The sequence below is a fragment of the Oncorhynchus kisutch genome, linkage group LG22, assembly GCF_002021735.2.
Source record: "Oncorhynchus kisutch isolate 150728-3 linkage group LG22, Okis_V2, whole genome shotgun sequence".
Lineage (NCBI taxonomy): Eukaryota > Metazoa > Chordata > Actinopteri > Salmoniformes > Salmonidae > Oncorhynchus > Oncorhynchus kisutch.
In genome coordinates, this window is record NC_034195.2 from 57286212 (window position 1) to 57388628 (window position 102417).

The 102417-nt window shown below is 44.6% G+C and overlaps 3 protein-coding genes across 4 annotated transcripts; 1 reads left to right on the forward strand and 2 right to left on the reverse strand.

Moving 5' to 3' along the window:
• Positions 1-35121: 35121 nt before the first annotated feature.
• On the forward strand, positions 35122-43965 carry LOC109867186 (annexin A2-A). 2 transcript variants are annotated; one of them, XM_020456180.2, is made up of 14 exons: positions 35122-35302; positions 35572-35713; positions 37065-37122; positions 37323-37416; positions 38334-38428; positions 38607-38720; positions 38961-39051; positions 39226-39305; positions 39656-39715; positions 39955-40048; positions 42056-42151; positions 42307-42365; positions 42799-42921; positions 43311-43965. In XM_020456180.2, the coding sequence occupies exons 3-14, from the start codon at positions 37075-37077 to the stop codon at positions 43368-43370; spliced, it is 1014 nt and encodes a 337-aa protein (XP_020311769.1). In that variant the 5' UTR covers positions 35122-35302; positions 35572-35713; positions 37065-37074; the 3' UTR covers positions 43371-43965. The 2 variants fall into 2 exon arrangements, with proteins under 2 accessions (XP_020311769.1, XP_020311770.1); XM_020456181.2 differs by lacking the exon at positions 35122-35302 and having other exon boundaries at positions 35641-35709.
• Positions 43966-47319: 3354 nt separating this feature from the next.
• Positions 47320-81057, reverse strand: LOC109867265 (E3 SUMO-protein ligase PIAS1). Its single transcript, XM_031802135.1, has 13 exons — positions 80976-81057; positions 77344-77761; positions 77038-77122; positions 75782-75829; positions 74666-74756; positions 72688-72822; positions 64246-64351; positions 63591-63664; positions 63255-63415; positions 62894-63024; positions 53926-54112; positions 52531-52708; positions 47320-49721 (listed from the first exon to the last, which is right to left on the reverse strand). The coding sequence occupies exons 1-13, from the start codon at positions 80997-80999 to the stop codon at positions 49386-49388; spliced, it is 1974 nt and encodes a 657-aa protein (XP_031657995.1). The 5' UTR covers positions 81000-81057; the 3' UTR covers positions 47320-49385.
• Positions 81058-85199: 4142 nt separating this feature from the next.
• Positions 85200-96589, reverse strand: LOC109867064 (SKI family transcriptional corepressor 1 homolog-B-like). The gene is made up of 7 exons (XM_031801475.1): positions 94772-96589; positions 94436-94514; positions 94242-94349; positions 93630-93704; positions 91904-91978; positions 90695-90760; positions 85200-86476 (listed from the first exon to the last, which is right to left on the reverse strand). The coding sequence occupies exons 1-7, from the start codon at positions 96587-96589 to the stop codon at positions 86379-86381; spliced, it is 2319 nt and encodes a 772-aa protein (XP_031657335.1). The 3' UTR covers positions 85200-86378.
• Positions 96590-102417: the final 5828 nt, after the last annotated feature.

Consider the following 102417-nt stretch of genomic DNA (forward strand, 5'->3'; position numbering starts at 1 on the left):
AATGTAACCTAATAGTAGACTGTTACACACTGTGGTACAATGTAGCCTAATAGTAGGCTGTTACACACTGTGCTACAATGTAGCCTAATAGTAGACTGTTACACACTGTGCTACAATGTAGCCTAATAGTAGACTGTTACACACTGTGCTACAATGTAGCCTAATAGTAGGCTGTTACACACTGTGCTACAATGTAGCCTAATAGTAGGGTGTTACACACTGTGCTACAATGTAGCCTAATAGTAGACTGTTATACACTGTGCTACAATGTAGCATAATAGTAGGCTGATACACACTGTGCTACAATGTAGCCTAATTGTAGACTGTTACACACTGTGCTACAATGTAGCCTAATAGTAGACTGTTACACACTGTGCTACAATGTAGCCTAATAGTAGACTGTTATACACACAGGTCTGATAGTTACCTTGAATATCCCTGAGTAGCCATTATCTATGCTGAACTCACTGCATTCCTTTAAATTACCATAAAACAGACACATTAAACAGACACTCTCTAGCAACCCAGCTCACTGAATTATGCTATACTAGACACTCCCTGGGGCAAGGTCATTCTTTAAAAGTAACTTCCTCACCATCTTAGATAAGCATACTCCGTTCAAAAAATGCAGAACTAAGAACAGATATAGCCCTTGGTTCACTCCAGACCTGACTGCCCTCGACCAGCACAAAAACATCCTGTGGCGGACTAGCATCGAATAGTCCTCGCGATATGCAACTGTTCAGGGAGGTCAGGAACCAATACACGCAGTCAGTCAGGAAAGCTAAGGCCAGCTTCTTCAGGCAGAAATTTGCATCCTGTAGCTCCAACTCCAAAAAGTTCTGGGACACTGTGAAGTCCATGGAGAACAAGAGCACCTCCTCCCAGCTGCCCACTGCACTGAGGCTAGGTAACACGGTCACCACCGATAAATCCATGATTATCGAAAACTTCAACAAGCATTTCTAAACGGCTGGCCATGCCTTCCGCCTGGCTACTCCAACCTCGGCCAACAGCTCCGCCCCCCCCCCGCAGCTACTCGTCCAAGCCTCTCCAGGTTCTCCTTTACCCAAATCCAGATAGCAGATGTTCTGAAAGAGCTGCAAAACCTGGACCCGTACAAATCAGCTGGGCTTGACAATCTGGACCCTCTATTTCTGAAACTATCCGCCGCCATTATCGCAACCCCTATTACCAGCCTGTTCAACCTCTCTTTCATATCGTCTGAGATCCCCAAGGATTGGAAAGCTGCCGCAGTCATCCCCCTCTTCAAAGGGGGAGACACCCTGGACCCAAACTGTTACAGACCTATATCCATCCTGCCCTGCCTATCTAAGGTCTTCGAAAGCCAAGTCAACAAACAGGTCACTGACCATCTCGAATCCCACCGTACCTTCTCCGCTGTGCAATCTGGTTTCCGAGCTGGTCACGGGTGCACCTCAGCCACGCTCAAGGTACTAAACGATATCATATCCGCCATCGATAAAAGACAGTACTGTGCAGCCGTCTTCATCGACCTTGCCAAGGATTTCGACTCTGTCAATCACCATATTCTTATCGGCAGACTCAGTAGCCTCGGTTTTTCTGATGACTGCCTTGCCTGGTTCACCAACTACTTTGCAGACAGAGTTCAGTGTGTCAAATCGGAGGGCATGCTGTCCGGTCCTCTGGCAGTCTCTATGGGGGTGCCACAGGGTTCAATTCTCGGGCCGACTCTTTTCTCTGTATATATCAATGATGTCTCTCTTGCTGCGGGCGATTCCCTGATCCACCTCGACGCAGACGACACTATTCTATATACTTCCGGCCCGTCCTTGGACACTGTGCTATCTAACCTCCAAACGAGCTTCAATGCCATACAACACTCCTTCCGTGGCCTCCAACTGCTCTTAAACGCTAGTAAAACCAAATGCATGCTTTTCAACCGTTCGCTGCCTGCACCCGCACGCCTGAATAGCATCACCACCCTGGATGGTTCCGACCTTGAATATGTGGACATCTATAAGTACCTAGGTGTCTGGCTAGACTGTAAACTCTCCTTCCAGACTCATATCAAACATCTCCAATCGAAAATCAAATCTAGAGTCGGCTTTCTATTCCGCAACAAAGCCTCCTTCACTCACGCCGCCAAACTTACCCTAGTAAAACTGACTATCCTACTGATCCTCGACTTCGGCGATGTCATCTACAAAATTGCAGTTTATCACAGTGCCATCCGTTTTGTCACTAAAGCACCTTATACCACCCACCACTGCGACCTGTATGCTCTAGTCGGCTGGCCCTCGCTACATATTCATCGCCAGACCCACTGGCTCCAGGTCATCTACAAGTCCATGCTAGGTAAAGCTCCGCCTTATCTCAGTTCACTGGTCACGATGTATCTCACTGATCATCCCTAAAGCCAACACCTCATTTGGCCGCCTTTCGTTCCAGTTCTCTGCTGCCTGTGACTGGAACGAATTGCAAAAATCGCTGAAGTTGGAGACTTTTTACCATATCCTTCCTGTTTGGCCCTGTCCGGGGGTGTCCTCGGATGGGGCCACAGTGTCTCCTGACCCCTCCTGTCTCAGCCTCCAGTATTTATGCTGCAGTAGTTTATGTGTCGGGGGGCTGGGGTCAGTTTGTTATATCTGGAGTACTTCTCCTGTCCTATTCGGTGTCCTGTGTGAATCTAAGTGTGCGTTCTCTAATTCTCTCCTTCTCTCTTTCTTTCTCTCTCTCAGAGGACCTGAGCCCTAGGACCATGCCCCAGGACTACCTGACATGATGACTCCTTGCTGTCCCCAGTCCACCTGGCCATGCTGCTGTTCCAGTTTCAACTGACCTGAGCCCTAGGACCATGCCCCAGGACTACCTGACATGATGACTCCTTGCTGTCCCCAGTCCACCTGGCCATGCTGCTGCTCCAGTTTCAACTTCCACCTGACTGTGCTGCTGCTCCAGTTTCAAATGTTCTGCCTTATTATTATTCGACCATGCTGGTCATTTATGAACATTTGAACATCTTGGCCATGTTCTGTTATAATCTCCACCCGGCACAGCCAGAAGAGGACTGGCCACCCCACATAGCCTGGTTCCTCTCTAGGTTTCTTCCTAGGTTTTGGCCTTTCTAGGGAGTTTTTCCTAGCCACCGTGCTTCTACACCTGCATTGCTTGCTGTTTGGGGTTTTAGGCTGGGTTTCTGTACAACACTTTGAGATATCAGCTGATGTACGAAGGGCTATATAAATACATTTGATTTGATTTGAAAAGGGTCTCCAACCTTTTCTAGCATGAGATACTTAATAAAGAAATTAACATAGCGAGCTACATTTATTTGTTGTTGCTTTCAAACAGGCGCATTCTTGTCCTCTGCCCCAGGTCCTTAGTGTACAAGAGATAGTCATGTTTTCTGTCAATATACCTGGTAAAATAATGGTTAATGAACAAATCTAAGTGGGGACGTCAAGATACCAAACACAAATAAAGACAGAGCATTTGTCTTGGGCCTGAGCCCTGGTTGGTCAGTTTTACTCTTTGGCCTGAGCCCTGGTTGGTTGATTCGAGTCTTGGGCCTGAGCCCTGGTTGGTTTGAGTCTTGGGCCTGAGCCCTGGTTGGTTGGTTTTAGTCTTGGGCCTGAGCCCTGGTTGGTTGGTTTGAGTCGAATAGGAGTCAACCCCAAACAGTCCATTCCACCCTGATTAGAATGAGTGTGAGTTGGTCCTTTGTCAGAAAGAGCTCAGACATGACAGAGTGATACCATGCTGTCAGCCAGCCACATCCAGCCTAGGTAACTAACACAACTACAGCTGTTGCGGTCATGACATTTTGTCAGAGGTGATTGTCATGCAAATAACTGCCTGTCTCCTGGTAATGAACATCTCCTGGCTTCCACGCGTAGCCACTGATGCAGACCTAAAAACACTAAGAAATCCATGTAACATAGCATACACCTTCACAATAAATCCATGTAATATAGCCTACACCTTCACAATAAATCCATGTAACATAGCCTACACCTTCACAATAAATCCATGTAATATAGTCTACACCATCACAATAAATCCATGTAACATAGCCTACACCTTCACAATAAATCCATGTAATATAGTCTACACCTTCACAATAAATCCATGTAACATAGCCTACACCTTCACAATAAATCCATGTAACATAGCCTACACCTTCACAATAAATCCATGTAACATAGCCTACACCTTCACAATAAATCCATGTAACATAGCCTACACCTTCACAATAAATCCATGTAACATAGCCTACACCTTCACAATAAATCCATGTAACATAGCCTACACCTTCACAATAAATCCATGTAACATAGCCTACACCTTCACAATAAATCCATGTAACATAGCCTACACCTTCAGAATAAATCCATTATTTATTTTAGACAGGTCTAAAGAAACATGCTATGAAGAAAATGTAGTTTATTTCAGAAGAACAGAATTGCATATTCTGAGTTTTCCCTTCATTCGGCCCCAATCTGGCTATTCCATATGGCTGTGGGCTACACTACTTCATTTAGCAGATTGGATTTGCTTAGAATTTCTGTGGCATTATTTTATATGATTTTGTAGTAAGAAGAATAGAATTGAACATAGCTGAATTAAAACAGAAATAATATTTTTCCCCATCGATTTCCGAGGGAATGAGGCACATCCGGCTGTTCTGTGCTTAGAGGTCAACAAAGAAACTGGTCCTCCGATCTGCTTCATGTAGAGTTATTAATGTAACCTCTGCTGTTCTACAAAGGTTGATGTTTTGATTTTTAACTCCAAGGCTGCATGATGTGACTCTAATGATGATTTGAAAATGTCACATGAAAGGCATGAGCTCTGTTTCTTACGCAGGCTGCATCATGGCACCGGATCTTAACCAATTGTGCTGTTTTATGTGTTTTTTCGCGTTTGTAACTTATTTTGTACATAATATTTCTGCCACCGTCTGTTATGACCAAGAAGAGCTTCTGGACATCAGGACAGAGATTACTCACCTCGTACTGGAAGAAGATTTCTTCTTTAATGAATCGGACTCAAAGGATTTACTGCTGATACTGGGCAAGGTCCAAATCCACACTATTTACCAAGACAGTTTTCATCTATATTTTACATAGCTGTCTATTTACCACCATAGACTGATGCAGGCACTAAGACCGCACTCAACCAGCTGTATAAGGCCCCTCAACCAGCTGTATAAGGCCACTCAACCAGCTGTATAAGGCCACTCAACCAGCTGTATAAGGCCACTCAACCAGTTGTATAAGGCCCCTCAACCAGCTGTATAAGGCCACTCAACCAGCTGTATAAGGCCACCCAACCAGCTGTATAAGGCCCCTCAACCAGCTGTATAAGGCCACTCAACCAGCTGTATAAGGCCACTCAACCAGCTGTATAAGGCCACTCAACCAGCTGTATCAGGCCACTCAACCAGCTGTATAAGGCCACTCAACCAGCTGTATAAGGCCACTCAACCAGCTGTATAAGGCCACTCAACCAGCTGTATAAGGCCACCCAACCAGCTGTATAAGGCCAGTCAACCAGCTGTATAAGGCCACTCAACCAGCTGTATAAGGCCACAAGCAAACAGGAAAATGCTCATCCAGAAGCAGTGCTCCTAGTGGCCGGGGACGTTAATGCAGGCAAACTTAAATCCATTTTACCTCATTTCTACCAGCATGTCACATGTGCAACCAGAGAAAGAAAAAACGTTTACTCCACACACAGAGCGTCCTGACCTTAGTATTCTTAGTTTTCTTTATTATTTTGGTTAGGTCAGGGAGTGACGAGGGTGATATGTGTGTTTTTGTCTTATCTTTTTGGTTTGTAAGGGTAAATGTCGGTCTATAGTGGCCTGAATTGGTTCCCAATCAGAGGCAGCTGTTTATCGTTGTCTCTGATTGGGGATCCTATTTAGGTTGCCATTTTCCATTTTGGTTTTGTGGGTTATTGTCTATGTGTAGTTGCATGGCAGCACTAGTTGTTTATAGCTTTACGTTAGTTTGTTTAAGTGTTCTTTGTTAAATAAAAGAAGAATGTATTCCAATCACGCTGCGCCTTGGTTTCCTCGTTACGACGAATGAAACACATACAAAGCTCTCCCTGCCCTCCATTTGGCAAATCTGACCATAACTCTATCCTCCTGATTCCTGCATACAAGCAATAACTAAAGCAGGAAGTACCAGTGACTCACTCAATACGGAAGTGGTCAGATGACGCTGATGCTAAGCTACAGGACAGTTTTGCCAGCACAGGTGGAAATATGTGGCATTGAGAAGTATACCAAATCAGTTGCCGGCTTCATCAATAAGTCAAAACAAATACAATTTTATTAGACACTTGAAATGCTTACTTACGACAACCAACAATGCAGTTGAATAAGAAATAAAAGTAACAAGTAATTAAAGAGGAGCAGTAAAATAACAATATATACTGTGCGATCACGCTCTCCGTAGCCGATGTGAGTAAGTACCAGGCGGTGTCAGAGGAAGGCCCTAAAAAGACTCCAGCCACCTTAGTCATAGACTGTTCTCTCTGTTACCACACGGCAAGCGGTACCGGAGCGCCAAGTCTAGGTTCAAAAGGCTTCTTAACAGCTTCTAGCCATAAGACTCCTGAACAGCTAATCAAATGGCTACCCAGACTATTTGCATTGACTCCCCCCTACCTACATGTACATATTACCTCAATTACCTCGACTAACCTGTACCCCCGCTCATTGACTCGGTACCGGTACCCCCTGTATATAGCCTCCACATTGACTCTGTACCGTAATACCCTGTATATAGCCTCCACATTTAATCGGTACCGTAACACCCTGTATATAGCCTCCACATTGACTCTGTACCGTAATACCCTGTATATAGCCTCCACACTGACTCTGTACCGTAACACCCTGTATATAGCCTCCACACTGACTCTGTACCGTAATACCCTGTATATAGCCTCCACATTGACTCTGTACCGTAACACCCTGTATATAGCCTCCACATTGACTCTGTACCGTAATACCCTGTATATAGCCTCCACATTGACTCTGTACCGTAACACCCTGTATATAGCCTCCACATTGACTCTGTACCGTAATACCCTGTATATAGCCTCCACATTGACTCTGTACCGTAATACCCTGTATATAGCCTCCACATTGACGCTGTACCGTAATACCCTGTATATAGCCTCCACATTTAATCGGTACCGTAATACCCTGTATATAGCCTCCACATTTAATCGGTACCGTAATACCCTGTATATAGCCTCCACATTGACTCTGTACCGTAACACCCTGTATATAGCCTCCACATTGACTCTGTACCGTAATACCCTGTATATAGCCTCCACATTGACTCTGTACCGTAATACCCTGTATATAGCCTCCACATTGACTCTATACCGTAATACCCTGTATATAGCCTCCACATTGACTCTGTACCGTAATACCCTGTATATAGCCTCCACATTGACTCTGTACCGTGATACCCTGTATATAGCCTCCACATTGACTCTGTACCGTAATACCCTGTATATAGCCTCCACATTGACTCTGTACCGTAATACCCTGTATATAGCCTCCACATTGACTCTGTACCGTAATACCCTGTATATAGCCTCTACATTGACTCTGTACCGTAATACCCTGTATATAGCCTCTACATTGACTCTGTACCGTAATACCCTGTATATAGCCTCTACATTGACTCTGTACCGTAATACCCTGTATATAGCCTCCACATTGACTCTGTACCGTAATACCCTGTATATAGCCTCCACATTGACTCTGTACCGTAATACCCTGTATATAGCCTCCACATTGACACTGTACCGTAATACCCTGTATATAGCCTCCACATTTAATCGGTACCGTAATACCCTGTATATAGCCTCCACATTTAATCGGTACCGTAATACCCTGTATATAGCCTCCACATTGACTCTGTACCGTAACACCCTGTATATAGCCTCCACATTGACTCTGTACCGTAACACCCTGTATATAGCCTCCACATTGACTCTGTACCGTAACACCCTGTATATAGCCTCCACATTGACTCTGTACCGTAACACCCTGTATATAGCCTCCACATTGACTCTGTACCGTAATACCCTGTATATAGCCTCCACACTGACTCTGTACCGTAATACCCTGTATATAGCCTCCACACTGACTCTGTACCGTAATACCCTGTATATAGTCTCCACATTGACTCTGTACCGTAATACCCTGTATATAGCCTCCACATTGACTCTGTACCGTAATACCCTGTATATAGCCTCCACATTGACTCTGTACCGTAATACCCTGTATATAGTCTCCACATTGACTCTGTACCGTAATACCCTGTATATAGTCTCCACATTGACTCTGTACCGTAATACCCTGTATATAGCCTCCACATTGACTCTGTACCGTAATACCCTGTATAGAGCCTCGTTATTATTAGATTTTAAAGATTTTTTAAAATATTTTTTACTTTAGTTTATTTAGTAAATATTTTATTAAGTCTTATTTTTCTTAAATGCATTGTTGGTTAAGGGCTTCTAAGTAATTATTTCACGGTTGTTGTATTTGGCACTTGTGACAAATACAATTTGATTTGATTTCATCGGTCTCTCATTCACAATTTAACAAGCGCTTGATAATATTTACATATTTTACATAGTTTACATATTAATATACAGGGCCTTCAGAAAGTGTTCACACCCTTGACTTTTTTACACATGTTGTTGTGTTACAGCCTGAATTTAACATGGATTAAATTGAGATGTTGTGTCACTGGACTACACACAATAACCCATAATGTAAAAGTGGAATTATGTTTTCCAAAATGTTTACAAATGAATGAATGAAAGAAAAGCTAAAATGTCTTGAGTAAATAAGTATTCAACTCCTTTGTTATGGCAAGCATAAATAAGTTCAGGAATAAACATGTGCTTAACAATTCACACAATAAGTTGCATGGACTCAGTCTGTGTTCAATAATAGTGTTTAACCTGATTTTTGAATGTCTACCTCATCTCTGTACCCCACACATATAATTATCAGTAAGGTCCCTCAGTCGAGCAGTGAATTTAAAACAGATTCAACCACAAAGACCAGGAAGGTTTTCCACTGCCTTGTAAAGAAGGGCACCTATTGGTAGATGGGTAATACAAAAAGCAGACATTGAATATCCCTTTGAGCATAGTGACGTTATTAATTACACTGTGGATGGTGCATCAATACACCCAGTCACTACAAAGATACAGACGTCCTTCCTAACTCAGTTGCCGGAGAGGAAGGAAACCGCTCAGGGATTTCATCATGAGCCCAATGGTGACTTTAAAACAGTTACAGAGTTTAATGGCTGTGATGGGAGAAAACTGAGGATGGATCAACAACATTGTAGTCACTCCACAATAATAACCTAAATGACAGGGAAACGAAGGAAGCCTGTAAAAAATATTCAAAAACTCTTCAATGATGTCACCATTGACCCTGATTCTAAGCAATATTGTGCTGCTATTTTTATTGACTTGGCCAAAGCATTTTATACGGTAGACCATTCCATTCTTGTGGGCCGGCTAAGGAGTATTGGTGTCTCTGAGGGGTCTTTGGCCTGGTTTGCTAACTACCTCTCTCAAAGAGTGCAGTGTATAATGTCGGGAACATTTGCTGTCTCAGCCACTGCATGTCACCAAGGGAGTACCCCAAGGCACGATTCTAGGCCCCACGCTCTTCTCAATTTACATCAACAACATAGCTCAGGCAGTAGGAAGCTCTCTCATCCATTTATATGCAGATGATACAGTCTTATACTCAGCTGGCCCCTCCCAGGATTTTAGGTTAAATGCTCTACAACAAAGCTTTCTTAGTGTCCAACAAGCTTTCTCTGCCCTTAACCTTGTTCTGAACACCTCCAAAACAAAGGTCATGTGGTTTGGTAAGAAGAATGCACCTCTCCCCACAGGTGTGATTACTACCTCTGAGGGTTTAGAGCTTGAGGTAGTCACCTCATACAAGTACTTGGGAGTATGGCTAGACGGGACACTGTCCTTCTCTCAGCACATATCAAAGCTGCAGGAGACAGTTAAATCTAGACTTGGTTTCCTCTATCGTAATCGGTTCTCTTTCACCCCAGCTGCCAAACTAACCCTGACTCAGATAACCATCCTACCCATGTTAGATTACGGAGAAGTAATTTATGGATCGGCAGGTAAGGGTGCTCTCGAGCAGCTAGATGTTCTTTACCATTTGGCCATCAGATTTGCCACCAATGCTCCTTACAGGACACATCACTGCACTCTATACTCCTCTGTAAACTGGTAATCTCTGTATACCCGTCGCAAGACCCACTGGTTGATGCTTATTTATAAAACCCTCTTAGGTCTCACTCCCCCCTATCTGAGATATCTACTGCAGCCCTCATCCTCCACATACAACACCCGTTCTGACAGTCACATTCTGTTAAATGTCCCCAAAGCACACACATCCCTGGGTAGCTCGTCTTTTCAATTCGCTGCAGCTAGCGACTGGAACGAGCTGCAACAAACACTAAAACTGGACAGTTTTATCTTGATTTCTTCATTCAAAGGCTCAATCATGGACACTCTTACTGACAGTTGTGGCTGCTTTGTGTGATGTTTTGTTGTCTCTACCTTCTTGCCCTTTGTGCTGTTGTCTGTGTCCAGTAATGTTTGTACCATGTTTTGTGCTGCTACCATGTTGTGCTGCTGCCATGTTGTTTTGCTACCATGTAGTTGTCATGTTGTGTTGCTACCATGCTATGTTGTTGTCTTAGGTCTCTCTTTATGTAGTGTTGTGGTGTCTCTCTTGTTGTGATGTGTGTTTTATCCTATATTTTTATTTAATTTACTTACATTTGTTATCCCAGCCCCCATCCCGGCAGGAGGCCTTTTGCCTTTTGGTAGGCCGTCATTGTAAATAAGAATTTGTTCTTAACTGACTTGCCTTTTAATTAAATAAAGGTTAAATGAAAATTAAAAATAAAACATGCATCCTGTTGCAACAAGGCACAAAAAATGTGGCAATGCAATTCACTTTTTCTCCTGAATACAAAGTGTTATGTTTGGGGTAAATACAATACAACACATTACTGAGTACCACTCTCCAATACAACACATTACTGAGTACCACTCTCCAATATAACACATTACTGAGTACCACTCTCCAATATAACACATTACTGAGTACCACTCTCCAATATAACACATTACTGAGTACCACTCTCCAATACAACACATTACTGATTACCACTCTCCAATACAACACATTACTGAGTACCACTCTCCAATACAACACATTACTGAGTACCACTCTCCAATACAACACATTGCTGAGTACCACTCTCCAATACAACACATTACTGAGTACCACTCTCCAATACAATACAACACATTGCTGAGTACCACTCTCCAATACAATACAACACATTGCTGAGTACCACTCTCCAATACAATACAACACATTACTGAGTACCACTCTCCAATACAATACAACACATTGCTGAGTACCACTCTCCAATACAACACATTAATAGGTACCACTCTCCAATACAATACAACACATTACTGAGTACCACACTCCCCAATACAACACATTACTGAGTACCACTCTCCAATACAACACATTACTGAGTACCACTCTCCAATACAACACATTACTGAGTACCACTCTCCAATACAACACATTACTGAGTACCACTCTCCAATACAACACATTACTAGGTACCACTCTCCAATACAACACATTACTGAGTACCACTCTCCAATACAACACATTACTGAGTACCACACTCCAATACAACACATCACTGAGTACCACTCTCCAATATAACACATTACTGAGTACCACTCTCCAATACAACACATTACTGAGTACCACACTCCAATACAACACATTACTGAGTACCACTCTCCAATACAACACATTACTGAGTACCACACTCCAATACAACACATTACTGAGTACCACTCTCCAATACAACACATTACTAGGTACCACTCTCCAATACAACACATTACTGAGTACCACTCTCCAATACAACACATTACTAGGTACCACTCTCCAATATAACACATTACTGAGTACCACTCTCCAATACAACACATTACTGAGTACCACTCTCCAATACAACACATTACTAGGTACCACTCTCCAATACAACACATTACTGAGTACCACTCTCCAATACAACACATTACTGAGTACCACACTCCAATACAACACATTACTGAGTACCACTCTCCAATACAACACATTACTGAGTACCACACTCCAATACAACACATTACTGAGTACCACTCTCCAATACAACACATTACTGAGTACCACTCTCCAATACAACACATTACTGAGTACCACTCTCCAATCCAATACTTTACTGAGTACCACTCTCCAATAAAACACATCACTGAGTACCACTCTCCAATCCAATACAGCACATTCCTGAGTACCACTCTCCAATACAACACATTACTGAGTACCACTCTCCAATACAACACATTACTGAGTACCACTCTCCAATACAACACATTACTGAGTACCACTCTCCAATACAACACATTACTGAGTACCACTCTCCAATCCAATACAGCACATTCCTGAGTACCACTCTCCAATACAACACATTAATGAGTACCACTCTTCAATACAACACACTACTGAGTACCACTCTCCAATACAACACATTACTGAGTACCACTCTCCAATACAACATATTACTGAGTACCACTCTCCAATCCAATCCAGCACATTCCTGAGTACCACTCTCCAATACAACACATTACTGAGTACCACTCTCCAATATAACACATTACTGAGTACCACTCTCCAATACAACACATTACTGAGTACCACTCTTCTATACAACACATTACTGAGTACCACTCTTCTATACAACATATTACTGAGTACCACTCTCCAATACAACACATTACTTAGTACCACTCTTCTATACAACACATTACTGAGTACCACTCTCCAATACAACATATTACTGAGTACCACTCTCCAATCCAATCCAGCACATTCCTGAGTACCACTCTCCAATACAACACATTACTGAGTACCACTCTCCAATATAACACATTACTGAGTAACACTCTCCAATACAACACATTACTGAGTACCACTCTTCTATACAACACATTACTGAGTACCACTCTTCTATACAACATATTACTGAGTACCACTCTCCAATACAACACATTACTTAGTACCACTCTTCTATACAACACATTACTGAGTACCACTCTCCAATACAACACATTACTGAGTACCACTCTCCAATACAACACATTACTGAGTACCACTCTCCAATACAACACATTACTGAGTACCACTCTCCAATACAACACATTACTGAGTACCACTCTCCAATACAACACATTGCTGAGTACCACTCTCCAATACAACACATTACTGAGTACCACACTCCAATACAACACATTAATCAAATCAAATCAAATCAAATCAAATTTATTTATATAGCCCTTCGTACATCAGCTGATATCTCAAAGTGCTGTACAGAAACCCAGCCTAAAACCCCAAACAGCAAGCAATGCAGGTGTAGAAGCACGGTGGCTAGGAAAAACTCCCTAGAAAAGGCCAATACCTAGGAAGAAACCTAGAGAGGAACCAGGCTATGTGGGGTGGCCAGTCCTCTTCTGGCTGTGCCGGGTGGAGATTATAACAGAACATGGCCAAGATGTTCAATGTTCATAAATGACCAGCATGGTCGAATAATAATAAGGCAGAACAGTTGAAACTAGAGCAGCAGCACAGTCAGGTGGAAGTTGAAACTGGAGCAGCAGCATGGCCAGGTAGACTGGGGACAGCAAGGAGTCATCATGTCAGGTAGTCCTGGGGCATGGTCCTAGGGCTCAGGTCAGTTGAAACTGGAACAGCAGCATGGCCAGGTGGACTGGGGACAGCAAGGAGTCATCATGTCAGGTAGTCCTGGGGCATGGTCCTAGGGCTCAGGTCCTCCGAGAGAGAGAAAGAAAGAGAGAAGGAGAGAATTAGAGAACGCACACTTAGATTCACACAGGACACCGAATAGGACAGGAGAAGTACTCCAGATATAACAAACTGACCCCAGCCCCCCGACACATAAACTACTGCAGCATAAATACTGGAGGCTGAGACAGGAGGGGTCAGGAGACACTGTGGCCCCATCCGAGGACACCCCCGGACAGGGCCAAACAGGAAGGATATAACCCCACCCACTTTGCCAAAGCACAGCCCCCACACCACTAGAGGGATATCTTCAACCACCAACTTACCATCCTGAGACAAGGCTGAGTATAGCCCACAAAGATCTCCGCCACGGCACAACCCAAGGGGGGGGGCGCCAACCCAGACAGGATGACCACAACAGTGAATCAACCCACTCAGGTGACGCACCCCCTCCAGGGACGGCATGAGAGAGCCCCAGCAAGCCAGTGACTCAGCCCCTGTAATAGGGTTAGAGGCAGAGAATCCCAGTGGAAAGAGGGGAACTCTCCAATACAACACATTACTGAGTACCACTCTCCAATACAACACATTACTGAGTACCACTCTCCAATACAACACATTACTGAGTACCACTCTCCAATACAACACATTGCTGAGTACCACTCTCCAATACAACACATTACTAGGTACCACTCTCCAATACAACACATTCCTGAGTACCACTCTCCAATACAACACATTACTGAGTACCACTCTCCAATACAACACATTACTAGGTACCACTCTCCAATACAACACATTACTGAGTACCACTCTCCAATACAACACATTACTGAGTACCACTCTTCTATACAACACATTACTGAGTACCACTCTTCTATACAACAGATTACTGACTACTACTCTCCAATACAACACATTACTGAGTACCACTCTCCAATATAACACATTACTGAGTACCACTCTCCAATACAACACATTACTGAGTACCACTCTCCAATACAACACATTACTGAGTACCACGCTCCATAGTGGTTGCTGCATCATACTGGTTGCAGTTCCTGAGTTGCAGTTTTAACTGAAATCTACTTGAAAATCATACCAAATATGACATTGATTGTTTCTGAGTGGCCTAGTTACACTTTTGACTTAAATCGGCTTGAAAATCTATTGCAAGACCTGAAAATGTATAGTAATGACCAACAACCAATTTGACAGAGCTTGAAGAATTATTTGCACATACCAGGTGTGGAAAGCTCTTAGAGACGCACCCAGAAAGACGCACAGCTGTAATCACTGCCAAAGGTGCTTCTGCAAAGTATTGACCCAGGGGTGTGAAAACGTATGTAAATAAAATATTTCTGTATTTAATTTTCAATAAATGTGCAAACATTTCTTAGAACATATTTTCCCTTGTTGATAATGGGGTATTGTGTGTAGATAGCTGAGGAAAAAACTAATGTCATCCATTTTGAATTCAGGATGTAACAAAATGTGGAATAAGTTAATGGGTATGAATACTTTCGGAAGGCACTGGAAGAGCTATAATCATGGGAGGGGCTCTGTCTCACAGTAGAGAACATGGTGTTGATGAACTGTATTTACCTTGGCTAACTGACTCCTACTGTTGCTGTTACTGTGTGGGAGGGGAGGGGAAGAGGGGGAGGAGAAGGGTGTGGACTGACTTCCTAGGCAACACTAACCTTTAGACAAACACACTACCTGTTCCATTATTCCATGATGCCCCGCCATGGACGGCCAGTTTCATCTCAACTCTATAATTTAGCATGAAACTATACAATATAACTGCCATCTTTGACACCTTAGTAGCACTTTGTTAACATCGGTGGCTTACAACTCCAAAGGGGCTACCCATACTTCAAATGTCAGCATCTGCTAAAAGGCATTATATTATTATAAACTATAAACCACAGCCATCACACCACTGTCAGCCTGATTGAGGTTCGGATCAGGGCTGGGATTTGTCAGGTACCTCACGATACGAAATGATCACGATACTTAGGCGCCCGATACGATAATGTATTGCAATTCTTACATGTGATACTGTGATGCAATTTGATACTGTGATTTTATTGCGATTTGATGTTCCAAACATATTTTTCACTATATGTCTGCTGCAGAGAGATGAGGAGAGAGCCATGAGAAAACTAGTTTCGATCAGGGAAATCAAAGTGCTGAAAACACGTTGGCTCACTATTTAAAAAGAAGATGGAGAACAGGCTATAGGATGAAAAATACCAGAGTTTTACCAAACCAGAATTTTATCAAACCAGAGTTTTACCAAACCAGAGTTTTACCAAACCAGAATTTTACCAAACCAGAGTTTTACCAAACCAGAATTTTATCAAACCAGAGTTTTACCAAACCAGAGTTTTACCAAACCAGAGTTTTACCAAACCAGCGTTTTACCAGACCAGCGTTTTACCAGACCAGCGTTTTACCAGACCAGCGTTTTACCAGACCAGCGTTTTACCAGACCAGCGTTTTACCAGACCAGCGTTTTACCAGACCAGCGTTTTACCAGACCAGCGTTTTACCAGACCAGCGTTTTACCAGACTAGCGTTTTACCAAACCAGCGTTTTACCAGACCAGCGTTTTACCAGACCAGCGTTTTACCAGACTAGCGTTTTACCAGACCAGCGTTTTACCAGACCAGCGTTTTACCAGACTAGCGTTTTACCAGACCAGCGTTTTACCAGACTAGCGTTTTTACCAGACCAGCGTTTTACCAGACCAGCGTTTTACCAGACTAGCGTTTTACCAGACCAGCGTTTTACCAGACCAGCGTTTTAACAGACTAGCGTTTTACCAGACTAGCGTTTTACCAGACTAGCGTTTTACCAGACTAGCGTTTTACCAGACCAGCGTTTTACCAGACTAGCGTTTTACCAGACTAGCGTTTTACCAGACCAGCGTTTTACCAGACCAGCGTTTTACCAGACCAGCGTTTTACCAGACCAGCGTTTTACCAGACTAGCGTTTTACCAGACCAGCGTTTTACCAGACCAGCGTTTTACCAGACTAGCGTTTTACCAGACCAGCGTTTTACCAGACCAGCGTTTTACCAGACTAGCGTTTTACCAGACTAGCGTTTTACCAGACTAGCGTTTTACCAGACTAGCGTTTTACCAGACCAGCGTTTTACCAGACTAGCGTTTTACCAGACTAGCGTTTTACCAGACTAGCGTTTTACCAGACCAGCGTTTTACCAGACTAGCGTTTTACCAGACCAGCGTTTTACCAGACCAGCGTTTTACCAGACTAGCGTTTTACCAGACCAGCGTTTTACCAGACTAGCGTTTTACCAGACTAGCGTTTTACCAGACCAGCGTTTTACCAGACCAGCGTTTTACCAGACCAGCGTTTTACCAGACCAGCGTTTTACCAGACTAGCGTTTTACCAGACTAGCGTTTTACCAGACTAGCGTTTTACCAGACCAGCGTTTTACCAGACCAGCGTTTTACCAGACTAGCGTTTTACCAGACTAGCGTTTTACCAGACTAGCGTTTTACCAGACCAGCGTTTTACCAGACTAGCGTTTTACCAGACTAGCGTTTTACCAGACTAGCGTTTTACCAGACCAGCGTTTTACCAGACTAGCGTTTTACCAGACTAGCGTTTTACCAGACCAGCGTTTTACCAGACCAGCGTTTTACCAGACTAGCGTTTTACCAGACTAGCGTTTTACCAGACTAGCGTTTTACCAGACCAGCGTTTTACCAGACTAGCGTTTTACCAGACTAGCGTTTTACCAGACTAGCGTTTTACCAGACCAGCGTTTTACCAGACCAGCGTTTTACCAGACCAGCGTTTTACCAGACCAGCGTTTTACCAGACCAGCGTTTTACCAGACTAGCGTTTTACCAGACTAGCGTTTTACCAGACTAGCGTTTTACCAGACCAGCGTTTTACCAGACCAGCGTTTTACCAGACTAGCGTTTTACCAGACTAGCATTTTACCAGACTAGCGTTTTACCAGACCAGCGTTTTACCAGACTAGCGTTTTACCAGACTAGCGTTTTACCAGACTAGCGTTTTACCAGACCAGCGTTTTACCAGACTAGCGTTTTACCAGACTAGCGTTTTACCAGACCAGCGTTTTACCAGACCAGCGTTTTACCAGACCAGCGTTTTACCAGACTAGCGTTTTACCAGACCAGCGTTTTACCAGACCAGCGTTTTACCAGACTAGCGTTTTACCAGACCAGCGTTTTACCAGACCAGCGTTTTACCAGACCAGCGTTTTACCAGACCAGAGTTTTACCAGACCAGCGTTTTACCAGACCAGCGTTTTACCAGACCAGCGTTTTACCAGACCAGAGTTTTACCAGACCAGCGTTTTACCAGACCAGAGTTTTACCAGACCAGCGTTTTACCAGACCAGCGTTTTACCAGACCAGCGTTTTACCAGACTAGCTGTAACGAACGCTACTTTTTTAAAACACAAATTGATGCTTTGTGTCAAAGTATTTATATAATATCCTCCAAAAATAACATTGCGACTAACTATTACTATAACTGCATTCTCCCATGACTAGTTTGGATCTGTCCACGTTGCTGCAGGGTGGGAGGTGAGGGGTTAAAGACTAGTCCACGCTGCAGGGTGGGAGGTGAGGGGTTAAAGACAAGTCCACGCTGCAGGGTGGGAGGTGAGGGGTTAAAGACTAGTCCACGCTGCAGGGCGGGAGGTGAGGGGTTAAAGACTAGTCCACGTTGCTGCAGGGTGGGAGGTGAGGGGTTAAAGACTAGTCCACGCTGCTGCAGGGCGGGAGGTGAGGGGTTAAAGACTAGTCCACGCTGCAGGGTGGGAGGTGAGGGGTTAAAGACTAGTCCACGCTGCTGCAGGGTGGGAGGTGAGGGGTTAAAGACTAGTCCACGCTGCAGGGTGGGAGGTGAGGGGTTAAAGACTAGTCCACGCTGCAGGGTGGGAGGTGAGGGGTTAAAGACTAGTCCACGCTGCTGCAGGGTGGGAGGTGAGGGGTTAAAGACTAGTCCACGCTGCAGGGTGGGAGGTGAGGGGTTAAAGACTAGTCCACGCTGCAGGGTGGGAGGTGAGGGGTTAAAGACTAGTCCACGCTGCAGGGTGGGAGGTGAGGGGTTAAAGACTAGTCCACGCTGCTGCAGGGTGGGAGGTGAGGGGTTAAAGACTAGTCCACGCTGCTGCAGGGCGGGAGGTGAGGGGTTAAAGACTAGTCCACGCTGCAGGGTGGGAGGTGAGGGGTTAAAGACTAGTCCACGCTGCTGCAGGGTGGGAGGTGAGGGGTTAAAGACTAGTCCACGCTGCAGGGTGGGAGGTGAGGGGTTAAAGACTAGTCCACGCTGCAGGGTGGGAGGTGAGGGGTTAAAGACTAGTCCACGCTGCTGCAGGGTGGGAGGTGAGGGGTTAAAGACTAGTCCACGCTGCAGGGTGGGAGGTGAGGGGTTAAAGACTAGTCCACGCTGCAGGGTGGGAGGTGAGGGGTTAAAGACTAGTCCACGCTGCAGGGTGGGAGGTGAGGGGTTAAAGACTAGTCCACGCTGCTGCAGGGTGGGAGGTGAGGGGTTAAAGACTAGTCCACGCTGCAGGGTGGGAGGTGAGGGGTTAAAGACTAGTCCACGCTGCAGGGTGGGAGGTGAGGGGTTAAAGACTAGTCCACGCTGCTGCAGGGTGGGAGGTGAGGGGTTAAAGACTAGTCCACGTTGCTGCAGGGTGGGAGGTGAGGGGTTAAAGACTAGTCCACGTTGCTGCAGGGTGGGAGGTGAGGGGTTAAAGACTAGTCCACGTTGCAGGGTGGGAGGTGAGGGGTTAAAGACTAGTCCACGCTGCAGGGTGGGAGGTGAGGGGTTAAAGACTAGTCCACGCTGCAGGGCGGGAGGTGAGGGGTTAAAGACTAGTCCACGCTGCAGGGTGGGAGGTGAGGGGTTAAAGACTAGTCCACGTTGCTGCAGGGTGGGAGGTGAGGGGTTAAAGACTAGTCCACGCTGCAGGGCGCGAGGTGAGGGGTTAAAGACTAGTCCACGCTGCAGGGTGGGAGGTGAGGAGTTAAAGACTAGTCCATGCTGCAGGGTGGGAGGTGAGGGGTTAAAGACTAGTCCACGCTGCAGGGTGGGAGGTGAGGGGTTAAAGACTAGTCCATGCTGCAGGGTGGGAGGTGAGGGGTTAAAGACTAGTCCACGCTGCAGGGTGGGAGGTGAGGGGTTAAAGACTAGTCCACGCTGCAGGGTGGGAGGTGAGGGGTTAAAGACTAGTCCACGCTGCAGGGCGGGAGGTGAGGGGTTAAAGACTAGTCCACGTTGCTGCAGGGTGGGAGGTGAGGGGTTAAAGACTAGTCCACGCTGCAGGGCGGGAGGTGAGGGGTTAAAGACTAGTCCACGTTGCTGCAGGGTGGGAGGTGAGGGGTTAAAGACTAGTTCACGCTGCAGGGCGCGAGGTGAGGGGTTAAAGACTAGTCCACGCTGCAGGGTGGGAGGTGAGGGGTTAAAGACTAGTCCATGCTGCAGGGTGGGAGGTGAGGGGTTAAAGACTAGTCCACGCTGCAGGGTGGGAGGTGAGGGGTTAAAGACTAGTCCATGCTGCAGGGTGGGAGGTGAGGGGTTAAAGACTAGTCCACGCTGCAGGGTGGGAGGTGAGGGGTTAAAGACTAGTTCACGCTGCAGGGCGCGAGGTGAGGGGTTAAAGACTAGTCCACGCTGCAGGGCGGGAGGTGAGGGGTTAAAGACTAGTCCACGCTGCAGGGCGGGAGGTGAGGGGTTAAAGACTAGTCCACGCTGCAGGGTGGGAGGTGAGGGGTTAAAGACTAGTCCACGTTGCTGCAGGGCGCGAGGTTAGGGGTTAAAGACTAGTCCACGCTGCAGGGTGGGAGGTGAGGGGTTAAAGACTAGTTCACGCTGCAGGGCGCGAGGTGAGGGGTTAAAGACTAGTCCACGCTGCAGGGTGGGAGGTGAGGGGTTAAAGACTAGTCCACGCTGCAGGGTGGGAGGTGAGGGGTTAAAGACTAGTCCACGCTGCAGGGCGCGAGGTGAGGGGTTAAAGACTAGTTCACGCTGCAGGGCGCGAGGTGAGGGGTTAAAGACTAGTCCACGCTGCAGGGTGGGAGGTGAGGGGTTAAAGACTAGTTCACGCTGCAGGGCGCGAGGTGAGGGGTTAAAGACTAGTCCACGCTGCAGGGTGGGAGGTGAGGGGTTAAAGACTAGTCCACGCTGCAGGGCGGGAGGTGAGGGGTTAAAGACTAGTCCACGTTGCTGCAGGGTGGGAGGTGAGGGGTTAAAGACTAGTTCACGCTGCAGGGCGCGAGGTGAGGGGTTAAAGACTAGTCCACGCTGCAGGGTGGGAGGTGAGGGGTTAAAGACTAGTCCATGCTGCAGGGTGGGAGGTGAGGGGTTAAAGACTAGTCCACGCTGCAGGGTGGGAGGTGAGGGGTTAAAGACTAGTTCACGCTGCAGGGCACGAGGTGAGGGGTTAAAGACTAGTCCACGCTGCAGGGCGGGAGGTGAGGGGTTAAAGACTAGTCCACGCTGCAGGGCGGGAGGTGAGGGGTTAAAGACTAGTCCACGCTGCAGGGTGGGAGGTGAGGGGTTAAAGACTAGTCCACGCTGCAGGGCGGGAGGTGAGGGGTTAAAGACTAGTCCACGCTGCAGGGCGGGAGGTGAGGGGTTAAAGACTAGTTCACGCTGCAGGGCGCGAGGTGAGGGGTTAAAGACTAGTCCACGCTGCAGGGCGGGAGGTGAGGGGTTAAAGACTAGTCCACGCTGCAGGGCGGGAGATGAGGGGTTAAAGACTAGTCCACGCTGCAGGGCGGGAGATGAGGGGTTAAAGACTAGTCCATGCTGCAGGGTGGGAGGTGAGGGGTTAAAGACTAGTCCACGCTGCAGGGCGGGAGGTGAGGGGTTAAAGACTAGTCCACACTGCAGGGCCGGAGGTGAGGGGTTAAAGACTAGTCCACGCTGCAGGGCGCGAGGTGAGGGGTTAAAGACTAGTCCACGCTGCAGGGCGGGAGGTGAGGGGTTAAAGACTAGGGCTAAGACCAGGAAGAGTGTGAGGGGTATGTTAAAGACTAGTCCACGCTGCAGGGTGGGAGGTGAGGGGTTAAAGACTAGTCCACGCTGCAGGGTGGGAGGTGAGGGGTTAAAGACTAGGGCTAAGACCAGGAAGAGTGTGAGGGGTATGTTAAAGACTAGTCCACGCTGCAGGGCGGGAGGTGAGGGGTTAAAGACTAGTCCACGCTGCAGGGTGGGAGGTGAGGGGTTAAAGACTAGTCCACGCTGCAGGGCGGGAGGTGAGGGGTTAAAGACTAGTCCACGCTGCAGGGCGGGAGGTGAGGGGTTAAAGACTAGTTCACGCTGCAGGGCGCGAGGTGAGGGGTTAAAGACTAGTCCACGCTGCAGGGCGGGAGGTGAGGGGTTAAAGACTAGTCCACGCTGCAGGGCGGGAGATGAGGGGTTAAAGACTAGTCCACGCTGCAGGGCGGGAGATGAGGGGTTAAAGACTAGTCCATGCTGCAGGGTGGGAGGTGAGGGGTTAAAGACTAGTCCACGCTGCAGGGCGGGAGGTGAGGGGTTAAAGACTAGTCCACACTGCAGGGCCGGAGGTGAGGGGTTAAAGACTAGTCCACGCTGCAGGGCGCGAGGTGAGGGGTTAAAGACTAGTCCACGCTGCAGGGCGGGAGGTGAGGGGTTAAAGACTAGGGCTAAGACCAGGAAGAGTGTGAGGGGTATGTTAAAGACTAGTCCACGCTGCAGGGTGGGAGGTGAGGGGTTAAAGACTAGTCCACGCTGCAGGGTGGGAGGTGAGGGGTTAAAGACTAGGGCTAAGACCAGGAAGAGTGTGAGGGGTATGTTAAAGACTAGTCCACGCTGCAGGGCGGGAGGTGAGGGGTTAAAGACTAGTCCACGCTGCAGGGCGGGAGGTGAGGGGTTAAAGACTAGTCAGACCAGGAAGAGCTAAGACCAGGAAGAGTGTGACCAGGAGTACCAGGGTAGAGGGCCGAGGACAGGGGGAGGGGTCACATTGCCGTGGGGTTGCTGCAGGTCGTAAGGTCCTCGGACCTCTCTCCGATGCCTTGAAGATGGTCACAAAGGGCTCCCCTGCCTTATGACTAAACAGATAGTGTCCGTATATTAAAATATATTTTTTTTAAACCTTTCTTTAACTAGACAAGTCAGTTAAGAACAAATTCTTATTTACAATGACGGCCTACCAGGGAACAGTGGGTTAACTGCTTTATTCACGAGCAGAACAGGGAATCAGGGGCAGCTTGGGGATTTGATCCAGCAACCTTTCGGTTACTGGCCCAACGCTGTAACCACTAAGCTACCTGCCTCTCTAACCACTAAGCTACCTGCCTCTCTAACCACTAAGCTACCTGCCTCTCCAACCACTAAGCTACCTGCCTCTCTAACCACTAGGCTACCTGCCTCTCTAACCACTAGGCTACCTGCCTCTCCAACCACTAAGCTACCTGCCTCTCTAACCACTAGGCTACCTGCCTCTCTAACCACTAGGCTACCTGCCTCTCTAACCACTAGGCTACCTGCCTCTCTAACCACTAGGCTACCTGCCTCTCTAACCACTAGGCTACCTGCCTCTCTAACCACTAAGCTACCTGCCTCTCCAACCACTAAGCAACCTGCCTCTCCAACCACTAAGCTACCTGCCTCTCTAACCACTAAGCTACCTGCCTCTCCAACCACTAAGCTACCTGCCTCTCTAACCACTAAGCAACCTGCCTCTCTAACCACTAGGCTACCTGCCTCTCTAACCACTAAGCTACCTGCCTCTCCAACCACTAAGCTACCTGCCTCTCTAACCACTAAGCTACCTGCCTCTCCAACCACTAAGCTACCTGCCTCTCTAACCACTAGGCTACCTGCCTCTCTAACCACTAGGCTACCTGCCTCTCTAACCACTAGGCTACCTGCCTCTCTAACCACTAAGCTACCTGCCTCTCTAACCACTAGGCTACCTGCCTCTCTAACCACTAGGCTACCTGCCTCTCTAACCACTAAGCTACCTGCCTCTCCAACCACTAAGCTACCTGCCTCTCCAACCACTAAGCTACCTGCCTCTCTAACCACTAAGCTACCTGCCTCTCCAACCACTAAGCTACCTGCCTCTCCAACCACTAAGCTACCTGCCTCTCCAACCACTAGGCTACCTGCCTCTCTAACCACTAAGCTACCTGCCTCTCTAACCACTAGGCTACCTGCCTCTCTAACCACTAGGCTACCTGCCTCTCTAACCACTAAGCTACCTGCCTCTCCAACCACTAAGCTACCTGCCTCTCTAACCACTAAGCTACCTGCCTCTCCAACCACTAGGCTACCTGCCTCTCTAACCACTAAGCTACCTGCCTCTCCAACCACTAAGCTACCTGCCTCTCTAACCACTAAGCTACCTGCCTCTCTAACCACTAGGCTACCTGCCTCTCTAACCACTAGGCTACCTGCCTCTCTAACCACTAGGCTACCTGCCTCTCTAACCACTAGGCTACCTGCCTCTCCAACCACTAAGCTACCTGCCTCTCTAACCACTAAGCTACCTGCCTCTCCAACCACTAAGCTACCTGCCTCTCTAACCACTAGGCTACCTGCCTCTCTAACCACTAAGCTACCTGCCTCTCTAACCACTAGGCTACCTGCCTCTCTAACCACTAAGCTACCTGCCTCTCTAACCACTAGGCTACCTGCCTCTCTAACCACTAAGCTACCTGCCTCTCCAACCACTAAGCTACCTGCCTCTACAAATAGACAGGATATACACACAGTTCATCAAGAAAACAATGAGGTGAATGAGATACATTTGAACCCACATTCCCACACTGAATGTCGTGCTCTCACTGAGAACACGGTTTCACGGCAGAGAGACGGAGGAATGTGGAGGAGTAGTATGTTGTGAAATCCCTAGGTGACAGATCTAGTGAGGAGATGGAGCAGCAGACTGTTACATTGTGTAACCTGCTGTTAAACCTGCTGTTAAACGAACAGAAACAGGCTGACAGCAACATGCTCTGGCCTGAACCTCCATTCACACAGGACCCTCAGTGCTGACAGGCTGTGATGAAACTAAGTGCCATTCAGATGGACATGTACAGGCAGAAGTATCATCCAATGAGCAGCTCTGCTACTGCAGTCTCCTGTAACAGAGCCTTTCAGAGGGAGAGTGACGATGATTAAACATGCACAGGCAGAACAGAAGAATCATCCAATCAACAGGTCTGTCTCCCTTCCTCCTCTCATCCAATCAACAAGCCTGTCTCCTCTCCTCCTATCAACAGGCCTGTTTCCTCTCCTCAGCAGGGGTCCGTTTGAATTTAGAAAACAAGTATTTATTTCAATAACGCAACATTTAAAACTGACCCCCCTGCAACTGGACACAGACATTTTATGAGACTCCTGTTTCCCCACGAATCAAGGACAAAAAGACAGTATCACTATGGTTGATTGAAAATGCTTTGTGCTACACCAAACAGTACCTCTCCTGTAACTCCCAGTAATGGATACCAACTATCTTTAGTTAAATCACATTATCTGGTGTAGCCAATCCGGAGCTAGTAGTGGGACGTGAGGGAGGAGCCTGTGGGGGGTTGTTACACACTGTCAGTTCAATAGTACACGTTACAATGCCATGTCATATTCCTGTATATACTCCACTGTAACCTGTGCCATGTCATATTCCTGTATATACTCCACTGTAACCTGTACCATGTCATATTCCTGTATATACTCCACTGTAACCTGTGCCATGTCATATTCCTGTATATACTCCACTGTAACCTGTACCATGTCATATTTCTGTATATACTCCACTGTAAACTGTGCCATGTCATATTCCTGTATATACTCCACTGTAACCTGTACCATGCCATATTCCTGTATATACTCCACTGTAACCTGTGCCATGTCATATTCCTGTATATACTCCACTGTAACCTGTGCATACGCCAAATAAACTGTGATTTTATTTGATGACATATTATTGATGGAATATAAGTACATGCCATTGTTCCTGTAACCAAGAATGCAAAGGTAACTGAACTAAATGACTATCGCCCCGTAGCACTCACGTCTGTCACCATGAAGTGCTTTGAGAGGCTAGTCAAGGATCATGTCAGCTCTTCCTTACCTGTCACCTTAGACCCACTTCAATTTGCTACCGCCCCAACAGATCCACAGACAATGCAATCGCCATCATGACTGCACACTGCCCTAACCCATCTGGAAAGAGGAATACCTATGTACGAATGCTGTTATTTTACTACAGCTCAGCATTCAACACCATAGTACCCTTCAAACTCATCATTAAGCTTGGGGCCCTGGGTCTGAGCCCTGTGCAACTGGGTCCTGGAACAGCATTAAACACTAGAGGTGACTGTTTAACAGTCTGATGGCCTTGAGATAGAAGCTGTTTATCAGCCTGATGGCCTGGAGATAGAACCTGTTTAACAGTCTGATGGCCTTGAGATAGAAGCTGTTTAACAGTCTGATTGCCTGGAGATAGAACCTGTTTAACAGTCTGATGGCCTGGAGATAGAAGCTGTTTATCAGCCTGATGGCCTGGAGAGAGAAGCTGTTTATCAGCCTGATGGCCTGGAGATAGAAGCTGTTTAACAGTCTCTTGGTCTCAGCTTTGATGCACCTGTATTGTCTCCACCTTCTAGATGGTAGCAGAGTGAACAGGCCGTGGCTCGGATGGCTGAGGTCGTTGATGCTCCTCTTGGCCTTCCTGAGGTCGTTGATGCTCCTCTTGGCCTTCCTGAGGTCGTTGATGATCCTCTTGGTCTTCCTGAGGTCGTCGATGCTCCTCTTGGCCTTCCTGAGGTCGTCGATGCTCCTCTTGGCCTTCCTGAGGTCGTTGATGCTCCTCTTGGCCTTCCTGAGGTCGTTGATGCTCCTCTTGGCCTTCCTGAGGTCGTTGATGATCCTCTTGGCCTTCCTGAGGTCGTTGATGATCCTCTTGGTCTTCCTGAGGTCGTTGATGATCCTCTTGGTCTTCCTGAGGTCGTTGCGCTCCTCTTGGCCTTCCTGAGGTTGTTGATGCTCCTCTTGGCCTTCCTGAGGTCGTTGATGCTCCTCTTGGCCGTCCTGAGGTCGTTGATGCTCCTCTTGGCCGTCCTGAGGTCGTTGATGATCCTCTTGGTCTTCCTGAGGTCGTCGATGCTCCTCTTGGCCTTCCTGAGGTCGTTGATGCTCCTCTTGGCCTTCCTGAGGTCGTTGATGCTCCTCTTGGCCTTCCTGAGGTCGTTGATGCTCCTCTTGGCCTTCCTGAGGTCGTTGATGATCCTCTTGGCCTTCCTGAGGTCGTTGATGACCCTCTTGGTCTTCCTGAGGTCGTTGATGATCCTCTTGGTCTTCCTGAGGTCGTTGCGCTCCTCTTGGCCTTCCTGAGGTCGTTGATGCTCCTCTTGGCCTTCCTGAGGTCGTTGATGCTCCTCATGGCCGTCCTGAGGTCGTTGATGCTCCTCTTGGCCGTCCTGAGTTCGTTGATGAGCCTCTTGGTCTTCCTGAGGTCGTTGATGCTCCTCTTGGCCTTCCTGAGGTCGTTGATGCTCTTCTTGGCCTTCCTGAGGTCGTTGATGCTCTTCTTGGCCTTCCTGAGGTCGTTGATGCTCTTCTTGGCCTTCCTGAGGTCGTTGATGCTCCTCTTGGCCTCCTGAGGTCGTTGATGCTCTTCTTGGTCTTCCTGAGGTCGTTGATGCTCCTCTTGGCCGTCCTGAGGTCGTTGATGCTCCTCTTGGCCGTCCTGAGTTCGTTGATGATCCTCTTGGTCTTCCTGAGGTCGTTGATGCTCCTCTTGGCCTTCCTGTGGTCGTTGATGCTCTTCTTGGCCTTCCTGAGGTCGTTGATGCTCTTCTTGGCCTTCCTGAGGTCGTTGATGCTCCTCTTGGCCTCCTGAGGTCGTTGATGCTCTTCTTGGTCTTCCTGAGGTCGTTGATGCTCCTCTTGGTCTTCCTGAGGTCGTTGATGCTCCTCTTGGCCTTCCTGAGGTCGTTGATGCTCCTCTTGGTCTTCCTGAGGTCGTCGATGCTCCTCTTGGTCTTCCTGAGGTTGTTGATGCTCCTCTTGGTCTTCCTGAGGTTGTTGATGCTCCTCTTGGCCTTCCTGAGGTCGTTGATGCTCCTCTTGGTCTTCCTGAGGTCGTTGATGCTCCTCTTGGCCTTCCTGAGGTCGTTGATGCTCCTCTTGGCCTTCCTGAGGTCATTGATGCTCCTCTTGGTCTTCCTGAGGTCGTTGATGCTCCTCTTGGTCTTCCTGAGGTCGTTGATGCTCCTCTTGGTCTTCCTGAGGTCGTTGATGCTCTTCTTGGTCTTCCTGAGGTCGTGGATGCTCCTCTTGGCCTTCCTGAGGTCATTGATGCTCTTCTTGGCCTTCCTGAGGTCGTTGATGCTCCTCTTGGCCTTCCTGAGGTCGTTGATGCTCCTCTTGGCCTTCCTGAGGTCATTGATGCTCCTCTTGGTCTTCCTGAGGTCGTTGATGCTCCTCTTGGTCTTCCTGAGGTCGTTGATGCTCCTCTTGGTCTTCCTGAGGTCGTTGATGCTCTTCTTGGTCTTCCTGAGGTCGTGGATGCTCCTCTTGGCCTTCCTGAGGTCATTGATGCTCTTCTTGGCCTTCCTGTGACACCGGATGCTGTAGATGTCCTGTAGGGCATGAGCTATGTCGAGAATATTAATATTTAAACAGTGCAAAACCCCATAGCAAAATTGATAGATGCTTTGGGCTGACTGCACATATTTGCAATTGCCGTACCAGGCGGTAATACAGCCCGACAGGATGCTCTCGATGGTGCATCTGTAAAAGTTTGTGAGGGTCTTAGGGGCCAAGCCAAATTTCTTCAGCCTGCTTTTGACCCTCTCCCTGTTAACTTGGATGGGGGCGTGCTCTCTCTGCTATCTCATGTAGTCCATGACCAGCTCCTTTGTTTTGTTAACATTGAGGGAGAGGTTACTGTCCTGCTACTACTCTGCCAGGGCTCTCACCTCCTCCCTGTAGGCTGTCACGTCGTTGTTGGTAATCAGGCCTACCACTGTTTTGTCGTCAGCAAACTTGTTGATTGAGTTTGAGACCTGAGTGGCCACACAGTCATGGGTGAATAGGGAATACAGGAGCGGGCTGAGCACCCCCGCGTTGGCGGTGTTGTTACCTACCTTCACCACCTGGGGTCGGCAGCCAGAAGGTCTAGGACCCAGTTGCACAGGGAGAGGTACAGACCCAGGGTTGTTAATGAACAGCATTCTTACACAGGTATTCCTCTTGTCCAGGTGGGATTGAGCCGTGTGCAGTGCAATGGTGATTGCATTGTCTGTGGATCTGTTCGGTAAGGTGGTGGTGATATGATCCTTAACTAGCCTCTCATAGTACTTCATGATGACAGGAGTGAGTGCCACGTTGCGATAGTTTTTTCGTTCCGTTACCTTCGCTTGCTTTGGTACAAGAACAATGATTGACATTTTGAAGCAAGTGGGAACAACAGACTGCGATAAGGAGAGATTGAATATGTCCATAAAACACTCCAGCCAGCTGGTCTGGTCATGCTCTGAGGACACAGGATGCCATCTGGGCCGGAAGGAGTGTGTTTGATTGCTTTATGGAGGGCATGGCTAGACTATTTGTTCTCGTCCATGTCCCCAGTTATCTTGCTGTGGTTAAATGGTGCCATCTATCCACAGTTTCTGGTTGGGATAAGTTGTAATCATCACAGTGGGAACAACATCCTCTATGCACTTCCTGGCGAACCCAGTCACAGAGTCAGTGTATACGTTGACACTATTCCCAGAGGCGACTTGGAATATTTCTAAGTCTGCGTGATGAAAAGATCTTGAAGCATAGATTTCGATTGGTCAGATCAACGTTTTAACAGTCCTTACCATGGGGGCTTCCTGTTTAAGTTTCTGCCTATAGGTGGAGAGGAGCAGAATGGAGGCGTGATCTGATTTGCCAAAGGGAGGGCGGGGAGAGCCTTGTAGGAAGCATGTTCTCTCTGCGACCTGGCCAAGATAAAGCAAAGCAGTGTGACACAAACAACACAGAGTTACACACAAACAAACGCACAGTCAATAACACTATAGAAAAATCTATGTACAGTGTGTGGAAATGTAGAAGAGTAGGGAGGAAGGTAATAAATAGGCCATAGAGGTGAAAATAATTACAATTTAGCATTAATACTGGAGTGATAGATGTGCAGATGATGATATAAAAAACCTTAAAGGAAATTATGGGCAGACAAACAAATTCCACTCCATCTTTCATCGAGACAGATGGCTTATTCATCACAAAACCATTTGATGTTACCAATTATTTTTATGATTATTTCATTGGCAAAGTGGGCAAACTTAGGAAGGAAATGCAAACAACGACCAGTGAGCCTCATATTCCTGCATAAAAAAACTAATTATGAAAGAAAAGAATTGCAAGTTTGAATTTTGTAAAGTTAGTGTTGTAGAGGTGGAACAATTACTGTTATCGGTCAATAATCGATCAATAAACCTCCTGGCATTGACAACTTAGATGGAAAGCTACTGAGGATGGTAGCTGACTCTATAGCCACTCCTATCTGTCATATATTTTATCTGAGCCTAGAGGGAAGTATTTGTCCTCAGGCCTGGAGGGAAGCCAAAGTCATTCCACTACCCAAGAGTGGTAAAGCGGCCTTTACTGGTTCCAACAGCAGACCTATCAAACTGTTGGAAAAAAGTGTGTTGACCAAATACAATGCTATTTCCCTGCAAACAAATTAACAACAGACTTTCAGCATGCTTATAGAGAAGGCCACTCAACATGTACTGCACTGACACAAATGACTGATGATTGGTTGGAAGAAATTGATAATAAAAAGATTGTGGGAGCTGTACTGTTAGATTTCAGTGCAGCCTTTGATATTATTGACCATAACCTGTTGTTGAGAGAACATGCACTATCGTTAAAAAATGTGGGGTCACTTAGAAATGTCCTTGTTTTTCTTTCTGTTCTGTTGCCCATCTTAACCTTTTATTTTTATTGGCCAGTCTGAGATATGGCTTTTTCTTTGCAACTCTGCCTAGAAGGCCAGCATCCCAGAGTCACCTCTTCACTGTTGAAGAAGTTGAGACTGATGTTTTGCGGGTAGTATTTAATGAAGCTGCCAGTTGAGGACTTGTGAGGCGTCCGTTTCTCAAACTAGACACTCTAGTCGTCTGGCTCAGTTGGGCACCGGGGCCTCCCACTCCTCTTTCTATTCTGGTTATAGAGCCAGTTTGCGCTGTTCTGTGAAGGGAGTAGTACACAGCATTGTACGAGATCTACCGTTCCATCTCATATTGCTCAAATAAACAGCAAACCTGGTTTCAAAAAAGAGACAAAGCAAAACATCACGGCACAACGCCTCTCCCCTATCTGACCTAGATAGTTTGTGTGTATGTATTGATATGTAGGCTATGCGCGCCATTTTTTTATTTATGTAGTTCTGTCTTTGAGCTGTTCTTGTCTATTAATGTTCTGTATTATGTCATGTTTCATGTTTGGTGTGGACCCCAGGAAGAGTAGCTGCTGCTTTTGCAACAGATAATGGGGATCCTAATCAAATAGAAAATATCTCCAACCCTAACTCTAACCTCTGTGTTTTGTCCAGAGCACAACCAACACAACCGGGACAACAGAGAAAATAACTAGCTAAAGAAATATTCATATAATAAGTAGCTGTATAAATATTAATATTAATAAGTAGCTGTATATATATTAATATTAATAAGTAGCTGAAGAAATATGAATAAGTAGCTGTAGAAATATTAATAAGTAGCTGTAGAAATATTAACAAGTAGCTGTAGAAATATTAATATTAATAAGTAGCTGTAGAAATATTCATGTTGATAAGTAGTTGTAGAAATATTCATGTTGATAAGTAGTTGTAGAAATATTCATATTGATAAGTAGCTGTAGAAATATTCATATTGATAAGTAGCTGTGGAAATATTAATAAGTAGGTGTAGGAATATTAATATTAATAAGTAGCTGTGGAAATATTAATAAGTAGGTGTAGGAATATTAATATTAATAAGTAGCTGTGGAAATATTAATAAGTAGGTGTAGGAATATTAATATTAATAAGTAGGTGTAGGAATATTAATATTGATAAGTAGCTGTAGGAATATTCATATTAATAAGTAGCTGTGGAAATATTAACATATATAGTTTAATAATCCTAATACATTTGACAGAGTTAATTACGTTTCAGGGTGGAATTCTTTAGTCATTACTTTAAACATATACTTTCCCTTATCACCAAGTCCTAACCCCCTCCACCTCTCAGCCCTAGTCCCAACCCCCTTCACCTCTCATCCCTAACCCCTTCCATCTCTCAGCCCTAACCCCGTCCACCTCTCAGCCCTAGTCCTAACCCCCTCCACCTCTCAGCCCTAGTCCCAACCCCCTTCACCTCTCATCCCTAACCCCGTCCACCTCTCAGCCCTAGTCCTAACCCCCTCCACCTCTCAGCCAAAACCCCCTCCACCTCTCATCCCTAACCCCCTCCACCTCTCAGCCCTAACCCCATCCACCTCTCAGCCCTAGTCATAACCCCCTCCACCTCTCAGCCCTAACCCCCTCTACCTCTCAGCCCTAACCCCCTCCACCACTCAGCCCTAACCCCCTCCATCTCTCAGCCCTAACCCCCTCCATCTCTCAGCCCTAACCTCCTCCACCTCTCAGCCCTAACCCCCTCCATCTCTCAGCCCTAACCCCCTCCATCTCTCAGCCCTAACCTCCTACACCTCTCAGCCCTAACCCCCTCCATCTCTCAGCCCTAACCCCATCCATCTCTCAGCCCTAACCCCCTCCACCTCTCAGCCCTAACCCCCTCCATCTCTCAGCCCTAACCCCCTCCACCTCTCAGCCCTAGCCTAACCCCCTCCATCTCTCAGCCCTAACCCCCTCCACCACTCAGCCCTAGTCATAACCCCCTAAACTTCTCAGTCCTAACCCCCTCCACCTCTCAGCCCTAGTCTTAACCCCCTCTACCTCCCAGCGCTAACCCCCTCCACCTCTCAGCCCTAACCCCCTCCACCACTTATCCCTAACCCCCTCCATCTCTCAGCCCTAACCTCCTCCACCTCTCAGCCCTAACCCCCTCCATCTCTCAGCCCTAACCCCCTCCATCTCTCAGCCCTAACCTCCTACACCTCTCAGCCCTAACCCCCTCCATCTCTCAGCCCTAACCCCATCCATCTCTCAGCCCTAACCCCCTCCACCTCTCAGCCCTAACCCCCTCCACCTCTCAGCCCTAACCCCCTCCACCTCTCAGCCCTAGCCTAACCCCCTCCATCTCTCAGCCCTAACCCCCTCCACCACTCAGCCCTAGTCATAACCCCCTAAACTTCTCAGTCCTAACCCCCTCCACCTCTCAGCCCTAGTCTTAACCCCCTCTACCTCCCAGCGCTAACCCCCTCCACCTCTCAGCCCTAACCCCCTCCACCACTCATCCCTAACCCCCTCCACCTCTCAGCCCTAGTCTTAACCCCCTTTACCTCCCAGCCCTAACCCCCTCCACCTCTCAGCCCTAACCCCCTCCTGCCATCATTCACTATGAACTGGACTGTTTCCAGACAGTAGGGCCTGCCATCATTCATTATGAACTGGACTGTTTCCAGACAGTAGGGCCTGCCATCATTCACTATGAACTGGACTGTGTGTTTACAGGAAGTAGGGCCTGCCATCATTCACTATGAACTGGACTGTGTGTTTACAGGCAGTAGGGCCTGCCATCATTCACTATGAACTGGACTGTGTGTTTACAGACAGTAGGGCCTGCCATCATTCACTATGAACTGGACTGTTTCCAGACAGTAGGGCCTGTCATCATTCACTTTGAACTGGACTGTTTCCAGACAGTAGGGCCTGTCATCATTCACTTTGAACTGGACTGTTTCCAGACAGTAGGGCCTGCCATCATTCACTATGAACTGGACTGTGTGTTTACAGGAAGTAGGGCCTGCCATCATTCACTTTGAACTGGACTGTGTGTTTACAGGAAGTAGGGCCTGCCATCATTCACTTTGAACTGGACTGTTTCCAGACAGTAGGGCCTGCCATCATTCACTATGAACTGGACTGTGTGTTTACAGGTAGTAGGGCCTGCCATCATTCACTATGAACTGGACTGTGTGTTTCCAGACAGTAGGGCCTGTCATCATTCACTATGAACTGGACTGTGTGTTTACAGGAAGTAGGGCCTGCCATCATTCACTATGAACTGGACTGTGTGTTTACAGGCAGTAGGGCCTGCCATCATTCACTTTGAACTGGACTGTGTGTTTACAGGCAGTAGGGCCTGCCATCATTCACTTTGAACTGGACTGTGTGTTTCCAGGCAGTAGGGCCTGTCATCATTCACTATGAACTGGACTGTTTCCAGGCAGTAGGGCCTGCCATCATTCACTATGAACTGGACTGTGTCTTTACAGGAAGTAGGGCCTGCCATCATTCACTATGAACTGGACTGTGTGTTTCCAGACAGATTTGTACCTTGTCAGCTGGGGGATTCGAACTTGCAACCTTTCGGTTACCAGTCCAACGCTCTTAACCACTAGGCTACCCTGCCGCCCCTATGAACTGGACTGTGTGTTTCCAGACAGTAGGGCCTGCCATCATTCACTTTGAACTGGACTGCGTTTTTGACGCCTTTATTCTGTTAGACACGTTAATACATACTTTTAAATTAAAGTATTTTTTTGTAGAGTACTAATGTTACTGAGCCCACTACAACAAGAAAATAATGAAATACATGTGATTTGGTCCTTGAAACAATGACTTGAAATGGAATTCCATTCATTAATATGAGGACTGCTCCTACTAGGGAGTGCTAAGGACCGGTGGGTTCAACGCCTCTCAATGGCCAATACATAACGTCGGTAATACCGTGTTTATATATCTCATCGGTGCTAACCCACGTTTTGACATCTGAATGGGGACTTGCCTGCCCTCTCATTTAATCGATACAAAATAGATCAGCATAGCTAGTTTGCTAACCAAATGGCACCTGCATCTGTAGTTGTAGCCACCGGAAACCGATATGGACGGAAAGGCAGACACTGATCCACTCGTCCAATGACATCCTCCCAGCGGTTAGCTCGTTAACGTTAGGCTCCGTGTTTTCAGCTTGCTAAATAAACATAAACTAGCCTGTTAGCCATGCTATGGATGACTTGCGATCATTTCCCTTGCTAGTTTAATTGTATTGACATTCCCAGCCTTCGTTACTTTGGTCCGTTTTTGTCCAAAATATGGAGTTAATTTAAACAGTGCATCCTGAATTGAGGCAGCAAATTCTACCAGGCCAGCTGTGATTTACAACCTAACAGCAATATTTGGACTGCTAAGAAATGTATTGGTGAATTATATTAATCATGCATTGAACTGCATCCATCTATTCTACCAGCAATGACTTACTCTATTTTTGAGTGAAATATAACTTCTTCTTTCTTTTTTTTACTTCCTATAAAGTAGATTTTGTAACATAAACTGGGAATTTGATATTTTTGATTGATATTATGATTAGTCTGTTTCATATAAAGTAGTTAAAATGCTGTCTGTTCTACCTTAAGATGTGTATATCTCTAGTACAAATGTGTTTGTGTTGTGGGTCTGACTCAGGGGTGGAGACTAAGGAGAGAGCGGTATTATAGGTTCTACAGCTACATGTAGAACCTCCCTGTGGTATTTAAGCACCACACCCATTCCAGGCCACATAGCCAGGACTATTCTACAGTACCACAGCTCTCTTCAGCACAGGCAGGTAAACTGACAATTCCTTTTTACATTCATTACTATAAATGTATCGAACAATCGTCTTCATCTAGCTCTTGGAAGGATTTATATCATCCCAAAACTAGCTCTGTGAGTTTTTGCTTGTAGGGGACTAAAACCCAAGTTAGATTCAGTGTTGTCATGCATTGTATCTGTTTCTATTATCTTCATGTCCAGTAGAATATATGCATGTTCAGAATGCAGTCTTTTCTCTGTATAAACAGTCCTGAGAAGGCAGTGATTCAGCCGTACTACCTCTCTGAGACAGAGGGCTCTGCTGCAAGCTCCAGGGTGTGTCTGCTGGTTGTCTGCCAAATGGGTTAGGGTGTTGTTAGGGTGTGGTGGTAGTAGGGGTTAGAATGTGGTGGTAGTAGTAGTAGGGGTTAGGGTGTAGTAGGGGTTAGGGTGTAGTAGGGGTTAGGGTGTAGTAGGGGTTAGGGTGTGGTGGTAGGGGTTAGGGTGTAGTAGGGGTTAGGGTGTAGTAGGGGTGGTAGTAGTAGGGGTTAGGGTGTGGTGGTAGGGGTTAGGGTGTAGTGGTGGTGGTGGTAGTAGTAGGGGTTAGGGTGTAGTGGTGGTGGTGGTAGTAGTAGGGGTTAGGGTGTAGTAGGGGTTAGGGTGTTGTTAGGGTGTGGTGGTAGTAGGGGTTAGGGTGTAGTAGGGGTTAGGGTGTGGTGGTAGTAGTAGTAGTAGGGGTTAGGGTGTAGTAGGGGTTAGGGTGTGGTGGTGGTAGTGGTAGGGGTTAGGGTGTAGTTAGGGTGTAGTAGTAGGGGTTAGGGGTTATGGTGTTAGGGTGTAGTGGTAGTTGTAGGGTGTAGTAGTAGGGGTTAGGGTGTAGTAGTAGGGGTTAGGGTGTAGTAGTAGGGGTTAGGGTGTAGTGGTGGTAGTAGGGTGTAGTGGTAGTAGTAGGGGTTAGGGGTTATGGTGTTAGGGTGTAGTGGTAGTGGTAGTAGTAGGGGTTAGGGTGTAGTGGTGGTAGGGGTTAAGATGTAGTAGTAGTAGTTGGGGTTTAGAAGTCATTAGCGTTTAGGTTGTAGGGTTAAGGTTAGGTCTCTGTGCTAGCTAGTGTTTCATCAGGGTGTGTCTAGGCTGGATGTATAATAGTTGACAGACTGTTACATCTAGTTAGTCATTTTGATAAACAGAGGACTTGGTGCCTTATATCGACCGAGATGATTGGTTCAGAGACGCTGCAGTTAGAAGAATGTAATCATCACCTGAGAACCAATAAGATCTCTGGATGGTCTGAGTTACCCAACTCCCAGTGGCGGTGATCAGGACATTGACCTACACGGTTCTCAGCAGGAGAACTGTCTCTAAAACACTTCTCACCCCCTCTACAGGACAGTCAACATGGCGCTGGTATCTGAGTTTCTAGGACAACTGTCTCTTAATGTGGGGGTAAGTATTAATGTTGGTGTTAAACTCCAGTAGAAAATTAAACTACAGTACTCCTCCTGCTACTACTGCTATTTGTACTAGTATTCCACTACTGTACAGTGACCAATACTCTATTGTTTTCTGAATCTTCTGTGAGCCCAAATACTTGACTGTCGTCCCTAATATTAAACTATATTAATATAAACTATTATATATTACAGTCCTGTGAGTCCAAATACCCAACTGTTGTTCCTGCGGTTGACTTCGATCCAGACAAAGATGCTGCCAGAATAGAGACTGCTATCAAGACGAAGGGTAAGAGACATATGTTGAAGAATAATATGTCTGTTTGCTCTGGCTGGGCTAGGCTGGGCTGGGCTAGGCTCTGGCTGGGCTAGGTTAGGCTCTGGCTGGGCTAGGCTCTGGCTGGGCTAGGCTCTGGCTGGGTTAGATTAGGCTCTGGCTAGGCTCTGGCTGGGTTAGGTTAGGCTCTGGCTGGGCTGGGCTAGGCTCTGGCTGGGCTAGGCTCTGGCTGGGCTCTGGCTGGGCTGGGCTAGGCTCTGGCTGGGCTAGGCTCTGGCTAGGCTCTGGCTGGGCTCTGGCTGGGCTGGGCTCTGGCTGGGCTAGGCTCTGGCTAGGCTCTGGCTGGGCTAGGCTCTGGCTAGGCTCTGGCTGGGCTAGGCTCTGGCTGGGCTGGGCTAGGCTCTGGCTGGGCTGGGCTCTGGCTGAGCTAGGCTAGGCTAGGCTCTGGCTGGGCTGGGTTAGGCTCTGGCTGGGTTAGGTTCTGGCTGGGCTGGGTTAGGCTCTGGCTGGGCTAGGTTCTGGCTGGGCTGGGCTAGGCTCTGGCTTGGCTAGGCTCTGGCTGGGTAAAAGGTATCCATGTGGCAACAGTCTGTGGTATTTGTGAGTCAGTTTCCTGACTGAACTGGGAATGTTCCCAAGGCAATTCCTCAGTAGTAGTAGTAGCAGCAGCCTCATACCAGCTAGTGGCAGACAGAGTTGCATCCAGACTCGCTAGTTCCCGCTAGACTGGCAGACACAACCAGTTACCAGTCATCCCTCTCCAGACTGGTATAATGGATAGCCAGTTCACTATCATTAATGCAAAACCACTGAAGAGTTCCTCGTCATTCAGATTTACTGATCAGTTTAATTCGATGAACAATGTCTAGTTATATAGAACAATGTCCACTTATTCCTGAATGTTATGTTTATCTGGGATGTCACCTCAGGTGTGGATGAAGCGACCATCATCAATGTTCTGACCAAGAGGACCTACAGCCAGAGGAGAGAGATCGCTTTCGCTTATGAGAGGAGAGCCAAGAAGGTACAGGAGAACAACTCAAACAATCAGATAAACTAGGGTCAACTGGCTCAATAAGATGACCCTTCACTGATCTAATGTCACGCGAACTGTCATGACACCTGTGAGGGTTGTCGCTTCTGTTCTGTTACTCTGACTGTAACATGGCCTGTATCTAAGTAACATGCTCTGTTTCCTGTAGGATCTGGTGACTGCCCTGAAGGGGGCTCTATCTGGGTCGTTGGAGACTGTGATCTTAGGTCTGATGAAGAGTACAACTCAGTACGATGCCTCCGAGATCAAAGGATCCATTAAGGTACTGGGCAGTGTCTTTCAATCAACCAAACCTCTACTGCCCTCTCCTGATAGTATGGCTACAGTAACAAACTCTATTATAATCTGATAGCTGTGTAGTGGTCTCTACTGCCCTCTCCTGGTATGTCTACAGTGCAGTTGGGAGGGATAAAGGTCACTGGAGATGAACCAGACATTTACAATATAATCCTAACCTTATAGTACAATGTTATGGTAATGCAACATGCCTGTGTATCTGCAGGGTCTAGGAACGGACGAGGAGGTGCTGATAGAGATTGTCTGTTCTCGCAGCTCCTCAGAACTGGCTGAGATTAAGACGGTCTACAAGGAACGTGAGTGAATCCACAGAGCTAAATTTATAAGATAAAATTCTCTTACTGTGTCTAAAAGCTGCCGTCAGCAGGTCTATCTACCTAGTACATCATTAGACCACGGAGTTTTAGTCTTGTGGCTGGATGTATCATGTTGTCATTTGTAGTATGAATGTCTCTGCTCGATCTCCTCAGTGTTCAAGAAGGATCTGGAGAAGGATGTGGCTGGAGACACCTCGGGAGACTTCGCAAAGCTGCTGCTGGCCCTGGTGCAGGTACGACCCTAACACGGGATGAATACTAGCCGCAGGCCATCTTAGTTCTTTTTAGACCAGGCTAGTAGAAAATGTGCTGGAGTAACCTGCTGGCTAGAGAAACTGTCTTTTACAATATCACATGACACAGGTTTTGGACCAGGTCTAGAACAAATTAGTCGACTAGCCCGGCGGGCCGGTGGATAAAAACCTTGAATTCCATCCCTGACCCGAACTAACCCCATCCCTGACCCGAACTAACCCCATCCCTGACCCGAACTAACCCCAACTATCCCTGGTGCAGGTACGACTGCAGTAATTTATGTTATTGAGTTGATCTTTGATCCTGTTCTAATCTTATCCGTTGACAGGCCAAGAGGGCAGAACCCTGCAGTGTGGTGGACTATGAGAAGATCGATGAAGATGCCAGAGTAAGAACAATATACTGTCCTGTCTAGTAGTCTGTCACCATGGATACATCAACCAGATCTATACATGAATGATTCCAGTTTGAAAAGCTGAGTACGGTTCACTACAATAGTGTTTTATGATGGTGTCTAGTGATACCATACAGGCCCTGTATGTTTAAGGCCATCTAATAGATGTTATATAATATGGTCTTCAGGGCCTGTATGTTTAAGGTTCTAGTAATGTGTAATATGGTATTCAGGCCCTGTATGATGCTGGAGTGAAGAGGAAAGGAACCGATGTGGCCACCTGGATCTCCATCATGTCAGAGAGGAGTGTTCCCCACCTGCAGAAAGGTACATACCTGACAGACTAACAGAGACGACATATTTATTTTATTTAACCAGGTAGGCCAGTTGACCAAGTTCTCATTTACAACTGCGACCTGGCCAAGATAAAGCATAGCAGTACGACACATACAACAGTTACACATGGAATAAACACACACAGTAGAACAAGTCTATATACAGTGAGTGCAAATGACGTGAGGAGTTAAGGCAATAAATAGGCCATAGTAGCAAGTAATTACAATTTATCAGATTAAGACTGGAGTGATAGATGAGCAGATGATGATGTGCAACTAGAGATACTGGTGAGCAGAAAAGTAAACAAAAACAATATGAGGATGAGTTAGGTAGATTGGATGGGCTATTTACAGATGGACTATGTACAGCTGCAGTGATCGGTTAGCTGCTCAGATAGCTGATGTTTAAAGTTAGTGAGGGAAATATAAGTCTCCAGCTTCAGCGATTTTTGCAATTTGTTCCAGTCATTGGCAGCAGAGAACTGTAAGGAACGGCAGCTGGAGGTGTTTTCTTTGGGAATGACCAGTGAGATATACCTGCTGGAGCGCGTGCTACGGGTGGGTGTTATGGTGACCAGTGAGATATACCTGCTGGAGCGCGTGCTACGGGTGGGTGTTATGGTGACCAGTGAGATATACCTGCTGGAGCGCGTGCTACGGGTGGGTGTTATGGTGACCAGTGAGATATACCTGCTGGAGCGCGTGCTACGGGTGGGTGTTATGGTGACCAGTGAGATATACCTGCTGGAGCGCGTGCTACGGGTGGGTGTTATATACCTGCTGGAGCGCATGCTACGGGTGGGTGTTGCTATGATGACCAGTGAGCTGAGATAAGGCGGAGCTTTACCTAGCAGAGACTTATAGATGACCTGGAGCCAGTGGGTCTGGCGCCGAATATGTAGCGAGGGCCAGCCGACGAGAGCATACAGGTCACAGTGGTGGGTAGTATATGGGGCTTTGGTAACTAAATGGATGGCACTGTGATAGACTGCATCCAATTTGCTGAGTAGAGTATTGGAAGCTATTTTGTAAATGACATCGCCGAAGTCAAGGATTGGTTGGATAGTCAGTTTTACGAGGGTATGTTTGGCGGCGTGAGTGAAGGATGCTTTGTTGCAAAATAGGAAGCTGATTTATTTTGGATTAGAGATGCTTAATGTGAGTTTGGAAGGAGAGTTTACAGTCTAACCAGACACCTAGGTATTTGTAGTTGTCCACATACTTTAGGTCAGAACCGTCCAGTGTAGTGATGCTCGTCGGGCGGGTAGCGAACGGTTGAAAAGCATGCATTTGGCTTTACTAGCGTTTAAGAGCAGTTGGAGGCCACGGAAGGAGAGTTGTATGGCATTGAAGCTCATCTGGAGGTTAGTTAACAGTGTTCAAAGGGCCAGATGTATACAGAATGGTGTCGTCTGTGTAGAGGAGGATCACCAGCAGCAAGAGCGACATCGTTGAGATTATATATATATATATATATATATATATATATATATATATATATATATATATATATATATAGAAATACATAGAAGAGTCGGCCCGAGAATTGAACCCTGTGGTACCCCCATAGACTGCCAGAGGCCCGGACAACAGGCCCTCCGATTTGACACCCTGAATTCTATCAGAGAAGTAGTTGGTGAACCAGGCGAGGCAGTCATTTGAGAATCCAAGGCTGTTGAGTCTGCCGATAAGAATGTGGTGATTGATGGTGTCGCAAGCCTTGGCCAGGTCGCTGAAGACTGCTACACAGTAATGTATTTTATTGATGACTGTATACCAGACAGCCTGACACCTGCAGAAAGGGACAAGCCTGACACCTGCAGAAAGGGACAAGCCTGACACCTGCAGAAAGGGACAAGCCTGACTGACTAACAGAGACTATAAGCATATACCAGCTACATGAGCTGAATTAATGTTCGGTGTCTGTGGATGTTAAAGGATCCCTGTCGCCCTGAGGTGTTTGACAGGTAAAAGACAGTCTGAATGTGTGTTGTTCCAGTGTTTGACAGGTATAAGAGCTACAGTCCCTATGACATGCAGGAGAGCATCAGGAAGGAGGTGAAAGGAGACCTGGAGAAGTCCTTCCTGACACTCGGTAAGTCATTACTTTAAACCAGGGTGGTCAAACTCATTCTACGGAGTGCCGAGTGTCTACGGGTTTAGTTTCCCTTTCAATTAAGGCCTGGATAGCCAGGTGAGGAGTTCCTTACTAATGAGCAGGTTCTGAGCTCCTCTGTCTCTCTGTTACAGTTGAGTGTTTTGAGAACAAACCGCTGTACTTTGCCAGCAGACTTGCAGAGGCCATGAAGGTAAATGAATAAATGGATAAATTCCTGGTTCTTTGACTAGTTTTAATTTGGGGGACTTGCATAAGATGTGAACAGTACATGGAATACTGCAGTCAGTTTACACCATGTAGTGTTGAGACATTCAGATTGTTTACTGTGCAGAGTACTGGTACTCCTACTACTAGCCTGTTTACTGTGTAGAGTACTGGTACTCCTACTACTAGCCTGTTTACTGTGCAGAGTACTGGTACTCCTACTACTAGCCTGTTTACTGTGCAGAGTACTGGTACTCCTACTACTAGCCTGGGTACTGTGCAGAGTACTGGTACTCCTACTACTAGCCTGTTTACTGTCTCTCCTCTGTGCAGAGTAAAGGGTCTATGGAGAAGGTGGTGATAATATGATGTATATTTAGAATCTGCAGGTTGATAATCAGTATATTTCTAATCTGCAGGGTAAAAGTGCGAAGGAGAAGGTGGTGACGAGGATCATGGTGTCTCGTTGTGAAGTCGACCTCATGAAGATCAGAACCGAGTTCAAGAGTCAGACCGGCAAGTCTCTGTTCCAGACCATCTCTGTGAGTAACACTACAACAATATACCTTTACACCCTAGCACCTCCCCACACTAAGTGTCTGTTCCAGACCATCTCTACAATAATATACCACATCAATACCTGCCAAAACTAACAGTCTCTATTCCAGACAATCTGTCAGTAACACCACCCTACTCTACCACCTCCTCATATCTCTATGGGAAGATCTCAGTTGCATACACCTCACGTTCTCCTCCAAACCCATTGGAGGAGAAAAGCCAGAGGTCTCTCCCCTCTGACCTTCTCCTCCAATGGGTTTTGAGAAAGAGTGCCATTGAGATTTTCCGCATGTCTGTTAGGCCTTTAATCCTGATGCCCCCCCCCCCCCCCCTGCCAGTCCCTAACCTGACCCTGTACCTCTCTCCTCTCCAGGAGCACACTAAGGGGGATTACCAGAAGGCCATGCTGTCTCTGTGTGGAGGAGACGACTAAACAGCATCTGGACTTCATTACCTGCAAGCCTTCGGCGTACTGGTCGTTATGTCCACTGCTGGGAAGGTTGCTTACTAGACTACAACCCCCACTGGACTACAATGTCCAGGCATTAGTTTGGCAGCCACTAGACTACAACTTCCTACGTTAAGAGGTTTACTCATACTATTGGACGTTATCATATGGATATTAATAGCATCATTCTGAAGTATTTCATTAGATGAAGATATTGAACCCTGTTTTCCTGTAACAACCCTACCTGGTAATAAAGTAACTTTGGCAAAGTGTTCTTCACATATTTTTGTAATTTAAGACTTTTATCCAGAGCGACTTACAGTAGTTTCGTACTGGTTCTCCCCATGTGACTCGAACCTGAAACCCTGGCATTGCAAGCGTCATGCTCTACCAAGTCATTTTCAATGTCACATCTTGACTCATTTTTCCAAGGGGCAAGAAAAAGTCAACTTGTAATCATATTCAGTTACTATAGGTGACCACTAGAGGGTGGTAGGAAGTTCAGTAGCTACTCTTCTCTGGTCTGAAACTGACATGCTTTCATCCACTTATCTTTTGAATAAAATGAAATGTTTCTTTAGTTATTCTCCAATTTATAAAAGGAGGGAAGGTTAACGGCAAAGAGATGTTGACTCCATAATTAATATTCTATATTCAGATGGGATAATGTACATCACTTTTACTGGAAATCAAAGCGCTAAACTTGAACATTGTAGAAAAAATGACTTCTGAATTCAACTGTTATAAGCAGTGCATTAAGATAGTTCTATTAATTTACATGACATCACATTCTAAAAACTAAACAGGATGTCATTTAATCTTGTGTTTCCACTGAAATGGCTGTATTAAATGATTTAAATAGTGTTTGGTGCTAATATTTGAATAAAACATGTTAATTGAACCTCCAGAGGCACAATCCTAAACAAGCTGCTGCTGTGTGTAGTGCTAATTACTGTCTCAGCCTGGTTAATGTATTAAACCACCCAAACACATCATAGATAGTCGTCCTTCTGAGCTGCAGGACAGTAACCGGTCAATTTACAAACCCTCGACACCTGTTGAATATGGCCGGTGCCTGTAAACGTTGGCAAAAATGCGTAATTAAATTGGTGCCAGCAACAGTCACCAACGCTCTGGATAACATGCAAACAGCCTAAACAGCTCTGTTAGGGCGAGTAAAATCAAATGTATTTATAAAGCCCTTCTTACATCAGCTGATATATCAGTGCTGTACAGAATGGTCAAAGTGGGGTGTACTCTCATTTGTGTCAGGAAGTAGCTTGCCAGCAAGCCAACGTTATCGTGGGTGCTTGACTGCAGCTGAGGTCAATACGCTCGGATCAACCCTAGTCCGTGGACAGAGCGTCCAGTGTGGTCTGAACGCTCGGATCAACCCTAGTCCCTGGACAGAGCGTCCGGTGTGGTCTGAACGCTCTGAACAACCCTAGTCCCCGGACAGAGCGTCCAGTGTGGTCTGAACGCTCGGAACAACCCTAGTCCCCGGACAGAGCGTCCAGTGTGGTCTGAACGCTCGGAACAACCCTAGTCCCTGGACAGAGCGTCCGGTGTGGTCTGAACGCTCGGAACAACCCTAGTCCCTGGACAGAGCGTCCGGTGTGGTCTGAACGCTCGGAACAACCCTAGTCCGTGGACAGAGCGTCCGGTGTGGTCTGAACGCTCGGAACAACCCTAGTCCCTGGACAGAGCGTCCAGTGTGGTCTGAACGCTCGAACAACCCTAGTCCCTGGACAGAGTGTCCAGTGTGGTCTGAACGCTCGAACAACCCTAGTCCCTGGACAGAGCGTCCAGTGTGGTCTGAACGCTCGGAACAACCCTAGTCCCTGGACAGTGTCCAGTGTGGTCTGAATGCTCGAACAACCCTAGTCCCTGGACAGAGCGTCCAGTGTGGTCTGAATGCTCGAACAACCCTAGTCCCTGGACAGAGCGTCCGGTGTGGTCTGAACGCTCGAACAACCCTAGTCCCTGGACAGAGCATCCAGTGTGGTCTGAACGCTCGGAACAACCCTAGTCCCTGGACAGAGCGTCCAGTGTGGTCTGAACGCTCGAACAACCCTAGTCCCTGGACAGAGCGTCCAGTGTGGTCTGAATGCTCGAACAACCCTAGTCCCTGGACAGAGCGTCCGGTGTGGTCTGAACGCTCCGAAACGCTCTGAGTTTAGAACGGACAATCTGACAACACTCTCTGAATTGCTTCATGCTTCTACACCTGCATTGCTTGCTGTTTGGGGTTTTAGGCTGGGTTTCTGTACAGCACGTTGAGATATCAGCTGATGTTGGAAGGGCTTTATAAATACATTTTATTTTGAATTTACGTACGCCCAGAGCGCACTCTGGCACTCCAGATTGAATTTACGAACACACCCCTAGTTAAAATTCTCTCATCAAAAGTTACATTTTTTCATGATTGTATTTATTTTATCAAAAATGTTCTGTGTCCCTGATATCACTTTCCGCCCTGTTAGTTTTTTGTAATTCTCCATTTAAGAAAACCCCTCTCTCTAAAACGACACCACATTCAGGAAGTATCATCATTTATTCGGTGGGAAAACAATGGTTTAAAAAAGGTACATAAATATAAACCCTTAGTTGTATCTTTTTGTCGATGATGTCCACCCTGCTAGGCTAAATTAAAGGAGAAAATGAACCACATTTCAAAACGTTAAAATATGTTTGATAGAGAATCCTGTTCCAAGTGTTCACCATTATGCTAGCTCAATCTTGCTAGCTCAATCTTGCTCACTCACAGAGCTATGGCTGATTTGGGCTCCAAATGTCCACCTTGTTATGTTCCACCCTGTTAGGATTATGCACCTAACCGGTTAGAAAATGCACCTTAAAAAAAGTGCCCGAGTTTTAACCAATATTCTTTTATTTTTTTAGAAAGAATACTAAAATAAAATATAATTTCCCCCCCCCAAAAGCGATGAGGTCCAAAAGGCACCACACCGTAAGAATGTCCCATTCTAGATCCTTCCATTGTTTAGTTAAGTACCTATCTAGCTGGCTGGTTGATGTTTCCCTTCTGAACCAGGCCAGAGGAAAGCAACATTCACCTCCACAAAATGCTGTTTACATTGCTATCCATACTGAATGAAGCAGTTAAGAGACCTCATGGCCAACCTGAAACTTTTTTCCCCACTTAATTTAAGGGGTAAATTCACCTTAAAAAGCTTTGTGCAACTAACTTAAAGTGAAGGAAACTTTCAGGGAAAATATAAGGGGTACATTAAACATAGGGGTTTTATGCAACCGGGCTAGGTTGCTATGCAGGAGCCGTGACTTCACGCTCCGTATCGGACACCGGGGACCTGGCCCACTAGCTGGCGAGCTAGAAAATAGCGGTCTCGCCTATGTTACTAGCCATCTTTTGGGGGCAATCTGGGATCTTTCAGCCAAAGATTTGATTTAACTAGTTAGTTAACAAGACATTTATTGCGTTTAGCCGTGCATCTTATGCTAATCTCAGCTATGGATGGTTGTCACAGAACAAGGATGGTTAGTTATATATTTGTAGTTGTTTACAATGAGCCAGCAGCGCCCACCTACCGTGCACTGCCTTAACAGACCCAGAGCGATTTAACTCTCTAAATATCACATTTAGGGGTTCCTTACCATCTTGACATTTTAGGTTTAGGGTCCAGTTTTGATGCCATTCACTTAAACTATTCAAATATCTGAACAATCTAATCCAGGCATCGCCAAGCTCTTATTTCATTCAAAACAGTAAAGGTCAGCAAAACGTTTAGTCATCGCGACACCATCATATGAACGTATAGTCATCGCGACACCATCATATGAACGTATAGTCATCGCGACACCATCATATGAACAGGCTGACAGTTGCACCAAAAACATGCTTCACGTCCGAAGAACATTCAAGAACAGGAACATAAATTACTTCTGCAAAAGCACCTTGATTCAACCCCTCGTACACAGTGATTTATTGACTAGCTCTACTTCTTGCAGAGGCCAGAGCATACCATTACTTGTCTGTCGTCTTGCTGTATCTATCGGTTTAATTCATACAATTATCAAACAACACAGTAGAGTAGAGCCCAGAGACCATCAAAATGCTCCAAGCCTCTGTTGTGATATTGACATCATTCAATAGCACAACAGACAGAAGGGAAAAAAAACTAAAACAGAATTGGTTTGTTACAATGATGCAGATCAAGCGACAATGACCTCTTAAATAGCATGAATCATAGAATTACTAAAGAAATATCATAAGACAATAGCAATGCATATTCATGAATCATAGAATTACTAAAGAAATATCATAGGACAATAGCAATGCATATTCATGAATCATAGAATTACTAAAGAAATATCATAGGACAATAGCAATGCATATTCATGAATCATAGAATTACTAAAGAAATATCATAGGACAATAGCAATGCATATTCATGAATCATAGAATTACTAAAGAAATATCATAGGACAATAGCAATGCATATTCATGAATCATAGAATTACTAAAGAAATATCATAGGACAATAGCAATGCATATTCATGAATCATAGAATTACTAAAGAAATATCATAGGACAATAGGCAATGCATATTCATGAATCAACCAAAACTAAGAGAGGAAATAATAAATAATACTAACTGTGTACACAGGAAGGGAACAGAAGGCTAATAGAACGAAGGACAGAATAATGGTATCAAAACCACTATGGCCCATTCCACACTATAGGGCCTAACTGAGCCAAGCTGTACTGGGCTGGCCTGGTTCCACATCCACAAAAGTCCTGGAAAGAGCCAAATAAAACCCCCAAGCCATCACAGTACCGTTCGGGTCGGCCCTTTAGTGTGGATGCGGTGCGTGATGCTGCTGTCACAGACCGTCTCTGTCAGGCATTCAACAGGAACTCTAGCGCAGTCACACGGACCACTCTAAATCAGAACACACATTATAGAGCTACTGGACTCTGGTGAGTGAGAGGAGAGAGAGGAGAGACTGACAGAGATAGCAGGCATGTAAAGCCATGCAGTTTGTTCTCTGTTCCAAATGCAACTTCAATATACTTGGGGTTTTGTTTTCCTTGAATGACTTGGTGAAAAAGTGAGTCAAAGATACACCCTGCATGAAAATAGAAGTGCTTACATTTATCAAGGTACCGTAGTAATGCACTGGATTGAAATCATTTTGTGTCCCCCCCCCATAATGAAAATGTGCTGTGTGTAACTATGATGCCAATTTCAATACTATTTGAATAATATTTCTTTAATGTGAAAACAACTAAGGATGGACGCTGCAGTCAAGTTTCCTCAGCTAAATGAAAGAGATGAGAGAGGGAGCACACAAACCAGAGATACCACAGTAGTGGATCTATAACCAGCCTGGGTACCAGTCTGTCAGTGCTACCATTCCACGACAACAGACAGACAGCAGCCAGGCTAGCCTGTGTGATCCTAGTGACAACATGGAGCATAGGGAATGCTTTTTACACAGCACACATGGATCCAACAGAACTTGAAAGCATATTAATAAATAATACCTTGGAAATAATTAAATACAATATTATTGACCACAGTAAGAATGAACGTTTAAAAAAAAAGAAAAAAATAACTCTACAGTGATGAGGAAACAAACGGACAGATTCCTCTTCTCGCTCCGAAGCACAAGTCCAAACATGTTTTGAGACAAAAATAATGCCGTCGACGTGGAATATTGAAATAAAACAGTAAGAACGAAGTACAAAAGGTCAGGGGGGGGGTCAGGGGGCACGTGAAGGAAGAGGCTGTGAAAAAATCTTCAGTATCCACAGAAAAATATCAACTGAAGTTACTCATCATCATCGTCATCGTCGGGAGCTTATATATAATAAGTCAAATTGAAAATATAATTTTCCTCTCTGTACATAGCATTGTTTTCTCCTACTTTTTATTTATAATTTATTTGTCCCCTTCCGTTTCTATTTCCTCCCTCAAGTTGTTTTTCCGTTCTGTGTGGACGATCCCCCGCCTCCCTTCAGTCTAACGAGATCACGTCTGGTATGGAGCCATATATGACTGCTGCCGCTGTATCAGACCTGCTCGACTGGCTGTCCCGCTCTCCATCCCTCTCTCCATCCCTCTCTACGTCCCTCTCTACGTCCCTCTCTCTTAAACTATTAGATGAAACAAGACTGGAGCTGCTCCCGCTGTTGCTGCCCCCATTGGCTGCTGGCAGGGCGCTGCTCCCGCCCCCGGGGGTCCCTGGTTGGTCCAGGAACATCTGGGAGGAGCTATACGGCAGGAAGCGGTTGAGGAGAAGGTCATGGTCTTCTGAGGCAGAGGCCGCCGCTGCCATCACCATGTTGTAATGCTACAGAGAAAGAGAGGAGGGAGAGGAGGGAGGGTCACCACCATGTTGTAATGCTACAGAGAGAGGAGGGAGAGGAGGGAGGGTCACCACCATGTTGTAATGCTACAGAGAGAGAGAGGAGGGAGAGGAGGGAGGGTCACCACCATGTTGTAATGCTACAGAGAGAGGGGAGGGAGGGTCACCACCATGTTGTAATGCTACAGAGAGAGAGGAGGGAGGGTCACCACCATGTTGTAATGCTACAGAGAGAGGGGAGGGAGGGTCACCACCATGTTGTAATGCTACAGAGAGAGGGGAGGGAGGGTCACCACCATGTTGTAATGCTACAGAGAGAGGGGAGGGAGGGTCACCACCATGTTGTAATGCTACAGAGAGAGGGGAGGGAGGGTCACCACCATGTTGTAATGCTACAGAGAGAGAGAGAGAGGAGGGAGGGTCACCACCATGTTGTAATGCTACAGAGAGAGAGAGAGAGAGAGGAGGGAGGGTCACCACCATGTTGTAATGCTACAGAGAGAGGGGAGGGAGGGTCACCACCATGTTGTAATGCTACAGAGAGAGGAGGGAGGGTCACCACCATGTTGTAATGCTACAGAGAGAGAGAGAGAGAGAGGAGGGAGGGTCATCACCATGTTGTAATGCTACAGAGAGAGAGAGAGAGGAGGGAGGGTCACCACCATGTTGTAATGCTACAGAGAGAGGGGAGGGAGGGTCACCACCATGTTGTAATGCTACAGAGAGAGGAGGGAGGGTCACCACCATGTTGTAATGCTACAGAGAGAGAGAGAGAGAGAGGAGGGAGGGTCATCACCATGTTGTAATGCTACAGAGAGAGAGATAGAGGAGGGAGGGTCATCACCATGTTGTAATGCTACAGAGAGAGTGAGAGAGAGAGAGAGAGAGAGGAGGGAGGGTCACCACCATGTTGTAATGCTACAGAGAGAGAGAGGGGAGGGAGGGTCACCACCATGTTGTAATGCTACAGAGAGAGAGAGAGAGGAGGGAGGGTCACCACCATGTTGTAATGCTACACACAGAGAGAGAGGAGGGAGGGTCACCACCATGTTATAATGCTACAGAGAGAGAGAGAGAGGAGGGAGGGTCACCACCATGTTGTAATGCTACAGAGAGAGAGAGAGAGGAGGGAGGGTCACCACCATGTTGTAATGCTACAGAAAGAGAGAGAGAGAGAGGAGGGAGGGTCACCACCATGTTGTAATGCTACAGAGAGAGAGAGAGAGAGAGAGGAGGGAGGGTCACCACCATGTTGTAATGCTACAGAGAGAGAGAGGGGAGGGAGGGTCACCACCATGTTGTAATGCTACAGAGAGAGAGAGGGGAGGGAGGGTCACCACCATGTTGTAATGCTACAGAGAGAGGAGGGAGAGGAGGGAGGGTCACCACCATGTTGTAATGCTACACACAGAGAGAGAGGAGGGAGGGTCATCACCATATTATAATGCTACAGAGGTCATCATCATCAGGTCACTCCTGTGAAGTCATTACCCGATGGTTGTCTCCTGTGAAGTCATTACCTGGTGGTTGTCTCCTGTGAAGTCATAACCCGATGTTTGTCTCCTGTGAAGTCTTTCCCTGATGATTCTATTCTGTGAAGTCATTACCTGATGGTTCTATTATGTGAAGTCCTTACCTGATGGTTCTATCCTGTGAAGTCATTACCTGATGGTTAAATTCTTTGTAGTCATTACCTGATGGCTATATTCTGTGACGTCATAACCTGATGGTTCTATTCTGTGAAGTCATTACCTGATGGTTCTATTCTGTGAAATCATTACCTGATGGTTCAATTCTTTGTAGTCATTACCTGATGGTTGTCTCCTTTGAAGTCATTATCTGATGGTTCTATTTTGTGAAGTCATTACCTGATGGTTGTCTCCTGTGAAGTCATTACCTGATGGTTGTCTCCTGTGAAGTCATTACCTGATGGTTGTCTCCCGTGAAGTCATTACCTGATGGTCCTATTCTGTGTAGTCATTACCCGATGGTTCTATTCTGTGAAGTCATTACCTGATGGTTGTCTCCTGTGAAGTCATTACCTGATGGTTGTCTCCTGTGAAGTCATTACCTGATGGTTCTATTCTGTGTAGTCATTACCTGATGGTTCTATTCTGTGAAGCCATTACCTGATGATTCTATCCTGTGATGTCATTACCTGATGGTTCTATTCTGTGAAGTCATTACCTGATGGTTCAATTCTCTGTAGTCATTACCTAATGGTTCTATTCTGTGAAGTCATCACCTGATGGTTCTATTCTGTGAAGTCATTACCTGATGTTCTATTCTGTGTAGTCATTACCTGGTGGTTGTCCCCTGTGAAGTCATTACCTGATGGTTGTCCCCTGTGAAGTCATTACCTGGTGGTTGTCCCCTGTGAAGTCATTACCTGGTGGTTGTCCCCTGTGAAGTCATTACCTGGTGGTTGTCCCCTGTGAAGTCATTACCTGATGGTTGTCTCCTGTGAAGTCATTACCTGATGGTCCTAGTCTGTGTAGTCATTACCTGACGGTTCTATTCTGTGTAGTTATTACCTGATGGTTCTATTCTGTGGAGTCATTACCTAATGGTTCTATTCTATGAAATCTTACCTGATGGTTCTATTCTGTGAAGTCATTACCTGATGGCTATCTCCTGTGAAGTCATTACCTGATGGTTCTATTCTGTGAAGTCATTACCTGATGGTTCTATCTTGTGAAGTCATTACCTGATGGTTGTCTCCTGTGAAGTCATTACCTGATGGTTCTATCCTGTGAAGTCATTACCTGATGGTTCTATCCTGTGAAGTCATTACCTGATGGTTGTCTCCCTGGAGGAATGAGAAGAAGTTGAGGTCCAGGTCATTGGGGGTGTGGTAGTAGTGGCTGTAGTCCTGTATGAGGGGGGGTGGAGGGGGGATGTAGCTGGTCTCAACAGGAGGCATGCTGGGAGCTCTGGCCACCGGAGACGCCTGGCTGTGGAGGTTCAACACTCTGTGGGGAGAACACCAGGTCAGAACATGGTGTAAAAGGTCGACATAAGAGAGACAAGAAAACAGAACAGTCCGGCTGGTGTCCATTCGGCCCAAAACAGACAGCAGTCCGGCTGGTGTCCATTCGGCCCAAAACAGACAGCAGTCCGGCTGGTGTCCATTCGGCCCAAAACAGACAGCAGTCTGGCCGGTGTCCATTCGGCCCAAAACAGACAGCAGTCTGGCCGGTGTCCATTCGGCCCAAAACAGACAGCAGTCCGGCTGGTGTCCATTCGGCCCAAAACAGACAGCAGTCTGGCTGGTGTCCATTCGGCCCAAAACAGACAGCAGTCCGGCTGGTGTCCATTCGGCCCAAAACAGACAGCAGTCCGGCTGGTGTCCATTCGGCCCAAAACAGACAGCAGTCCGGCTGGTGTCCATTCGGCCCAAAACAGACAGCAGTCCGGCTGGTGTCCATTCGGCCCAAAACAGACAGCAGTCCGGCTGGTGTCCATTCGGCCCAAAACAGACAGCAGTCTGGCTGGTGTCCATTCGGCCCAAAACAGACAGCAGTCTGGCTGGTGTCCATTCGGCCCAAAACAGACAGCAGTCTGGCTGGTGTCCATTCGGCCCAAAACAGACAGCAGTCTGGCTGGTGTCCATTCGGCCCAAAACAGACAGCAGTCTGGCTGGTGTCCATTCGGCCCAAAACAGACAGCAGTCTGGCTGGTGTCCATTCGGCCCAAAACAGACAGCAGTCTGGCTGGTGTCCATTCGGCCCAAAACAGACAGCAGTCTGGCTGGTGTCCATTCGGCCCAAAACAGACAGCAGTCTGGCTGGTGTCCATTCGGCCCAAAACAGACAGCAGTCTGGCTGGTGTCCATTCGGCCCAAAACAGACAGCAGTCTGGCTGGTGTCCATTCGGCCCAAAACAGACAGCAGTCCGGCTGGTGTCCATTCGGCCCAAAACAGACAGCAGTCTGGCTGGTGTCCATTCGGCCCAAAACAGACAGCAGTCTGGCTGGTGTCCATTCGGCCCAAAACAGACAGCAGTCCGGCTGGTGTCCATTCGGCCCAAAACAGACAGCAGTCTGGCTGGTGTCCATTCAGCCCAAAACAGACAGCAGTCTGGCTGGTATCCAGTCGGCCCAAAACAGACAGCAGTCTGGCTGGTGTCCAGTCGGCCCAAAACAGACGGAGGACAGATTGTATTTGTAGGATTTTGTGATTGGACATACCCCTTGCTGACAGGCGGCGAGGCAGGGGACAGCGAGGAGGAGGGACAGGCCCTCTTGAGAGGAGGCTCATCATCCAGATCGTCGTCTGAAGAGCTGTCTAGAGTCAGATCAATCACCACCACCTTATTGGTACTGCTGTGGGATGAGCTGTTCCTGTGGTGTTCTGATTCTACTGTCCGACACGAGTCTATGGCAGAAAGAGAGAGAGACAGAGAGACGAGACAGAGAGAGACAGAGAGAGAGAGAGAAAGACAGAGAGAGGTATGTACATAGTCAATGGTAGGCTTCGAGGGGACTCCTATGGTAGGTACACATATAGCTCATCTCTTGGCAGTAGTACTGTAGACTACTTTATCACTGACCTCAACCCAGATTCTCTGATACCCCTATCAGGCCACAGAAAAATCACAGTCTACTTGAACAGAGCAATACTCAATCATGAGGCATCAAAGACTCTAAGAGTGATTACAGCTGTGAGTCTTTCTGGGTAAGTCTCTAAGAGTGATTACAGCTGTGAGTCTTTCTGGGTAAGTCTCTAAGAGAGAGAAACACTCCCAGCTGTAATCAAAGTCTCTATGAGTTTTCCACACCTGGATTGTACAATATTACATTATTCTCTTGACAATTCTTGAAGCTCTATCAGGGTGGTTGTTGCTAATTTCTAGACAGCCATTTTTAAGTCTTGACATAGATTTTCAAGCAGATTTAAGTCAAAACAGTAACTAGGCCAGCAACATTCAATGTCATCATGGTAAACAACTCCAGTGTATATTTGGCCTTGTGTTTTAGGTTATTGTCCTGCTGAAAGGTGAATTTGTCTCCCAGTGTCTGGTGGAAAGCAGACTGAACCAGGTTTTCCTCTAGGATTTTTCTTGTGCTTAGCTCCATTCCATTTATTTTTAATATAGAAAATTCCCTAGTCCCTGCTGATGACAAGCATACCCATAACATGATGCAGCCATAATTGTGCTTGAACATATGGAGAGTGGTACTCAGTAATGTGTTGTATTGGAGAGTGGTACTCAGTAATGTGTTGTATTGGAGAGTGGTACTCAGTAATGTGTTGTATTGGAGAGTGGTACTCAGTAATGTGTTGTATTAGAGAGTGGTACTCAGTAATGTGTTGTATTGGATTGGAGAGTGGTACTCAGTAATGTGTTGTATTGGAGAGTGGTACTCAGTAATGTGTTGTATTGGAGAGTGGAACTCAGTAATGTGTTCTTTTGGATTGGAGAGTGGTACTCAGTAATGTGTTGTATTGGAGAGTGGTACTCAGTAATGTGTTGTATTAGAGAGTGGTACTCAGTAATGTGTTGTATTAGAGAGTGGTACTCAGTAATGTGTTGTATTGGAGAGTGGTACTCAGTAATGTGTTGTATTAGAGAGTGGTACTCAGTAATGTGTTGTATTGGAGAGTGGTACTCAGTAATGTGTTGTATTGGAGAGTGGTACTCATTAGTGTGTTGTATTGGAGAGTGGTACTCAGTAATGTGTTGTATTAGAGAGTGGTACTCAGTAATGTGTTGTATTGGATAGTGGTACTCAGTAATATGTTGTATTGGATAGTGGTACTCAGTAATGTGTTGTATTGGAGAGTGGTACTCAGTAATGTGTTGTATTGGAGAGTGGTACTCAGTATTGTGTTGTATTGTATTGGAGAGTGGTACTCAGTAATGTGTTGTATTAGAGAGTGGTACTCAGTAATGTGTTGTATTGGATTGGAGAGTGGTACTCAGTAATGTGTTGTATTGGAGAGTGGTACTCAGTAATGTGTTGTATTGGAGAGTGGAACTCAGTAATGTGTTCTTTTGGATTGGAGAGTGGTACTCAGTAATGTGTTGTATTGGAGAGTGGTACTCAGTAATGTGTTGTATTAGAGAGTGGTACTCAGTAATGTGTTGTATTAGAGAGTGGTACTCAGTAATGTGTTGTATTGGAGAGTGGTACTCAGTAATGTGTTGTATTAGAGAGTGGTACTCAGTAATGTGTTGTATTGGAGAGTGGTACTCAGTAATGTGTTGTATTGGAGAGTGGTACTCAGTAATGTGTTGTATTAGAGAGTGGTACTCAGTAATGTGTTGTATTGGAGAGTGGTACTCAGTAATGTGTTGTATTGGATAGTGGTACTCAGTAATGTGTTGTATTGGATAGTGGTACTCAGTAATGTGTTGTATTATAGTGTTTGTAATATTTGTATTCTGTACAGGCTTCCTTCTTTTCACTCTGTCAATTATTATTTTTAAATTCTTTATTTCACCTTTATTTAACCAGGTAGGCCAGTTGAGAACACCTTTATTTAACCAGGTAGGCTAGTTGAGAACACCTTTATTTAACCAGGTAGGCTAGTTGAGAACACCTTTATTTAACCAGGTAGGCTAGTTGAGAACACCTTTATTTAACCAGGTAGGCTAGTTGAGAACACCTTTATTTAACCAGGTAGGCTAGTTGAGAACACCTTTATTTAACCAGGTAGGCTAGTTGAGAACACCTTTATTTAACCAGGTAGGCTAGTTGAGAACACCTTTATTTAACCAGGTAGGCTAGTTGAGAACACCTTTATTTAACCAGGTAGGCTAGTTGAGAACACCTTTATTTAACCTGGTACGTCAGTTGAGAACAAGTTCTCATTTACAACTGCGACCTGGCCAAGATAAAGCAAAGCAGTGCGACACAAACAACAACACAGAGTTACACATGGAATAAACAAGCGTACAGTCAATAACACAATAGAAGAAGTCAATATACAGTGTGTGTAAATGCAGTAAGGAGGCAAGGCAATAGGCCATAATAGCGAAGTAATTACAGAGTGGTAGATGAGCAGATGATGATGTGCAACTAGAGATACTGGTGTGATAGATGAGCAGACGATGATGTGCAACTAGAGATACTGGAGTGATAGATGAGCAGATGCTGGTGTGCAACTAGAGATACTGGAGTGATAGATGAGCAGATGATGATGTGCAACTAGAGATACTGGAGTGGTAGATGAGCAGATGATGATGTGCAACTAGAGATACTGGTGTGATAGATGAGCAGATGATGATGTGCAACTAGAGATACTGGTGTGATAGATGAGCAGATGATGATGTGCAACTAGAGATACTGGTGTGATAGATGAGCAGATGATGATGTGCAACTAGAGATACTGGAGTGATAGATGAGCAGATGATGATGTGCAACTAGAGATGTTGGTGTGATAGATGAGCAGATGATGATGTGCAACTAGAGATACTGGTGAGCAAAAGAGCAGAAAAGTAAATAAAATAGTATGGGGATGAGGTAGGTAGTTGGATGGGCTATTTACAGATGGACTATGTACAGCTGCAGCGATTGGTTCGCTGTTCAGATAGCTGATGTTTAAAGTGAGCAATTTTTGCAATTCGTTCCAGTCACTGGAAGCAGAGAACTGGAAGGAAAGGCAGCCAAAGGAGGTGTTTTCTTTGGGAATGACCAGTGAGATATACCTGCTGGAGCGCGTGCTACGGGTGGGTGTTGCTATGGTGACCAGTGAGGTGAGATAAGGCGGAGCTTTACCTAGCAGAGACTTGTAGATGACCTGGAGCCAGTGGGTTTGGTGACGGATGTCGCCGACTAGAGCATACAGGTCGCAGTGGTGGGTAGTAAGTATATGGGGCTTTGGTGACAAAATGGATGACACTGTGATAGACTGCCTCCAATTTGTTGAGTAGAGTGTTGGAGGCTAGGATCGGTAGGATGGTCAGTTTTACGAGGGTATGTTTGGCAGCATGAGTGAAGGATGCTTTGTTGCGAAATAGGAAGCTGATTCTAGATTTAACTTTGGATTGGAGATGTTTAATGTGAGTCTGGAAGGAGAGTTTACAGTCTAACCAGACACCTAAGTATTTGTTGTTGTCCACATAAGTCAGAACTGTCCAGAGTAGTGATGCTGGAGGTGCGGGCAGCGAACGGTTGAAGAGCATGCATTTAGTTTTACTTGCATTTAAAAGCAGTTGGAGGCCTCTGAAGGAGAGTTGTATGGCATTGAGGTTAGTTAGCACAGTGTTCAAAGAAGGGCCAGAAGTATACAGAAAATGGTGTCGTCTGCGTAGAGGTGGATCAGAGAATCACCAGCAGCAAGAGCGACATCATTGATATATACAGAGAAAAGAGTCGGGCCCGAGAATTGAACCCTGTGGCACCCCCATAGAGAATGCCAGAGGTCAGGACAACATGCCCTCCTATTTGACACACTGAACTCTGTATGAGAAGTAGTTAGTGAACCAGGTGAGGCAATCATTGGAGAAGGCAAGGCTGTTGAGTCTGCCGATAAGAATGTGGTGATTGACAGAGTCGAAAGCCTTGGCCAGGTCGATGAAGACAGCTGCACAGTAATGTCTCTTATCGATGGGGGTTATGATATCGTTTAGGAACTTGAGCGTGGCTGAGGTGCACCCATGACCAGCTCTGTAACCAGATTGCACAGCGGAGAAGGTATGGTGGGATTCAAAATGGTCAGTGATCTGTTTATTAAGTTGGCTTTCGAAGACCTTAGAAAGGCAGGGTAGGATGAATATAGGTCTGTAACAGTTTGGGTCTAGAGTGTCTCCCCCTTTGAAGAGGGGGATGTCCGCGGCAGCTTTCCAATCTTTGGGGATCTCAGACGATACGAAAGAGAGGTTGAACAGGCTGGTAATAGGGGTTGCAACAAAGGCGGGGGACAATTTTAGAAAGAGGGTCCAGAATGTCAAACCCAGATGATTTGCAGGGGTCCAGGTTTTGCAGCTCTTTCAGAACATCTGCTATCTGGATTTGGGTGAAGGAGAAGCTGGGAGGCTTGGGCAAGCAGCTGCGGGGGGTGCAGTGCTGTTGACTGGGGTTGGGGTAGCCAGGAAGAAAGCTTGGCCAGCCGTAGAGAAATGCTTGTTGAAATTCTCAATTATAGTGGATTTATCGGCAGTGACAGTGCTACCTAGCTGAGAGGAGGTGCTCTTGTTCTCCATGGACTTTACAGTGTCCCAGAACTTTTTGCAGTTAGAGCTACAGGATGCAAATTTCAGTTTGAAAAAGCTGGCCTTTGCTTTCCTGACTGACTGAGTGTATTGGTTCCTAACTTCCCTGAACTTAGGTTAGTATTGTGGAGTAACTACAATGTTGCTGATCCATCCTCGGTTTTCTCCTATCACAGCCATTAAACTCATCAAGGACAACAACCACCCGGGCCACTGCCTGTTCACCCCGCTATCATCCAGAAGGAGAGGTCAGTACAGGTGCATCAAAGCAGGGACCGAGAGACTGAAAAACAGCTTCTATCTCAAGGCCATCAGACTGTTAAATAGCCATCACTAGCCGGCTTCCACCCAGTTACTCAACCCTGCACCTTAGAGGCTGCTGCCCCATATACATAGACATGGAGTCACTGGCCACTCTAATAATGGAACACTGGTCAGAATGGTTCCATACTGCTTTACTCATCTCATATGTATGTACTGTATTCTATTCTACTGTATTTTAGTCAATGCCACTCCAACATTGCTCGTCCAAATATTCATATTTCTTAATTCCATTTTACTTTTAGATGTGTGTGTATTGTTGAGAATTGTTAGATATTACTGCACTGTTGGAGCTAGGAACACAAGCATTTAGTTAGATACTACTGCACTGTTGGAGCTAGGAACACAAGCATTTAGTTAGATACTACTGCACTGTTGGAGCTAGGAACACAAGCATTTAGTTAGATACTACTACACTGTTGGAGCTAGGAACACAAGCATTTAGTTAGATACTACTACACTGTTGGAGCTAGGAACACAAGCATTTAGTTAGATACTACTACACTGTTGGAGCTAGGAACACAAGCATTTAGTTAGATACTACTACACTGTTGGAGCTAGGAACACAAGCATTTAGTTAGATACTACTGCACTGTTGGAGCTAGGAACACAAGCATTTAGTTAGATACTACTACACTGTTGGAGCTAGGAACACAAGCATTTAGTTAGATACTACTACACTGTTGGAGCTAGGAACACAAGCATTTAGTTAGATACTACTGCACTGTTGGAGCTAGGAACACAAGCATTTAGTTAGATACTACTACACTGTTGGAGCCAGGAACACAAGCATTTAGTTAGATACTAGTGTACTGTTGGAGCTAGGAACACAAGCATTTAGTTAGATATTACTGCACTGTTGGAGCTAGAAACACAAGCATTTAGTTAGATACTACTGCACTGTTGGAGCTAGAAACACAAGCATTTAGTTAGATATTACTGTACTGTTGGAGCTAGAAACACAAGCACTTAGTTAGATATTACTGCACTGTTGGAGCTAGGAACACAAGCATTTAGTTAGATACTACTGCACTGTTGGAGCTAGGAACACAAGCATTTAGTTAGATATTACTGCACTGTTGGAGCTAGGAACACAAGCATTTAGTTAGATATTACTGCACTGTTGGAGCTAGGAACACAAGCATTTAGTTAGATATTACTGCACTGTTGGAGCTAGGAACACAAGCATTTAGTTAGATATTACTGCACTGTTGGAGCTAGGAACACAAGCATTTAGTTAGATATTACTGTACTGTTGGAGCTAGAAACACAAGCACTTAGTTAGATATTACTGCACTGTTGGAGCTAGGAACACAAGCATTTAGTTAGATACTACTGCACTGTTGGAGCTAGGAACACAAGCATTTAGTTAGATATTACTGCACTGTTGGAGCTAGGAACACAAGCATTTAGTTAGATATTACTGCACTGTTGGAGCTAGGAACACAAGCATTTAGTTAGATATTACTGCACTGTTGGAGCTAGGAACACAAGCATTTAGTTAGATACTACTGCACTGTTGGAGCTAGGAACACAAGCATTTAGTTAGATACTACTGCACTGTTGGAGCTAGGAACACAAGCATTTAGTTAGATACTAGTGCACTGTTGGAGCTAGGAACACAAGCATTTAGTTAGATACTACTGCACTGTTGGAGCTAGGAACACAAGCATTTAGTTAGATACTACTACACTGTTGGAGCTAGGAACACAAGCATTTAGTTAGATACTACTACACTGTTGGAGCTAGGAACACAAGCATTTAGTTAGATACTACTACACTGTTGGAGCTAGGAACACAAGCATTTAGTTAGATACTACTACACTGTTGGAGCTAGGAACACAAGCATTTAGTTAGATACTACTACACTGTTGGAGCTAGGAACACAAGCATTTAGTTAGATACTACTGCACTGTTGGAGCTAGGAACACAAGCATTTAGTTAGATACTACTGCACTGTTGGAGCTAGGAACACAAGCATTTAGTTAGATACTACTGCACTGTTGGAGCCAGGAACACAAGCATTTAGTTAGATATTACTACACTGTTGGAGCTAGGAACACAAGCATTTAGTTAGATACTACTGCACTGTTGGAGCTAGGAACACAAGCATTTAGTTAGATATTACTGCACTGTTGGAGCTAGGAACACAAGCATTTAGTTAGATACTACTGCACTGTTGGAGCTAGGAACACAAGCATTTAGTTAGATACTACTGCACTGTTGGAGCTAGGAACACAATCATTTAGTTAGATACTACTGCACTGTTGGAGCTAGGAACACAAGCATTTAGTTAGATACTACTACACTGTTGGAGCTAGGAACACAAGCATTTAGTTAGATACTACTACACTGTTGGAGCTAGGAACACAAGCATTTAGTTAGATACTACTGCACTGTTGGAGCTAGGAACACAAGCATTTAGTTAGATACTACTGCACTGTTGGAGCTAGGAACACAAGCATTTAGTTAGATATTACTGCACTGTTGGAGCTAGGAACACAAGCATTTAGTTAGATACTACTGCACTGTTGGAGCTAGGAACACAAGCATTTAGTTAGATACTACTGCAATGTTGGAGCTAGGAACACAAGCATTTAGTTAGATACTAGTGCACTATTGGAGCTAGGAACACAAGCATTTAGTTAGATACTACTGCACTGTTGGAGCTAGGAACACAAGCATTTAGTTAGATACTAGTGCACTATTGGAGCTAGGAACACAAGCATTTAGTTAGATACTACTGCACTGTTGGAGCTAGGAACACAAGCATTTAGTTAGATACTAGTGCACTGTTGGAGCTAGGAACACAAGCATTTAGTTAGATACTAGTGCACTGTTGGCGCTAGGAACACAAGCATTTAGTTAGATATTACTGCACTGTTGGAGCTAGGAACACAAGCATTTAGTTAGATAATACTGCACTGTTGGAGCTAGGAACACAAGCATTTAGTTAGATATTACTGCACTGTTGGAGCTAGGAACACAAGCATTTAGTTAGATATTACTGCACTGTTGGAGCTAGGAACACAAGCATTTCACTACACCCAAAATAACATCTGCTAAATATGTGTATGTGAATTGATAATACATTTTGATTTAAACTGTTTTAAAGTCATCATTGGCCTCATGGTGAAACCCCTGAGCGGTTTCCTTCCTCTCCGGCAACTGAGTTAGGAAGGACGCCTGTATCTTTGTAGTGACTGGGTGTATTGATGCACCATCCAAAGTGTAATTAATAACTGCACCATGCTCAAAGGGATATTCAATGTCTGTTTTTTGACATTTTTACCCATCTACCAATAGGTGTCCTTCTTTACAAGGCAGTGGAAAACCTTCCTGGTCTTTGTGGTTGAATCTGTGTTTTAAATTCACTGCTCGACTGAGGGACCTTACAGATAATTGGTATGTGTGGGGTACAGAGATGAGGTAGCCATTTAAAAATCATGTTAAACACTATTATTGCACACAGAGTGTGTCCATGACACCTATGTGAGTTGTTAAGATTTATTTTTTAATGTTTACTCCTGAACTTATTTAGGCTTGCCATAACAAAGGAGTTGAATACTTAATGACTCAAGACATCTCAGCTTTTCATTAAAAAAAAAAATGAATTTGTATAAATGGTGCTACTATGACACTAGAAGGGCTATGAAGCTGGCGGAATCACCACGTACCGTCCTCCCCGTTGAATGAAGCAGACACCTCTGTGACCTCCTTCTTCGACCTCATGGGATACCAGTTCCCGTCCTCTTTAAACTGGATCTCATCACAGTCCTCACAGCTGTTCAGGATCTCCATGAACAACCTGCAGAGAGACAGACAGACAGACAGACAGGCACACACACACACACACACACACACACACACACACACACACACACACACACACACACACACACACACACACACACACACACACACACACACACACACACACACACACACACACACAAGGGGGTTCAGAAATAGTGTGTGATACTGTACTGCAATGCAATACAATGTGTAGCATCCCCAGAGAGGTGGAGCAGAACGAACCCGTCGATGATGAGGTGTTGGTAGGGGGCCTTCTGATCACAGACAGGACACACCCACGTGGGTTTCTTCTCATTCATCTGGATGTAAAGCGTAGCGTCGAAACACTGGAGGTGGGAACACGTCAACGCTCTGCACGGGATCATCAGACGCATCTTCCCCAGCTAGACAGGAAACAGGAAACAGAAGGATGAGTATTGTGCTGTTTGTAGCAGAACTTCTGATTGTGATGTGGTTGTTTTACCTAATCTACCTACTTTTACCCAAGTTGATCACTGATTGATCGATTCTGATTAAGAACATCTGCTAAATAACTAAAATGTAAATGAGTGTACATACCGGACAGAGTAGAGAGACTCGTAGACTGGTGGTCGCAATCTCACTGTCAGGGTCTGCTGTTAACTTCTCTTTGACTGTGGAGAGAGAGAGACAACACAATCTCACTGTCAGCTGTTAACTTCTCTGACTGTGGAGAGAGAGAGACAACACAATCTCACTGTCAGCTGTTAACTTCTCTGACTGTGGAGAGAGAGAGACAACACAATCTCACTGTCAGCTGTTAACTTCTCTGACTGTAGAGAGAGAGAGACAACACAATCTCACTGTCAGGGTCCGCTGTTAACTTCTCTGACTGTGGAGAGAGAGAGACAACACAATCTCACTGTCAGCTGTTAACTTCTCTGACTGTGGAGAGAGAGAGACAACACAATCTCACTGTCAGCTGTTAACTTCTCTGACTGTGGAGAGAGAGAGACAACACAATCTCACTGTCAGCTGTTAACTTCTCTGACTGTGGAGAGAGAGAGACAACACAATCTCACTGTCAGCTGTTAACTTCTCTGACTGTAGAGAGAGAGAGACAACACAATCTCACTGTCAGGGTCCGCTGTTAACTTCTCTGACTGTGGAGAGAGAGACAACACAATATCACTGTCACAATCTCACTTGGTTTATGGGACCATGCAGCACCATCTAATATCAGAGAGCCACCTACTGAGAGCTCTGGAGTGGTCAGGGTTGCGGATGCCTTTGGCTCGTAGTCTCTGTAGCAGGGTTGTGGATGTCTGCTGTCTGACCAGGTAGACTGCCATGGAGAAACTCTGAGAGAGGAGACAACAGGAGGGTCACAACGCCATACATGAAAACCATGATTTACCCTTCATACTACTGACTGGGGTCATTTTGGGCATTGAATTGAGAAAAAAATCAATGCTCCCAAATAGTCTTGACCACCCGCCAAAATGGCTGGTATGAATATAGTTCTACCAGCCAAGGCCAAAATATACCCCCTGGTAAAAACCTGTATCTGTGATTTTGATCTGATCCATCTGCAGAGATGAACTCACACAAGATTGTACTTTTCTATACCACGTATCGTATGACTATACAGAAATCACCTCACTTTTCTACAAAATTGGCAAATGGTATACAAACTCTGCCAATGGTATAAATATTTGATTCAACTAAAATATAGAACTCAGATCCACCCCACATTAGCACTGACCCCATTTAGAACTCAGATCCACCCCACATTAGGACTGACCCCATTTAGAACTCAGATCCACCCCACATTAGCACTGACCCCATTTAGAACTCAGATCCACCCCACATTAGGACTGACCCCATTTAGAACTCAGATCCACCCCACATTAGCACTGACCCCATTTAGAACTCAGATCCACCCCACATTAGCACTGACCCCATTTAGAACTCAGATCCACCCCACATTAGCACTGACCCCATATAGAACTCAGATCCACCCCACATTAGCACTGACCCCATATAGAACTCAGATCCACCCCACATTAGCACTGACCCCATATAGAACTCAGATCCACCCCACATTAGGACTGACCCCATATAGAACTCAGATCCACCCCACATTAGCACTGACCCCATATAGAACTCAGATCCACCCCACATTAGGACTGACCCCATATAGAACTCAGATCCACCCCACATTAGCACTGACCCCATATAGAACTCAGATCCACCCCACATTAGCACTGACCCCATATAGAACTCAGATCCACCCCACATTAGCACTGACCCCATTTAGAACTCAGATCCACCCCACATTAGGACTGACCCCATTTAGAACTCAGATCCACCCCACATTAGGACTGACCCCATATAGAACTCAGATCCACCCCACATTAGCACTGACCCCATTTAGAACTCAGATCCACCCCACATTAGGACTGACCCCATATAGAACTCAGATCCACCCCACATTAGTACTGACCCCATATAGAACTCAGATCCACCCCACATTAGGACTGACCCCATTTAGAACTCAGATCCACCCCACATTAGGACTGACCCCATATAGAACTCAGATCCACCCCACATTAGGACTGACCCCATTTAGAACTCAGATCCACCCCACATTAGCACTGACCCCATATAGAACTCAGATCCACCCCACATTAGGACTGACCCCATATAGAACTCAGATCCACCCCACATTAGCACTGACCCCATATAGAACTCAGATCCACCCCACATTAGCACTGACCCCATTTAGAACTCAGATCCACCCCACATTAGCACTGACCCCATATAGAACTCAGATCCACCCCACATTAGGACTGACCCCATATAGAACTCAGATCCACCCCACATTAGCACTGACCCCATTAAGTAGACTGGACCATTGACCTATTTTTACATATTGGCAATGGTAATAGAAGTTACTTTTAGATGTGTATCCTTTTCCATTTAGATAAACAGGGCATTCAGAAAGTATTCAGACCCTTTGACTTTTTACACATTTTGTTACGTTGCAGCCTGATTCTAAAATATATTAAATTGTCTGTACAATCTGTACACAATACCCCATAATGACATCACAATACCCCATAATGACATCACAATACCCCATAATGACATCACAATACCCCATAATGACATCACAATTCCCCACTGTGAGTAGAAGCATCCTGCCATAAGCCCTCCCACTCCCATTGTTTCACTAGCAGCCATGATAATGCTGTGGCGTGAATAAAGAAAACTAAGCCATACGTTTGGTCATTGTTTCACTAGCAGCCATGATAATGCTGTGGCGTGAATAAAGAAAACTAAGCCATACGTTTGGTCATTGTTTCACTAGCAGCCATGATAATGCTGTGGCGTGAATAAAGAAAACTAAGCCATACGTTTGGTCATTGTTTCACTAGCAGCCATGATAATGCTGTGGCGTGAATAAAGAAAACTAAGCCATACGTTTGGTCATTGTTTCACTAGCAGCCATGATAATGCTGTGGCGTGAATAAAGAAAACTAAGCCATACGTTTGGTCATTGTTTCACTAGCAGCCATGATAATGCTGTGGCGTGAATAAAGAAAACTAAGCCATACGTTTGGTCATTGTTTCACTAGCAGCCATGATAATGCTGTGGCGTGAATAAAGAAAACTAAGCCATACGTTTGGTCATTGTTTCACTAGCAGCCATGATAATGCTGTGGCGTGAATAAAGAAAACTAAGCCATACGTTTGGTCATTGTTTCACTAGCAGCCATGATAATGCTGTGGCGTGAATAAAGAAAACTAAGCCATACGTTTGGTCATTGTTTCACTAGCAGCCATGATAATGCTGTGGCGTGAATAAAGAAAACTAAGCCATACGTTTGGTCATTGTCTTTCAGGATCAATGGATGAAACACTGTCAATAAAATTACAGAAAGTATTCACACTTATCCCACATTTTGTTGTGTTATAGCCTGAATTATAAACAGACTTAAAAATAAATGTTTTTTAAAAGAAGGTCTTACCCATCTACACACAATAGCCCATAAAAACAAAGTGAAAACATGTTTTTAGAAATGTTTTCAAAAGTATAGAAAATGTTAAATGAAATCTCATTTACAGTACATTTACTAATTTACAGTACCAGTAACAGTTTGGACATAACTACTCAGGGTTTTTCTTTATTTTTACTATTTTCTACATTGTAGAATAATAGTGAAGACATTAAAAACTATGAAATAACACATATGGAATCATGTAGTAACCAAAAAAGTGTAAACAAATCAAAAATATATTATATATTGGAGATTCTTCAAAAGCCAGGTGTGCCTTTTTAAAAGTCAATTTGTGGAATTTCTTTCCTTCTGAATGCATTTGAGCCAATCATTTGTACTGTGATAAGGTAGGGGTGGTATACAGAAGATAGCCCTATTTGGTAAAAGACCAAGTACATATTATGGCATGAACAGCTCAAATAAGCAAAGAGAAACGACAGTCCATCATTACTTTCAGACATGAAGGTCAGTCATTACAGAACATTTCAAGAACTTTGAAAGTTTATTTAAGTGCAGTCGCAAAAATCATCAAGCACTATGATGAAACTGGCTCTCATGAGGACCGCCACAGGAAGGAAGACCCAGAGTTACCTCAGCTGCAGAGGATACGTTCATTAGAGAGTTACCTGTCTCTCATGAGGACCGCCACAGGAAGGAAGACCCAGAGTTACCTCTGCTGCAGAGGATAAGTTCATTAGTTAACTGGCTCTCATGAGGACCGCCACAGGAAGGAAGACCCAGAGTTACCTCTGCTGCAGAGGATAAGTTCATTAGTTAACTGGCTCTCACGAGGACCGCCAAGCAATGGAAGACCCAGAGTTACCTCTGCTGCAGAGGATAAGTTCATTAGTTAACTGGCTCTCATGAGGACCGCCACAGGAAGGAAGACCCAGAGTTACCTCTGCTGCAGAGGATAAGTTCATTAGAGTTACCTGTCTCTCATGAGGACCGCCACAGGAAGGAAGACCCAGAGTTACCTCTGCTGCAGAGGATAAGTTCATTAGAGTTACCAGCCTCAGAAATTGCAGCCCAAATAAATGCTTCACAGAGTTCAAGTAACAGACACATCTTAACATCAACTGTTCAGAGGAGACTGTGTGAACCAGGCCTTCATGGTCAAATTGCTGCAAAGAAACCACTACTAAAGGACACCAATAAGAAGAAGAGACTTGCTTGGGCCAAGAAACACGAGTAATGGACATTAGACCGGTGCAATTCAAATTCAAGGCACACTTAACCAGCATGGCAACCACAGCATTCTGCAGCGATACGCCATCACATCTGGTTTGCACTTATCATTTGTTTTTCAACAGGACAATGACCCTACACACCTCCAGGCTGTGTAAGGGCTATTTCACCAAGTAGGAGAGTGATTGAGTGCTGCATCAGATGACCTGGCCTCCACAATTACCCGACCTCAACCCAATTGAGATGGTTTGGGATGAGTTGGACCGCAGAGTGAAGGAAAAACAGCCAACAAGTGCTCAGTATATGTGGGAACTCCTTCAAACGCATTCCAGGCGAAGCTGGTTGAGAGAATACCAAGTGTGTGCAAAGATGTCATCAAGGCAAAGGGTGGCTATTTTGAAGAATCTCAAATATAAAATACATTTTGATTAGCTCAACACTTATTTGGTTACTACATGATTCCATATGTGTTATTTCATAGTTTTGATGTCTTCAGTATTATTCTACAATGTAGAAAATAGTAAAAATAAAGAAAAACACTGGAATGAGTAGGTGCGCCCAAACTTGACTGGTACTGTAAGTAGTCACACCCCTTTGCTATGACACTCCAAATTGAGCTCAGGTGCATCCAATTTCCTTTGATTCTCCTTCAGTTGTCACTACAACTTGATTGAAGTCCACCTGTGGCCAAGTCAATTGTTTGGACATGATTTAGAAAGAAACACACCTGTCTATATAAGGTCCCAGAGTTGACAGCGCATGTCAGAGCACAAACTACAGTATATACCATGAAGTCCAAGGAACTGTCCATGTAGCTCCGAGATAGAATTATGATGAGGCATATATCTGGGAAAGGGTATAAAACTATTCCTAGAGTGTTGAAAGTTTCCAAGAGCACCGTGGTCTCTTCATCATAGGGAAAGTGAACAAATATGGAACTACCCAGACTCTGCCTAGAGCTGGCCGTCTGACCAAACTGGGCAAGAAGGGCCTCGGTCAGGGAGGTGACCGAGAACCCAATGACCACTCTGACAGAACTCCAGATTCCCTTGGCTGAGATGGGAGAACCTGCCAGAAGGACAACAGTCTCTACAGCATTTCACCAATCTGGGCATTATGGGAGAATGGCCAGACGGAAGCCACTCCTGAGAAAAAGGCACATGACAGCACGCCTGGAATTGACAAAAAGGCAGGTGAAAGTCTCACAGCACAAGGCAAATGATTATGTGATCTGATGAGACATTCAATTGAACTCTTTGGCCTGAATGCAGAGCTACGTCTGGAGGAAACCAGGCATCAGTCGTCTAACACCCTCCCTACTGTGAAGCATGGTGGTGGCAGCATCATGCTATGGGGATGCTTTTCAGCGGCGGGGACTGGGACACTGGTAAGGATAGAGGGAACAATGATTAGAGACAGAAGCAAATTCTTGATGAGAACCTGCTTCAGAGTGCAAACAACCTTAGACTGGGGGGGGGCGAAGATTTACGTTCCAACAGGACAATGACCCCAAGCATACAGCCAAAGCAACGCTGGAATGGCTTCAGACAAGAATGGGAAAGTACTTGAGTGGCCCAGACTTGAATCCCATTAAATCTGTGGAAAGACTAAGATTGCTGTTCACCACCACTGACTTAACAGACCTTGAAAAAATCTGCAAGAAATAATGGGAGAAAATCCCCAAATCCAGATGTGCAAAGCTGATACAGACATACCCAAGAGGACTCAGAGCTGATACAGACATACCCAAGAGGACTCAGAGCTGATACAGACATACCCAAGAGGACTCAGAGCTGATACAGACATACCCAAGAGGACTCAGAGCTGATACAGACATACCCAAGAGGACTCAGAGCTGATACAGACATACCCAAGAGGACTCAGAGCTGATACAGACATACCCAAGAGGACTCAGAGCTGATACAGACATACCCAAGAGAACTCAGAGCTGATACAGACATACCCAAGAGAACTCAGAGCTGATACAGACATACCCAAGAGGACTCAGAGCTGATACAGACATACCCAAGAGGACTCAGAGCTGATACAGACATACCCAAGAGGACTCAGAGCTGATACAGACATACCCAAGAGGACTCAGAGCTGATACAGACATACCCAAGAGGACTCAGAGCTGATACAGACATACCCAAGAGGACACAGAGCTGATACAGACATACCCAAGAGGACTCAGAGCTGATACAGACATACCCAAGACGACACAGAGCTGATACAGACATACCCAAGATGACTCAACGACGATACAGACATACCCAAGACGACACAGAGCTGATACAGACATACCCAAGACGACACAGAGCTGATACAGACATACCCAAGACGACACAGAGCTGATACAGACATACCCAAGATGACACAGAGCTGATACAGACATACCCAAGACGACACAGAGCTGATACAGACATACCCAAGACGACACAGAGCTGATACAGACATACCCAAGACGACACAGAGCTGATACAGACATACCCAAGACGACACAGAGCTGATACAGACATACCCAAGATGACACAGAGCTGATACAGACATAACCAAGACGACACAGAGCTAATACAGACATACCCAAGACGACACAGATCTGATACAGACATAACCAAGACGACACAGAGCTAATACAGACATACCCAAGACGACTCAAAGCTGTAATCCCTGCCAAAGGTGCTTCTACAAAGTACTGACTCAGGGGTGTGAATACTTACGTAAATGAGATCTTTTTGTATTTCAATTTCAATAAATTTGCAAAATGTTCTAAAAACGATTTTGAATTGAGGCTGTAACAATAAAAGTCAAGGGGTATGAATACTTTCTGAAAGCACTAAGTGTATTTCACAGTTTGGTGTTCAACCCTTTTAAACGGCAGCTGGTTATTACTGCATTGTCGGAACTAGAAGCACAAGCATTTCACTACACTCACATTAACATCTGCTAACCATGTGTATGTGACAAATAACATTTGATTTGATATCTATTACATCACCCTCCATTCATGACCCTGTGTATCTATTACATCACCCTCCATTCATTACCCTGTGTATCTATTACATCACCCTCCATTCATGACCCTGTGTATCTATTACATCACCCTCCATTCATTACCCTGTGTATCTATTACATCACCCTCCATTCATGACCCTGTGTATCTATTACATCACCCTCCATTCATTACCCTGTGTATCTATTACATCACCCTCCATTCATTACCCTGTGTATCTATTACATCACCCTCCATTCATTACCCTGTGTATCTATTACATCACCCTCCATTCATGACCCTGTGTATCTATTACATCACCCTCCATTCATGACCCTGTGTATCTATTACATCACCCTCCATTCATGACCCTGTGTATCTATTACATCACCCTCCATTCATTACCCTGTGTATGTATTACATCACCCTCCATTCATTACCCTGTGTATCTATTACATCACCCTCCATTCATTACCCTGTGTATCTATTACATCACCCTCCATTCATTACCCTGTGTATCTATTACATCACCCTCCATTCATTACCCTGTGTATCTATTACATCACCCTCTATTACGTCACTCTCACCCCTGTCTATTATATCACCCTCCATTCATTACCCTGCATATCCATGACATCACCCCCCATTCATTACCCTGCATATCCATGACATCACCCTCCATTCATTACCCTGCATATCCATGACATCACCCTCCACTCATTATCCTGCATATACATGACATCACCCTCCATTCATTACCCTGCATATCCATGACATCACCCTCCATTCATTACCCTGCATATCTATGACATCACCCTCCACTCATTACCCTGCATATACATGACATCACCCTCCATTCATTACCCTGCATATCCATGACATCACCCTCCATTCATTACCCTGCATATCCATGACATCACCCTCCAATCTTTTCCCTGTCTATCCACGACACCACGATAGATTCCTTACCCTGCCTATCTCTGAAGTCCACGACATCACGATAGATTCCTTACCCTGCCTATCTCTGAAGTCCACGACATCACGATAGATTCCTTACTCTGTCTATCTCTGAAGTCCACGACACCACGATAGATTCCTTACCCTGCCTATCTCTGAAGTCCACGACATCACGATAGATTCCTTACCCTGCCTATCTCTGAAGTCCACGACACCACGATAGATTCCTTACCCTGCCTATCTCTGAAGTCCATGACACCACGATAGATTCCTTACTCTGTCTATCTCTGAAGTCCACGACACCACGATAGATTCCTTACCCTGCCTATCTCTGAAGTCCAAGACACCACGATAGATTCCTTACTCTGTCTATCTCTGAAGTCCACGACACCAAGATAGATTCCTTACTCTGTCTATCTCTGAAGTCCATGACATCACGATAGATTCCTTACTCTGTCTATCTCTGAAGTCCACGACATCAAGATAGATTCCTTACCCTGCCTATCTCTGAAGTCCACGACACCACGATAGTGTTGGGTACTGTGGTGGACAGTCTGACCAGTGACGTGATGTTGATGGGGCGACTCGGCCGTTTGGGTTCCACTCCATTTTTGGTTGGAGGAAGGTAGCCCTGAGGAGGAAGAAGAGACAACAGGGTCAACGTCAGTTGGTTTAAGTTGACGCAAGCAACTCCAAGGTTGTGGGTTCAATTCTCGCAAAGGGATCACAAACATACAAAGAAAATGTACGTACTGTAAAACCCTTTGGATAACAGCGTCTGTAGTTATAACAGTGATATATACAGAGCATTCAGAAAGTATTCAGACCCATTGACTTGTCCGACATTTGGTTACGTTACAGCTAGAGGTTGACCGATTAATCGGAATGGCCGATTTCAAGTTTTCATAACAATCGGGAATCGGTATTTTTGGACACCATTTTTATTTTTTACACCTTTATTTAATCTTTATTTAACTTGGCAAGTCAGTTAAGAACATTCTTATTTTCAATGACGGCCTAGTGGGTGGGTTAACTGCCTTGTTCAGGGGCTAAACGACAGGTTCACCTTGTCAGCTCGGGGGATCCAATCTTGCAACCTTACAGTTAACTAGTCCAACGCAACAACAACCTGCCTCTCTCTCGTTGCACTCCACAAGGAGACTGCCTGTTACGCGAATGCAGTAAGCCAAGGTAAGTTGCTAGCTAGCATTACATTTATCTTATAAAAAACAATCAACCATAATCACTAGTTAACTACACATGGTTGATGATATCACTAGATATTATCTAGCGTGTCCTGCGTTGCGTATAATCTGACTGAGCATACAAGCATACAAGTATGTAAGTATCTGACTGAGCGGTGGTAGGCAGAAGCAGGCGCGTAAACATTCATTCAAACAGCACTTTCGTGCGTTTTGCCAGCAGCTCTTCGTCGTGCGTCAAGCATTGCGCTGTTTATGACTTCAAGCCTATCAACTCCCAAGATGAGGCTGGTGTAACCGAAGTGAAATGGCTAGCTAGTTAGCGCGTGCAAATAGCATTTCAAACGTCACTCGCTCTGAGCCTTGGAGTGGTTGTTTCCCTTGCTCTGCATGGGTAACGCTGCTTCGATGGTGGCTGTTGTCATTGTGTTGCTGGTTCGAGCCCAGGGAGGAGCGAGGAGAGGGACGGAAGCTACAGTGTTACACTGGCAATACTAAAGTGCCTATAAGAACATCCAATAGTCAAAGGTTAATGACATACAAATGGTATAGAGGGAAATAGTCCTATATTAACTACAACCTAAAACTTCTTACCTGGGAATATTGAAGACTCCTGTTAAAAGGAACCACCAGCTTTCATATGTTCTCATGTTCTGAGCAAGGAACTGAAATGTTAGCTTTCTTACATAGCACATATTGCACTTTTACTTTCTTCTCCAACACATTGTTTTTGCATTATTTAAACCAAATTGAACACGTTTCATTATTTATTTGAGGCTAAATTGATTTTATTGATGTATTATATAAAATAAGTGTTCATTCAGTATTGTTGTAATTGTCATTATTACAAATAAATCAAATAAAAATTGGCCGATTAATCGGCATCGTCTTTTTTGGTCCTCCAATAATCGGTATGGGCGTTGAAAAATCATAGTTGGTAGAACTGTAGTTACAGCCTTATTCTAAAAAGGATGAGGGGGGGGTGGAAATAAGGCCGTAACGTTTTTTTTTTTTGAAAAAGTGAAGTTGTCTGAAAACTTTCCACATGCCCTGTATATTATATTAGTACATTTTCCTAGAGTAGTTATTAATGCAGCATTTCCTATCCTGGTCCTAGGGAACCTTAAAGGGTTGATTCAAGTAACGGCTTGATGAGGAGCTGATGGGTGAAATCAAACCCAACAACGTGCAGCCCTTTAGGTCCCCAGGACCAGGATAGGAAACACCGGCTTAATGAGTAGTACTTAGCGGTTGGCTGTCAGACAGACTCACCGGGAGGTTGCAGGGCTTGCTGTTGACTTTAACACACAGGTTGGACGGGAAATGATCCTCCTGGGTACAACTCGTCTCTGATAAACAAAACCTGGGACAGAAAATACAGAGATCAATAACTAATACAACAGAACAATGACACATCCCATAACCAATTCAGATGACAAACCCAGGAATACACAGTAGTCAGTCAGTAGTCAGTCAGTAGTCAGTCAGTAGTCAGTCAGTAGTCTCATGAAGCCGCTTATTAGTGCAGGCATGTCTCAATTTTACTTAGTGAACACGAGTCCTACTGTGAACACGAGTCCTACAGTGAACACGAGTCCTACAGTGAACACGAGTCCTACTGTGAACACGAGTGCTACAGTGAACACGAGTCCTACAGTGAACACGAGTCCTACTGTGAACACGAGTCCTACAGTGAACACGAGTGCTACAGTGAACACGAGTCCTACTGTGAACACGAGTCCTACAGTGAACACGAGTCCTACAGTGAACACGAGTCCTACTGTGAACACGAGTCCTACAGTGAACACGAGTCCTACAGTGAACACGAGTTCTACAGTGAACACGAGTCCTACAGTGAACACGAGTCCTACAGTGAACACGAGTCCTACAGTGAACACGAGTGCTACAGTGAACACGAGTGCTACAGTGAACACGAGTCCTACAGTGAACACGAGTGCTACAGTGAACACGAGTCCCACAGTGAACACGAGTCCTACAGTGAACACGAGTGCTACAGTGAACACGAGTCCTACAGTGAACACGAGTGCTACAGTGAACACGAGTGCTACAGTGAACACGAGTCCTACAGTGAACACGAGTGCTACAGTGAACACGAGTGCTACAGTGAACACGAGTCCTACAGTGAACACGAGTCCTACAGTGAACACGAGTGCTACAGTGAACACGAGTGCTACAGTGAACACGAGTGCTACAGTGAACACGAGTGCTACAGTGAACACGAGTGCTACAGTGAACACGAGTCCTACAGTGAACACGAGTGCTACAGTGAACACGAGTGCTACAGTGAACACGAGTGCTACAGTGAACACGAGTCCTACTATGAAGAGGTGAAATAAAGAACAGGCTAGAACACCAAAGGAGCCTTACCTTAACTGAACCTGGACCGCAAAGTCACACTTGGTCCCAGAGATGTCCCTGTAGACAGAGACAGAGACAGAGACAGAGACAGAGACAGACAGACAGACAGACAGACAGACAGACAGACAGACAGACAGACAGACAGACAGACAGACAGACAGACAGACAGACAGACAGACAGACAGACAGACAGACAGACAGACAGACAGACAGACAGACAGACAGACAGACAGACAGACAGACAGATTTAGGTGAGAAGTCCAGCAAAGTGAGAAAAATAAACATTTCCAAATTGAACATGCATTATACAATTACAGTAGAAACTGTATTTCTTGTTATTTTTCATAAGGAGAATAACTCCTAGCGCGAGTGAATTGAAACCAGTCACATCCTTATCTGAGGGAGATACTGTAAAGACAGACACGCTCTGTGGTTCTGTGTGTTTTATTGCTTTAGATAGGGGCATCATGTACAGCGGTCAGTCCTTAGTTCTCCTTTCCCCCTCCCCTCCCCCCTCTCTTATTCTCTCCCCCTCCCCCACTCCCTTCCCCCCTCCTGCCCCCCCTCTCAACTCTCTTTCCCTTTCCTCCCGGTCCCCTATCCTCCCCCACTCCTCCCCTCTCCTTCCTGTCCCCTATCCTCTAACCCCCCTCCCCAATCCTCAAAATATTCTCCACTCCCCTCCCCCTTCCACTCCCCTATTCTCCCCACCACCCTCCACTCTCCTATTATCTCACCTCCTGCCCTCCCCTCCCCCCCTCCACTCAACTCTCTTTCCCTTTCCTCCCCTCCCGTCCCCTCTCCTATTCTCTCCTCACCTTCCCCTAATCCCCTCCACTCTCCTTCCTGTCCCCATCCTCTAACCCCCCCTATCCCCTAACCACCCCCCTCCGTCATCCCCAAACCACCCCCCCCCCCATCCTCTAACCCCCCCCTCCCCATCCTCTAACCCCCCCTCCCCATCCTCTAACAACCCCCTCCCCCATCCTCTAACCCCCCCTCCCCATCCTCTAACAACCCCACATCCTCTAACGACAGGTAGCCTAGTGGTTAGAGCATTGGACTAGTAACTGAAAGGTTTCTAGATAGAATCCCGAGCTGACATGGTAAAAATCTGTCGTTCTGCCCCTGAACAAGGCAGTTGTTCACTGTTCCTAGGCCATCATTGAAAATAAGAACTTGTTCTTAACTGACATGCCTAGTTAAATAAATAAAATAAATCACCCCTCACCCATCCTCTAATCACCCCCTCCCCCCAGTCTTACATGGAGCTGCTGATCTGCTGGACCTGCTGAGGTGTCAGTGCAAAGGCATAACACGTCTCCTGAAACCGCTGACTATTGTCTGAGGCTGGGGACAAAAGCACACAGAGAGAGGATGAAGACTCAGCAACTCACCATACCAAGACAGACAATGACATGGAAGCACATTTAGTCCATCCACTTAATTGCAGGTGCAGAGTACAAACGGTAAATTGATTAAAGAAAGATACCTGCACACTGTTGAATTCTATCACATGAGAAGCCGACCCAATGATGGCCTAACAGACAGACCTGCACCAGACTACTCACCCAGGCTGGTGGGTTTGATGAGCTCATCCAGCATGTCATAAAAGGGCAGTCTCTGCAGCTTGACGTCAGGGTGTACGGGGTGAAGGGAGGAGGGCAGGTGGGGCAGGCCCAGCTCGTGTTTGGGCCCAAGCAGGGAGAGGGGCGAGGGGGACCCGTGGCTGTCAAACCCCAGCGAGGTGAGGCCTCCAGACAGGGTGGAGTGGACACTGGGCAGGGCCAGGTCCACCGGAGACACCATCTTGGTGGGGAAGCGGCGCCTGTACAGCTCCTTCACCTTCATCTGGACAGCGGGGCTGCAGCCGGCCTTAAGGAGGTGCAGGGCTTTGGTCAACAGTTCGTGTTTGCGGCCGTGTTTGTTGCGTCCTGCGTAGCCTAGTAACACTTGTAGCTCTGAAACACGAAGGCTCATCACCATTTGCTTTGGGAGGAAGGAAATGATCATAAGTATTATTGCAGGATTAGGACAGATCAACAGAACATGCTGGCATTACACTCTGGCTTTGTCTCACTGCAAAGCTACATTTTGGGGAACACAACTTGTGTGAGTAAAGGGACAATCAACAGGTATTTTACAACTTCTGAAATAATCAATTGTGTTGTGGTGGCAAGTATGTTTTATTTCACCAGCGACAGCTAGGCTGGCAGGCTCTAGACACCATAGGAGTCTACAGTCTTGTCTCAAGGCTGGCAGGCTCTAGACACCATAGGAGTCTACAGTCTTGTCTCAAGGCTGGCAGGCTCTAGACACCATAGGAGTCTACAGTCTTGTCTCAAGGCTGGCAGGCTCTAGACACCATAGGAGTCTACAGTCTTGTCTCAAGGCTGGCAGGCTCTAGACACCATAGGAGTCTACAGTCTTGTCTCAAGGCTGGCAGGCTCTAGACACCATAGGAGTCTACAGTCTTGTCTCAAGGCTGGCAGGCTCTAGACACCATAGGAGTCTACAGTCTTGTCTCAAGGCTGGCAGGCTCTAGACACCATAGGAGTCTACAGTCTTGTCTCAAGGCTGGCAGGCTCTAGACACCATAGGAGTCTACAGTCTTGTCTCAAGGCTGGCAGGCTCTAGACACCATAGGAGTCTACAGTCTTGTCTCAAGGCTGGCAGGCTCTAGACACCACAGGAGTCCACGGTCTTGTCTCAAGGCTGGCAGGCTCTAGACACCATAGGAGTCTACAGTCTTGTCTCAAGGCTGGCAGGCTCTAGACACCACAGGAGTCCACGGTCTTGTCTCAAGTGTGGCAGGCTCTAGACACCATAGGAGTCCACGGTCTTGTCTCAAGTGTGGCAGGCTCTAGACACCATAGGAGTCTACAGTCTTGTCTCAAGGCTGGCAGGCTCTAGACACCACAGGAGTCCACGGTCTTGTCTCAAGTGTGGCAGGCTCTAGACACCATAGGAGTCCACGGTCTTGTCTCAAGTGTGGCAGGCTCTAGACACCATAGGAGTCTACAGTCTTGTCTCAAGCAGCACTCCTACACTAAGATGCTTCATGGATAGATTCATTCGGTGGTGATCTGAGGGCAAGGGTCTCTCCTCTACACAAATTACAACCGGAACCTAGCCTTCACTAGACAAAATAGCATTCATTCCACCTCAAAAAGCAACCGGAAAGAGATTTGACACCCACCATCTCAGATTGTTCTGAAATCCTTTATGTAGTTAGAAACAGATTAGCATTCCTGAGACATTAATTGCATCTCTGAGAAATTAAGCTAATTGACTGCACTCAAATTGGCCATCTTCATTTATAGGATAATCTTCATTAAATATAGTAATTAACATCCAATTTATTGTTATCATGAGAAAATTGCTATACCCAAAGTTGCAAAGAGAACATCAAAATTTATAAAAGGGTGTGGTTGCGACAGTAACAGGAACAGAGGCATGTAGTTGGCAAAACATGGTCCTTTCACAGTAATTTACCCGTAAAGAATGAAATAAATGGCTAATTTCTCTGAACAGGGGAAGAAAATCATCACCAGACTCAAAGGGAATACATTAGAGGATGAAGGAGCAATACTCTTAGCAACAGTTCCATACTACAGTTTATTTAACTAGGATAGTCAGTTAAGAACATTAAGACATTATTTACTATGACAGCCTACCGGGTAACTGCCTGGTTCAGGGGCAGAACGACAGATTTGAGCTAGCAACCTTTCAGTTACTGGCCCAACGCTCCTACCACTAGGCTACCTGCCTGTCAGTCATGGAAAACTGATACTGTCTACTGGTTGTTGGGGTGTGCCGGGGTCTGTGAGTGGCTATTGATCATTTTATTTGATTCCTCATGTCTTACTCATTGTTAGGAAGAATTATGGTCCAAAATCAGAAGTTAAGTACTATATTTATTGAAGATTATATGAATCCTATCAATTAAAATGGCCAATTTGGGTGCAATCAATGAGTTTAATTTCTCAGAGATCAAATTATACTTCAACAAAATAATGTTTCAGGAATGCTAATATTATGTTTCTAAATGACATGGAAGTGAAGTGAATACATGGCCTACAAAGTATATACATTAAAATAGGTTGGTGTTGACCGGCATCTGTGTTAAATAAAAGGCTAAATCAAATTTGAAAAAAGTATCACTCACAAACACCAAATCATTACAGGTGTACAGACGCTTCTGTGTTATTTGGTTTCACTGTACAGGCAAAAGCATGGAGAGTGCTTCTGATCACACATTGACTGGCCTACTAATAGTTCTGCCTTTGTCACTCCGTAATTCATATTTCACACTGCTGGCTAAAATAGCTAGCTACGGCTAACCGTGGTAGCTACACCAGTTAGCTAGCTACGGCTAACCGTGGTAGCTACACCAGTTAGCTAGCTACGGCTAACCGTGGTAGCTACATCAGTTAGCTAGCTACGGCTAACCGTGGTAGCTACATCAGTTAGCTAGCTACGGCTAACCGTGGTAGCTACACCAGTTAGCTAGCTACGGCTAACCGTGGTAGCCACTCCAGTTAGCTACGGCTAACCGTGGTAGCCACTCCAGTTAGCTACGGCTAACCGTGGTAGCCATAGCTACGGTAACCACCACCCACCTGTAGTGACCAATCTTTGACGTCACTATCGTCATTCTAAATCAGCTGATTATCAAAACTGCTTAAAAAGTCGACACGTTCAACTGTTATCAGCTAACTACACATTCTTTAAGGACGTCTGGTCCAGGACCAATGCTACGGAGCTAGCTTATTAGCTAACCTTACATTGGGGCCGAGCAATGGCTCTTTGGTTTGGTTGGAAAATGCTGACTGGCGGGAAAAACATATGCAGTTCTGGCTGGTATAACAAGGTTCTGGCAATGTATTACACATTTATATGAAATATTAACTGGCGAAATTGGTAAGCTAACCACACAACAACTAGTTAGCTAGCTAGTTTACTACTGTAATTCGCTAGCATCAAGCTGCGAGGCAGGCAAGACTCAATCGTAGCTAGCTAACAATAACAATGCTACCTACGACTTCCACTGAGTTTTATACAAAAATGAAAAACATAACCAATAGCTAATGAAGTAAATACATAAAATAAAGAAGATTCAAACTACATGTAACCCACGGGTATGACTTAAAAACAAAATACAGCCTTTTTTTGTCAAATGTAATTTTGGCCTACGCTTTACCTTCAGTTCCGCACTCTCCGCCATCTTGTAACTCTGAGCGCAGGCGTGAAAGCGAGGAGACTAGGAGGCAGACTAGTCCGCGGAGTGAATCTCAATAGTTGTTTTGATACCTTGACTCTACTATTTAAATTGCTCTCACAATTGACCTGTAGATGGCAATCTCGCACTACATAAATCCATTGACTTTATATTTAAATACATCCCTTACAACCATTATACAGTATTTGCGACTTAATTTCAAATGATGGAGAAACGCATTAGGTTAGGGTTAAAAGTGTGTAAAACGTTACACAGGATAAAATCACCAGTCTGTCACCACTATGACATTCTATATACCCACTATTAACAGTCTGCCACCACTATGACAAGCTATAGCCCCGCTATTACCAGTGCATTCGAGTAATTCTCATCAGTAGGCTTTGTCGCTGCCCGCACCCGCCCGCCCGTCCAGCATCACTACTCTGACTTAGAATATGTGGACATCTACAAATACCTAGGTGTCCGGTTAGACTGTAAACTCTCCTTCCAGACTCACATTAAGTATCTCCAATCCAAAATTACATCTAGAATTGGCTTGCTATTTCGCAACAAAGCATCCTTCACTCATGCTGCCAAACATACCTTCGTAAAACTGACCATACTATCGATCCTCGACTTCGGCGATGTCATTTACAAAATAGCCTCCAACACTCTACTCAATAAATTGGATGCAGTCTATCACAGTGCCATCCGTTTTGTCACCAATGCCCCATGTACTACCCATCACTGCGACCTGTACTCTCTCGTTGGCTGGCCCTCGCTTCATACTCGTTGCCAAACCCACTGGCTCCAGGTCATCTACAAGCCTTTGCTAGGTAAAGCCCCGCCTTATCTCAGCTCACTGGTCACCATAGCAGTACCCACCCGTAGCACGCGCTCCAGCAGGTATATCTCACTGGTCACCCCCAAAGCCAATTCCTCCTTTGGCTGCCTTTCCTTCCAGTTCTCTGCTGCCAATGACTGGAACGAACTGCAGAAATCACTGAAGCTGGAGACTCATACCTCCCTCACTAGCTTTAAGCACCAGCTGTCAGAGCAGCTCACAGATCACTGCACCTGTACATAGTCCATCTGTAAATAGCCCATCCAACTACCTCATCCCCATACTGTATTTATTTATCTATCTTGCTCCTTTGCACCCCAGTATCTCTACTTGCACATTCATCTTCTGCACATCTACCATTTAGTGTTTAATTGGTACATTGTAATTTCTTCGCCTCCATGGCCTATTTATTGCCTTAACTCCCTTATCTTACCTCATTCGCACAGACTGTATATAGGGTCTTTCTTCAACTGTATTATTGACTGTATGTTTGTTTTACTCCATGTGTAACACTGCTTTATCTTGGCCAGGTCGCAGTTGAAAATGAGAACCTGTTCTCAGCTAGCCTACCTGGTTAAATAAAGGTGAAATAAAAAATAAATAAAATAAAAACCACTATGACAAGCTATAGCCCCACTATTAACAGTCTGTCACCACTATGACAAGCTATAGCCCCACTATTAACAGTCTGCCACCACTATGACATTCTATATACCCACTATTAACAGTCTGCCACCACTATGACATTCTATATACCCACTATTAACAGTCTGTCACCACTATGACATTCTATATACACACTATTAAGAGTCTGTCACCACTATGACAAGCTATATATCCACTATTAACAGTCTGCCACCACTATGACAAGCTATAGCCCCACTATTAACAGTCTGTCACCACTATGACATTCTATATACCCACTATTAACAGTCTGCCACCACTATGACATTCTATATACCCACTATTAACAGTCTGTCACCACTATGACATTCTATATACCCACTATTAAGAGTCTGTCACCACTATGACATTCTATATACCCACTATTAACAGTCTGTCACCACTATGACATTCTATATACCCACTATTAAGAGTCTGTCACCACTATGACATTCTATATACCCACTATTAAGAGTCTGTCACCACTATGACAAGCTATATACCCACTATTAACAGTCTGCCACCACTATGACAAGCTATAGCCCCACTATTAACAGTCTGTCACCACTATGACATTCTATATACCCACTATTAACAGTCTGTCATCACTATGACATTCTATATACCCACTATTAAGAGTCTGCCACCACTATGACAAGTTATAGCCCCACTATTAACAGTCTTGCACCACTATGACAAGCTATAGCCCCACTATTAACAGTCTGGCACCACTATGACAAGCTATAGCCCCACTATTAACAGTCTGGCACCACTATGACAAGCTATAGCTCCACTATTACCAGTGCATTAGAGTAATTCGCATCAGTAGGCTTTGTCTATGATGTTGTCCAATGTTATTGTTTTACAAAAATAGCAACAAATGAATCCCAAACCACAGATTTTAATACACATATAAATCATTGAGGGTGCTACTTTAAACTGAATCACATATACAAACTTGCTGATTAGCAGAGAGCGAACAATGGTAATTAGTTAACAACATTGAGAAATGAAATCAAACAAACTACTTACATTAAGATAATAGCACTTAAATAGCAACATTGAAATAACAAAACTATCACAGGATATATATTATTCATTGCACTTTGCCACCAAATATATACAATACCAGTCAAAAGTTTGGAAACACCTACTTCTTCAAGGGATGTTCTTTATGATTACTATTGTCTACATTGTAGAATAATAGTGATGACGTCAAAACTATGAAATAACACATATGGAATCATGTAGTAACCAAAAAGTGTTAAACAAATCAACATATATTTTATATTTGAGATTCTTCAAAGTAGCCACCCTTTGCCTTGATGACAGATTTGCACACTCTTGGCATTCTCTCAACCAGCTTCACCTGGAATGCTTTTCCAACAGTCTAGAAGGAGTTCCCATATATGCTGAGCACTTGTCGGCTCACTCTGCGGTCCAACTCACCCCAAACCATCTCAATTGGGTTGAGGTCGGGTGATTGTGGAGGTCAGGTCATCTGATGCAGCACTCCATCACTCTTCTTGGTCAAATAGCCCTTAAACAGCCTGGAGGTGTGTTGGGTCATTGTCCTGTTGAAAAACAAATGATAGTTCCACTAAGCGCAAACCAGATGGGATGGAGTATCGCTGCAGAATGCTGTGCTAGCCATGCTGGTTAAGTCTGTCTTGAATTCTAAATAAATCACTGACAGTGTCACCAGCAAAGCACCCCCAAACCATCACACCTCCTCCTCCATGCTTCACGGTGGGAACCACACATGCGGAGATCATCCGTTCAACTACTCTGCGTCTCACGAAGACACGGCGGTTTGAACCAAAAATCTCAAATTTGGACTCATCAGAACCAAGGACAGATTTCCACAGGTCTAATGTCCATTGCTCGTGTTTCTTGGACCAAGCAAGTCTCTTCTTATTATTGGTGTCCTTTAGTAGTTGTTTCTTTGCAGCAATTCAACCATGAAGGCCTGATTCAAGCAGTCTCCTCTGAACAGTTGATGTTGAGATGTGTCTGTTACTTGAACTCTGTGAAGCATTTATTTGGGCTGCAATCTGAGGTGTTGTTAACTCTAATGAACTTATCCTCTGCAGCAGAGGTAACTCTGGGTCTTCCTTTCCTGTTCTCATGAGAGCCAGTTTCATCATAGCGCTTGATGGTTTTTGCGACTGCACTTGAAAAAACTTTCACGTTTTGACATTTTCCGGACTGACTGACCTTCATGTCTTAAAGTAATGATGGACTGTCGTTTCTCGTTGCTTATTTGAGCTGTTGTTGCCATAATATGGACTTGGTCTTTTACCAAATAGGGCTATATTCTGTATACCCTACCTTGTCACAACACAACTGATTGGCTCAAATGCATTCAGAAGGAAAGAAATTCCACAAATTAACTTTTAACAAGGCACACCTGTTTACTGAAATGTCTTCCAGGTGACTACCTCATGAAGCTTGTTGAGAGAATGCCAAGAGTGTGCAAAGCTGTCATCAAGGCAAAGGGTGGCTACTTTGAAGAATTTCAAATATAAAATAAATTTTCATTTGTTTAATTTTTTGGGTTACTGCATGATTCCATATGTTGTTATTTCATAGTTTTGATGTCTTCAGTATTATTCTACAATGTAGAAAATAGTAAAAATAAAGAAAAACCCTTGAATGAGTAGGTGTGTCCAAACATTTGACTGGTACTGTATATTAATGATTTATAAAAGTTATGGTCATATTTTCATTTAAACATATAATATTTTTCATGTTGTACTTTATAACTTTATATAAATTATACACAGTCTGAAGACACACTCTCTCATATGTTACAATTAATATCATTAAATGCAGTGGCTAATGACAGCTCTAGGTTTTTTTATGCAGTGGCTAATGACGGCTCTAGGTTTCCTTCACGCCAAGGCATTGCTCTGGTACAATGATGTGTTCATTTGATAGAGGCCAGGTGCCGGATTCATAAAGCCTCTCAGAGTAAAACAGTGCTGACCTAGGATCAGGTCCTCCATGTCCATATAATATAATGTATTATGATCTCAAATGCTGATCACATCATTTCTCAGACAAGGTTTGCAAAATTCCGGTAGCTTTCCCAAAATGTCCAGCTTTCCCAGAAATCCTGGGTTTCCTGCTTATTCCTTTCTGATTCTAGGAATCTTCCAACCAGGACTTCTGGAAAAACTTTTGTAAAGTTACTGGGAATTGTCTACCCTAACTCAGGCCCTGTCTCTCGTGTTAAATTGTCTACCCTAACTCAGACCCTGTCTCTCGTGTTAAATTGTCTACCCTAACTCAGACCCTCTCTCTCGTGTTAAATTGTCTACCCTAACTCAGACCCCGTCTCTCGTGTTAAATTGTCTACCCTAACTCAGACCCTGTCTCTCGTGTTAAATTGTCTATCCTAACTCAGACCCAGTCTCTCTCGTGTTAAATTGTCTACCCTAACTCAGACCCCGTCTCTCGTGTTAAATTGTCTACCCTAACTCAGACCCTGTCTCTCGTGTTAAATTGTCTATCCTAACTCAGACCCTGCCTAGAATTTTGGATACTGTACGCCTAGTCTTCAGGGTGGTAGTAGTCTTGCTTTCCAAACGGATGGGGCTCCACAGCGGACTGTGGGAAGGGGCTAGGGTGGTAGAAGTCTTGCTTTCCAAACGGATGGGGCTCCACAGCGGACTGTGGGAAGGGGCTAGGGTGGTAGAAGTCTTGCTTTCCAAACGGATGGGGCTCCATGGCGGACTGTGGGAAGGGGCTAGGGTGGTAGTAGTTTTGCTTTCCAAACGGATGGGGCTCCATGGCGGACTGTGGGAAGGGGCTAGGGTGGTAGTAGTCTTGCTTTCCAAATCGGATGGGGCTCCACGGCGGACTGTGGGAAGGGACTAGGGTGGTAGAAGAGGAGGTTTGAAGGAGCAGGTTCCAGTGCAGTGACGAGGAGTCAGCATCTTACAGGAGAATTGGTGTAGCGCGTCGTGAGCTTCTGGGAAGAAAGGGAATAGACACTAAATAGATCCACTAGATGTGTGTGTGTGTGTGTGTGTGTGTGTGTGTGGTCCTCACAATGCACAATTACTTTCTGTTGATGGGTTTTCAAAACGCATTTAAGTTCATTCTCTTTTTCCTCAGTAAATGTAACTTGACAAACCTATTTGAATTCAAAAGTAGTTAAAGGCAGTTGTGGGTCAACTTGAATCAAGGCCATGCTCTAAAATGTGATACAACTTCATTAACAGACTGCATGTTTATGGACAGAGCCTTCGGGAAGCATTCAGACCCCTTGACTTTTTACACATTTTGTTACGTTACAGCCTAATTCTAAAATAGATTAAATAGTTTGTTCCCCCTCATTAATCTACACACAATAACCCATAATGACAAAGTAAAAACAGTTTTTTTTTAATGTTTGCTAATTTATAAAATAAATAAATAACTTTAAAAAATAAAAATATCACATTTACATAAGTATTCAGACTCTTTACTCAGTACTTTGTTGAAGCACCTTTGGCAGCAATTACAGCCTTGAGTCTTCTTGGGTATGACGCTACAAGCTAATCACACCTGTATTTGGGGAGTTTCTCCCATTCTTCTCCGCAGATCCTCTCAAGCTCTGTCAGGTTGGATGGGGAGCGTCGCTGCACAGCTATTTTCAGGTCTCTCCAGAGATGTTAGATCGGGTTCAAGTCCGGGCTCTGGCTGGGCCACTCAAGGACATTCAGAGACTTGTCCCAAACCCACTCCTGCGTTGTCTTGGCTGTGTGCTAAGGGTCGTTGTCCTGTTGGAAGGTGAACCTTTGCCCCAGTCTGAGGTCCTGAGGCTCTGGAGCAGGTTTTCATCAATGATCTCTCTGTACTTTGCTCCGGTCATCTTACCCTTGATCCTGACTAGTCTCCCAGTCCCTGCAGCTGAAAAACATCCCCACAGGATGATGCTGCCACCACCATGCTTCTCTGTAGGGATGGTGCCAGGTTTCCTCCAGACGTGATGCTTGGCATTCAGGCCAAAGAGTTGAATCTTGGTTTCATCAGACCAGGGAATCTTGTTTCTCATGGTCTGAGAGACCTTTAGGTGCCATTTGGCAAACTCAAAGCAGGCTGTCATGTGCCTTTTCCTGAGGAGTGGCTTCCATCTGGCCACTCTACCATAAAAGGCCTGATTGGTGGAGTGCTGCAGAGATGGTTGTACTTCTGGAAGGTTCTCCCATCTCCACAGAGGAACTCTGGAGCTCTGTCAGAGTGACCATTTGGGATGTTGGTAACTTCCCTGACCAAGGCCCTTCTCCCCCGATTTCTCAGGTTGGCTAGGCGGCCAGCTCTAGGAAGAGTCTTGGTGGTTCCAAACTTCATCCATTTAAGAATGATGGAGGCCTGTGTGTTTTTGGGGACCTTCAATGCTGCAGAAATGTTTTGGTTCGCTTCCCCAAATCTGTGCCTCGTCTCTGAGCTCTACTGACCTCATGGCTTGGTGTTTGCTCTGACATGCACTGTCAACTGTGTGATCTTATACAGACAGGTGTGTGCCTTTCAAAATCATGTCCAAAATTTTTATTTACCACAGGTGGACTCCAATCAAGTTGTAGAAACATCTCAAGAATTATCAATGGAAACAGGATGCACATGAGCTCAATTTCGAATCTCATAGCAAAGAGTCTGAATACTTATGTAAATAAGGTACTTCCGTTTTATTTATTTTTAATATAAATGTCCAATAAATAAAAACCTGTTTTTGTGTTGTCATTATGGGGTGTAGATTGACAAGGAACACATGTAATTGAATCTATTTCAGAATAAGGCTGTAACATCACAAAATCTGCTAAGATCAAGAGGTGTGAAAACTTTCCAAATGCATTGCATGTTTGCAGAATACAAACCATTTAGCCACAGCAAGACTGTCTGTTCACAGGTTCACATTCCTATGTGTATGAAAACTGCAGTAAAATTGTTTTTTTATATATATATTTTATATAAACTGCAGATTTCATTCAAAAGGACCTAGTTAGGGATGTTTATGTGTGAACAGGCAGTTTTGCTGTGGCTAAAGGGTTAGATGTCTTCACATGTTGCATTCACATTTTTTGTTCAGTGTATATATATAGCACCAGTCAAAAGTTTGGACACACCTACTCATTCAAGGGTTTTTCTTTATTTTTTACTATTTTCTAAATTGTAGAATAATAGTGAAGACATCAAAACTATGAAATAACACATATGGAATCATGTAGTAACCAAAAAAGGGTTAAACAAGTCTAAATATATTTTATAGCCACCCTTTGCCTTGATGACAGCTTTGCACACTCTTGGCATTCTCTCAACCAGCTTCACCTGGAATGCTTTTCCAACAGTCTTGAAGTAGTTCTCACATATGCTTTTCCTTCACTCTGCGGTCCAACTCATCCCAAACCATCTCAATTGGGTTGAGGTTGGGTGATTGTGGAGGTCAGGTCATCTGATGCAGCACTCCATCACTCTTCTTGGTCAAATAGCCCTTAAACAGCCTGGAGGTGTGTTGGGTCATTGTCCTGTTGAAAAACAAATGATAGTTCCACTAAGCGCAAACCAGATGGGATGGAGTATCGCTGCAGAATGCTGTGGTAACCATGCTGGTTAAGTTTGCCTTGAATTCAAAATAAATCACTGACAGTGTCAACAGCAAAGCACCCCCACACCATCACACCTCCTCCATGCTTCACAGTTGGAACCACACATGCAGAGATCATCCGTTCATCTACTCTGTGTCTCACAAAGACACGGCGGTTGGGACCAAAAATCTCAAGTTTGGACTCATCAGACCAAAGGACAGATTTCCACCGGTCTAATGTCCATTGCTCGTGTTTCTTGCACCAAGCAAGTCTCTTCTTCTTATTGGTGTCCTTTAGTAGTGGTTTCTTTGCAGAAATTCGACCATGAAGGCCTGATTCAAGCAGTCTTCTCTGAACAGTTGACGTTGAGATGTGTCTGTTACATGAGCTCTGAGAAGCATTTATTTGGCCTGCAATCTGAACTTATCCTCTGCAGCAGAGTTAACTCTGTGTCTTCCTATCCTGTCCTCATGAGAGCCAGTCTCATCATAGCTCTTGATAGTCTTTAAAACTGCACTTGAAGAAACTTTTAAAGTTCTTGAAATTTTCCGGATTGACTGACCTGACTTTCTTAAAGTAATGATGGACTGTCATTTCTCTTTGCTTATTTTGAGCTCTTCTTGTCATAATATGGACTTGGTCTTTTACCACAGGGCTATATTCTGTATACCACCCTTACCTTGTCACAAAACAACTGATTGGCTCAAACGCACTAAGAAGTAAAGATATTCCACAAATGAACTTTTAACAAGGCACACCTGTTAATTGAAATGCATTCCAGGTGATTACCTCATGAGCTGGTTGAGAGAATGCCAAGAGTGTGCAAAGCTGTCATCAAGGCAAAGGGTGGCTACTTTGAAGAATCTCAAATATAAAATATATTTTGATTTGTTTAATTAACACTTTTTTGGTTACTACATGATTCCATGTGTTATTTCATAGATTTGATGTCATCACTATTATTCTACAATGTAGAAAATAGTCCAAATAAAGAAAAACCCTTGAATGAGTAGGTGAGTCCAAACTTTTGACTGGTATTGTATATAAATACACACTGAACAAAAATAATATCACAACATGTAAAGCGTTGTTCTCGTGTTTCATGAAACAAAAGATCCCAGAAATGTTCAATATGCACAAAAAGCTGATTTCTCTCAATTTTTTTTGCACAAATGTGTTCACATCTGTTAGTGAGCATTTTTCCTTTGCCAAGATTATCCATCCACCTGACAGGTATAGCACATTAAGAAGAAGCTGATTAAACAGCATGATCATGACACAGGTGCACCTTGTGCCAGGGACAATAAAACATCTCTGTCTCAGAGCTCTACGGACAATTCCTTCGACCTCATGGCTTAGCATTTGCTGAGACATACACTGTCAACACTGTAGACTATGGGACCTTATGTAGACAGGTTTTTGGCTTTCCAAATCATGTCCAATCAATTGAATTTACTACAATTTGACTCCAATCAAGTTGTAGAAACATCTCAAGGATGATCAATGGAAACAGGATGCACCTGAGATCAAATCTCATGTCTCATAGCAAAGGGTCTGAATACTTTCCGAATGCACTGCATATTTATTTATTAGCATATTCCTACAAGCTTCATATCAGTTACCTTTCAACTTGTGTTGAATAGCATAGCGAGCCTTTTTCTCTCGCTCCAGCTCACTGCATAATGTGTCTATATGTAAGGGACAGAAGAATATATTAAGAGCTAGGATTTACATCAGTGGCTTTCAAACTTTGGGGACAGTTCACCATGTTGTTTTAGCCCTGAACTAACTCACGTGATTCGCCTAGTCAAGGGTTTGATGATTAGTTGACAAGTGGAATCAGGTAGGGTAGCTGTGGAATAGACCAAATGTATTGAATGGCTGGGAGTCCACGAGGAGAGGTTGGGGATCCCCTGATTTACATCACTCTTTTAGTGATGTAAATCTACAGTTATGGCCACATACAGTGGGGCAAAAAAGTATTTAGTCAGCCACCAATTGTGCAAGTTCTCCCACTTAAAAAGATGAGAGAGGCCTGTAATTGTCATCATAGGTACACTTCAACTATGACAGACAAAATGAGAAAAAAAATCCAGAAAATCACATTGTAGGATTTTCTTGAATTGATTTGCAAATTATGGTGGAAAATAAGTATTTGGTCACCTACAAACAAGCAAGATTTCTGGCTCTCACAGACCTGTAACTTCTTCTTTAAGAGGCTCCTCTGTCCTCCACTCGTTACCTGTATTAATGGCATCTGTTTGAACTTGTTATCAGTATAAAAGACACCTGTCCACAACCTCAAACAGTCACACTAAATACTTATTTTCCACCATAATTTGCAAATAAATTCATTAAAAATCCTCTCCACAAATAAATTCATTAAAAATCCTCTCCACTAAATACTTATTTTCCACCATAATTTGCAAATAAATTCATTAAAAATCCTACAATGTGATTTTCTGGATTTTTTTTCTCATTTTGTCTGTCATAGTTGAAGTGTATCTATGATGAAAATTACAGGCCTCTCTCATCTTTTTAAGTGGGAGAACTTGCACAATTGGTGGCTGACTAAATACTTTTTTGCCCCACTGTACATCTCCATATGTTCTGAGTTTATCGAGATACAATTAGAGGATAGATTATTCATCAATTGATTTATTTTGCAAACAATTACATTTGATCAATCAACCAATTATATGTATTCATATAACCCTTTTTACATCAACACTTGTTGATGTTGTTTAATGGTCCTACTTTACTAACAAAGTTGTAAGCAGCTAGTCTTTTATACCAGTATGCCTCCGTGTGAATGTTTGGTATGTTCTCACCTCTCACAATATGAAGCTGCTGGACCATCTCCTCCCTGTAGGACAGCTCCCTTTTCATCTGATGATTGAAATTATCTGGGGAGAAATAGTCATCTTTAGTATAGCCAATAAACTAGCTTAGTCATCTTTCGTATAGCCAATAAACTAGCCTACTTGGCTATTGTTTTAATATGCCAGCCTATACACTCTGGCATCCTACTCGGGCAAAATGGAATCTAGCTTCCTAAATTACCATCGCAGGTGCAACAATACACCCCCCCCCCCCCCTCCTCCTTAGCACGACACAACGCGGAGTGCCTGGATACAGCCCTTAGACGTGATAAATAGCTAAATTACCATTGCAGCCATATGCGTTTGACAGCAACATCAATTATAATCGAACCATGCAATACAAAATTAGCATGCACTAATGCCGCGTTCACATGCTAGTCGTAAAAAAAGGAAACTCAGAAATGTCCGACTTGCTAACTAGTTGAACACGGTACGTATATAACTACAACCAGATAGCAAGTCAAAATGTCAGAGTTTCCTTGATCCGACTAGCATGTGATCGCAGCATGTCAAATATAACGCAGTGCAAAACCTAATCGAATTGTTTTTGTTCAGCGTTCAAGATGCTGATCACGACAAGCATGACATTAAGAGAAACTCTCTAACCCGTTGGAATCAAAAAACTATAAACCTGTGACATTTGATCACAATAGCTATTTCTGTTTCCAGTAACTTGTCCAGTGATTTATTTTTTGTCGACATTTAGAAAGTTCGCATTGAAAATAGATGCGACAATTGCCTGCTAGGATGCATTTCCATCCATTTAACTACATTGTGTCAATAAAAACGGCGGGGCGCAATGACGTCACAAAATGATACAACGTTTTCGCAAACGCCATACAATGTCGAATAAAAATGTAGTGGTTGAAGTGTTTCCATTACCTAGTTAGGCAAATTGCGCATTAATAAATTGGCGACAGCCTGTTTGCCCTCCCACCTATCCAGCCCAATTTGCTGAAATGCATTTTGTACATATATGCACGAATTGATTGTGAGACTGTGTTGACCTATTCTGTTTCATGTCTCAGGTAGCCCGTGAAAGTCAGCATGGATAGAATGCAATAGTTGACTAATATTTGCCACATTCTAATAATGGTCATGTGTCTAACGTATCGCCACAGATCTAGAGCCCATTCACTCCGGGCTGCCGAGGCTCGTCCGCACGGTGCTGACACTTACACTCCTGTACATCTGGAATAATTGTCTGGTGGAAACTTGCCAGGCAACCAGATAAGCACGGAAAAGCAATTCAGGCATTCTTAAAACTCAGGACAATCCTTGTCCTGCAAAGAAACATTACTTTTATAGTTGAAAAATAGATACATTTTGCAAGCAGTAAGCGAGGAATTTACAATGAAATGTAAAGTGGAGTTTATAGTTACGTGATGACATCACGTGCCCCGCGTACCTTCAGAAGTATTCGGCAATCATCATTTATCCGAAAACACCGTTTCCGTCATCATTTGTATGATATAAAGTTAGTTCGACAAAAAGAGAAATTATCCCTCGAACGGATAACATTTTTGTTGATTTTGATAAAATCCTCCTATATCTGCCGTTTCCATTACACATGTCGCAATTAGATATTTTGTTTGCGACATTGCTTTTGTCCAGCCAGCCAGCAGCCAGCGTCGAATAAACCTGGATCAATGGAAACCTGCCTGCTGAATTATACCTTTTAAATGTTGGAATTCTCGTTCCAATTTCTTCCTTAGCTCCACTTGCTCCATGAGTTGTTTCTGCAATTCGTCTGTAGAAAAGGAACGAACCAACGTGTTAAAAATAGAATATTAATACGGGTTTGAAAATTGCTTCGGGGTTTAGACTAAATGGTATAGAGTAAATGTTGTAGGTTAAATGGTATAGGCTAATTTATGTTAAACGATTCATGTTAAGCGATTTGGTAAATGGCCTCGGGGGAAGTTGTTCTATATCTTCCAACCTATTCTGTAGGGATCAATCCAATTATTAAAGAAAGTATATCATAAACAATAACATATTTAAACTAATAGACCAACATGTATGATTCATAATAATATTAATATTAATTAGAATAGTTATTTAATGGTCTTATATTTAGCCAGTGTTCTATGTTTGTCTGAGATTATGCTAACATTGTGTGTAGCTTCCTCGCCTGAATGCACACAGAGAAAACATTTATAACAGTACAAATAATATATACAAATAGGCAATAAAATATAGGCTTAAATACTTGTATATTTAAAGTTCTGACAGAAAATGTAAAATTATCGTATTATCAACTGACAAGTGTAGCGCTTAAACTTACCCTCGTTCAGTGCTTCTCTCGGGCCCTCCTCCCGGCTTTGGCCCTTATACGACTTCGTTTCAACCTCCTTCACTGTCGAAGATGGCTCCTCTCTACTGGCACAGTCATCTGAATAAACAACAAATAAGTGTCATTCCTTTTCACAACATCTATTTTATTATTTAAAAAAATATATTAACAGAACAACATCCAACCTTTCGATTTCACATTGTCTGTCTGGTAATTCGTTGCTGAACCAAACTCATATGGACTGTTCCTGTCCGGTGAATACACCTAGATAAATCAGACAGGATAATGAGGCTAATTAGTCATTTGCATACAATATCGCTCTGTGACATTGGGAACACATTCTCCTATTGGACAGTGTATTTGAACGGCCTTTTATTCTCTGCTATTCACACACATTTGTGTAAAAGCAAGAGGATGATGACTTTTTAATGAATCAATGAATGAATCACAATTAAATAGTATATTCCTTAGTATGTAAATAGCCATCTAATAGAATGAGACGGACCATATCAATCACTCACTTCATCAAAAGACGTGGTCTTATTGCAGACCGGCAGCTGTTTGCCATGTCTATCTCTATTTGAAGACAGCACCACCTGTATAGGTAGGTTCATTCTCTGTGAATCGACCACAGCGGCCTGCTCTGACTCAGGTATGGATTCAAGGCCGTTTGGTGAACCTGCACCGCGCGAAAGGCTTAGAACAGGGACAGGGGGGCTCCTGCAGTCCTCAATTGAGTGCGGAAGTGACTCCTCATCCTCCTGTGACTTATTGGTCTCCACGTCCACATCTGTCTCGCCAACGCTCTCCACGCTGCCTGGCGATAAGGACCTGTAGCTCGAGCTCTCGCTTAGGAAATCAGGTGACAGATACCCAGCTCGAGCCCCGTTGTACTTCCCCCGGTTACCGTATAGTTTGGCTATACTCTCCGTGTCTTTGAGGACGGGTCTGAATGCGGAGACATAGCTAATCTTCCGGGGTAGAACGGGCATTTTACCGTCCATTGACCTCGCCTCATCCCCGGACTTGTCATCCTCATTCCGGGTGGACTGAGTGCTGGAGCACCGCTCACTATCCCCCACACTGTCCTTCGGAGTGTTGCTATTTCTGTCACTCTGCTCGGATGCGTCCTGCTCACTCTGTCTGGCGCACAGGACCTCCGATGGCTGTTTGGGCTGGGCCTGGGCCTGATGGTGGGGGTGGGGGAAGGACGGTATGGGCAGGCCGTCTGCAGTAGGCCAGAACATGGGGAAAGAGTGGTAGGCGCTGTCCTTGGTGCTCGGCCAGGAGAAGACGCCAGAGAGGTGGGCTTTATTCGGCTCCCCCATCACACCACTGTCATCCTTCTTCTGACACAACGAGAAGGCCGGAAACCCGTATGGGTGTGGGAAGAGAGGTGGAGGGATCTTCACGTTCTGCAGCATCCCGTAGCTTTTGCTGGGCACCGGGATAATGGGATAGCTGCGCGTGATGCTCGCTATACTCCCCATGCCTCCCCGGTTGTCCTCGCAGCGGAGGATTTTAGGGGGGATCTCCGGTGAGCCTCTCCGGGGCAGGTTGGAAGGTCCTTGGTGAGGTTTTAACGGAGAGGAACGTTCGGGCCCGTGGCGGTGCATGGGCAGCGTCCTCTTCCGGCTGCCCCCGTTGAACATGGCTTTGACGTCCTCCCACGCATGAGCTAAATCATCCGGCGAGCCCTTGTCGGTCAGTTTGAGGTGTCTCCTCCAGGAGTTAAAATTAGCAGCGTCTGGCTGGGTGTACTTGGATTCTGATGTTCGGTGAGAGTGGAATATGAACTTATTGGGAGAAAAATACATATTGCAGAAGGAGCACTTGATACACTTGGCTCTGGAGCTGTTGTACCTGGCTGGTATAAAGTTACCACGGCTCCCCCACGTGCACTCGTGGGAAACATCAAACGCAAAATTCTCCGGTAGTTTTGGAGGGTTGTGGGCTCCGATAAACGATTTACAAAGCCTCTCTGCTTCGCGCTTTGTGATCATCCCACAGCGCCTCGAGGAGATGGGCATGGCGCCCGCACGCCTCAGAATCTCCAGCTGGACCGGGGTGCACTGCACGCAGGTGATGCCCAGAGCCACGCGCCGGTTGTGGATCTCGTTATAGCTGTAGTTCTTCAGCAGAGTGTTGGAGATCTGCGCCAGGCACAGTCTCTCCTGACCGTCCAGCACCAGACAGACTATGGGTATTCCATACAGGGCGGTCTCGCTGACCTGGTTGGGTTTCATGTTGGGGTTGAATGTTGGGAGGTCCTGTTTGGAGCTCGGTGGAGAGCAGCTGGAGTCCCGTGTCGCAGGTAACTGAGAAGGATTACACTCCATTACTGGAAGCCTGCAGAAGACAAAAAAACAGTTATTTTCATGATAATGAAAATGTATGTTGTTTATTTTCGTTTCCCCCTTTTTTTTAAACCAATGAACGCTAGTTAATAAAATCATTATCCTCTTTCCAGATTAAAAAACATCAACAGTATTTTTATAACATTGAATAGCCTAAAACAACAGAAAATAATACAAATATTATTATTATTATTAATAACATTAACACTATCCCTTATCATAATAATGATCCAGTAGACCTAATTAGCCCATACTATACTCAAATGCAATAGGCAAAATAATAACAATTTCACGAGAAAGGTTGTGTGGTTCCTCCGGATTTAATTGGTCTATTAACCGCCTGCACAAGTCATTAACGGATGAGAGCTGAATTTAGCCGGGCCCAGAGATATATGAATATAGCTTAGCAGGGACAGCTAAGAGGCTAACACGGTACAGAGCAAAAGGAGAAAAGACATTTAGCAATGCCAAGAAGCTTTTAACCAAGAGGATAGAACCTGTGAGCACATTTCTTTGTAATTAGTTCAGAAAAAAAACGGTCACTGAAATGAGATACAATTAAGATGTTTCAAGAAAATATTCGTTTATTTTTTCGATGAAGTGACATGTAATATTCACTTTTAATTCTGCATGAAATATATAATGCAATTGATACTATCTAATTTTACAAAAGGCCATCAATGAGCACGCAGATTAATATTCCTGATTGCGTCAATAGATTGATTGTTGTATGAAATTAAATGTATGGTTCTGAATGTACCCCAATGCATTAGGAAATAATGTGATTTTCAATGACATAACATGGTAAAACGGATAAAACACGTTAATCCTTCCTTACAGCGAAGCTTACCTTTTTGAACAGTGAAAAAACGAACACTCCTTTGTGCCAGCGACAACAAAACAGCTATACACTGTGGTAGTCTAATTACACGAAGAGCAACATTCACTCGGTATATTCCCGTTGTTTGAGCAATACATTGAATTCTACTGGAAGGTTTCTCCAATAATTATGTACCTGCCTCTGACTGCGCTCACTCGGAACAGGCTCGCTCTGTGTGTGTGTGCGTGCGGTGTGTGTGTGCGGTGTGTAAAGACAGTGTCCACGAGGTAGAGCGGAGCAGCCACCTCCACTACAAAGACATTTCCCGCGACACCAGCGACGCAGATCAAGTGACAGCTGAAATAATGGCAAGGCACTCCCACTTAGTGCCAGCATCTTTACATTAACCGTTTGCCTTCGCGATCAAAACTACCGGTGCTGTTATCGGCCTGAGTACAATTACATTCGGCCCTGAAACCTTTTCCATAAAATGTTAGGAGAAAGAGACAATAAAGACATACAGGGTTTGAACAATGATAATAACTGACTTGATGGCTTCCAATATTATTTCAAGGTTAGTGGTACCTATGATTGATTGTCTCATATCCCCTCGCTCCACATATGAAATTCGTTTTTAATAGGAGGCAACTGTGTAATATTTTTAAGCAACAGTCCATGGAAAGTGTATGTGTTAGCTAATGACTGTCCTATTTGGGTCCTTTAATTATTTAAAACTCTTTATGCTGCCATCAATCACAGACGTTTCTCTCCCGCAGTCTCGTGATGAGAAATTAAAAGGCAGTATAAAAAAATCATATAAAATGTGCATTTAAAATGTATTTATTATTATTATCAAAATAAATAAATAAACTAAACTGAAAAGCTCTTGAAATATTTGATATCAAAAACAAATTAGTTTATAAATGAGACCTCTGCCATTTAATATATCCTATTACAATTTGTAGATTTTCTCAAATAGGCCGATTCACATCCATAGGCCTATAGACAGAGTCCATGTTTAGCTTATTCATATATTTTATGTATACATTATCAAAGGTCTCTGACATGCTATAAGGTGTTCTAACCAGAATTTATTTTACTAGGAAAGTCAGTTAAGAACTAATTCTTATTTTCAATGAACGGTTAACTGCCTTGTTCAGGGGCAGAACGACAGACTTTTATCATGTCAGCTCGGGGATTCGATCTTGCAACTTTCCGGCCACTAGTCCAACGCTCTAACCACTAGGCTACGCTGAAACAGAATGCTTGACATGCTACAAGGTGTTGTAACCAGAATAGTGTTTTCTTTACCCAATCAGGGTGGTGATAATGACGACAACACAACCCGCCTCTAGCTCTTGCTGCAGCTATGCAATACATCATTCACCTGAATAAAACATGCATTGTATTGAAATGACATGTGTACAGGGATTTGGCATGTGGTAAAGTGGACTGGCAGCGAAGACACATTGATATTGAATGTAGATTCACAAGATGGGGTACGGGGTACAGGCCACTGGGTACAGGCCATATGTTGAGTTCCCACGGACTCCCACAGCCCAGCAGCCACCGCCTCCAGAGAGCTATGCGTTTTGACAATGATCCGGCTGTTTTAAAGGCCGTTCAATCATTAGGCAGCTATCAAATGTTATAAGCAACATATAACCCCCCCCCCCCCCGTACCCCATATTGTTTTAGTAAGGTGTAACAAAAAAATAAGGTGTAAAGTGAAGACTGGTTTGCCTCTAAACATTGACAATCCATTGTAGCCTAAACGTTTTCGTGTCGTTGACCAAAGCAGTCCTCTGTAATGTTGATGCAGGTGTGTAACCGGATAGGTCACCGCGGAATGCGGTTTCCCCGGGTCCTCTGTAATGTTGATGCAGGTGTGTAACCGGATAGGTCACCGTGCACCCACCGGTCCATATTGACTTTCACGAGCATGATACTTTCCTCCTCCCCTCCGATAATAATTACAATTTTGTTCTGTAATGATTTATCTCTCTAAATGATTAGCAAGGTGTATTCCGTACTGTCAGCCATTATCTTGTAGGATCAGGAGGAACTGGGTGTTTAAGTTTAGCTGTAGTTTAGCACAGCTGCATGTTCTGAAACAGCACGTTTTGACAGTTTAAATCAGGGCAATCTCTTTGTTTTGAAGCTATATGTCTGATATGAACTTGGTCCATATGTAACCTAGAGAATAAACTGCGCCGGAACACCTGTATTGGTGGAACGGATTGCGTTTTTAAAATATTTACATGCACAATTTGACATCGAAAAAGTGTGAATCAATAGTCTTAATGATAATAGTATAAAATTGTCAAATAAAATAATTTAAATGTTCATGAAATTGTGATCAAAATGAGCACAATCTAGATGTCTTGTAAAACGGCACCAAATGCTGCAGTTTGTGCCGTACATGTTCCCAACGTCTAAACTGGTGATAGGCTACACAAATAAGTAGAATGCATATTAAAGGATCAATCCGCAGTTGCTACATCCATTTTTTTTTGTAAACAAATTAATAATATGTACCCATAGATTGTTGAAGAATATAACTTATAAATGTCTCATGAGTTTAACTGTCATGTAAACAAAGTAAATGTACTTTGAAAAACAAAGTAAATGCAAACAAACAGTATATAACCTCAAATCATGGTTCAAACTAACGTTGACATCATGGATGGTCTGTCCCTGAATTCAGGGCTCTGTCTATGAATTTGAGAGTGGTTACATTTCTCCAGCCCCATCTCTCATATTTTTACCGAAACATGGGCGGGGAGGCGCTTTGTTATTGTTTCAAGTGATGATTGCTGCTTTAGAGAATAGAAGGAAAAAACACGAATAATAAACTCCTAAACCCTTTTAAACCTGAAAAATAATAACCATATAAGAATATTATGCAAAATGTTCTCGTGCTGTTAAATCGATAAAAAGCTAACGGAAGTTATCCTTTGCTAGACAAACAGAGGGCTGCATGTGACTAATAACACATTGAGTTGTTCCGTTTTGTCAGTCAGTGGTGGTCCCATCTGTCAGAGCGAGGCGTCACACCGCCTGAATGGAGGAGAAATTGCATTGTCAGGTCCTCGGCTGCATGCGCCTCAGGTCAATAGGGGATTGTAGCCTAATAGCCTACCTCCACGTTGGACGAGATGCTTCTCCTTCTTAGTACAATGAAAGCGGTGAGAAAAAAAAGGTTAACCAATGTATGTTATTAAACCGCCAATTTAATAATAGTACATATCTATTACATCAATATTCACTAAAGCCCATAAGAACCATGAAATGCTGACCCATTTTTTAAAGCTGGCTTCAATGGCATTAGAATGAATTACATTTATTTATCCATAATCATTCCTCACTATTTGTGAAATGTTAAACCTTAGGCTACCAATATTCGCTTTAGGAATACATATTTAGAATTAATTAATAAACCAGGAAAAACCTCAGGTGTTTCAGAATTTTTGTGTTACTGTAAAATAACATATTTATTTAAAATGTTATAATGTTATATGTTATAACAGTCTTCTCCTGGATCCACGTGCAGAACATAATTTATGCCACAGCAGGTTAAGATAAGTTATGCCACAGCAGGTTAAGATAAGTTATGACACAGCAGGTTAGGGGAAGTTATGCCACAGCAGGTTAAGATAAGTTATGACACAGCAGGTTAAGATAAGTTATGACACAGCAGGTTAGGGGAAGTTATGCCACAGCAGGTTACGATAAGTTATGACACAGCAGGTTAAGATAAGTTATGACACAGCAGGTTAAGATAAGTTATGCCACAGCAGGTTAAGATAAGTTATGACACAGCAGGTTAAGATAAGTTATGACACAGCAGGTTAAGATAAGTTATGACACAGCAGGTTAGGGGAAGTTATGACACAGCAGGTTAAGATAAGTTATGACACAACAGGTTAAGATACGTTATGACACAGCAGGTTAGGGGAAGTTATGACACAGCAGGTTAGGGGAAGTTATGACACAGCAGGTTAGGGGAAGTTATGACACAGCAGGTTAGGGGAAGTTATGACACAGCAGGTTAGGGGAAGTTATGACACAGCAGGTTAGGGGAAGTTATGACACAGCAGGTTAGGGGAAGTTATGACACAGCAGGTTAGGGGAAGTTATGCCACAGCAGGTTAAGATAAGTTATGCCACAGCAGGTTAAGATAAGTTATGACACAGCAGGTTAAGATAAGTTATGACACAGCAGGTTAAGATAAGTTATGACACAGCAGGTTAAGATAAGTTATGACACAGCAGGTTAAGATAAGTTATGACACAGCAGGTTAGGGGAAGTTATGACACAGCAGGTTAAGATAAGTTATGACACAGCAGGTTAAGATAAGTTATGACACAGCAGGTTAAGATAAGTTATGACACAGCAGGTTAAGATAAGTTATGACACAGCAGGTTAAGATAAGTTATGACACAGCAGGTTAAGATAAGTTATGACACAGCAGGTTAGGGGAAGTTATGACACAGCAGGTTAAGATAAGTTATGACACAGCAGGTTAAGATAAGTTATGACACAGCAGGTTAGGGGAAGTTATGACACAGCAGGTTAGGGGAAGTTATGACACAGCAGGTTAGGGGAAGTTATGACACAGCAGGTTAGGGGAAGTTATGACACAGCAGGTTAGGGGAAGTTATGACACAGCAGGTTAGGGGAAGTTATGACACAGCAGGTTAGGGGAAGTTATGACACAGCAGGTTAGGGGAAGTTATGCCACAGCAGGTTAAGATAAGTTATGCCACAGCAGGTTAAGATAAGTTATGACACAGCAGGTTAAGATAAGTTATGACACAGCAGGTTAGGGGAAGTTATGACACAGCAGGTTAAGATAAGTTATGACACAGCAGGTTAAGATAAGTTATGACACAGCAGGTTAGGGGAAGTTATGACACAGCAGGTTAAGATAAGTTATGACACAGCAGGTTAAGATAAGTTATGACACAGCAGGTTAGGGGAAGTTAT

Coding starts and splice junctions, on each gene's coding strand:
- LOC109867186 (XM_020456180.2), top strand. CDS start 37,075: ATGGCGCTGGTATCTGAGTTTCTAGGACAACTGTCTCTTAATGTGGGG. Junction 42,366..42,798: donor GACTTGCAGAGGCCATGAAG/GTAAATGAATAA, acceptor TCTAATCTGCAG/GGTAAAAGTGCGAAGGAGAA. Junction 42,922..43,310: donor CTCTGTTCCAGACCATCTCT/GTGAGTAACACT, acceptor TCTCCTCTCCAG/GAGCACACTAAGGGGGATTA.
- LOC109867265 (XM_031802135.1), bottom strand. CDS start 80,999: ATGGCGGAGAGTGCGGAACTGAAG. Junction 74,757..75,781: donor GCGGTCCAGGTTCAGTTAAG/GTAAGGCTCCTT, acceptor TTTCTGTCCCAG/GTTTTGTTTATCAGAGACGA. Junction 54,113..62,893: donor TTCATTCAACGGGGAGGACG/GTACGTGGTGAT, acceptor TTTCTGCCATAG/ACTCGTGTCGGACAGTAGAA.
- LOC109867064 (XM_031801475.1), bottom strand. CDS start 96,589: ATGGAGTGTAATCCTTCTCAGTTACCTGCGACACGGGACTCCAGCTGC. Junction 94,350..94,435: donor AGACAATGTGAAATCGAAAG/GTTGGATGTTGT, acceptor TTGTTTATTCAG/ATGACTGTGCCAGTAGAGAG. Junction 91,979..93,629: donor AGAATTCCAACATTTAAAAG/GTATAATTCAGC, acceptor ATTTCTCCCCAG/ATAATTTCAATCATCAGATG.